Source organism: Tinamus guttatus, unplaced genomic scaffold (assembly GCF_059628265.1).
Source record: "Tinamus guttatus ecotype Peru unplaced genomic scaffold, ASM5962826v1 Tinamus_guttatus_pri_ptg000332l, whole genome shotgun sequence".
NCBI lineage: Eukaryota > Metazoa > Chordata > Aves > Tinamiformes > Tinamidae > Tinamus > Tinamus guttatus.
Window position 1 is genome coordinate 2000509 of NW_028288866.1, and position 132436 is coordinate 2132944.

Genomic DNA, 132436 nt, shown 5'->3' on the forward strand with positions numbered 1-132436 from the left:
TACATGGTGTCTGGGGCTGGAGAGAGGCGCCCAGCTTTCCAGTGCTAAAAGGCCCAATTTCAGGAAATACCTTCAAAGACTTACTGTTATTTTGCCAATGTCAGAACAGGCTATGCCAACACAACATGCCCTTCTCACCCAGCTCAAGTTTAAGGTCTCTCTCCATCGCCAACAAGCCAAGGAAAAGGTAATTTTTGGACCTTGAGGCTTGGCACATCCCCCTGGACCAAGCATTTCTGGAAACTATCAATGTTCCCATGAGCCAAGGGGCCACTTTCACCATCCTGAATTTTTTTTCCCCTCCAACCCCTTTGTCTCTAGTTCTTATAAGTGCTCAGGAAGGGCCAGGAGCCAAATAACATCCAGACACATTTTTCCCTTATAGAGACATCAAGAAATGCTGAGAAACCCTCAAAATGTATTTTCCAGAAGCTGGGGCAAACAGAACAAGCCTCATCTCAGCTTTGAGCATTGCAGGAGGGGAAAAGCAGGATGGGGAGTAAAGGAAGTTATCCCATGCAAAGCACCTGGGATTTTGGGAATGCCTCAGGACAAGGCACTTATTCCAGCAAAACCCCATTAGGGAGGGTACAAAATTAAGGGATCAATCTGCAGGGTTAGGGGTGTTATTCAGCACCTAATCCAGTTCAAAGGGATCCCATCCCGCCCCTCCAGTTTCCCAAAGCCGTCGGCAGGGATGAGCCCCATCTTCCCAGCCAGAGGGAGCGAGGAGCAGAAAGACGGAGAGAAAGCGGAGCAAGCGACGGCTGCAGTTATTTATAGCTGAGGCTTTTGTGCGGGAAGAGAGATCCGTGCCAAGCCGAGACTGTAAAAATAATTCCGGAGACAGGTGCCTTCGGGAGGAGGCTGCTGCCAGCGACAGCGGCGCACGCTGGGGAGATGCAGACGTGAAAAAAATAAAAATAAAAAAAAAGGGAAAAAGGGAAAAAATTGCGCTTTCCATGTTCTATCCTCAGTCCTTTGCAGGGAGAGGCATGGATGCACCAGGATGGCATTTGCAACCCCAGGGGCAGTTATATAGCAAAGTACCTTGTTACCCCTAAAGTATGCATATCTGTATACATGTGTGTGTTTATATATAGCTATATATAAATTAAAATGGGAAAAGCTGTCACCAGTGAAGGGGATTAAGCATGCCAGGCGAGGAGGGCGGCTGAGAGGGGCTCACGCAGTTGAGACGAGCCGCGTTCCAACAGTTCCCCCCCTTTCCCTCCTGGCTCCCACTTGGCTTTCATCGGCTTGTCATGGAGCGACAACGAGCCCCGGCTGCAGGAGCAGAAACATCAGCAAGATGGGAGGGAAAAAAGAGGAAAAAAAAAAAAAAAAATATATATATATATAAAACAATCCATCTAAAGTCTGATTCTCTGCCCAAATGGGGAGAAAGCTGCGATGATGGCTACCAAGGGGAGAAAGGCAAGGAAAAGGGATGAATCTCCCTAGAAGTACCCAGTCCCAGGCTGGGTTGGAAGCTGTGGATGAGTGAATCCCTCCTGGAGGCTGTGAGGGAGTTACTGCTGTTTGTGGAGCAGGCGAGACTCCTTCCCCTTGGCCCTTCTGTTTGCATAGTGGGGAGAGACACCAGAAACTCCCCCTTTCTTGCTCACCTTGTTTACAAATGGAGTAGGGCCCAGGCTAAGTGTTTGGAAAAGCACACGGAGAATAAGCAGCTGCGTGGAGAGTGAGTCACTGGAACCTCTGCAGAACAGCCAAGGTAGCAGGGACAAGCTCAGCCCTTAGCAGACATCAGAGAACCCTCGCGAAGGCACCTCAGCTCTCTGGGAACCGGCCTGCCCCGCTGCTCCGGGAGGAGCGACCAAAGGAGGAGATGGAGGAGCAGGTTCCTGATCTTCCAGTAGTTTTTGTGCTGGATCCCAAGACTCAGCCACAAAATGTCCCTTTGGGGACATCCATGGGGCTACCAGCCCCCTTCCACCCCAGAGCTGGGACCAGCTGGTGGGATCCCTCCACATGAGGAGCAGCATGGCCAGCTCTTAGCAGAATTGTGCGGATTATGCCCCAGAAACAACCTCTTGGGCCATATTTCACCCAAGTGCTGCTGGTGCCTCTTCACGGACCAGCCCAATCCTCCTCCAAGATGAGGAGGAAGCGCAAAGAGATGAACCCAGGAGGACTCTCCACTGCACCAGTCTCACAGACCTGCCTTGGCTGCCAACAGGAGGACAAATGGGACTGTTCAGCAAGTAATTAGGCAGTAATGACCTCCTTGGAGGTCGCCGCCGGGCAGACAAGAACCTGTGCTGGGACTCGAGGAAGCCAACTTGAGTGTACTCAGCAATTCGTCAGGTTATTGCGGCCTCACAGGGAGCAGCCACAGAGCCATTAACCCCATTATGGGCTTCTGATTCTTATATATATATCCATTTTAAGTAGGGAGGCATTTTTTCAAAGCCCTCTCTTCCTCCACACCACTGCAGTCCCCCAGCTCTCTACAGCAGAGCCAGGAGGTGGAGGATGCATGTCCACCTCTGCAGGGCCCACAGCACAGAGCATGCAAGAAATTGAGTCCTAACTCCCCATTTTCCAGATTCTGGAGGTTTTTTTCATGCCCAGCAGAGCCTGCAATGCAATGGTGGGGTGATGTTCTCCTACGTGCAAGAAGGGTCACCCTGACTGCAAAAAGCTGAGCTTGTCATCACCCTCGTGACAGGGGACATTGTCTGGACAAGCACCTGTAGCCCGTGCTCAAGCAGAGGTCAGACTGCTGCTACCCTACTGCTTCCCTCCATCTCCTCATCTTCATCAGCTGGGAGAGGAACAAGGCCTCCCATCCTGGGGAAGGCTCTTCCCAGCTATATATAGTTCTTATTTATAAGAAAAAAAAAATGGATGGCACCTGGGGGGGCGGGGAGGAGTGATCTTTGTCCAAGCTTCATATTTATGTACCGCCAAGCCCATGAAATTTTAATGAACATCTTGGCGTGCCATCTGGGTTCAGGTAACACCGAGCCAGACTCGCAGCCCTTCCTGCCAGGTACAGAGCTCCCTGACGTCTTGGCAGCCCTCAGTGCAGCCGCAGCAGGAGGCTGGAGCACCTCAACCACCGCGGGCTGCAAGCTGGAGAGGGCGCATGCTCCCTACGCCCACCACCTTGGCCGGGATCCCATCCCTTGGCGAAGCAGCTGGAAGCAACGCGCGCCATCCCCAGCAATCCGTGTTTTTGGTTGCAAAGAGCAACCTCCACGCGGTGAAGGAAGCAGAGAATTGGGCAGGCGGCTCCCAGCCTGGCAACGACAGAGCTCAATTTGTGAATCCAAAGTTCAAGATGCTGCTGCCTTCCAGCTGACTTGCTGCTCGTGGAGGTGAGAATCACACAAGCAATAACGATAACATACGTATCTGCTGGGCACCATGGCACCCAGCCAGGAGAACAGCCCAAGGTGGACTTCACCTTCCTCATCCCAGATCTTTGCATGTAGATACTCCTTTCCAGGCCGTGCCCTTCATGATCTTAATGGTCAGCAGGTCTTTTGGGGGCAGAAGTAGCCGATTTCTATCGGCCCAAGACAGGCAGCACCCGAAGGGCTACGGCAGCGCAGAGGAGCATTAATTGCTATTACACTCCGTTTACTCTCCAAGGTGATATCATCTTGCTTTAACAGCACCGAGACATCCATCTGTCACGGCATCGCAGCGCCCCGGCGCTGCCTCCTCGTGACGCTAACGCGCTGCGACTTGCCCGACATCTGCTCCGTTGGCACCGCGTCCCGCTCCGCGCTGCCGGGCCCCGTCCGCGTGCATTTGCATTAGCTCCAGCAGAACCGATACAGTACTCGACCCATCACAACGCCTTAAAATCAACCCGGAGAGACAGCCCGGTGCTGCTCAAAGCGTACCGAGGGCGACATGAATCATTCACGGGCAAGATGGGCAGCGCAAGGCAGTGGCAGAGATCCCAAGGAAGCTCCAGAGACCCAATCCGCAATTCCATGGCCAGGCAGGTAGACACAAAAGGGGACCTGAAGATACAGTTGGCCCAGCTGAACATGGAAACACAGTCTTGAGGACACCCAGTGCTTCTGTCAACGCATCAAGACAAACAACATCTCAACAGGAGCTAGGTGGCCAAAAAGCAACTGAGAACAGTTTCTCTTCCTTACCTTGCTTCAAGATAGACCTTTTTCCACCCATTTCTCATTTGCCCCACTTCCAAATGGAGCAAGCCACCTCTCCATTTGAAGGGGTATCTCCTGGTCAAGCTGGAACAGGTCCAGGACATTGCACCCAGCAAGATCAGCTGGCGCTTGCCCATATTTGCCCAGCTTGTGCATCCCAGAAGGGAGGAAAACAGCCTAGGATGAGGCTTCCTAATACATGAACTTTCCATGCGATTCAACTTTATTTTCCCCAATTTCTCTTGCACAGCCAAGGCGGATAAATCTAAAATATCACTGATAACCTCAGGGGCAACGCAACAGAGCCAGTGTCTTCACAAATAGTCCAAGACAGACTTCTGCTTTCCCCGAGACTGATGCCGATCAGGCTGGCACATGTATCGCCACCTTGGGAAAGGTTATTACTCCCTCCTCTCCTTTGCAGCTGGAAAAGAGCCCAAGAGGGAGATGCTCAAGGTTGCATGAAAGCTTTTTGGAGGTGCCCGGCACCGACAGGATGCCCTTGAGCCCAGCTGTGAGAGTAGCTGCTATTTCAGTTTGATGCATAGATCAAAAATTAGAAGTAAAAATGAGACCCATTACAAAATACATATATATATATATATATATATATGTGTCAAACTGAAGCTCAACAAACCCATCCATAACCTGCAGCTTATTTCCAAAGTGCAATCGCTTTGGAGCTAAAATGAGACACAGATTTTTTTTTTTTTTTCCTGTTTTTAGAAGGGGTTGTTTAGGCATTAAACCAGCTGCAAACGGGCACAATATAATCGGCAATCTGGGGTTTTTGTTGTTGCTACAGAAAATTGGTTTTAAGCTAAAATTTGCACAGAATTGGGAGCCCTCCATGGTGGTAATTGCTTGTTTTCATGCACCGTTTGGCAGCTTGTGCCAATATCGCCTCATTGCATGAAGAAACGGAGGGTTTGGAGAAGGGGGAATGCAAATTTTCAGCCCTACAGACTGCAGAGGGGGGGAAAAAAGAAAAAAAAAAAGACATGGGAAACAGTGCCAATAACTGTGGCCAAACCAAAGGAGGGTGAAAAGAGATGGCCTAGGATTGCTTTTCCCATGCCAGATGTATCTGGGAACTCTGTAATTCCTGCTTCCTCCAACACATGTGGATAGGGCTAGGTAAAGGCTCATACTTAAAAGACCCTTTTGCATCACCTACCTTTTTCTCTGATAATGCAATAAAAAAAGGTTTATACTGGTGGATTTGCATTCAAAGGACCCCTACCAAGCATCTCCTGAAGGCAACCGCGGTGACCAGGACCAAGCAAACAGGTAACAGCCCCAAAACAGGTCCCCAAACCACCACAGCAAGGAAAGCACAGAGAAAGAGAGCCACCAAGTAACCCCCTTCCTAAAATCAACCCGTTTTGCGAGACCTGGGGCTTAAACCACATCAAAACCTCCCTCATGAACCTACCAGGAAGGTGGACACGCTCCTGAGGTCCTCCTAGGGCTGCAGGATGGGACATTTGGCTCCTCCGCAGCTGGAGCAAAGTGGAATAGGTCAGGATATGCTCTGGGCAACCCTTTCCACCCTTCCTAAGCAGGACATGGGGCTTGTTTTGGGGGAAGCCCTTTCTTTGGAGGTTCCTTTTGTTCCCGCAGCCCTCCCTGGCCACCCACGGGAGCTGACAGGTTGCAGGTGGCACCAGGCAGCTGGGGTAGACGAGCTGCAGCTTCTCCCAGCTGGGACCTGCATCCCCCAGAGGCAAAAACAGGGTGGGAAAAGCTGAAAAAAAACGGGGGGAGTTGCAAAAAGGAGCCAAAATCCCGGGGTGTTGGGGGGCTCCTCCATCCTATGGCCCATTTGTGCCCTGAGGCCGCTGCGATGGGCCCTGGCAAAGTGGCATGAGCGCCCCAGCCCTGGAGCCAGAGGCCCGACAGTGCTCGTGACAGCAGTGGCTCAGACCTGCTGTGGGAATGCTATGGCAGCGATGGCTCCCCAGCTGGAGGAATAATTGAATTAACGGGGACGCGGTGTAATTAATTTTAATTGCCGACGATAACTCGTTGTTTAAAACCATATTAATAATTGTTAGGGGAAAAAAAAAAAGAATCCTAATGCCCAGTAACGGCCCTGTAATGGGATAATTACACTTGGGCCACCTTCGGAAATGCTCTGGAATGGTTTGGCCGCTCTGTGGAGGAAATTCCCAGGCACCGGCCCTGCTGCAGAGCACGGACAAACTCATCACAAAGTCCTGCTGCCACAGTGGGGGTCCTTGTGAGGGGGGCAGATGGCCCCATACCAAATTGTGGAATCTTTAATTCCTCCTTTTCTTTGGCCATCGCTATGTGGATGTGGCTAATCAGGTGCCAGAGGTTTGAATCCCGGGCCATTCTGGGAGCAGATGAAGTTATGGATGAAACCGGATCCAGCAAGGCTTTTTTAGCATTCTTTTTTTCCTTTTCTCCTTTACCATCATTGGAAAATCGCATTTTCTATCCTGTCCTGCGTCGGAGCAACCCCTATCCCAAGCTGGAGCATTCTCCATCCCGAGCATCCTCCCACAATCGGGAATCAGAGACAGGACATAGCACTTGCAGCCAAGAGTTACCTTCAGCTCCTGCATGGGCAAAAATAAGAGGGCAGATTTTCCCTTAAATTATTTACTTCCCTTTATTTCTTTTCCCCATTAAATCCCCTTTTCCTCCCATAAAACATCTGACACCAATCAGGGCTCCGGCCCCCCCGCCTTCCCGCGGGAATCGGTGATTAATGACGTTAAATATAGCAGGAGCCGGCGCGGGTAAAATTAGGCCCCATGCATAAAACATCACGGTGCCTCGTCAGAGCCCAATTAGGCTCACGGGTTGGTGTCACACAAGCACCAGGGACCTTCTGTGGGGCGGACGGGGCTCTGGGTTTGGGGGTCTCTGCAACCCAGGGCGTTGCAGAGCCCGCACAACTCGTTGCACGGGGTGGCAGCAAGCTGGAAACAGGGAGATGGGAAGGAGGGTTGTTTTTTTAGGCAGCCTTAGCCCAACTCTTTGCCACCCCCCTCAGCTGGTGGAGAATTTACCCCCTTCCAGCCACCGCCGTAGAATTTTCCCATGGGATTTTCCTGTGCCTCCCCATTCCCCAGGCCCTGGAGGCGTCCCAAGCTCCTGCAAAACTGCAAATAAAAAAAAAAAAAGAGGAATTTGGGTCTGTGGGGATGCCTCTACCCTCGGCTGTGTTGGCTCAGGGAGATGAGGGGAATTTTTGTCTCATAAAACATGGGGAAAACTCTCTGCTTCTCTCCTGCATCTCCAGAAAGGACATGGCACCTCCCCAGTTATTTGATGGAGTCGCTGGGATAAAAGCACATATATATATAAATATATAATCTTTTTTTTCATCCTTATGCAGCCAATTAAAACACTGATGCTTGATTTTCAAAGGGCTTCTCCCTGTGGGCTTTTATTAGCCAGCATCTGGGGGATGCGTTAGCCGAGATTGCCGCCCTCGGAGCCGGGGCACCGAGCGAAACCAGAGCACATGCATAAATATACATGTATATACACACACTATGCACATATATAAAAATATACACACATATATATAATACATGTGGTATTTGAAAGCTTCGAAGTCCAGGCTGGGAAGTGCCAGGATCCAAATCTTTTCCTGGATCTTCGGAGTCAGCCTCCCTGCGCACAATTGTTCCTAGGGCTCCCTTATTTGTCATTATTATTTATGATTATTATTTATGATTATTATTTCTCATTATTATTTCTCATTATTATTTCTCATTATTATTTCTCATTATTAGTAGAAATACTCTTTAGAAGCTGCTGCTCCTCCTCCAGAGTGCATCCTCACGGGCCCCTGATAGGCAGAGGGAGCCGCTGGTCCCCCAAAATGTCTCAAATCATCCCCAAAACTTGACGCTATGAAAGGGTAAAGGGGGTAATTAAAAGGGAAAAATAAAATAAAATAGGAGCGGGTTTGAGGCTTGTGTTAGAGATGGATTTAGTCCTCCAGTCCCATGCTAAAACTCCTGGTGACGCCCAATAAACAGGGCCCATTCCCAGGACAGAAAAAGAGCATTTTGAGAGGAAACCAATCAACTCTCACAGAATTCCCATGGGAAAAGGGTTAAACAAATCCAGAACTAATAAATAGGGGGAAGTATTTTGGATTTCAGAGTCTCCCATTGCACCACAGCCAGCAAGCATTCACACCTCTGCTTTATTTCCGCAGCTCTGCGGCCCCGATATATACAGATTCGCTTCTCTATACAGGTAATAATGTACATCATTTATATATATATATATTTATATTATATATATATATTTTCACACGCGCGCGCGCACACTCAGAACAGCCCACGCCTGCATCCGAAGAGCCCAGTGCAATCCCGGCGCCTCCAAAGCCCGCAGGGAGGCCGGCCTTAAGAACAACCCCCCTCTCCAGCCTTTTTCCCCCCAAAACAAGTTGTTTTTTCCAGGGGAAAAAGAAAAAAAAGAGAAAAAAGTCAATTAAGTCCTTTTTTTCTGCTTCCCCCCCTACAAAAATATATATGTGTGTGTTTCCCGTCGCTATAGGGTGAGCGGCAGCTGCCAGATGAGCAGGGTGCTGTCGGTGCCGCCGGCGGGGGCCGGGCCGGCGCGGCCAGCGGCCCCGAAGCGGCGGTAGCCGCGGCCGCCGGAGACGACGGCCAGGGAGGAGATCTCCTTGCGGGGGGCGTCGCGGGGGCCGGCCCGGCTGCGCACCCACACGTCGGGGTCGTCGGCCATCTCGTAGACGGAGCCGTCCTCCTCGGCGTGCTGCGCCGGAGCCGCTCCGGCCGGAGCATCCCGCACGGAGAGCAGCTGCCCGGGCAGGTGCGCCGTGGAGCGCAGGCGGTATTGCAGCAAAATCCCTTTTTTCCGGCCTTCTCCCGGTGGCGGCGCAGCCGGCTCCTCCTCCTCTTCTTCCTCCTCCTCCTCTTCCTCGCCGCCACCTTCCTCTTCCTCCCGCTCGCTCTTGAGGACGTCGGGCGCCAGCGTGCTCAGGGCCACCGCCAGGAAGGCCACCGGGCCACCGTGACCATTGAGTGACACCATCCCTTTGCCTGCAGGGACAGACAAGAGGGAATATCACGGGAATAGCACGGAGAGTGCAGGAATAGCATGGGAATACCGCGGCCTGCACAGAAAGAGCATCGGAAAAAGCATCACTTTTGGTGATACCCATCACTTGGGCACCACTGAACTTGCAAGCAAATAGAGCAACTGGTTTGGGGATTTTGGGGATATACTGGGGGATTTGGGGCATTTTGGGAGGATTTGGGTTTTTTTCCTGGAGGAGGAGGGTCTCACCGGTGATTTTGGGGATGCCCTCGAGCCGGGGCACGGGCAGCAGGACGATGATGCCCTGGTCGGTGCCCACCCAGAGGAGGCCATGGCAGATGAGCAGGCTGGTGACGCGCACGAGCTTCTGGCCTGCAGGAGAGAGCCGGAGTGAGCCCCATTCCAGCCCTGGGAAAAGCCGGAGCAGCCTCTGGAGCAGGGGAAAAGGCAGCATCCGGATGCACCCCCCTCCATCCCCAGGGCTGGGAATTCGCCTTGTGAAAAAGCGGTCCCGGCTCCATTAGGAGGGATGTTCGGTCCATGTCTTCCAAAGGAATAGAGAGAGAGTGAAAAACAAGCAGAATTCCTAGTGGGCGATGGATATTCTGTTGCAGAGGGGGTGAAAAGGTGGAGGGGAAAAGAAAAAAAAAAAGGAGGGCATAAAGGGGGAAAATGGGAGAAAAACATGGGCAAAAAATCAGGAAAAATGAGGAAAAAAGGGGAAAATAAGGGCAAAAAGTGAGAAAAAGAAGGGAAAGGGGAAGAAGGGGGGAAGAGAATAAAAAGAAGACAAAAAGTGGGAAGAGGAGAAAAAGAGGGCAAAAAAGAAGGGAAAAAGTGGGAAGAGGGGAAAAAGAGCAAAAAAAGAAGGGAAAAAGTGGGAAAAGCATGAAAAACAAGGGAAAAAGTGGTGAAAGGGGGTAAAAAGGTGAAAAAAAGAGGAAAAAGAGCGTGGGGGAGGCCTGGCCCGGCTCACCGGGCAGCACGAAGGTGGTGCGCGTGGCAATGTTGATCTCCTGCAGGTGCTCCAGGGTCTCCGTGTGGAAGAGGCGGATGGAGGAGCCGGAGGCGAAGGCCATCCAGACGCCGCTGCCCGCCCGGACCATGTGCGTCACGGCGGCCTCGGCCTCCGGGTGCGCCTCGAACGTTTGCTGCCCACGGGGACAAAGACGACAGCAATTATTACAACAACAATATTGAAAAATTCCAGTGAATTCCAGCAGCACGCGGCTCCGGGCGCCGCTCCGGTGCTGCTGGAGGTTTTTCCTGGCTCCTCAAGGAAGGGCCGCTCGCACGGGCTCTCTCTAGCGGCCGATTTCCCGGCTGCCAAAGCAGGCGCCGGGCGGCAGGAGAAGCGGGGGAACAAGGTGACCTTGGGAAGCTCCTGGGATTCGGAGAGGACACGGCCTCAAGTAAGAGCAAGGATGGAAAAGGAACAACAACAAAAATATTCTTTTTTTCCCCTTCCCAGAAGGGTAATGCAGCCATTCGATCCCCTCCATGGGATTTTTTTTTGAGAAAAAAGTACATATGTATGTTTTATCTTATATATTTTTATATAAGATAACATATATATATATAAATATATATAAATACATATATAGAGAGAGCTCCGAGTGCACCAGAAGGGAATAAGCTCCCACCTCTGGCTGAGCCCAACTGGTTCCTCCAGCACAGTTAAAGCTTTTCCAATTGCTCCTCTTTTGCTGGCAGAGACTGAGGGGCTTGCAAAATTATGCAAAAAAGTTAAGAATTCTGAAAAAAAAGAGACTTTTTTCTGCCTTTGGCAGCATCATATATACATATATGTATATGTTTTTAATGGCAGTCCATTTTGTCATGGCTCAGAATCTGGGTATTGTGAAACCCATAAGGAAACCTAAACACGCAGGGGAAAAGATATGAAAACAATACAAATAGTGGGTCTACCTGAAGGGGAAAAGATATGAAAACGATAAAAATAGCGGGGTCTACCTGAGGCTGGAGGCTGCCGGCGTCGAGGACGGTGACGCGGTTGCCGCAGCTGGCCCAGAGGCTCTCGTCCAGGGCCAGCAGCGCCCGCACGGGGCCGGTGCCCACGGCCAGGCAGGCCGGCTGCTCCGCCAGCCGCTCCGGCCCTCCTGCGGGAAGAGCCCGACGGAGGGCTGAGCACGGAGGAAAAACACCAGGATCCCTCTCATTGCACCCCTGTTATCCCCCCTCCAAAAAACCGGCATCTTCCTATTGCAATTCTTCCCCAAAAGAGGAAAAAAAGCTGAGCATTTCCCCAAATCCATGTTTTTTGCATGCTCTGGAAACCAGGAAAATCCCCACTGAGATGAGGATGCTGACGCTTAGCCAAGCCATTTTATGCATGCTCTGTTTTTGGGCTAAATTCACCCCCACGGGACATTCCCAGCGCTTGGCAACAGCACCGAAGCCCAACCGCGGCGCGCGAGCGGATCCGGGATTTCGCAGCGGGACGATTCCGGCCCCACCGTTATTCCTGGCGTAGGCGGCCACGGTGCCGTCCTGCAGGCCGGCGAAGAGGTAGTCGTGGCTGTGCTTGAGGCAGAGCACGGGCTGCGCGCCGGGGCTGCGGCGGCTCAGCAGGCGCTGCGTGCCCGCGTCCACGCTGCCGTACGCCACGATGCTGCAAAACACCACACATGGGTGCACCAGAAATAAACACACCATAAATACATATCTTTATATATATATATAATAGAAAAAATAAGCGCGGCGCATGCCCAGCCCCACGGGAAGGCCGTGAGGAGGAGGAGGCCGGGCGCGAAGGCTCACCTGCCGTCCCGCAGGCCCAGGCAGATGGCAGGGCCTGGCTGCTCCTCGGTGCCGCCGGCTTCGGGGATGTACTCCATGCAGAGCACCGGCGACGGCAGCGGGAAGAACTTGACGGTGCGGGGGGCGGCGCGGTTCAGGGAGAAGATCTCCACGTGGCCACCGGCGCCGTCCTGGCCCCCGCCAACCTACCGGGAAAAAAATGGGGGAAAAATGAGTTTTTTGGTTTTTTTTGTATTTTTCCCATCCCGTCGGCCTGGTTTCGGCTCCGCTCACCCAGAGGTAGCCGTGGGGCAGCGAGGTGCTCACGGCGGAGAAGCCCAGCAGCGAGGACTGCACCGGTGCGTGCACGGCGGCGGCAAGCTGGGGGAGCGTGGCAACGTCAGACAGACACCGCGAAATGGCCCTTTTCTCATGGGTTTCATCCCCAAAACGCCTGTTTTGTGGCCTCCTTCCCGCCCTCAAAACACCCGCTCTGTCACCTCCTTCTTGCCCCCCAAAACACCCGCTCCATCGTCTCTTTCCCGCCCCCCAAAACACCCGCTTGTCCCCTCCATGCCAGGAGATGCTGGGATTTGTGTCACCTGCAGGTCGAGGGCCTTGCAGGAGAAGGCGGGCACGTGGCAGGACAGGATGGGACACCAGAAAGGCGCTTTGCTCTTCTTGTCCTCGTCGGGACAGAGCCAGCCCGGCTGGTTCTCCTCCCCTGCGGGAAGAGTCGGCAGCTTGAGGAGCTTTACAAGGGGAAAAAACCTGGTGGGATGGGAAAAACACCTGGGTGCTGGCAGGTATCAGCATTTTGGGATGGGAACAGAGTGCAGGGATGGGGGTTCCTGTGAGCATATATAAATATATAAAGGCAATTGCATATATATCTATATATACACACACACACGAGATATATTTATATATATATGTTTATATATGAAGGAAAAAGAGCTGTAACATGTTTCTTTGCATCTGGTTTTAACACAGCAGTGCGTCCAAACTCATGGGCAAAGAGTTATGCTCTGGACAACCCACATTTAAAAAAAAAAAAAAAAAAAAAAAAGTCACTCATCAGGCTTCTAACAGCAAAAATTCCCCCCCAAAACCACTACAGCCTGGGGAGGAGAACCCCATTCTGATACGATTTCAAGCAATTTTCCTCTTTTCCTTTTTTTTTTTGCATGTGTGTGTATATATATGTATATAAGTGAGGATGAGGAGGGAGCACCAAGGGAAGGCTGGGCAAGGCAGGCGCACCCAGGGAGAGGGACAGAGCGGAGCAGCTCCACGAACAGAGCGGGTCGCTCCGCGGCGCTACTCACGCAGCCCGATCTTGGCCAAGTGCAGCCGGTTGACCCAGGAGATCTTGCTCAGCGGGTTGGGCGTGATGAAGACCACCATGAAGCTGATGGGCCGGCCGGACCTGGGGCAGGGCGAAGGCACCCGGCTCAGCCTGGGGCACCCAATGGAGACAGGGAGCTTGGAGCCGAACGGGGCAGAACCGGCCCCGCACTCACTTGTCCGGCTTGCCGGGGAGCAGGAGGCGGAGGCGGCACTTGTTGGCCGAGTGGATCTCCTCCTCCTTCACCCTCATCATCCTCTGCAGGGCCAAGCACCAGTCCTGCGCCACCGTCATGTTCAGGTTCTGGGAAAGGAGGAATAGCCCCCAACACCCCAAAAATCAACCCATTGCAGAGGTGCTGGCACCTGGAAGACTCCCGCGGCTTGTGGGAGCTGCTGGAACCAACCATCACCAACTCACCATGGTGGCCACCTTGGGGTGGAGGAGCCAGGGCTTCCACATTCCCCATTTGCAGGTTGCAATTAAAAAAATAAGAAAAAAAAAAAAGGGGGAAATCAGCTCGGCTGGCACCTACCTGGTAGGTGCCGTGGAGTGTGCTGATGAGCAAGGTGATCTGCTCCACCACCGCCAGGTCCTTCTGCAAGTCCTGCAGCTCCTGGAAGAGCCGTGGTGGGCCCAGGTACACCTTGTCTTGGGAGGAAAGCAAGTGGTGGGAAAAGGCAGGAAGCTCCTTGCACCAGGAGGGATGAAGGGCACAACGCGAGGAAGAGGAGCCCACGGAGGGGGAACTGCCTGTGGCCACTCACTGTGGGAGGTCTGGCTGGTGGCTGAGTGTTTCCTGGCATTGTGGCCACTGTGGCCACCTGCGTGGTCCTTGTCGTGGCCGCTGCTGCTCTCCTGGCCCACCTCCACCACCTGCACCTGCGGCAGCGCCGTGCTCCACTTCACCACGTACTTGGGGCCCAGCGGCACCAGGCTGCTGATCTCCAGCTGCCCCCTGCCAAGGGAGGAGACACAGGGGAAAAATATAAACTAAATAAAAAAAATGAAATAATTTTTAAAAAACAGCAAAATAACCCAGGCAATGCCCCATGCAGCACCCCCAGCCAAGTTAGCAGCCCCTCCGGGTTAGTTGTGATTGCACTGTTGGGTTGCAAGCTTCTGGGTGGCCAAAAAAACTCAATAAATTGAGTGTGTCACACTTGAGTCCTACCTTGAGTTCACGGGCCTAGAAGGGGAAGGAGGGAAAAGAGGTTTCATGAGGATTTGCATTGCTTTGCAAAGAGCTGTTTTGCAGAATGGGAGAGGAGGGGAGGTCCCAGCACTGTGTCTAGCGTCCTCCTCCACCCAACCCATCGTGCTGGCTCCTCCTGGACCCAAAGCATGAGGCAGGTTGGCCAAGGCAAGCTAAAATTGGGGGAATGGCCCCAAAACAGCCGCTTGGATGACTGTTGGGGCAGCTGCTTTGCAATGGCAGCCCTTGGATATCCGCTGGGACATCAGGAGGTGTCTGAAGCCACCTGTGAAACCCTTGGGGGACCCATCAAGGAGGAAGAGGCCCCAGTCAACGAGTGCTTCACCTCAAGGCTGGTGTGTGTCAATTGGGGGTCTCGGGGCACTCCGACCTACTTGAAGTTGATGTTGGCACAGACCAGCATGTCGTTGAGCAGGAAGACCTTGCGTTCCTTGGACTTGAGCAGCTGCCCCCGGTCGCCGTAGACTGTCTCCGTCAAGGTCTCACAGAGCAGGAGCTGTCGCTGGCCCGAACTCAGCAGCTGCAGACAGAAGAGAGATGGTGGCAAAAAGACAACGTCAGTCCCTGAGCCTGGAGGCTGAAACCCTCCTGAAACCATCCCATGGCCATTGGGCTCCAGCTTTCCCTCTGGAGCAGAAGGAGGGTTTCTCCTGGGCCAGGTTTTGCCCACCTTGTTGAGGCCGCTGCGATCGCTGAGGCTCTTGCCCAGCTGCTGGATTTCGGCCACCTGGTCGGCCAAGCGCTTCTGCTCATTGAGCTTCTCAGCCAGCGTCTCCAGCTCAGTGAGGGCCAGCTGTAGAGAGAGCCGATCTGCGTGGCCCTTGGGGGTGTTTTTCAGCATGTCCTGGACAGGAAAAGGCAGGGATGAAGAAGCAGGGACAAGGCTGAAGGCTACTGACCCCAAACGGGAGGGATCTTCTCTTGTACTCAACTTGGCCGTACCTGCAGCAGCAGGATGAACTGCGGGAACCGCTGGATGGGCTTCACCATCAGCCCGTAGAGCGTGACCCGGTCAGCACTGGCCATCTGCCGTTTCTGCCAGGAGAGGAGGCACCCATGGTTGTCCAACCCCAGGGAGCTCTAGCCCCCAGCGGCACCCTGCGGGCTTCCTGATCCACCCAGGGACCTGGTGATGATGATGGACGAGATGGCCTCCACACCACCTTCATCCCTGTACTGGGTCCTGCCAACCCTCCCAACACCACCCAGAAGGCACATAGAGCCCAGAATAGCCATGCCAACCCCAAACAGAGGTGAGAAGCAGGAGCACCCACCTTGAGGAACTCAAGGAAGGCAGGTTTGGTGAGACAGGCCTTCTTGATGAGGGACATGGCCGCAGTGAAGTTGTTGACGTAATCGCTGTACACGTCCAGCACCATTGACTTGGAGAACTGGGGGCATCAAAATGGGGGCGGTTAGAGCCTCCTCGGGGAGCCAGCAGAGGTGGGGGCTGGTTTTGGAGGCTTCTCCTCTGGGTTTCCAGGCTGCTGCCCATGGGCTGCTCTTGCAACACAACCACGTGCAGCAGCTCCCAACAGGCTGAGATGTGGTCCAGCTACTGGTCCACCCCCAGCACCAGGGTGGAGAGAGGAGATGTGCACAAAGCTCATGCGTTTTTGGAGGTGGCCACGGGAGCTTGGGAGAATGAAAGATCCCAAAAGCACCCAACCACTGTGTCCTCCTACCGAGGCCACGAAGAGGTCCCCGATCTTCTCGGTGGCGTCCCACTCAGCCACACGAGAGGCCAGGGCGATCTGGAACATGGAGTGGCACTGCAGGATCTCCTTGAGACGGAAGAACACCAGCTGGCACTTCCTGGCGCTCAGCACCTTGGGCTCCATCTCCAGCAAGGGGTTCCTGTAATCCTGCAGGACGGGTGGTGCCATCAGCATTAGCCAATTCCATCCTCCAGCACCCCAAAAAATGTCTTCATATCCCCCAAAAAATAAGGGGGTGGAGGGGGGACACGCAGGCGATACCTGCAGGATGCGCTTCAAGGAGTCCACGTAGCTCCTCTCGCTCTGCACGATGGAGCCCAGGATGTGCCGCCGAACTACCTGCAAGGGCACGGGGCGCTGACGGAGCCCGCGCACCCGGAGCCGGGCACGGGAAGCCCGGAGGGAGCGGAGGTTGTGCAATTCCCAAAAAGGGGAAGCGCGGAGCCGCACGGACCTGCTGCGGGCTCAGCCCCGCGGGCATGGGGCTCAGCTCCGGCGGCGGGTGCTTCATGTCGGAGACGGTCACCTCCAAGAAGCCCGTGTCCTCCTCCTCCGAGTCACCTGCCAAGCGGACGCCGCCCACAAACAAGCAAACCGGTCGTACCAAAAGCAGCCTTTTTCGCAGCAAAACCACCGCGCGGGCGCCGGGGACCCCAGGGAAGCGCTGCCGCCACCCGGTTCCGGCCGCTTTCCCGGCTGACACCGGACACCGGCTGCATGAGTCAGCCCTGGGAAGCGAGCGCTGGCACCGGCAGGGGGGTAGGAGGGGGGCATGAGGCCACCAGGGCCCCCACTGCCCTCCAGCTCCCCCAAAAATCCCCTGGCGCCAGCGGGAAAGAAGGAGCAAAGCCACAAGCAGGGAAAAAATAAAAAAGCACGGATATATTTTAAAAAAATATTCAACCGGGGAGAGAGGGAGAGCACGGCTGCCCTTACCCGAGGCCGAAGCAGCGGAGGAGGAGGAGGGCGAGCGGGCCAGGGCGCCGTCGGCGTCCGCCCGTCTCCTCCACATGCCGCATCGCCCGCTACAGCCGCTTCCCCTTTCCCCCCGGCCCCGATCCCATCCCGGCGGAGCGCAGGGGAGGGCGCGGAGGCGGCCCCGGCAGCTGCCCGCAGCGCTGCGGCCCCCTGACCTTTCTCCTTCCCCTAATTTTGGAAAAGGGAGGATCAGCCGGGGCCGGCTCGGCAGGGGAGGGGCGACAACGTCAGCTCGGCCGGGGGACAAGGCGGAGGAGGGAAGCGAGCAGGATTGCGCTTGCTCGGGAGAGCAAGAAAACGCTTAAAAGAAAAAAAAAACCTTAAAATGCAAAAAAAAAAAAAAATGCAAGCATGAAAGTTAAATGGAATATGGATCTCTACAGATGCACAAATTATTTTGGGAAAAAAAAACCACGGCCTTGCTTTTGCCCGGAGAGGCAGAAGGGGTGTTTGCCCGGGCGCTCTCCCACGACTCACCCGGCATCTCTTTGCGCTGCAGGAAGGTGACCTTCCTCATGACGGCGATCTTGGTCTTCTCCAGCCCGTCCTTGGTGCCGCTCTTAGCAGCCTTCATCAGCTGAGTCATCTGTGAGAGTCGGGAGAGCGGCTGGAGGCGGCCGAGGGCGTTTCGGACCCCGATAGCGTGCGCCAGGGTCCTATTTTTTGGGGCGTTTGCAATTCCTGGCTCTGGTCAGCCGGCGGGAGCCGGAGACCCGTGACGGCTCCGGCGCTCCCAAGCAGCACGAGGACACGGAGCAGGCGAGGAAGTGGCCGGCGCGCAGCAAGGAGCGAGCGGGGAGGCGAGGAAGGAGCGAGAAGCGCGCGCTGGGTGAGCTCGGTCCCCCCAAAATAAAACACAATGCAATGGAAAAAATCATCCCAAAACCAGAGCAGCTCGCTCGCTGCAGCGAGCGGCCACACGTGCTCCGACAGCCTTTTCCTCCTCAAAACGGCCGCCGCGATCCCGCCAGGAACGCTTCCCCCTCGCCCGGCCCGGGATTGGGGATGGGGAAAGGCGGCGCGAGGAGGGCTCCGAAGGTACCTTCCAGTCGTACTTGTGCTTCAGCTCCTGCATGTCTCTCCCCCCAACTCTTAACGCCAGGATGTCCCGCTTAGTCCTGGCGTATCTCTCCTTTAGCCTATGGAGGTCTGGAGAAAGCTGGGCCCCCAAAGCAAAGGAGAAGCGGCAGCACGGAAGAGAGGGCAGAGAAGAGAGAGGCAGCAGGTTAAGCAGCCCAAAAGCACCAGGAAGAGAAACCCATCCGAAGGCGGCAGCGGGATATGGGGGAAGCAAGCTTGGAAAGCAGCATCCCGGCGCAGCACACTCGCTCGCGCACGGTCTCCGGTTTAAACATGTTGGGAGGGGAAAAAGCAACACGGGAAGGCGGGAGCTGCCAGTATCCACGACGCGGGATGGAAAGGGGCTGGAAAGCGCTTGGAAGCACTTGTTTTTCCCAGTGCAGGAACGTCGCTGTTACCTTGGGCTGGAAGGAGGCCCGGTGCTTGACCGGCTCGGCCTCCGGCTTGGCCTCTTCGCCCGAGTCCTCGCTGTAGCTCTCGAACTCGCTGGAGCTCCAGCCCAGCTCCTCCGCTTCCCGCGGCCCCTCATCTCCGCGCTGCACGTCCTCATAAATCAGGCTGCGCTCTGGCCCTGCCAGAGCATCCCAAATGTCTCAGCACCAGCTCCAGGGATGCCAAATGGGGGTACTTTGCCCTGGGAATTTGCTTTATTGTGTGGATCGTCTTCCAGAAAACTCAGTTATCGGGGGGATTTTCCTTCCCTACCCTTTGCCTTTATTGGAAGCTGCCCTGCAAGCTGCACCTGGGATTATCCTGCTCCATGCGGATGCACCCCCTTCCTGAGGAAGGGATAGAAGAAAAGCTATTTGGGCTGCATTAATACACCCAGTTGGGGCTATAACCCAGCTCACCCATCAAAAAAAACACTGGAAAAAAAGCTGTTCTGTATCCCAGGAGCTGTATTTAACCCAGTTGGGAGGAAATGGCTGCATCGGTGTCTTTGGGAGCCGCAGCTGTGCAGAAGCTCCGGCATTCCCAATCCTCGGCCCACCTGGAGCAGGAGCCACTGCCGGGATGCAGCCGCCTGGTTGCTGACTGTGGATTATTTGATCCCCACTGGTGGATGATGCCAGACAGCCCGGAGCCTGGCTCAGAGCAGGGATTTAAGGGGGAGGCGGGAAGCTGAAGTGGGGCTGGAGAGCCCTTAGGTGATTTATAAAGCCCCGGGAATTGGGGGAAAAAAAGGGGACCCCAGATGCCTTTGATCACCCCACTACGTGCCTCAGTTTCCCCACCCATAAAGTGACGTTGGTCCCTACCGTCCTGCTCAGCCTCAAGGTTTTCACAGGGGACGTCATCATAGATCACATCCTCCTCCACGGCTGGGAACTCGAAGCGCTCGCCTGTGGAATCAGGAGGAGGAAACGAGTGGAAAAAGTGGAAAGCGCCCTGCTCTGAACCCAGAATGGTGCTGGCAGCGAGGGATTTGCACGGAAAGCTCCCGAATCCCACCCCAAGCCTGGCAGGGATGTACCGACCCCAGGGCACCCCTACCTGGGTGGCAGCTCTCGCTCTCGCAGCCGGATGTGCCGGATCCGGCCTCGCCGTTGCTCATCACTGGGAATTGCCTGAGGGAAGAAGGGATAAGCTGGATTTTTTCCCTTGTGTCCAGAAAGGTTTTCTGTCTTCCTTAGCTGCAGGTGGATGCTGGGGTTCAGGGTCCCCATCCTGGGGCCCAGGGCCCCTATCCTGGGGCTGGGGTCCCTACCCTGGGGTTGGAGTCCATGCCTTGGGGTTCAGGGTGCCTCCGTGGGGGTCAGCGTCCCTACATGGGGGTCAAAGTCCCATTCTGGGGTTCAGGGTTCCTACTCCGTCCTGGTCCTGGGTCCCTATGCTGTGGTTGGGGTCCCTATCGTGGACTTCAGGGTCTGTATCCTTGGGGCTCGGGGTCCCTGGCTGGGTCCCCAGCCTGGGATCAACGCTGGGGTGCCGGCCCTCCCTTATCCCATGGAGCGACTGCTCCCTTTGCTGGCGCTCCCTTTGGGAAAGGGTCCAGAGCATCACGGGATGGATCCGGAGCTGCCCAAGGATGTGCCAGAGACCCCGAAATGGAGGAAAGATCCCGCGGGCGCCTTGCTTACTCAGCCTGGGCCTGCGTCGCGGTGGCTGCGGAGACACAAGCAGGGAGGAAGGCGGTGGGTGCCGGGACTCCGGGATTTTCCCGGGGCATCGCTGCGGGAAGGGCCGCTGGCCACGGGCACCTTACCGGCATCGGGGCACCGGCGGCGAGGAGGCGCCTGCAGCCCCGCGGCGCCGCCGGCCTCCGCGTCCTCCTCCTCTTCCTCCTCTTCCTTGCCGGCCTCCGAGGCGAAGGCTTCGCCGGGCTCTTCCTCGGCGTCCGTGGGGCTGCCGGCACCTACTGCGGGGCCCGGCGGCAGGTGGGACGAAGCCATGGCACCGGCGAGGGGCGGGCGCCGCCGGGACCCCTGCCCGCCGCTCCGCTGTGGGGCCGGGCAGGAAAGGCCGTGAGGAAGGGGGGATCTGGCCTCCGTTGAGGCCAACCCTGCAGGGAGGGCAAGCTGGCCACGGGGCATGGCCAGTACACCCCATGCATGGCTAGTTTGCCCCGTGCGTGGCTGACTTACCCCCATACCCGGCCAATTTCCCCTGCGCATGGCCAATTTGCCCCACTGCGCGGCCGGTTCCCCACACATATCCAATTCCACCCATGCAGGGCCAATTACCCCTCTGCATGGCCTGTTCACCCCATTACACAGCCAATGCACCCCATACATACACAGTTTCCCTGTGCAAGGCCAATTTGCCCCATCGCACAGCTAATTCCCCACATATGTACCCAGTTCCCCCACTGCATGGTCAGTTCCCTCGTGCATAACCAGTTCGTGCCATTGCACGGCCAGTTCATCCCGTGCATGCACAGTTTGCAAAGTTACATGGCCAATTCGCCCTATGAACAACCAGTTCACTCCATACACAACCAGTTCACCCTGTGCACAACCAATTCAGCTTGTCCACTGCCAGTTTGCCCAGTTACATGGCCAGCTTGCCCTGAGCATGGCCAATTCCCCTCGCACACAGCCAGTTTGCCCTGTGCACAACCAATTTTCCCCATGCACAACAGATTCACGCTGTTGCATGGCCAATTTGTCCCATGAACAAGCAGCTTACCCAGGCACGACGTTTGCCCTGTTACATGGCCAGTTCACCCTGTGCATGGCCAACTAGTCCCATGCACAACTAATTTGCCCTGTACCCCGTGCATGGCCCGTTTGCCCTGCAGCATGGCCAGCTCACCCCATGCATGGCCAACTTGCCCTATGCATGGCCACTATCCCCTAAGCACAGGCAATTCGCCCTGTGCACAACAAATTCACCCTTTGCATGGCCAATTCACTCTGTGTGTAGCCAGTTTGCCCTGCTGCACAACCAGCTTTCCCCTTGCATGGTCAATTTGCCCTGCACGTGGCCAATTCCCACCGTACACAGCCAATTCCGCCCCCATCCACAACCAGTTTCCCCCATGCATGGTCCATTTGCCCCCTTGCCTGTCCAACTTGCCCTGTGCATGGCCATTTTCCCTCAAGCACATCAAATTCACCCTGCACATGGCCAATTCGCCCTGTGTGCGGCCAGTTTGCACCACACACGGTTAATTCACCCTGTTTCATGGCCAATTCACCCCTTACACAGCCAGTTTGCCCTGCGCACAAAAATTCACCCTGTGCATGGCCCATTTGCCCCGTTGCATGGCCAGCTCGCCCCATGCATGACCAATTTGCAAGGCTGCATCCATGGGAGTTTTGGCCCTGCAACCCGAACCTGTCTCCAGCAGGCAGAAAGTGCCAGTGTGCTCTTGCTCCTATCCACATACCCCTCCAAAAGCCCAGACCTGCAAACACGCCGTGTCACCAGGAGCCCAGGGGAAGGAGGAGAAAGAGGGCAGGAATGAGGAAGGCCAGGCCGGAGAACGGGCAGAGAAATCATTAACTTCCTCCAAATGCCACGGCCGATCGGATCCCTGCCTGGCTTGGTGGACAGAGGAGGAAAAACCCAGCAAAATCACCGCACACCAGCTGCAATCGTCCCGTGCCCACAGGCTGCAGATGCAATTTTGCAAAAATTTTGCAAAAAAAAAGAACACCTAACTTTGCAAAACATGTTGTAATAACATAGGAGGGAAAAAAAAAAAAAAAGAAGCCAGAAAGCACTTTGTAAAACACTTCTGCCCCAAGCGGAGAAAAGCTGGCTCCTTTCCCGCTGCCCCAAGTGCTCTATCCTGCTCCAACAGCGCTCCAGACATCAACCCGACGGGCTGCTCCGAGCCCGCTGCCTGCGCTGATGATTTCCCCAGGAAGCCAGAGATGCTTTTCCCTCCTCACGTCCCTTTTCCAGGAATCCCGTGACACTGAAAGCACTTGGCAGGTGGTACCTCCCCCATCTCCTTGCAACCTACCCCCTAAAAAAGCCCCAATGCCCAGAAAAACAGCCCCAAAACTTCACCTGCATCCCGGCGAGATGCAACCTCCCAAACCGGCCTTTTTTTTACATAAATGTTATCCCCTCCCGGCTCCTTGGCAGCTTCTCGACCTGCCCAGTTCAGGCTCCTCGGCCGGTTTCACCGCTCCCCACCCCGGAAAAAACGCCCATAAACCGCCCGCTCGCTGGGTGTGGGCAGAAATCGGCCTTTAATCCTCAGTCACCCAAACAGCTCCTCGCTCGCCGTCTCCCAGCTCCCTAAAAGGAGGCCTTTGGACCCATTTCGGCCTTTTAAACATGTGTATACATATATATATATTCACACACACTTTTTTCCCAGCAGGGATGCTGCCCAAACTGTCCCCTGCCTGCAAATCCGGCCCTGTTAGGATGGTCAAACTGGGTAAAATTATTGCAAACCACAGGCTCTATTTTGGGGACAGATTTTCAAGCTGCCCTCTCTGGCTTTTGCCTTGCTTTTCTCCCTGCAAATCCGCGTTTCTCGTTGGCTTTTCCCGCGACAGCTCAGCAGCGAAAACAAAAGATCCCAGCATTCAAAACGCTGTTTTTTTTTTTTTTTTACACTCTTTTGCTGTCTTTTCAACGGTGTTGCTCAACCGGAAAAAAGAAAAGAAAAAAATATCTAGGCTTTTTCGTGCTACGAGAAAATGCAAACTGGAGGGAAAAAGAGGGAAAATGGGAGGGAAAATAAGGATGTAAAAATCAGATTTATGTTGCTTAAAAGCCGTCTCGCTGCTTGCTAGAGTGCGGCCTTCCCCAGCCGCTTCTGCATCCGGGGAGGCCGCTGGGGTTGAGCAGAGGCAGGGAAAACCCATGGGAAAACAGCGCTGGCGGGAAGGCTTCCGCGCGGCACAAAGCAGCCTCTTCCCGGGGGGGCGCCAAAAAAAGCAGGGAAATCTTAATTCTTCTCACTGTAGGTTTGGTTTAAAAGGGATTTAAAACACCCCCAATCCTCGGCTTCCCGCGCCGAAATCCCGCTGCAGGAATAGCTCGGCCGCGGCTCCCGGCATAACCGGCGCTGGGAAGGGCCCCGGGCGCTGCTAAAAATGGCCCTGGGGGGGATTGGGAGCAGGTGGTTGGGCCCAGGGCAAAGAAAGGAGGTGATCGGAGCATGTGGAACATCCCACACCCCTTCCCCGGACAGCAAAGACACAGAAAAGCAGCAAGCAAACAAAAAAAAACCACAAAATCACACACACAAAAACACACAAAGCCCCCCAGGAAGCGGCTGTGTTTGGCTGGAGACAGGGCCTCTGGGTGCAAACTGGGAGCATTAAGTAGACAGAAATAAACAGATATAAATAGATACAGAAACAAAGCCAGGTATAGCTGACATAGACAGATGATAGAGAGATAGAGATGATATGGAGATAATATAGGGGTAAATAATACAGAGATAGGTGACAAAGATGAGCTACAGAGATGATAAAGATGATATAAAAATAGATATCGGGATACAGATGATAGATACATAGAAATACAGAGGTATAGGTATAGGGGATACAGACTTATAAATAGAGATCCAGAGATACAAATATAGCTATATAGAGATATATAAAAAGATATAAAAATACATAAATAGAAACAGATACATATAAAGAGATAGGGATATAGATGCAGATACAGATGATACAGAGATACAGATACAAATGATACAGAGATAGAGATATAAAGACATAGCTTATATATATAGAAAGATATAAATATAGCTTATATATATAGAAAGATATATATATATAGGAATAGATATATAAAAAGAGATACAGGTACAGTTGTAGCTAGAGATGATACAGAGATGGAGATATAGATAAAGGCAGAGATGATATAGGGGAGACAGACGGATGGGGGAGGTGACAATACGGGTATGGTTCCGGTATGGATGCGGGTATGGATACGGGTATGGATGCGGGTATGGATGCCGGTATGGATGCGGGTATGGATACGGGTATGGATGCGGGTATGGATACGGGTATGGATGCCGGTATGGATGCGGACGAGCCCGATGCAGCCTCCCAGGAAAGGGGCGACTCCCCCCCGCTTCCCTCCCCGAAGCCCCCCGGATCCGCGGGCCCCGCGGGCTCCCGCGCTGACCTGGAGAGGACGCGCGACCCCCGGCTCCGGCTTCGGCTCCGGCTCCGGTTCCGGCTCCGGCTCCGCATGGGCCCGGGGGGGGGTCACCGCTGCCCCCCGGCTCGTCCTCCCGCTGGGCGAGGACGCTCTGCCCGCTTGTCCGTCCGTCCGTCCGTCCCTCTGTCCGTTCCAACCCAGCCCCGCCGCCAGCCGGGTAAAAAAAAAAAAAAAAAAAAATGGACCGCTCGCTAATCCCGCCTCGGGACGGAAGGAAGGAAGGAAGGACGGGAAGGACGGACGGACGGACGGAAGGAAGGAAAGAAGGAAGGGGAGGACGCGGCGCCCCGCGGCACCGATTCATCCTCCCGCATCCCCCCGGGATGCGCCGGGTGGAGCGGCGCCGATCCACATTCCCGCCCCCCGCGCTCCCTAGGGCAGGACACATTTTCCTTGATGGATCTCTCCCCTCATCCCCTCCCCAAGCAGAGTTTTCTCCCTCCAAAAAGGGGTGCCTCCCCCGCCCCGGTTTAACCCCCTGTGCGCCAGACCCGTCTCTCTGCCCTCCGTTAATCCCCGGCTTTTGCCCCCTCAGGGATCCCGGTAACCTCTGACTCGCAGCGGGAGCTTCCCGAATTCCCAAGCGAGCAGGACCTTTGGCAGCCCCATCCCCAAGGTTTTACATCGCTGTGCAGCACCCCCTGCACTTACCCCCTTGCAAAATCCTGCCGGTCTCTCCTTGCACAGCAACAGCTCGTACCGTGCCGGATCTGCGCCGACGATGATTTCCCTGGTCCTGGGAAAGCGCCTGGGGGGTTTTCCCACTTAAACCCATTTATTTATTTATTTATTATTAATATTATTAAAATAAAAAACAAAACCAGGTGAGATAAGACTAGCTCCCAATGCTGTCCTTTGCATGGGGCTTGGCTGGGATTTGCACCGTGGTGATCCTGAGGTTAGATCCATCTTCAGCAGCATGAGCTGTTGGGAGAGGAGTAATGGGGAGAAAAAAAAGGAGAAAGGGGGAAAAACATTAAGAGAAAAAGAAAAGAAAAAAAAGAGAGAGAGAAAAAAAAGGTTAAAAGAACAAGGAAGGAGAGAAAATGCGGGGGAGAGGGTGGTCAGTGGATGAGCGCGATGGGATGGGAACCATCCAGCAACAGGACTCATAGGGATCCAGCATTTACTTGGAATGCTGCATCTTATTGGGAATTTCCCCCCTGTCGGCAGCCTGGAAGGGTCGGGACTGGCCAGGCCACTGCTCTGGCACTTGTCTGGGCTGCAAAACCTGAATTGCACCCAAAGAAAATGCATCTGCCCAGACTGGATGGACCGGCCTGGCAAAACCTCCAAACCTCGGCATTCCCTGGCGAAACCGGGAGCTTTCCCGGTTTTATTGGCTTGCTTAACGCTGCCCTGCCTCGAGAGACAGTGCGCTTGCATGCACGGCACCACCAGCGTGCATTGAGAGAGCCCTTCCCTGCAAAAAGCGCAGGCCTGCACGGGTGGGCATGGGCGCATCCGTCTGTTCCGCATCCGGATGGGTGACGGTGGAGCCAGGTGGGCGATGCACGTCGAGGGGCCACCCCGGCTCCTGCCGCGGGGCTTTTGGATGTAAGAAACGCGGCTGAGCCCGTTCGGCTCATCCTGCGCTCCTCGTATATGCAGGGTACTGAGGACAGCGTGGAAAGCTATATATGTGTTTTAATGTTAATCCCCCCATACAACCTTCCTTTTGCACCCCAAACCCCTTGCAAAAAAATACCCCCTTTCGGCACCGTGGTGGCTCATTGCAATCCAGATCGTGAATCCGCCCGTGCTCCAAGGCCTTTCCAGGTGAAAAGACACGACAGCGTCAGGAGCAACAGGCCTGACCGGTTTCCTCCCTCCCCAAATCACCTCACCGGGTGAAAAAAAAAGCAGTGAAAAACTCTGCACCAGTGCGCTCTGTGCCTTGGGAGTTTTGGTACAGGAAAGCTGGAGAAAAAATTTAAAAACTTCCCTATCTGCAGCCCTGGATTTTGCCGGTGTTTTGCATCATCTCGGCCAAGCTACACTTTGGCTTTTTAGGGTTTTCTTCTCTTTAAATAGTGCTGAAATGTCCTGGGCAAAAATACAGGGCACTGGTGCCCATCCTGCCCTGCCACAAACCCCTGCAAATTGCAGCAAATTCTGCTGCCCTCCGGAATGGTGAAACAGGCTGCATCTGTGGGGCGATATGTCCTGGGGCAGAATAGTCCCCAGATTGGCCCCCATTTGGTGCTAGTGCCCCTGGGAATGGCAATGATGAAGATATCATGTGGGGCCAGGCCTGATTTTTGGCAGAATAAAAAGTTTATTTGCAAGAAAGAGCATTTTTCCTCCCTGCAAAAGAAAATTCTCCTTGCAGGACCCTTCCTAAGTGCATCTTTCCCCCCTTGCAAAAATATTGTCCTTGCAAGATGCTTCTTGCATGCACTTTTCCCCCTGCAAAATAATTTCCCATTGCAGGACCCCTCTTGAGGGCATCTTCACTTCTGCAAACATATTCTTGCAAGACCCTTCCTATGAGCATCTTTCCTCTGCAGAAATGTTCTCCTTGCAAGACACTTCTCGCAGGCATCTTTCCTCCTGCAAATCAAGACCCCTCTTGTGAGTATCATCCTATCCTGCAAAAAATATTCTCCCACCACAACCATTCCTGAGTGCATCTTTCCGCTTGCAAAAATATCCTTTAAGATCCTCCTAGAGTGCATCTTTCCCACCTTGCAAAATAAACTCTTGTTGTGGGACCCCTCTTGAGTGCATCTTTTCTCCTGCAAAAATATTTTCCTTGTAAGACGCTTTCACGTGCACTTTTTTTTTTTCCAAAAACTGCAAAATACAACCTCCTCTCTGGACCCTTTTGTAAGCATCTTGCAAAACCGAAAAATCCGTCCTTGCAGGAAGGGGAATCCCTTTCTGTCCAGACCATCATCTTCCCCTCTCTGGAGTCTTCCTGGCCTAAAGATGGAGCTGTGCAATTTGCAGCCACTTCCTCCGCCTTTGCTCTTTATTTAATTTTTTTTCTCCTTTTTTCTCCCCTCTTTCCTGCCCGTACATGTGTTTCTGTTTTGCATTTGTGCTGGCGGCTCGTATTTACATTTGAAGCGCATCTGGTGGGTGGGCACTAGGGGAGGAAAGGGAAGGAAAGAAAGAAAGAAAAAAACTCCCACCCCCCCCTTTTTTTTTTCTATCTGCAACAGGAAACACCTCCAAAAAAAAAAAAAAAGGCAAAAAAAAAGAAATATTGCAAAGGCCCCGAGTTGTTGCTTTTAGGCTGCGCTCTTCGACCTAAAACAAAACGAGAACCAGGTAGAGGTTTGGGAGCGGGATGGGGGGGCGAAGTTTGGAGAGGGGGCTGGAAGGGGGGGGAAGGGGGAAGAAAAGGCGGATCCACGTGGTTTGACGGGAGACACACAGAGATCCCATTGTTCCAATCAATATAGGGAAAAAGGGGGGGGGAAGCGACCGGGGGGGGGCGGGTTCCCCCCTCCCCCGAGCACCGCCGGCAGCAGCGGCCGCGCGCGGGGCCCCGCTTTGCTTCTTTATTTCCATCCCCCCAAGAAAAACCCAAAACAAAAGAAAAAGACCCCCCCGCACCCCCCCTGCGCCCCAAATCACCCAAACAACCACACAAAAAAGCGGCGCGGAGGCAACGAGCAGCGAGGCCGGGCGCCCCCCGGGAGCAGGTGGGGGGGGGGGGGCGGCGCTTTTTTAAACCTTTTCTTTTTTAAATTTCCCTCCGTTCTTTTTTAATTTCCCCCTACTTTTGCCTTTTCCCCCCGCTTTTGCCTTTTATTCCCCACACTTTTGCTTTTACCCCCTCCGTCCCTCACCCTGTCCCCCCTTCGCTTCTTTTCATCATTCTTCTTATCCCCCCGCCAGCCCCGGTCGCTTTTGCTTTCTTTCCGCATCCCCCCCTTTCCTCCCCCCACGGCCGCGGCGAGCGGGAGGCGGCGCAAAAAAACCTCCCTTCCCGGCTTGCCATTTTATTTATTTTCTTCTTATTTTTTTTTTTTTAACGGCGTGGGGAGGGGGAGGGAGGGTTGCTTTTTATTATAATTAAGTATCATTTAAGGCAAAGCCGGCTTATAAACTTTGCCGGAGCGCGGTTGTGGAGCGGGTGGCGGTGCAGGAATTATTATTATTATTATTTTCAATACATCTATTGAATTTCGGCCCGCCGCCCCGCGCAGCAGCCGCCTCGGGGGATGCCCCGCAGGAAGGCGACGGCGGCGGCCGCGGGGCCGCCCTGGGCTCCGGCCGCGGCCCCCGCGACGGCTCCGCGGAAGCGGCCGGGCCCGGCGGCCCCGCGGCGGCGGCCGGAGCGCGGCGGCAGCAGCGGCGGCAGCAGCAGCGACGAGGAGGCGCCGCGGGAGCGGCGGCCGCGGGACGGCAGCCCCGGTGCGCGGCGGCCCCCCCGCGCCGGCGGCGGCGGCGGCCCCCCCCTCGCCGCCGCCAACGCCGCCAACGCCGGCGGGGGGGGCCCGGCGCGGGGCCACGCGGCCGTGGTCATCTGCGAGCCCGAGCACAGCAAGGAGCGCGTGGTGAGCCCCGCGAGCCGGCCCCGCCGGCACCCCCAGGCACCCTGAGGGCACCCCCTCCTTGCACCCATCTCCATGCGGGCCCCTCCAGGCACCCCCAGGCACCCTGAGGAGACCCCCTCCTTGCACCCACCTCCATGCGGTCCCCACCGGGCACCCCCCCCAGGCACCCTCCGGACACCCCCTCCTTGCACCCACCTCCATGTGGGCCCCTCCGTGCACCCCCCTCCACGCACCCCCCCTCCGAGCACCCCTCTGTGCACCCCTTCCTTGTACTCACCTCCTTGCACCCACCTCCATACGGGCGCCTCCGCGCACCCCTCTGGGCACCCCCCCACAGGCACCCTCTGGACACCCCCCTCCTTGCACCCACCTCCATGTGGGCCCCTCTGGGCACCCCCCGCCAGGCACCCTGAGGACACCCCCTCCTTCTACCCACCTCCATGCGGGCCCCTCCGGGCACTCCCCCCAGGCACCCTCCGGGCACCCCCCTCCTTGCACCCACCTCCATGCGGCCCCCTCCAGGCACCCCCCTCGGTGCACCCCTCTGTGCACCCCTCCAGCACCCTCCGAGCACCCCTCTGTGCACCCCCTCCTTGCACCCACCTCCATGCGGGTCCCTCCGGACACCACCCGCCCCAGGCACCCTCTGGATACCCCCCTTCTTGCACCCACCTCCATGCAGCCCCCTCCGTGCACCCCTCCTCCGTGCACCCTCCGAGCACCCCTCTGTGCACCCCTTCCTTGTACTCACCTCCTTGTACTCACCGCCATGCAGCCCCCTCCGTGCACCCCCCCCAGGCACCCTCCGAGCACCCCCCTCTGTGCACCCCCTCCGTGTATTCACCTCCATGCGGCTCCCTCTGTGCACCCCGCTCTGAGTACCCCCCTCTGGGCACCCCCCACTTCGGGCACTCCACTCCTTGCACTCCCCCCCAAACACCCTCTCAACACCCCCCTCCAGGCACCCCCCTCCTTGCACTCCCCTCTGAGAACACCCCTCCTTGTACCCCCCTCCATGTGCCCCCCCCAGGCACCCTTCCGTGTACCCCCAGTGAACCCCTTCCCTTGTACCCCCCCCCCTTGCCGCCCCCCTCCAGGCACTCTTCTGTGCATCCCCCCCATGGGCCTCTTCCTTGTACCCCCCTCCATGCACCTTCTATGTACCCCCTCCTTGCACCCCCCTCCATACATCCCCCCTTACAGCCCCCATGCACCCATTCTTTGCACCCCCCCAGTTCCCCCCCAATGCACACCCTTGTTGCACCCCTTATGGACCCCATTTTACCCCTCCTCTTTGCACCTCCGTGCACCCTGCAAGGCCCCCCCGCCTTGCACTCTTTTGGGCACCCTATTATAACCCCTTAAGGGATCCCTTCATGTCCCCCCCATGAACCCCTTCACTGGGCCCTCCCTGAACCCTCAAGGCACCCCCTAATTTGTGTCCTCATTGCACACCCTTATGCACCCCATTTTACTCCCTCATTGCACCCCTCCATTGCACCTCCTCTTTGCACCCCACATTTGCCCCTTTGCAGCACCTTTTTTTCTGCCCCTTTGCCCTGCACCCCCCTGCATCCCTTTAATATATCCCCCATTCCATGCCCTGAATGCGCTTCCTAAAGCACCCCTGAAGTTGCACCCCTCAATTGCCCCCCTAAATTGCACCCTCCTAATTTTCATCCCCAACTGCACCTTTTAATTGCACCCTTCAAAGTCCCACCCCTTAATTGCAACCCCTATTTTGTACCCCCTAACTGCACCCCATAATTGCAACCCCCAAAGTTACCCCCCAAATTTTCCCTCCCCCAATCACATCCTCATCCTTTGTCCTCATTTGGGCCAAAAAAAAAACCCAATGGAAAAACCCCCCCAAATAGCTTTTTTTTTTTCTTTCTTTCTTTTTTTTCCCCCGCATTTGACCCAATTTGGACCCGGTGGGAATTTCTACCCGCTTGGAAAATGTCCAGCTCCAATGTACGGCAGGAGCCAGAGGTCCCTGCGCATGCGCCCCCCCCACCCCGTGCCGGCTCCTCCGTCCTGGTGCTCCGGTGGCCGCTCCGCTTTTCCGCATGGAGTTTAGAGCTCCCTCTAACTCCCTGCTGAGCAAAAAGAGGCAAAAACGCTCCGGTTTGGAACAAAGTTGCATCGTCCCGATAGGGACCGGGATAATTTTCGCCCGCCATGCAAAATCCCGTCCGGCGGGTGTTTTCCTGTGGGTATTTTTCCTGTGACAGAGTCATTTGGAGATAGGTTGGTGGGAAAAAAAATACAGCCTGCTAATGTTAGGATAAACAGGATTAATGGAAAATTAATATAAAGGATTCACGAGCGTGTGGGGGCACACAGAAACTTCCGCCCAGGTTTTCCCGTGGGAGCCCCAGGCAGGGCACTCGGAAACGCGAGAGAAAACGGGAGCTCTGCCGACCTTTCCCTCCACGATTCTCCCGGGGGGAATTACAAAATCCCATCAGAATAAACCCGGTTCTCCCGGCAAGCCCCTGGTGCCGCTCCGCGTGGCTCCAAGGAAGCCAATGGGAATTTTCCCTTGCTCTTTCTCCCCATTTGCAGAAACTTGAAGGCTCCAAGTGCCGGGGGCAGCTGCTGATTTTTGGAGCCACCAACTGGGACTTGATCGGCCGCAAAGAAGTGCCTAAGCAGCAAGGTCGGTGGCAGAAATTTATAATAAATATATATATGTATATTCACAGAATAGATATATAGTGATTGAGATGTAATATTAATGGTATAATAATAAAAAGATGTAATAAATATAAATACATATATTTGATATATAAATGCTATTTATAAATGATTTTTTTTAAATATATATTTTTTCTTTTTCCCGCTTTCATTGCCTATTGCTATATATATATATTTTTTTCCGTATTCAAAAAAAAATATAAAAAATCTATATTTTTCTCTTTTGTTCCCTGTCCCCCGCAGTGGCTTACCGCAACCTGGGCCAGAACCTGTGGGGGCCGCACCGCTACGGCTGCCTCGCGGGGGTCCAGGTGCGCACGGTGGTGTCGGGTCCCTGCGCCGCTCACAGCCTGCTCATCACCGCCGAGGGGCGTCTCTGGAGCTGGGGTGAGACACCCCCTTAAAAATAACAATTTGGGGGATTTTTTACATTATTGTTATTATTTTTAGGTAAAAAAAAATGACTTTTTTTTCCCCCGTCAGGGCGCAATGAGAAGGGGCAGCTGGGCCACGGGGACACGAAGCGCGTGGAGGCGCCGCGGCCCATCGAGGTGCTGGGCGGCGAGGCCATCGTGCTGGCGGCGTGCGGCCGCAACCACACGCTGGCCCTCACCGGTGGGGACGGTGACAGCGCGGGGACGGTGGCGGCGCGGGGACGGGGCGAGAGCCGTCCTCGCCCCCAAATTAACCCCGTCGTCGTCCCCTGCAGAGAGCGGCTCCGTCTTTGCCTTCGGCGAGAATAAGATGGGGCAACTCGGCCTCGGGAACCAGACAGACGCCGTGCCCAGCCCCACGCAGGTAAGACGCCCCCTTTTTGTTTAGGAAATATTTATTATTTATTTATCTTTTGGGGTCTCGAGTCAAAAAGCTGCGGCCGAGCAGGATGCAGCCGCCTTCGCCCCTCGTGTTGCTGCTTTTTAATGGATTTTTTGTTTGTTTTAATGGATTTCTTTCTTTCTTGTAACCAAAACAAGAAGCGCCCTGGGGAAAAAAAATCCTCCCTGAGTTTGAGAGGGTTTGGAAAAATCTCCTGGTGGCTCCAGGGACCCTTTCCCAGCTCTGGGCTCCGTCCCTTGCAGATCATGTACAACGGGCAGCCCATCACCAAGCTGGCCTGCGGGGCCGAGTTCAGCATGATCATGGACTGCAAAGGGAACCTCTACTCCTTCGGCTGCCCCGAGTATGGCCAGCTGGGTATGTTTCCATGACAGGGAGAAAAAACAAGTGGATATGTGTGTGTGTGTGTGTGTGTGTATATGTATTTTGACCCTCTTATTCCAATTCTCTTCCAATTCTCTTCCAATTCTCTTCCAATTCTCTTCCATTCCATTCCCTTCCATGTTCTATTCTATATTCTGTTCTATTCTATATTCTGTTCTATTCTATATTCTGTTCTATTCTATATTCTGTTCTATGTTCTATTCTATCTTTTCTTCTATTTTATGTCTATTTTATTCCTATTCCCTTCCCTTCCCTTCCCTTCCCTTCCCTTCCCTTCCCTGTTCTATTCTATATTCTGTTCTATTCTAAATTCTGTTCTATTCTAAATTCTGTTCTATTCTAAATTCTGTTCTATTCTATATTCTGTTCTACGTTCTATTCTATCTTTTCTTCTATTTTATGTCTATTTTATTCTCTTCTCTCCCCGCCGCGCGCCGCAGGGCACAACTCGGACGGCAAGTTCATCGCGCGGGCGCAGCGCATCGAGTACGACTGCGAGCTGGTGCCCCGGCGCGTGGCCATCTTCATCGAGAAGACCAAAGACGGCCAGATCCTGCCCGTGCCCAACGTGGTGGTGCGCGACGTGGCCTGCGGGGCCAACCACACGGTAAAGCGCCCGTCCTGGCCTCTCGTCGCGCGTGCACCGAGTTGCACCCGGGCTCAGCGCTCAGCCCCAAGGCTGTCCGGTTCTCCCGCAGCTGGTGCTGGACTCCCAGAAACGCGTCTTCTCCTGGGGCTTCGGCGGCTACGGGCGCCTGGGCCACGCGGAGCAGAAGGACGAGATGGTGCCGCGACTCGTGAAGCTCTTCGACTTCCCGGGCCGCGGGGCCGCCCAGATCTACGCCGGCTACACCTGCTCCTTCGCTGTCAGCGAGACAGGTCGGGCCGGCGTCCACGCGCGGAGTCAGGGTGCCCGGCGGGAGGGCGCCGCGGGCCACCCACCGCTCTGTGCCCCGCAGGAGGCCTCTTCTTCTGGGGAGCCACCAACACGTCGCGCGAGTCCACCATGTACCCCAAGGCGGTGCAGGACCTCTGCGGCTGGCGGATCCGCAGCCTGGCCTGCGGGTGAGCGCTGCGGCTCCGCGCGCCTGCGCATCCCTGTCCCATCCCGTCCCATTGTGTCCCATCTCATCGTCCCATCGTACCCTGTCCTGTCCCGTCCCGTCACGTCCTGTCTCATCATGTCCCATCCCATCACATTCCGTCCCATCCCGTCGTCCTGTCCCATCCCATTGTACCCCGTCCCGTCCCATTGCATCCCGTCCCATTGTGTCCCATCTCATCGTCCCATCATACCCTGTCCCGTCCCATCACGTCCTGTCCCATCATGTCCCATCCCATCGCATTCCGTCCCATCCTCCCCTGTCCTGTCCCATCCCACCATGTCCCGTCCCACCATGTCCCGTCCCATCGTATTCAGTCCCATCGTCCCCTGTCCTGTCCCACCCATCGTATCATGACGTACTGTATCCCATCATGTCCCGTCCCATTGTGTCCCATCGTCTCCCATCCCGTTCTGTCCCATACTATCCCATCCCATTGCATCCCATTCCATTGTGTCCCATGTCATTGCACCCTACCAGTCCCATCATATCATATCCCATTCCATCATGTCCTGTCCCATCCCACTGTATTGTGCTGTATCATATCCCATCCCATCCCGTTGTATCGTACAACATCCCACTCTCTCCCATACAATAAAACCTCCCCCAAACCCTCCTTTTCCCAACATCTTTTCTGACACTTGCTCCGTCCCCCTGCTGATTGCGGCTCTCCAGGCTTGGGAAGGCGTTCGTCTTCAGGGCATCACCGCTCACCCCCCACATACCCAAAATCACTGCTTTTCCACCTAAATTATGGTGCCTGGACAGGAATGTCCTGCGGGAACATCCTTCTCCCACCTTTTTCCCGTACCAGGTTTATATTAGAGCCACTTTCATGCGAGCCCCTTTGCTTGGCCATGTCCTGCCCAAGAGGCTCAATATTTTAATTATATATATAACATATATATAAATATTATGTGTTCTATTTAAAACATATTATATAAATTACAACTTTAAAATGCTTTAATATATTTCTATGTTCTATGTGATAATTACATATATTACCTTATATTATCCGTATAAATCCAAATTTATGTTTATCCTCGCAGGAAGAGCAGCATCATCGTGGCGGCCGATGAGAGCACCATCAGCTGGGGCCCGTCGCCCACCTTCGGGGAGCTGGTAAGGGCCTTCCCGGGACGTTCCGAGGGTTAGGATGGGATGGAGGCAGCGGAATGCGGGATTTTCCCGCTCACGGCATCCGCAGGGCTACGGCGACCACAAGCCCAAGTCGTCCACGGCGGCCCAGGAGGTGAAGACCTTGGACGGGATCTACACGGAGCAGGTGAGGCCGCTGCCTGGCCCGGCTCCGGCTTTTATTGGGAATGGGCAGGAAAACCTCCCCGCCGCAGTCCCTGAGCTCTCACTCGTTGCTTTTCCCCCCTGTTTTGGGGCACAAAACCACCTGCCTGGGGGTGTGCTGAGGCCTGACACACTTGAGACACCAATGTGAGCTTCCCAGCTGCGGGAAACAGAGCCGGGGAGGTGAAAAAGCTCCCTGTTTTTTTTTTTTTTTTTTTTTTTTTTTTTTTGCCTTTCTTTTTGCCTTTTTCCCCACCCAGGTGGCCATGGGCTATTCCCATTCCCTGGTGATCGCGCGCGACGAGAGCGACGCCGAGAAGGAGAGGCTCAAGAAGCTGCCCGAGTACAACCCGCGCACCCTGTGAGGCCGCCGCCGCGGGGGCCGCTTCCCGACCCCCTTCCCGACTTCTCCCTCCCTTTTCCAAAGCGGAGGCTCCCGGGGCAGGGGGGAAGCGCATCCCACCCGGAGCAGGGCCCTGCGGCAGACACAGGCTTTTTTTTTTAATAATAATTATTATTTTTTATTCTTTTTATTTGGCAGGGTTGGGGGGATGCGGGAGGGGATGGACAGATGGATGGAGATTTCTTTTATTTTTATTTTTTTACCACCCCCCCCGGCCAGATCCCCGTTTTCCCTCAGGGCAGCCGGGAAAGCGGCCGTTCCCACGGGATTTTGGGGGGGACATCTCGCGAGGGTGGCTGGGGCTTCGGGTGCTCCGATGTCACAGGGAGGGTAAAGAGGGGGGGATGTCACCCGTTTTTGGGGACAGACGGACGCAAATCCTGCCCAGAGGGTTTTTGGGGGCCCAGGGAGCTCCTCTGCGGCGGTTCCCCCCCTGCCGCCAAGTCTCAGGGCCGCGAGGAGGCTCGAGCCCCTTTGCCAGGAAACGTGGCGTTAAACAGCAGCGGGCGTCCCTTAAATTATAGAAAAATTATATATATATAAAATGCCAGGTGGCTTTTTTTTTTTTTTTAAACATTTTCTGCATCCTGGCCGCCCATCCTGGGGGGGTTCTCAGGTATGAAGAGCAGCACCCTGAAGCTTGGTGCAAGGGTTTGGCTTTCTTTTTCCCCCCTTTTTCCATTTTTTCCCCATTTTTTCCTTCTTGCCCCCCCCCGCTTTTTTATTCTTCCTCCCCTCCCTTTTTTAATTCTTTCCCCCTTTTCCCCATCTTTTCCCTCCCTTCCCCATCTTTTCCCTCCCTTCCCTGTCTTTTCCCCCTTTTTCCTGTTTCCCCCTTCCCTTGTCTTTTCCCCTCTTTTCTCCCACTTCCTGCCTCTTCCCCCCATTTTTTCTCCCCTCTTCTCCCCCCTCTTCCCCTTCCCTTCCCTTTTCCTCTCTTCCGCCCCTTTCCCTCCCCTTTCCCCCTTTTTCCTCCCTTTTCCTTCTCCCCGTTTCCTCCCGTCCCCTTCCCTGGCTGCCCCGCCGCGGCCGCGCCGCGCACTGTGCTGGAGAACCGAGGTGCCTTTTCCCGCGGAGGCGACGCCACCGGTTTCCCGCTCCCGCCGCCGATCCGGGAGCCTTGCAGGACTTTACCGAAACCATTAATATTTTTTTTTTCAATTTTTAACATTTCCTTTGGGGGTATTTGGGGGTATTTCTGTCTTTTTGGGGAGGGGGGAATGTGTGGGGAAAAAAAATCTTCCAGGACCAGGAGAGCAGCCGGGCGGAGAAGTTGCACCTTCGGCTCCGGGGCCTTTTTAGCAATATTAGCCCTTTCCTGCTCGCTGTCCTGTTCAGAGGAAGGAATCTCGGGAAAGGGGGGGTTCAATAGAAAATCTAAAAAAGAAAAAAATCCATGTTCACCCCCCCAAATAAATCCTGGGTGAGCGAAGGAGGAAGGGGCTCAAAATAATAATAATAAAAAAGAATAAAATCCAAGGATCCCAGAAGGGGTTTTGCTTCAGGCAAGGCAAAAGGCCCCCGGTTTAGCGCTGTTTCTTCTCACGGTGTTTTGTTTTATTTTTTATTTTTTGTTTCTTTTTTTATATATATATTTCTTGGAGTAAATGTTTAAAACAAAGCGCCGCCGTCGTCGTTCGCCGCTGGGCTCCGTCCGCCGCCGTCGCATCCAGCCCCCGTGCCCGCCTCTCCCTGGGCGTTCCAGCTTCCAGTTTCTTAAATCTAACTTTTTAATGTTATTTTTAAAATTCTTATCTTTTTTAGACTTTTTTAAAAATCTTTTTATAATATATCTGAATTTGTTTGCCTTTAAAAAGTTTTAACCTTAAAAATTTTTCACCTTTTTTTAAACATTTTTCCCCGCAAATTTCCACCCTTAATATTTTTCCCCCTTTTACCTTATTTTTAACCTTTTTTCATTTTCCCCCTCGTTTTTCCCCCTCATTTTTTCCTCCTTTTTTTCCTCTTAATTTTTCCCCCTTAGTATTTTTCCCCTTAATATTTTTTCCCTTTATTAACGTTAACTTTTTACCTGATTATTCCCCATAATTTTTCCCTCTCCATTTTCCCTCTCAAGTTATTTCCACCTCAAGTTGTTTTCTCCTCATTGTTTTCCCTTAATATTTCCCCCCCATTTTTTTTCCCTTATTCTTTTTTTACCCTTTAAATCTTTTTTCTTCTGTTACTACTTCCCCCCTTTCCACCCTCCCACCATCTCTGTAGCCATTAGAGGGCACCAAGCAGCCGCCAAGCGGCTTCTCCGGGCCCAAAACCTCCCTGAGCTCTTGGGCTCCCCTGTCCCAGCCAACACGGGGAGGCCGGAGCGGGAGGTCGAGGAGGGGAGGCCGGCGCGGGGAGGCCTCACGGGGGCAATGGCAGCGCGGCAGGGACGACACCTCAGGGCACCATGTGCCACCACTTGAAGGAGAAGGGCTTGCGGCGCACGTTGGTGCCGCAGCGGACGTCGCCGGCCAGCGCGTGGTAGGAGAAGAAGTCGTCGATGAAGGTGCAGCTGAGCCCCAGGGGCTCCAGCAAGGAGCGGACCTTCTCCTCCAGGCAGCACTGGCCGTGGATGACGGGCCCGAAGGGCTTGGGGATGCCCAGGTGCTTCCCCAGCACCAGCATGTTCACCTGCGGGGGACAGGGGACGCTCGCGGGGACCGCGGGCCGCCCCCGCGTCGGCTCGTTGACGCGGCGCCGGCGCTCACCATGTCGGGGAAGAAGGCGCGGGCGCCCCCGCGCCCGTCCCCCTGGAAGAGCTGCGGCACGTCCATGATGTCGCGCTCAGCCAGGCCCAGCTCCCGCTTGAGCACGGCGCGGTTCCAGCTCACGCAGCTCTGCGAGGGCGCGCGCTGAGCGGGCGCCGCGTCCCCCCTCGGCGCCCGCGCCAGCCCCTTCCCTCACCTGGGCGAAGGCGTTGAACCTGCGCAGCGCCTCGTCGGCCAGGAGCTCGTTCACGCTCACCTTGGCCACCCCCTTCAGCCCTGGGGAGGCCGAGAGCGCCCATGGGTGGGTTTGGTCCCCTCACAAGCTGTCCCCCCGCACGGGCACGTACCCTCGAACATGGTGGCCTCGCCGTAGCCCTCCTCTTGCTTCTCCTTGAGCAGGCGGTAGCAGGCGCTGGGGCTGGCCAGGAGCAGCCGGAACCCCTGCGGGAAGATGTTGGAGAGTTCATGAGGAGGCATTTGAGAGACAAAGAGCCACGATGGCCCCTGGGGGTGGTGGGGACATGTCATGGCCCCTGGGGGTGGTGGGGACATGTCACCTGCCGGTCGGGAGCTGGGACAAAGGTGAGGAACTCATCGACGTGGCCCACGGAGAGCCAGTCGGAGAAGAGCTCCACGGGCGCCTGCACCCGCTGCGCCACCAGGAACTCCCGCACGGCCTTGGCCATCCTCCGACCGCCAAACCTTGCAGGAGGGATGAGGAGGAGGAGGAGGAGCCGGGCTGGCCCCGGGGGAGGAAGGCGCCGCGGTGCTTTCCCCACTCAGGGACGCCCCTCTCACCTGGGGAAGCTGCTGCCCACCAGGATGCGGCCCAGCGGGAAGTCCTTGCCCTGCGCCGTCACCGGCGGGCTCACCTCCAGGTTCCCAAAGGAGTCAAGGCCGGAGGCGCCTTCCGGCGCTTCCCGGGCCACGTAGCCGAAATCGGGGCCCTACGAGCCGGAGGTGACCAGGATTCGGAAACAGTCCTCAGCATCTGTCAACCTCCACCCTGAGAAGGGCCACCCAGCACCTCATTCACCCTGAGAATTGCCTTCCTGTCCCCAGATCCATTCCCAAGGGCCAGCTGGACTAGGGACCAGGTGCCACCATGGGAATGTGGGATGTGGGGTGGGAGGAGGACCCAGGTACCAGGATGCGCTTGACTGGGAAGTCCTTGAGCCCCCCGTCACGGGGCGAGTCGAAGACCACGGGGAAGGTCTTGTGAGGGGCTTGCACGTAGCCGAACTCGATCTCATCCTGGTGGAGGGCGGAAAATCCCATTGGAGCATCTGACTGCAGGGGGCAATTTCTGGGGGGTGTTTCTCCGGGGCGGGGGCCCACCTGGATCCAGCGGTCGTGGCGGTTCTCCAGCTGCGGGCACACGGTCACGGGGCAGCCGGCACGCTGCGCCAGGGCGCTCACGGCGACCACGAACTCCTGGTTGCCGGCCACGCTGCGGGGGAAAGCATCACAGCAGGGTGGAAAGGGGCCGAGAGGGGACCCCAACTATGGCCCCCCACCGCGGTGGCATCACCCACCTGCACACATAGACCTCAGCGGGCGCCAGCGTGTTGGGTGTCATGATCCAAGGGGCCACGCGGAAAACCACCGTGTCCGTGAAGACGGGTGTCTCCAGCGAGCCCTGGGGAAGAGGTGCCATGGGTGCGCGGCACGGCGGGAGCTGCGGATACGGGGGTTGTCCCCGTGGTGGCCACACGCCGGCACCTTCTCGGTGCTGTCCAGGAGGGTGACGTGCAAGGAGAAGAGCCCGTCAAAGCCAGCGTCCGGGAAGCTCAGTGCCTCCACGTAGAAGACGTTCTCCTCGTGGTGCCTGCTGGGCTTCACGGCATACGAGAGCTTCTGGCCGCCCAGGACGTGCTTGTAGTCCTCCATGGAGGGGCCAGCTGCCAGGGGGACAAGGTGTCAGCAATAGGGAGGTGCAACCAGGGATGCTCGGGTGCAGGGTTCCGAGCACGGAGGGACACGGGAGCGGGGAAGGAGCAAAGGCCACCGGCTGTGGCGCCGGGACTCACGTCCGCCGTAGAAAACGCCGAGCTTGTCGGCGTCGCTGTAGCTCACGTGGAGGACGAGCCGGTGGCCGGCGAAGATGGCGCGGGGACCTCGCGTGTGCAGCACCAGCTGCGACATGTCCTTGAGATCTAGGGGAAAGGGAGCGCCGAGCTCGGGGCTTGCAAAGTCCCGGGGCTGCCACTGGCCTCCCCCAGGGACCCGATTTCTTGGAAACGGCCCCCTCCTGCTCCTTGGAAAACATGCAGAGAGGAAGAAGGAATAAAAGGAAAGCAGTTGAAAATGCTCATTGCTGTTAAGTTGGAAGTGCTGATGCAAGAAGCAAAAGGGGAATTCAAAAAATGCAAAAAAGCAAGACGCCAAAGAGCAGAAATGCTGATGCAAAAACTCAATCACGTGACTGCAAAAGTGCTCTACGAAGGTCCCAAAATGCCTAGACTTGGATGCCAAGCTGCACAAAAAGGTGTTGGGAATGCTAAAATGCCAGTGCAAAAATGTGGAAAAGTTGATGGAAAAACACGATAATGTTTGTTAAAAAAAGAAACAAAAGCAAAAGTGCTAAGGTGTGGATGCCAAAACACTAAAACTTCAACACAAAACTGCAAAAATGCTAAAAGGCCAGTGCAAAAAGGCTGATGCAAAAACGCTGAGACGTGGATGCACAAATGCTCGAGCGCGGATGCGGGCAGTTCCAGGTACCCTCGTAGGAGCGCGTGGCGGCGGCCTCGCCGCGGCGCCGCGCGGCCTCGGGCTCCTCGCGGTCGCAGTTCACCAGCACGACGGCTCCGTGGCCTTCGGGCCCCCAGGTCCAGACGCTCTGCGGGTGAGAGCGGAGCGCGGTCGGACGCTGTGGGTCCCCATCCCGCCCCGCGGCAGAGCCGCCCACGCGCGGCGCCCCTCACCTTGTCGCCCCGCGTGCGGCCCGGGGCGCCGCTGCGGCTGCCGTCGGCCTCCAAGGACACGTCTGAGAGGAGAGGGAGGCTCAGACGGGCGCCGGGGGCCGCGCGCCCGCCCGCCGCGGCGCTACGCACCCACGCAGGTGAGGTAGAGCATGGCCCGACCCAGGGGCACGCCGCCGTCCTCGGCGAAGTAGGAGACGCGGAGCTGCGGCGGGGAGAGCGTCACGGCGCGGGCCGGGCGCGCGGGGCGCCGCGGGCGCCGGGCACCCACCTTCTCGTCGCCCACGTCCTTGCTGAGCGCCTCCATGGCCAGCAGCAGCTCCACGCCGGCGGCCAGCGGCCAGCGGGCCACGCTGGAGGGCAGCTTGGCCGTGCCGCCCTCGTGCACCACGTAGAGCTTCACGCCGGCCGTGCCCTGCGCGTGGAAGGAGGCGGCGCCGCGCGGCGCTGCCCTGCACCCCGCGCCGCCTGGCTCAACGCGGCGGCGGGCACCGACCTGCCCGCGGGTGCCCGTAAATCCCCCGCGCGCCCGCCCGGCCGCTCCCCGCAGCAAGGGGAAAAACCAGCTCCGTAGCCCCGGAAAAACCCCGGCAAAGCCGGGCAAGGAAGCGTCGATCCCCCTTTTCCCAAGTAATAGGGGAAAGTGGTTCCACCCCACTGCCCAGCGCGCAGCCCTGTCCCCCATGGGACGCAAGGAGAGGGATGCAGCAGCCTGCCTGCCTCCTCAGAGGTTTTTGGAATTAAGTTGGAAAGAAATACTGGAAATTTTTAAAATACTGAAAAAAATAAAAATTAGAGAAAACTTTGCAAATCAAAAGCTGCTTTTCCTTCTGTGCCCTCTTCCCCCCTCCCCACTGAGCAGCTCCCAGGAAAGCACCGCTAAGCCCCAGGCGAGCTGTTTTTCCCAAGGCCCTTCCTGCTCCCGGCCGGTCGGAGCCGGGCAGAGGATGAGGAGGGCGCGGGGCCGCCTTACCCGGCGACGTCGACGGCCAGCTCGGTGCCCAGCACGCACACGGTGCTGGTGGGGCGCTGCGCCGAGAGCTGCACCAGGCGCTGCTGGGCCATGTCGCTGCGGGCGCGCGGCGCCCCGCGCGCGCTTATAAAGCCCCGGGGAGGGGATTAAGCCGGCGCCCGGCCTCATCCCACCTCCGGGCCGGCTGCCACCGCCGCGGCTGCACGTGCGGGAGCCCGGGGGAAGCGCTCCCGGCAAACCTGGGCTTCGCCCATCTGGGTTTTTAAATAAATCCCTTTTCTGGCGGAGAAGATGCGGTTGTGGATGCACCTGACCCTATCAACACATGCGTCACGCACGCAGTGCTAAATCCCGGATTTTTCCACAGGGCCCAGGCTGCAGAACACTCAAAGCCTGAAAATATGCATATTCATATACATATGCATACATATAAATACATATATATACACACACACTTTTTCAACTTGTGTTGGGCTCAGAAGGACGTATAGGGGTGTTATCGGTTGCTGGAAAAGAAACAGCTGCTGCATGAAGACCCAATGCTAACAGAGACAAGGGCCACTTTATTGCCAAAACCCCTTAGTTTGCCTGGCTTCCATCCAGCTTCATCCCTGGTTCTCCACTTTGGAAAGAGGAGAACACCCAAGCCCGCCGTCCCCCGAGGATGCTCAGGGCACCATGTGCCACCACTTGAAGGAGAAGGGCTTGCGGCGCACGTTGGTGCCGCAGTGGACGTCGCCGGCCAGCACGTGGTAGGAGAAGTAGTCGTTGATGAAGGTGCAGCTGAGCCCCAGGGGCTCCAGCAAGGAGCGGACCTTCTCCTCCAGGCAGCACTGGCCACGGATGACGGGCCCGAAGGGCTTGGGGATGCCCAGGTGCCTCCCCAGCACCAGCATGTTCACCTGCGGGGGACAAGGGATGGGACAGGCTGTGGAAGATGCCCAGGGGGAACCAGGGGCATCTCGAATGCAGCAAGAAGCCACCTGGCAGCATCATCAAGCCCTCGAGAGCCCCCAGGGAGCAAAGATGGGATGGATGGAGAAAGAGGAGATGGAGGAGAAGGTGAAGGCACGAAAGGGTCTGCTGGAGACAAGAGCCCCAGCGCGGAGAGGAGCGTGACCCTTCCAGCGGGCCCTCACCATGTCCGGGAAGAGGGCGTCCGCGCGGGACTCCCTGAGCACGAAGAGCTGGGGGATGTCGATGATGTCCTGCTCGCTCAGGCCCAGCTCCTGCTTGAGGAGGTCTCGGTTCCAGTCGATGCAGCGCTGGGGAGGAGGGAGGCCACGTTAGGATGAGCATCCAGAGCGACCGCTACACCGGAGCCTTTCGTTGTGCCCCCGGCCTGCTCGGCCTCCCTCATGTCATGCGGCCCCACGTTGCTGCCTGTGCGCACCCGTTTGGCCACGCACGGCTTCAAAGTGCAGAGCTTTTTGCTACCTCCTGCATGGAACCCGCTCGCCGAGCTCCCTCTCCCCTTTGATCTTTGGTGCCTCCGGAGGCACGCGGGGCATCTCCCAAAGCCAGCACCCACGTGTGCTCACAGGAGCGGGTCCCACGCGGCGCCTGGCCCCGCTGCCACGGCTCTCCCTCGCACACGTGCTCTCCTCCAGCACCTGCCAGTGCTATTCTTGGCAGGTTTGCTCATGCTTTTGCCCAGGGTAATTATCTGCTTCATTAAAAACGATCCGGGTGCCAATCATCTGCTAGCAATGTGTGAGCAGAAGAGGTTCATCAGGGAGGGCGTTGACGGAGCGAATCGAGCCAGCCCTTGGCGAGGCCATCACGGGCTCCGCTGGGTCACATTGCTTTGAGGGTGGCCTTGCCTCAGCTTAACGGTCCCCACAGGTGGCTGCACGGCCTCCCTCCAGCCCAAGCTGACGCAGCTGCAGCAGCTCTGGGTGCCTAAATGCTGCAGAGCCCCAGAAGACCATTCTGCTAAGACCATTCCTCCCCCTGCTCTGCAGTGTCACGGCTTTGGCTAACTGCTTGGCATGGCCATGGACACGCACGGCCTTACTAGGGGGAGGGAGAGGTGGTAACGGACTTGCTGGTGCCACGCGGCCCTCGGTGGCTTCCCCGGTGCCCACCTGCGCGTGCGTGTTGTCACCCTGCAGCGCCTCGTCCGCCAGCAGCTCGTCAATGCTCATCCTCTCCATGTTCTTCAGCCCTGCATGGGGAGGAATGTGGCTGTGAGGCACCGTGGTGGCCCCCAGCAGCCCTTGAAGACACCCTGGATGGGCTCCTTACCCACGAACTGGGTGGCATCACCGTAACCCTGCTTTTGCTTCTCCTTGAAGAGCTTGTAGCAGGCGTTGGGACTGGCCAAGAGGAGACGGAAGCCCTGGAGGAAGAGAGCGGAGGTGATTAAAGCTTGGCCATGGTGGGCTTGGAGATCATGGAGATGTTATTTCATGGTGGCCAGGACTTAGGCAAGATACATCGGTTTCTCAGCACGTCAGCAGCAAATCCAACCCCAGCTCCAGATGTTGCCCCCAAGAGTCTAGATGTTTCCTGGAGAACAGCCCCAAAAGAAGGTGGATTCAGCACCTGGCCCCACGAGCAGCACCCCAAATGACAGGAAGGATGAACCAGGCACCCTTCCCACAACCGCTTCACCAGGCAACGTGAAGCCACTTGTGCCCTTTTGCGGCACTCTGCTTTCCCCATGAAGGGCTTTTGGTCTTTGCAGAAGGTTCCCCACGCAGCACCACGCGGGACAGGAGCGGCAGCGGCGGCCGGTACCTTCCTGTCGTAAGCGGGCACGAACGTCAGGAATTCGTCCACGTGGCCCACGCTGAGCCACTCCGAGTAGACCTCAATGGGCGCCTGCACCTTCTGGGCGTAGAGGAAATCTCGGACAGCTTTTGACATCCGCCGGCCAGAGGCCCTGGAAAGCAGAGGGAATAGGAGGAAGCACCCGTGACAGCATCGGGGTGCAAAGAGGCACCAAATTGCTAGAGGTGACACTGTGTCCCCACCAGTTCAGCATCAAGTGGGTGGTCCCATAGTAGCTCCTTGGGGAAGGGGACTCCTGTCCCACTCACACCGATATGGGACACTGATGATGTCCCAAAGTTCCTGCTGAAGACCACTGGGGCAGTGCACAGGGCAGCATATGCATATATAAATATTTATTTATGTATTACATCCCCCTTTCTGCTTGAGCACCCTCCTCTAAAATAGGCACAAGGCTTAATTTAACCAGTCCTTCTGAGTATTAAATCGCTCCTTACGAAATGTGTTGCGCGGGTGAAGTATTCTTAGACAGACGGCAGCAGAGGCCCTGGGAAAGCATTAATTAAACTTCTCAACATCCTTCTAATAAGGGATAATTACACTTCTTGCAAGTCTGGGAAAACTAAGTTTACCTGTCGTGGTAAACGAGCTACCTAACAATGCAACCGAAGGGGCCCAGGCGTCCTGGCGAGGTGTCCTCCGCTGGCGCTGGCCAGCTTGGGGACGGGCATCCCGCCACCTGCCATCCCGGGCGGCCTCCCTGCCGGATCCGCTCCCAGAGCCGCTTTGTTGGCTATCCTGGAGCACGACCTCCTTTCTGGAGGATCTGCGCTCTCGTTGCATTGCCATGGGCAAAGCGACTTCCAGGTATTCGGGATTTTGTCCTTTCAGATTTCCCCATTTTGGCTTTCCATGGAGGGGGACAGGTTAAATAACCCGGGTGTGAAATACCCTAGGATTAAATAGCCCTTAGGATGGGAGGGAAAGCTCCGGCGTGGCCGGTTCAGGAGCGGGGGGCACGAGCGCGGCTGCTCCGCGGCGCCTCGCGCCGGGTGCGAGGAAGGGGAAGCCGGCTCGCCCGCTAAATCTGATCTCCGGCGCTGAGCAGCTCTTGCAAAGAGGATTGCTACGAGGTGGGAACGTGGGGTCAGCTCTCGGGAACCTCCTGGGTGCCTCTTGGCCTGGACCACCCCAAAACGGGGTGCGACTGATGTAAATCAGGCCCCAGTGGTGCTTGCAGATGGAAGGGCTGCTCTAGACCCCTGTTATGTCTGTGTGAAACCTTTTCAGAGCCTGGGGTCTCCCTCTGCCAGACCTCAGTAGCCTTCGCTCTGCCCAGTTAAGCCTCTTCCCCTCCCCAAAAAGCCCTTTTCCTTGGAAGAGAAAACAAGGTTCCTGCTCGAACACGGATATTCTGCACTCTGGGAATCACTGCTACCCCCACAGCCATCTTTCCTGCCCCGAGCAGGAAAATAAGATACTTATCCCGGGAGCCGATTTAAGCCCTGCGAGAGCCGGGACCCTGGATGCCCCTCACATGCCCCTCTGCCCGGAGCACAGGGCAGGGAGCCACGGACCCATGCGCTGCGAGCCGGACCTCTGCTGTCCTCCTTGGGGGTTAGGCAGGAGGAACAAGTTCTCCAGGTCTTTCTTTCCTTTCCTTTCCTTTTTTTTTTTTTTTTTTTAAGATTCCCAGGCTCAGCCACAACTCAGATGCCTCTCCTACGGCTTCCTCCGACATCCTCTCTGAAATCGCCCTGCCTCCCCTTTCTCATCCCCCAGGAACACTTTCCCACGGAGAGCTTTGGTGCGCCCCATCCAAGGCCAGGCTGGATGGAGCTGGGCTGCCTCGTCCCCTCCTCACCAAGGGAGGGTGCTCCCGATGAGGATCCTTCCAAAGGGGTACTCCTTCCCTCGCACCGTCACCGGCGGGCTCACGTCCAGGTTCCCAAAGGAGTCCAGGCTCGACACCTCTTTTCCAGGGGGCTCTCGGGTCACATAGCCAAAATCGGGGCCCTGAACGAGAGTGGAGCAGTGAAGGTGTGACGAGGGACCTCCACCATCCCCATGAGTGCATCCCCACGTCAGATCTCAGCTAGCGAGCCCTGCGATGTGGGTTTTCATTGTAAACCTGGGGGAGGACCCAGGGGTCCGAGGGAGAAGGGGACCAGCTCCGCGCTGGAGGAAACCTTACGCACCAGGATCTTCTTAAAGGCAAAATCCCTCAGGCCTCTGTTCCTGGGTGAGTCAAAGACCACGGGGAAGGTCTTGTGAGGAGCTTCCACGTAGCCAAACTCCAGCTCGTCCTGTTGGGGAAGAGGAGGAGGAGGAAGGATCCTCCTTGGGTGATAGGGATCACCACGGGAGCACGTGGCGCGCGCGAGGCAGCAGAGCAGGCGGCGAGGGTGGAGCGAGGGAAACCGGGCGAGCGGGAGCAGACGCTGCCGCTTTCCCCGGCCCAAGGGCGGCAGCTCCGCACCGAGGGCAGGGAAGGAGCCGGGGACAGGCCCGGAGCGGAGCCTGCGGCCACCACGTCCCAGGGCACGAGGACGGGGATGGTGAGCGCCCGCCGCGCGCTGCCCATGGCCCAACACGGCCCTCGAGCAGCAGCCCTGTCTGCGCTGGCTGCCACCACCTGCAGATTTCAGCTTTCATCCATGGGTGTTAGGTTCAGCGCTGAGGACCTAGGTATTTTCTGCTGATCAACGCAGCTAATACCTCCCAGGGGTGTTGGTGATGGAGACAACACCCAAGTGTCCCCGCGAGAGCCTCTGGGCGCGTAAGCAATGTCATGCGAGAGTCAAGCGTTACTTGTATTGATTTAGGACCTGGATCCAGCGGTCACTCCGGCTTTCGACTTCCGAGCAGACGGTCAGCTTGCAGTTGGCTTTCCTCATCAGGACCTGGAGACCCTCCAGAAAGACATCGTTGGAGGTGATGCCCTTGTTGATGCTGCGGGGAGAGCATGGAGTAACGACTGGGAGAAATTAGATGTTCCCCACTGCCCGGCCGCACAGCCTATTCCTCGCTAGGTAAGTGCCACCCATGAGGTTACCCTTGGACAGGGTCAGCTCCGTGGCATCAGGGCCAAGCAGAGCCCCCATCCTTTCTCTCTAGGGTTACAACAGCGTCAGCCTAGGGTCCTACCGATACATTACGACCTCTGCGAAAGCCACAAAGTGTGGCTTGCCCCATGGCTGATATGTAGTAAGAGAGGGTTGAAAGCTGCTCCTGGGACAGTGTCTCTCTCCCAAGAGAGGTAGAGCGATGCTCTGGTCTCCCGTCACGTCCCTCCTACCTGCAGACAAAGACCTCTAGAGGCTGCTGGGTGTTCGGGGTCATTATCCAGGGTGCCACTCGGAAAACCACCGTGTCGGTGAAAATCAGGGTGCCCGGTGAGTACTGCAAGAGGCGAAACACTCATGAGTCACAGTAAAAATCCTATTGCCACCTTCACAGGGAGCAGGAACAGGATGTGCTCCGGAATGGACGGATGCCAAGGATGTCCATGGCAGTGTGAGCAAACATTGGCCTGCCCAAGAAGCACAGCCTATGAGTCCCTGTACCTTATGGGTGACCTCCAGCAAGCTGATGCTGAAGGAAACCAGCCCAGAGAAGTCTGCATCAGGGAAAGAAAGTCCTTCTACGTAGAAAGTGCTGTCTCCTCCGCTGATGTGGTCTAGTACGTAGGAGAGCTTGTTTGGGCCCAACACGGGTATACACTGGAGGTGCGAGTCATGACCTGAGAGACAACGAAACAGGGAGCACGGCATGAGGTGACCATGGGGATGGAAAGAGACACCAGAAAGGGGGTGGTTGATGCCAGTGTGGTTTGCACAGGAGTGGGTGTGCCTCCTCTTCTCCAGGGAACATACTTGATCTTCCTTGTACAAAGAGGACTCTGTACCCTGAGGTCAAACCCTTTTAAGGTGCGTGCCTCCAGTTAAGCATCTAATGATACACCTGGCTTCCCTGACCTGATTTTCAGTGGGGAACTGCAAGGGATCCAGTTACTGGGGTGTTCAAAGGGAAATTGTGTGCGGCCCAACGAGATGGGCTGCTTTGATGGCTGTGTCATCCCCGGCGTTAATCAGGGAGCCGGTGCCAGCAGCAGCGTGTGGGTTATCAGCCCTGCATCCCGCAAGACCCCTCTGGTCTGGAGCCGGGCCCAGGGGAGCGGGCACACGCGTCCGGGGACACGTGTGGGCACACGCGGCGTCACCCGAGCGGCTGTCCCTGTCCCACCGCAGGGCTGGCTCCCCACTGTCCCCTCACGTGAGCGATACTGGCTTCCTCCTTACGTCATCCTCACCCGGAGCTTCGCAAGTTCCCTTTGTCGGAAAACCCTGCCTATGCACCTACGCCCCTGCGGCGCGCGCAAACCCTCGGTTAATTTATTTTTTAAGGATAGGAAGACGTCAGCATTTTTAGACCTGCCTGGCATATGCTGAGCCTGTACCTTCAAAGCCCGCTCTCCACTGGGAAAGATGAGCCTGAGACACAAGCCTTGCCTTTGAAATCGCAGCAATCGCACTGAACAAAGCATTCCTTATTACTTTTCCCCAAGCAGGCTCCGAGTTTCTCATAACTTGGTGTTTCCAAACAGCCAGAAGAGCTGGAGGAGCTTTTGAGATAAGCCAGCATTTCCTGAGATCAGAGGCGCGTGATCCCCAACTATAGCAAATTTCGGAGCTCTAATAAAAAGAAGGATTCACCCGCCTCATGGTCCTACAGGGAGATGATAGCACTGCATGAAGACCTGGGAAGGCAGGAAGAAGTACTCACGAATCGCATGGAAAACTCTCACTTTGTCCGCATCTGACTCCGGGACGTGAAGCACCAGCTGATGTTCAGTGAAGATAGCGCTGGGACCTTGAGCCCGCAGGATCATAACCGACATGTCCTGGAGGTCTGCAACAGAAGAGGCAGGTGGGAGTCTCACCGCAGGGACCTGCGGGGTTTCCAGCCCCATGTACAGACTGTAGCTACTGTGTCCTCTGCCCAGATGTTGTTCACCTATAGATACATAGGGCATTCCTCCTGGCATTACGCATGCTGCTAGTGCTGGTTTTAGAGAGATGTCTGGAAAGAGAAAGCCAATGTATCCTTGCCTTGGGAAGGGAAGAGAGGTGATGTCCCTTCCAACCTTAAGCATTCTGTGATTCTGTAATGGCAACAGTGTCTTGGAGAGACACAGCCAGGTGATCCTGCAGGGGGAAGGAGCCCGTTTCTGTCTCAGCAGGGAAGCAGGTTAGAAAATGGAGCCTCCGCTGATTACTGTAAGATGAGAGCATGAAAGCAGCAACCACGCTCCTAACTGCTTCACAAGCACCTACGGCCATAGGTCAACAGCACATTATCTTTGGAGGAAGCATCACCACCACCAGGCATGGGAAATGTATCCAAGAACAGCTCTAGTGGGAAAGGAGAAGAATGGAGGCATCACAAGCCCTGGCAGACCCAGACGAGGATCTTCAGATCCTCTTGGCTGCTGCCTACAAGTCTTGGATCGCCTGGGCCTGCTCCAGGGGCAGGCACGTGCCCGGACGGGAAGGTGGGACATCCTTTAGGCAGCTCCTGGGATGGGCCCCACGCACCTGCGTGGGTCCGGATCTCCGTGTCGCTACTGTCCGTCCCCACGGCACTGGGGCTGTCCTTGTCACAGTTCACCAGCAGCACAGCACCTTGTCCATCCGGGCCCCACGTCCATTTTGCCTGGAGAAGAAGCATCCGAAGGACGTAAGAGAAAACCACAAAATTCCTCCTCCAGCCTGTCCTCCTCCCAACAGGCTCCCAGCTGGAGGAACCCCCAAAGCCACATCCACGCTTGCAGGAGATACCCACAACAAGCATTAAGTAACATGCAATCAGCCCTGGTATGGAGAGGGCAGTAATGCTTCCAGCCCACTAGATTTCCCAACCTCTTAACCCACATGAAAACTACTGCTTCTAGCAGGGCCAGCAAGGGCTATTGCAAACAGATGTTATCTTCCAACAGCTCAGAGTGTATCTGTAAGCCCTCATTTGGACAAGAATATGCCATTTCTCAAAATGCATCTGATCTCGATATACAATTTACTCTGTTGATTGTGCTGCAGCTAATTACACAGGCGTAAGTGCTTGGGCATATGCAGATTTATGGCCAACGGGGTAAATCTCTTGCTGTTTGCAAAACCTGCGACTGACTCATTTAGTGGCACGTTTCGCATCCAAAAAAAAAAAAAAGCAATATCTTTTCTCCTATACAGTTGCTCCTTTCCAACATCCTTGGGGCTGGACTTGAGAGCCAAGAGACTTTGGCACAGAGAAAAAAAGAGTCTTTCCTCCTGAATTAGGCTCAGGGGAAACAATGCAGCAAATTCTCACTCAGGCACCAGGGAAAATGCTAACAGCACCCGGGTCCCTCCTCCTGGAGATTCCCAAGAGGCAGAGTGTAAGTGGAGGCATCCTGCATTTGCCCTCCGTAAACCCTGCGCTGCACGAAGTCAAGCAGCCTTCCTCATTACCTTGTCCTTTCCTTTGCTCCTCACGCGGCCGCTGCGGCTCAGGTCAACGTCCAGGGATATGTCTGAAACATCGCGGAGAGAGAAGGAGGAGACGGAGCTTTCTGTGGCTGGCGCTGGTTTGGACCCACCCTGAGCCCTGGGCACTGAGTCACCTAGTGCCAACCCCTCTGCATCGCCCAGACGAGCTCCAGAACCCGAGCAGGACCCTTCTCTAGCAGCCAGTCTGACCACGGTTTGTTGTTTTCCCCCCTTTCATCTCCAGTTATCTCCTGGACTTCTCTACCAGGGGCATACCCACTTTCTTGTTGTTGTTTTTGTATTTTTACCGATTTCAGATTGATGGTAGCATTTTTGGGGGGTGAGCGTGGAAGCACGAATGAGTGTTCTCATCATGGACAAATGGACGCTTAAGCAATTACTTGGGATGATGCAATGGTTGAGAAGGACTTTCCCTTACAGAGCTCTTCCTTGGCCAAATCTTTGCCTCCTCTGGGTAAAGAGGAGGTTTACCAACTACCTCCTCTTGAGCTTCTGTAAACCTAGAATAAGCTTTTCTGAATGACAGCTCTTGGCCTGCAGGACTGATCCAAATGGCACAGATCACGTGTGTAGAAAACACAGATGCAGAAGAAGAGAGTATCCTTCTTCACGGTGACCCAAAAACCCTGCGGACGGCATTGGCCGGGGTGACTCCGAGTGGAGCCCATCAGCCACGGGAAACCATCAACGTTTTCAGGCACAATTTTCACAAGCATGTGCATGACGCCAGGACACAGGTCTGGCCATCATGTGAGCACTTTAGAAAATCTCAAATTTAGGGTAATTAATCCATCCAAATGTAAGTCTCTGCATCCAGACTCGTTGTCTAGACTCCCTTTGTAGTCAGCAGAGGAAAATAGGCATTTCGAGGCAATGATTCATCTCATCCTAAACTGCTAAAATAGGTCAGACAGCTACACTTTGGTGCTTATTTTTCTCCCCTAGCTACAATGGAGGTTGAGGAACGGCCGCACTGTCTAAAGCTAGGTGAGATGGTCTCGTTTGAATCCTCTTCTGCCAACCAAATGACCTAAGTGACCAGAGAAGGTTGGTTGGGTGCATGCGTTGGGCAGGGACATTGCACATGTTTATTTGTGCCACCTAAGGCAGCACCATGATAATTTAATGCTTTCTCTCCTTGTGAGGAGTGAGTACCCGCCATGCACTACGCACTCAGGCTGCTGGGTTAATTCCAGTCCAACAAACCAAGCTAGCTTTGGGGCCTGGAAAGAGCCGCCTGTCTTCAGGCACGCGTTGCGGAAATACTCACCTACGCAGGTGAGATACAACCAAGCCACGGCGAGTTCATTGCCTTCCCATCCATAGTATGAGATCTTCACCTGTGAAGACATCACGAGATCACTATCCATTCCTGCTCCTACAGCCTGCTGTGCTGAGCATATCTTTCCACTCACTGGGTTGACCCAGCTGTGATGGAAGATGCTGGTGGGACCGTAAAGGCCATGCCCCATTAATCATGGTTAACCTGAATCATTTGTGCCTGCTCCGGTGTTGAGAAGGAAAGGTTCAAGAACTTTTGCTTTGCACAAAGTATCTGGCACCAGCTTTTGCCAGAAATATCACAGTTTTAGGTCATAAAATGGGAGCTCCTCTTATTTTTAGTTTCGTTTTTTCATATGCAACAATTACATACTTCCATTTAGGTTTGAGTTTGTTCTACAGAAACTTGCCTGAAATCAGCACTACCTGGAAATGATCTTCCTTACTTTCTGAGGGGAAAAAAAAAAGAATTATTTTTCCAGAGCCTCTTCATATATAAAAAGCAACTGACCTTGTTGTCATTGACAGTCCTGCTGGTGACATCAACAGTCACCAGAACCTCTATATCAGGGTCCAGCGGCCACTGGGAGGTATTTGTGGGTTTTGTCGCAGGATTGTGGATGACATGGATTGTCACTGCAGAAGTGGCATGGACCTCAAACAACGCAGCACCTTTGGGGGTAGATCTGCAACAGAAAGCCTGGTTACCAACACACTTGTCCTCCCTTTGCTTTCTGTGGACCAAAATAGCTGAACTGGGCCTGCTGAAACCAAATCTGTCAGTAACTGGGTTTAGTAGAGCAAGACCCGGGTTTGGGTGCGTCACCTGAATTTTAGATTTATCGTCTCTGTAGTGGCACTGAGTGAGCTCGGTTCCTGCTGGCAGCAATGGAGCTCCAGCACGTCCACCGTGGTTAGGACAGATGCTTGCCAACCCCCACTGTTCCGAGCTCCTTTAGGAAGAACATTAACAAAAAGAAACCCAAGGATTTCAGCACCCCAAACTCACTGCAAACCTGGGAGCTCAGACTAGAGCAGACCAGTCAACTTGGACCCAGCCCAAGATGGGTCAATTTTTAGTGTTGCCTCTCCAAGGTGGAAGTTAGCCCCCCTACACACATGTAAACCTGTTGTTTTGCACCTCAGAGCATCACACCACAAGCAAAAACTGTGTTGTTTCAAGGGCAGCAGATGAGACTTAAGCCACTGCCCTTCACGCAACGCCTAGAGGAGGACCACGCTTGGCCAATGGCCGCACAGCAGGGACCACCAAGGCCCCCGTTGACCCTACCCTGAATCTAGAGATGCCCAAATATAAGATACATGTTCAGGTTGTACGCGAGCGCGGAGAGCCCAAACCCCACCTCCGTGACATCCCTCGCTTTGAAGTGCTGCCTACATGCTCATTACATCCCTGGCACCTCCGTCCGGGAAGCGGGAGTGCTCCAACCTGTCTGCGATTTGTAAGCTGCCTTCCCAGGCGCACGCAAAAAGGGACAAGGTGGTAAGTTTTAACCGCAAGAAAAATAGAGATGGGATTTATTCCCTGTTTCCCTTCGGATGACAGCGCCAGTGCCTGCAGCGGCTTGTAAGGAGGGATTAATCTGTCATCTCCTTTGCCTACCCTAAAATTTAAATGGCTGCAGCATCGTAAATCTTCCCTCAGACTTGCAGAATTGCTCGTCTCGTGCTCGGCGCCCTAGGAGCCCAAGCGTTGGATTGACAGCACGCTGCCGTATCCAAGTCCTCTGCTCTCCTGGGCAATTCTGGAAGAACTGCATGTAGCTCGTCAGGGCCTGGCCCATCCAAGTGACCAAAATGCGTCCAAGAACAGAAATTTTGTTTCAAATTTCGCTTCCAAGGTTGATTCTCCAATTCTGGAGAATTCAGGCAGAGAGCCCATGGAGAAGAGAAATCCCAGGGAGGACATCTACAGAAAGGATATCTAAAATTTGGACCTATCAGCCCCAAATTGATGGCCCTCTCACCTCACCTTGGCCATTGGAGCAGGATTCCTGCTATGCTCCATCCTTGTGCCTGAAAATGGAGCAGACCAAGCCTGACCTCCATCCCATCCATGGGATTGCTGCCGTCACTCCTGACGTTTCAGCCACAGCCACCATCCCACATCACCTCTTGGCTCCTCCAGCAAGGGTCACATCTGCTACCAAGGAGCCAGCCCAGCCCGTTTTGGAGACAGCCTTAACCGGGACTGAGTTTGTTTCCAGTCTGAGTTCAGAAAAAAAAAAAAAAAGCAAATAACAGGTCCTATTGCCTTCTGGCCGAGGGGAACAGCCCAAGAACGGTCCGAGTTGAAGTTCAACGGGGTCCCTCTGCACGGCATGGGGTGGTGGGGGGCAGTCTAGCTGCAAGAGTGAGCCCTGGCCCCGCTCCAACATGCAAACCAAATAATTGATAGGTTCGTGCTCCCATCTGGCTCGGCCTGTAGTCACTTATCATTATAAGCATCATTTATGAAATAGGAAACATGCAGCAGTAGACTAAATATGGTCCCATATCTGGGCAATAAAACAAGCCCTATATTTTAGGCAAGAAAATACCTTCTTGTTAAATCACCCATTAAAAAAAAAAAAGCACACCTATGTTTTTTTTTTTCTTTTTTTACTACTTTAGCTTTTAAGGACATTTGTTCTCTAACCCAGTTTAGCTCTGGACAAGTTGCTCTTCTCGAATTGTTCTTGCCTAATGTTTTGGCAGCCAGAAATAGATCCCACTTATCTGGGGTGTGCATGGGCTTTACCTGCGAGCTGTCACCGTCCCCTGTGTTTAACCGCCTCGACGCCGCGGGAGCTCCCACCGCTCCTCCGGATGCATGGGGAGCGCCGCTCCAAGGAGCTCTGGGCCCCAAAAGGGACCGAGGGCGGCAGGGACAGCCACCTCGGGGCACATCCCCGCAGGTGCAAATCCCAAGCGGTGACACGGCGCCCCGGATCGGCTCCGATTCCCCTCTCTCGTCCCCATCCCGAGCAAGAAGCAGAAATGCAAAATGTTCCTGGGCTCCCCTAAATTTTAGCAGCGTCCTAGAGCGGGAGCCTGTCCAGGAGGGCAACGCGAAGCCCGTCACAGCGAGTCCCCCAGCGAAAGCCTTACCGGTGCATGTCCAGAAGGACCTCGGTGCCCAGCACGCAGACGGCATAGCAGGCACGGCTGGTGGACACCTGCACGACCTGGCGCTGGGGCATGATCGGCCGGGGCCCACGGACGCATGTGAGGGAAGCTGCTGCCGGGCTGCCCAGCTTTGTAGGTAAACCAGCACGACGGGATTAAAAAGGCAGGGGAATTTAACTCCTCCTTCCTCCCATCCCTCGATGACGGGGTTACGCGGAGACCCTGCCGTCTCCACCTCTGCCACGCCGCGCGCCGCCGAGCCGCACGCTCCGGAGATGACGGCGATAAGCCAACCCCTGGGGCAGCTCCTGCCCTGGCACGGGGCGGATGGGGTCTAGCAGGGCATGGCTTTGCCCTGGGCTGGAGACCTGCCCCGAGATCACGGCAGAGAGGTCTGGTGAGGGGAAAAAGCCTCAACAGCCTGCTCCAAGCTCCCTTATACCTCATATAAGGGCTCCAAAGCTTCATGCATTAAACATTTCTCCGTCTCCTGTTAGGCAACGTAGTTGTTTAGGGTTATTACAATGCATGGGACCATTCAAAATAAACCATTTTCTTTAAAAGAGCCCAATTTGTTTTCCCAGCTCATCTCCCAGCGGGTGACTCACGGCCTCGACTACCCCGTTCGTGCAGCACATACCGCTCCGGCAAAAGGAAATGTTTGCTCGGGCCGGTCCTTCCCTTCCTAACAACTTCTCATGAACACTACGGGCAGAACCGGGCGCACTCAGGGCTGCAGGGAAAACTGGTTATTTGGCAAGCAGGGAAAAAACAAAACAAAACAACCTTGTGAGAGGCTTTGGGTGGAAATTAGAGATTCGCGCTGTTTCTCTTGGACGCGGTGAAGCGCCAGCAACTCAGTGCTCTTCGCCGTGGGTTTTTTTTGGCGTTGCTGGAAGTATCTGACGACAAAGTGAGTCTCTGCCCCCCCAGGGAAGGGACCGATTGAGCCTATTGGACAGCCAACGTCCCTGCCGTCAAAACAAAATCGCCTTCTGGAGATACTCACTTCTCTCCAGGTGATCCTAGGAGACCTAAGCAGCTTCTAAGTGGGAGATAAGAATCTTGCTGCGAGCCATGAAGAAGATTTCCACAGTGCTAGCTGCTGACCCAGGACCTGGAGAGCAGGAAAGTGGTTCCTGCTTCAAGCAAGGCAGGTGTGATGGATAGAGGGAGAAGGGGAGCACAGGGAAGTCCCAGGTGACACTGATCCCCATGAAGACGACCCCACCAACCCCGTTGCTGCTGGGCTGATTGCCAATCTCATGCAGACAAGGTGGAAAGGGTGATAAGGCAACAGTGCGGTCCCCATTTCCATCAGGAAGGGGATGTGTGGCACTGGGAAGCAAACGTGTGAGGAGCCAGCCGTGACAAGAAGCAGCTTCATGGGGTATCCTCGCAGGAGAAAACCTGAGTCAAGAAGCCACAGTTCTGTGGGCAGCAGGAGGGACCCTTTGCAAGAAGGTCCTGAGTGCGCTTGGTAGAGCGCAGACTTGTCACCCGTGGCCACGTCGTGATGCCCGTTCTCAGCCAGGAGAGAGACTAGCTGGGCTCTTGGGCCGAGAGGTTCGCACCCTTCTCAGCAACATCAAACTCAAGCCGTTCCCAGCTGCTTTGAACATCTCCAGGCTCGTCTGCATTAAAGAGCTCTTTGACTTTAATCGTGGCAGTGGAACAGCCTGGTGTCTCGTACGTGAGCATGGCTTTAATAAGATCAGGAGAGCTCGCTGGGGCGGCGGGGATGCTCGTGCGGGCTGCGCCGCGGCCCTGCTCTGAGGTCTCCGAGACTGTGCCTGCCTTGGGGCTGTTGGCAAGACCTGATGCACCAAAATCCACCATGAACCCAACTTGTGAAGCTCATGGACAAACTTTTGAGCGTTTTGAGCTTATTAACCCTACCACAAGAAGAATATAAGCGTTCGCATATCCCTGAAATATATCAAGCAGTCTGTGAGGGGCCTCCAAGCAGGAGCCTGTCCTGTTCCCCGAGAGATTTTGCTCTACCAAGGCCTCTTCCTGAGGATCATTATGTAATATCGGGAGTTTGATTTCCACGTGTGGCTGCTGGTCGCGCTGGTTTAGACTGGCCATGGTGCTGAGCTTGCCGCCTGCTGCGATTTTGGCATCGCATCCTGCTCAGCTGGTTCTGAGCTCTGTGCTGGACAGAGAACACACCTTAATCCCCACGGGGTCATGCCGTTATGGTCTGTAATCTGGAAGAAGGTGGAGAACGGTGGTTTTTGGCTTCCAGGGGTTCGGAGCTGGGGCTTGTGAGCGTGCGCTTCGCCCCGTGCCAGCGTGGTGGTTCTCCCCTCCAAAAACCTGCCCAAGATCCTATCCAGATGGGAGAGGTGGGCCCAAGCCTCCAGTGTGCGTCTCGTGCAGCTGGACTCATGTTTAGTCACGGCACATTCTTCGCAGCCACGGTAGCTCCAGATGCTCTCTCAAGCCTAATCCACACTGTCTTCGTTGGGTGGTAGCTGCATTCACCTCTTCTTCCTCCTCCACCTGCTATTAGCTCCGACATGCCCATGCAGCAGCAGGGAGGATTACAATTTTAAGTCATCTAAGCCCATTCAGTGCTGAGTGTCTCTTCCTAATAACACCTTGTCTCGAGAGGCTGCTATTAAGATTCCCGGTGCAGGATGGATCAGAGAGAAGTTGGTGAATCCAGACCCCTATGACGTGCTGGGCACGCACTTTTCCTAGGGAACGCGCAGTACTGCTCCTCTCCATGGGATTTTGTTGGCCACCACAAGCCACCCAAGAGCTTGGCCAGGCTTGGTTTGGGGTTTTCTTCAAGTGTTTTTCTGCTTGATGTGTCTCCCTTATTGAGGCCAGGGTCTCTGAGCGCTGGTTCTCACCAGGCGGCTCTGGTGTGGTCTGTGTCCAGCGGCGACGGCACGTCCCCAGCGCGTGGGGAAGGATCCCAGCCGTGGGACGGAGCCAGCCAGGTCATAGCGACCACGGGGACAGGCGTTCGTGCCTCATCTGATGCAATCGCAGCTGCCGGAGCTCTTTCTCCAGCACCAATGCGGACCTCACCCTGTCTATGCATCATGACCCGGCGTTGGTGAGACTGCCACAAAACCAGAGCGCTGCGGCGCTATCGCAGAGCCCATGGAGACATCCGACGCTCTGGGTCACAGGTCGAGGGCAGGATCAGAGCTCCTAGACGCAGCTGGTGGGGAAGGCACCTTCCAGAGGGCAGCGCTGGCTGCAGAGCCCTCACCGGTGCAGCCACCCCGTGCCGTGATCCCCCAGCCAACACGGCAGCTCCCAAGGCCGGAGCGGGACGGGAGCCCCCGGGGCGAGGACGGGCTGGAGGCAGCTCCCGCTTCGGCGCTGCCCAGCCCCAGACACGCAGCGCGGCGCGGGCGGCTCTGTAATCAGGCGCAGGAGACGGCGGCTCCGAGGCACAGCCGCCTCGCCCCGCGGCGCCCGGCCTCGCCGCGCCGGAGCGCGGCCCCGCGGGCACGGCCGGGATGGCCCCGGCCCCGCGGCAGCCCCGTGTCCCCGAGCCCCGGCGGTGCCCGCCCCAGCGCGGGGTTTTCCTGCCACCAGCTCCGCCGCTCCGTCAAGGAAAGTTCGATAATCTCTTTAAGCCGATAATTGCCCCATATTTATTACTCTGCCTGCCTAATTGCAGGCGGTAACTTTAAGAGCCTTGTCCGCCTAATGACTCGTGCTAGAGCAAGACATCGAACCAGTTATCAAGTCCCGCTCGTGTTTGCCAAGGGATTTATTTCATGAGCTGCAGCAGCCGGGAAGCCTCCCGCACACGGGAGAAGCCTCCAGCGGAGCAAGGCTGAAGATCCCACGCGCCCGCACGCAGCCAGCGGCCAGGAAGGAGGGACAGAGCCAGGTTCTTTGAAGCTCTTTGAAGCCTCCAGCCCAGGCAAACCTGATGGAGGTTGGTCCTGATGCGGCCAAAATGGGATTTTTGAGGGAAATGGATGTTGACATCTGAGGAGCATGAGAAGCTGTCATGCGAACTCATGCCTTGAGATGAAGCGTCTGAGTCTTCCCAGGAGCCCAAAGAAGAGACGTCTCTGGACCGTGTCCTGTCCTTGCACGGCTGGGATGCTCCATCCTTCCCCCTCTCCTCGTGGAGAACATCCAAGAGGCCACGCTACCATCTCACCAAGCGCCGAGGCCCCGCGTCGCAGCCGTCAAGCCAGGAGCAGACGGTGCTGGGAGGGCGGCCGGGCGCAACGGGTCGCGCACGGCGCCGGGATGCGCCCTGCGGGCCCTGCTCCCGCTTCGCCCCGGGAGCGCCTCCCGAATGCCGGGGGCAGCCGGGCCGATGCCGCGGGGCCCCTTCCCGCTCGTAGCCCTCGCAGGGAGGCTCCGGGGACGCGGCCTCCGCGCGTGGCCGGGGGGCTCGTGGTGCTCTCGCGGAGCTCCCCGCTCCGGGCCCGTCAGCTCCAGGGTCTCCATCCGGCCCTGCTCCTCCCGTCAGCTCCAGGGTCTCCATCCGGCCCTGCTCCTCCCGTCAGCTCCAGGGTCTCCATCCAGCCCTGCTCCTCCCGTCAGCTCCAGGGTCTCCATCCAGCCCTGCTCCTCCCGTCAGCTCCAGGGTCTCCATCCAGCCTTGCTCCTCCCGTCAGCTCCAGGGTCTCCATCCAGCCCTGCTCCTCCTGTCAGCTCCAGGGTCTCCATCCGGCCCTGCTCCTCCCGTCAGCTCCAGGGTCTCCATCCGGCCCTGCTCCTCCCGTCAGCTCCAGGGTCTCCATCCAGGGCTGCTCCTCCTGTCAGCTCCAGGGTCTCCATCCAGCCCTGCTCCTCCCGTCAGCTCCAGGGTCTCCATCCGGCCCTGCTCCTCCCGTCAGCTCCAGGGTCTCCATCCAGCCCTGCTCCTCCCGTCAGCTCCAGGGTCTCCATCCGGCCCTGCTCCTCCCGTCAGCTCCAGGGTCTCCATCCAGCCCTGCTCCTCCTGTCAGCTCCAGGGTCTCCATCCGGCCCTGCTCCTCCCGTCAGCTCCAGGGTCTCCATCCAGGGCTGCTCCTCCCGTCAGCTCCAGGGTCTCCATCTGGCCCTGCTCCTCCTGTCAGCTCCAGGGTCTCCATCTGGCCCTGCTCCTCCTGTCAGCTCCAGGGTCTCCATCCGGCTCTGCTCCTCCCGTCAGCTCCAGGGTCTCCATCCAGCCCTGCTCCTCCCGTCAGCTCCAGGGTCTCCATCCGGCCCTGCTCCTCCCGTCAGCTCCAGGGTCTCCATCCAGGGCTGCTCCTCCCGTCAGCTCCAGGGTCTCCATCCGGCCCTGCTCCTCCTGTCAGCTCCAGGGTCTCCATCCGGCCCTGCTCCTCCCGTCAGCTCCAGGGTCTCCATCCGGCCCTGCTCCTCCCGTCAGCTCCAGGGTCTCCATCCGGCCCTGCTCCTCCCATCAGCTCCAGGGTCTCCATCCAGCCCTGCTCCTCCCCTCCTGGGACACAGGGCGACGCTCGGAGCAGCGGAGCCTTTCGCAGCGCCCCGGCCCACGCGCGAGCTCCCGCCGCGACACCCGCTCCCGGCTCCGAGCGGAGCGCGCCGGGACCCGCCGGCCGGGAAGGGCTGATAACCCGGCATCCAAACACCCCCAGAACTCCTCTGACCAGATCGACTGTAGCTGCGAAACCACCAGCCTCCAGTCATCTGCAGATATGCACGCATATATATTGTGTGTATACATACGTTAACCACGTGTGATCCACCTGATAGCACGCGGCAAAGGCCGTGCCAAACCGCGGCTGCAGGAGGAGGAGGAGGAGGAAGGGGGGTTGCGTAAGGAGAATGTCCCCTCCAGCCCAGCGCAGAAATTGGCTCTGGCTACAGCTCCTGTGACCTGGCAGCCCCCTCTCATCCTGCTCTCTTTTTGCCCCAAAATTCGACTTTCTTTCCTCACAAATTCAAGCTCTGGAGACAGCGAAGGGGGGACATCGGGGCCACCACGGGGCAGGATGCAGGTGACATCTAGTGGGACCGGGCAGCAGTGCCGCCCCCACCACCCCAATCCCTGCGGGGGCCCCCCGAAACCCAAGCCCAGAGGCAAAGAGGACGCAGTGGGGACAGCCACAACCTCCGTCCTCTTTGGCTTGGGGGTCACTCAGGGTTATTTTTCCAGCTCTCAGCCCCACACTCGGGGTGACGGCCTCCCATGGGGTCTGTCCTGCCCGGCTTGTGAATCCCTCGCTGCAAATGGCAAGGGGGGAGAGGCCGCAGTTGCCCAAAGCCGAAGCGAAGATAAGCTGAGTTAGGTAATACATAACTAAAAAGCCCCAAATCGCGGTGATAGCAGCAGCCAGTGGATGATTGTGGCCGTTAGGATGCAGCTCGGGTGCGTTGGGTCTGATTTGGACAAGAAGCAGTGGGTTCTGCAGCACCCCAAAAGGACTTCTGCACTGCATTTAAAATTCCCCAGTGACGGTGGGGTCTTGCTGGAAGACGGTTTTTTTTGAGTTTCTTTTTAAGGCAAAGGCGGATTTAAAATAGCATTTGGCTTCCTCGGTGGTGACTTGGACGCTCCAAGGCCAGGAGGAGGAATTGGGAAGTGAGAGTGGCCACCAAGAAGCTGCTTTCTCTGCTCTGCTGCATCCAAACCGTCCCTTGGGCACCTCTGTGTCCACTCGCATATGGGTGCCCGGCTGGCAGGCATGGGACGAGGGATATACCCACTGCTGGCTGTGCTTTTGGAGCAAAAAAATGGGAAAAAAAAGGCATGGTGAATCTTGCATGATGCAAAGCCCCATTGCAAAGAGCCAGCTTGCACAAACTGCATGGATCAGGTTTGTTTTTTCAAATGTTTAATTTTATGTTCCTCCTTCCTGCTTTGTCATTCATTAGGGGCTTAACCAGACCAGGGCCAATGCGCGACGCTCGGCCGGGATCGTCCCACGGTGGCCGGAGCGGCGGCGCCGAGCCCGGAGCGGGGCCCTGCCGCACGGCGACGTCCTCTGGTTGGTGCCTCCTGCTCGCCCTTGCTGGGGATAACGCCTGCAGCCTTTAAGAAAACTGATTTCTTGCCAAAAACACTTACTCGGTGCATGCAGGGGAGCGGGGAAAGGGCCCCAGCTCGCGAGGCGTCTGCGTGCAGACGAACTTTGCTCATGCAAAGACTCAGCTGCACCCTTGTTTGCTCAAAGCGCGGCCCCAAAAACCTAAAAGGAGCAAAAATAGGGGAGTTAAAGCAAACATTTCCTTGTTCCTGCTTTTTCCTGGCTCATGGCAGGTTATTCCAAAGTCTGGGGGAGAATCTGGAGCGTTAAAATGAATGGTTAACTCCGTATCTGTCAGTGCCACCGGCTTGGACACGGGCAGCGCTTGTTGCCAGCGCTGATTGCTGTTCCCGGGAGCCGAGGCTTGGAAATTGGGCTCTTCTCCCAAAGAGCAGCTAGAGCTTTTCAGCGGACAAGGAGGGAGGGCCGCGGCGATCCCGGGGCCGGGATGCTCGGGACAGCTGGGGGAGCTCCTCGCCAAGCGCTCCGAGGCGGCCGGGCTCCGGGCCAGCCACTTCCCCTCTCCATCCCTCCCTGCCGAGATCATTTTCATGGCACTCCGGAGGGTCCGACCCAAGCGGCCTCTCTCCCTGGGCCATGGGGGGCACAAGGGGTTGCAAAGGAGCCGTGCCAAACGCATCCCCCCCAACCCCGCCTCGGGGAAGGGTGATTGACTCTCTGTGGGTCCAGTGGAGGAGGAGGAGGAGGAGGAGGGACGAAGGCGGGAGGGAGGAGGAGCCCGGGCCGGGGCTGCCCTGGGCGCAGGTGCCCATCGGGCTGGCGTCGGGGCTGCGCGATGCCGCGGGAGCGCACGCTGCGCCTGCAGGCGGGGAGCCGCATCGAGGCCCTGTGCGTGCTGGGCACCCGCATCGCCGCCGATGTCTACGGGTGAGTCGGGTGCCTCAACCCTCCCGCTCCCCGCACCGTCCTTCCCCTTCCCCTTCGCTTTTCCCCCTCTTCCTTAGCCTGCTCCTCCATTTCCTGACCATCATTTTTCCACCTGCTGCTCCCCATCCCCATGGGCCTGTTCCCAAGTCCCCGCGTCTCCTCGGATGCCCCGTTCCCATCCCAGCGGGCACCGCGGATGCTCCCCAGCCTCACCTCAAGGCTGGGAAAAGGGATCCCCTCCCATAACCGGGCTCCAGAACGCACCTCCCGGTGCAATTCCCGCTCTGCCGCGTGCGGCACGTCGCCTCACGGGGAGACCCGGCTCGGCGGGAGCCAAACGCGGCTCCCGCCGCGTCCAAGCGATTCCTTCCGCGCGGGGCTGCCCCTTGCTCGGAGCCTTCCCGCTATCCGCACCCCTTTGAGGCAGCCGGTGGCTTGGAGTCCGGCAATTCCCAGCCTGTGCCGTGGCAAAACCGCTCCTGAAAAGCCTCGCTGGCCTCATCCGGGAAGGAGCTGGGATCCTGAGTGCCGGCTGCCTCCGTCTCCGCGGGCCCCGGGAAGTGTCTGTGCGCTCCGAGCGCAGCCTGAGCTGGTCCCGGGCGGCGGATCCGCTTACCCCGGCGGCTCTGCTTGGGATAGTTGGCCCTCTGAGGAATAACGTAACGGGAAGCAGGGAGGAAAGAGCAGGGGACCGTAGGGCTGGCGGCAAGGCAGGGGAGGCAGCCCCGGGCAGCGAGAGGGAAGCAAGAGACAGGGCCCGGCGTATCCCGAAGGACATGGCAGGTCCGTGAACTCCACACGCACCAGGAAAACGGCCGCGGGCCAAGGGCTCCACCGGGAAACGCAGCTTCATCCCAGCAAGCCGGAGGCAGCACCGGTCCTAACCCGGCTGCTTCTGCACATCCCACCCTTGATGCTCAGGAAAACGGCAGCTTCTCCCAGGTCAAACCTCCTACCTGGTGGGACTGCCCCAAGCCCACGAGCGAGGAAAGCAAAGCAGTTTTGCACATGTAACGAAATGCAATTCACCATGCAAGAAATGCCCGGGCGGCCGGGGAGCGCTCAGGTTTCCTGATGCCGACGGGTGTTCTCGGGTGTCAGCCCAGATCTTGCAGACTGCAAGTGGTTCCCAAATTTAATAAGCCTGGAAACAAAGGGAAAAAAAGGGATGGGGAGCCAAGACAGAGCTGCTGAGCGGCTGGAGAAAAGCAAAGACCAGTGGTGGCGAGAGTGGTGCAATACTTGCTAATTGCTGATAGGACAAATTACGCCGAAATTCGCACTTCCTCTGGCAAAAGCTTTCAGCTTCATTGGAAACGCTCTTCAGATAAACTGTTGGGCAATGGGTTTGACTCGCTTTCCAAATAACCCCCAATACCTAAAATTCAACCCCCGCGAACAGAAGCGTTTGGAGGTTTTTGGAGGCTGGGCAGGCAGGAGGGAGCTGGTGCGGGGGCGCGGGGAGGCGCTGCGGGACCCAGCGCGTGGGCAGCGCCGGCGGCCCCCGCTCCCGTGCGCTGGGGACCGATGCTCCTCCGCGCAGAGCGGCGCCGCCCGGCGCGGCCTCCTTCAGCCTGCGGCACACGGAGGCCGTGGAGGTGGAGGTCGTCGCCGCGGAGCGAGCGGAGGCCGCCCCGGGGGACGGGGCGCAGCGATGGCCCCTGCGCAAGGGGACGGTGCTGAGGATCCGCATGAGCCAGGCCAGCGCCGAGGCCAACGACAACAAGGTGAGGAGCGGCGCGGCGGCGCGGGCGCCGCTCGGCCCCAGGCCCCGCGGCTCACGGGCCGCCGGCTGCTGCAGGTCACCGTGAGCTACTACGGGCAGGGAGGAGAAGCCATGGAGCGAGCCGGGCTCTTCCTCACGGGCATCGGTGAGCCTGAGCGCGAGCCCCACGCGGCGGCGCTCGTGACCCTTCTCGCCCCTTGCAAAAATGCCCCAGCGAGGCCGTTTCGGCCACGCCGCGGCCCTCCGAGCCACGGTGCTTGTCCCAACCCGGCCGCGGGGAGGCCTGAGCGGGGCCGTCTGCGTCCCCAGGGATCTCGCTGGACGTCGACGCCGATCGGGACGGAGTGGTGGAAGACAACAACCCGCACAAGGTACCCGAGAGGCCGGCGGGACGCTGGGCAGCGGGAGCGTCGCCCCGGCCGCCCGCCGAGCCGAGGCCGCTGCGTTTCCTTAGGCCACCTGGACATGGGGACCCGAGGGCCAGGGCGCCGTCCTGCTGGTGAACTGCGACCGGGAGAGCCCGCTGGCCGCCGCGCCGGACTGCGCCGACGAGCGCGTGTTCAACAAGGAGGGTAGGTGGCCCCGAGCGGCCCCAGCCCGGGCAGGGTGTTTGAATTGCCCTCGGGCAACAGGACAGCAAGGCCAGAGGTGATTTTTACAGTCTAAATCTCAGCTATAATCTAAATCTTAGGTTTTGCGGAGGGACCTTGCCATTTTAATGCACCTGCCTTGGGTCTCTGTGGGTTGGAATGGCTCCGTTTTGGCATCCCGTGATGGGGAGCTGCTTCAGTACTGGAGCCAGAGGGGAAAAACAGAAAGAAAAAACCCCGTGACGCCCGGGCCAGCTGGTTCTGCGATGCCAGGAATGGAGCTGTGGGAATAAAAAGGCGCCTTTCAAAGCCCGGGTATGAGCCCGGCCAGGCCTGGGCACTCGGCCAGCGCACGAGGAGACCGATCCCAACTGGGAGAGCTGGGGAGGAACCAGCCCATCCCAGCATGGAAATGGGGTGCCCAGCTCCAAGGGCAGCGGGGGGCCCAGGACACCCCCCCAGCAGCCCGGGCCCTGTTTCCACCCAGATCTGCTGGACATGTCTCGGATGGTCCTGAGGACCAGCGGCCCCCAGAAGCTGCCCCGCGGCTACGAGATCGTCCTCCACGTGGCCGCCTCGGACGCTGACAAAGTCGGCGTCTTCCACGTGCAGAGTGAGTCCCCGCGCCGCGCTCCATGCTCCGCTCCCCTTCCATCTCCGGCCTCGCTCTTTCCACGCTCACCCAGGGTGGGATCCTGGGCACGGGCAGTCTCCGCCTGCTTCCCTATGGATACGAGCTATAGCAAGATGCCTTGCGAATGCCATAGAAAAAAACAGCAATGTTGTGATATAAATCAGCAAGCCTGGAAGGGACAGGCGCAGCCCATCCATCCTTGGCTCCTGCGGGATGCAGGGAGCACTGGGACCATGAACCCGTCTGCCCCGGCCGAAACCCAAGCCGAGGGCGGCCTGGAGAGCCGGGAGTTGGGATGCCAGCGCATTCCAGCCGGATTGGCCGGGAAGGCACCCAAGAGCCGAGCGCGGCTCCGGTCCCAGCCCCTCATCCGACAGCCTGCGGGCCTTGCTGCTCCGAGCGGCTGCGGTCGGGGGCTGCCAGGGCTGATGCCCTGCAAAAAAAAAAAAAATAGGTCTTTCCATGTTGGAAAGGATTCGGGAAGCTTCACCCTCGCGCTGCGATTCCTACTTGGATGCTCCATCCGTGGGGGACGTGGGGCGGCCGGGCTGGTTTCAGGCCCTCGCCGACGGCCGGGGCGGCCGCGGTGCCGCGCGCGCCCAGCCGCCCCTCTCGTGCCCGTCGGCAGGTCCCTTCCTCGGGCAGCGCTACGTGCACGTCCTGGGCCGGCGGAAGCTCTTCCACGCCGTGCCGTACCCGGGCGGCCCCGCCGAGCTCGAGTTCTTCGTGGAGGGGCTGCGCTTCCCCGACGACGCCTTTCCCGGGCTCGTGTCCCTCCACGTCAGCCTCCTGGAGGCCCTGGTCGAGGTGCGGGCGGCGAAGGGACGGGGGAGGCGAAGGGAGAGGCCGCGCGGCCCCGGGGAGGGCGGTAAATGGAGACGGAGCAGCCGGCCCTGAGGAGAGGATAAAGCCAAGCGATTCCCTTGGCCAGGGCCGTTCCCGCCGGGATGCTCCGTGCAGGCGGGAGCCCTCGTCCTGCTGGCTGCGGTGGCGCGGGGAAAGCGCGGGGACGCCCAGGGACCCGGCACTGCGGAGCGGGTAACCCGTGTCCTCCCCGCAGGGCATCCCCGCGGCGCCCATCTTCACCGACACCGTGGCCTTCCGCGTGGCGCCGTGGATCATGACGCCCAACACGCTGCCGCCCGTGAGCGTCTTCGTGTGCAGGTAACGGCCGCAGGGGCCGGGCCGGCGCGGGCGGCCGCCCCCGGCGCCGCGGCCGCTTCCCTCCACCTCTCGCCCCGCCAGCGTCAAGGACAACTACCTCTTCCTCAAGGAGATGAAGGCCCTGGCGGCCAGGGCGGGCTGCGAGCTGCGCGTCTGCTACGGCTACATGAACCGCGGCGACCGCTGGATGCAGGTGCGGGGGCGCCCGGCCGGCGCGGAGCGGCCGCGTCGCGGCCCGCGGCCAACGCCGGCGCTTCCTCCCGGCTCCTGCAGGACGAGGTGGAGTTCGGCTACGTCCACGCGCCGCACAAGAGCTTCCCGGTGGTGCTGGACTCCCCCCGCGACGGAGGGCTGCGGGATTTCCCCATCAAGCAGCTGCTGGTGAGTGCGGGCCGGGCCGCTCGTACGGCCCCGGCGGCCGCGGGAGCCTCCGGTCCATGTTTAGCACCGGACGGGCCGGGAGGGAGCTCCCCGCTCTGCAAAAGAGGGTCTCGTGCCCCATGGTGGGGCAGGGGGGATTCCTGGGCACCGGGATTTTGAGGTGTGAGCTGCTTTTCCCTTCCTGGTGTCCCTCAATACGCTCCAACCCACGCGCAGGAGAGGGAAAGAAGGAGCCGGTTCCCGGCTCCGGAGATGCAGCCCACAACCCCGTAGGGCCGAACGCCGGGGGCAGCGTAGGAAGGGCACAGGGGAGGGCTGCCCAGGAGAGCAGTGACACAGGGACACGTCCCAGCCGAGCGCAGGGAATCCGAGTGCGGATGGAGCAGGGCTCCAAGGCCAAACCACAAACCGAGAGCCTTGGCCAGGCTGGAGTCCGGCCTGCAGCCGCGCCGGGTCACGCAGCCTTTGTCCAATGCGGTGACCTGAGGATCCCCACCGCGTTCCTTGTGTCCAGGACGGAAGGGAGCGGGGATGCTCGGGCAGCCGGGAGCTGCCTGACCCCACGGATGCAGCCAGGCCCAGCCGGCATCTCCCGCGGGGCCAGCGCGTGTCCCGAGATTCCCGGGCTCCGCGGGGCTCCGGCGCCCTTGGGACGCCCTCGCTCTGTCCCTCTTCCCCGGCGGTAACAGGAGAAGAGGCCGCGCGCTGGCATTCCCGCCTGGGCGGCTCGCGCCTTCGCCGCGTGCCGGCTCGGGGAAGGTTACGCGCTCTCGGGAATGTTGGTACACGTCTTTTATCGCCCTCAATGAGTACGTGCCGCCCCGGCTCGCCGGGCGGGTGGGAATAGCGCTGCTCTTCGCCTTCACAAGGAAGCCGAGCGGCTCCGCGTATCTGCCCTCTTTAGGAATTGCTTTGCTTCACATTTAAAGAAGCAATTTCAGCCTCTGGAGCTGCTAACGTATTATATTCCAATTTCCCGCTTTGAAGCCTCCCTTAATCCCCACTATCTGGATTTCCAATCTCATTTTCCAGCTAGGATGATTTAGCCAAACCCAGCACATCCACAGGGGCTCCTCTCCCGCAGCAAAAGCTCTAAGCGCCCGGGGCCCCGAGCGAAGGGGAAAGGGAACAGGGTGCGAATTAGCCCCTCGGGGTCCGTCTGGAATGGACAGGGTTTAGATGCTGCAAACCTGACCTGGAATGGGAGCAGGAAAAGAACTTGATAGTGGAAACGGCGCTGGCCGCACGGTTATTAACTGGAAATAGGTGCTGGGCCTGGACGGCACAAGGCTCCGCTGCTCCCCGCGTCCCCCCGCCGGAGCCGCCGGGCAGCCGGGATTTGCCCTGGAACAGGGATGGGATGGCAGAGCATCCCCACTGCCCCGGCTGTGTTTGCTCGGCATGAACGAGCTCTTTGTTCGCGGCTAGACCATAAGACAACAGAGCAAGGAAAACTCGGAGAAGTGCAGGGCGCAGAGGGGCCTGGTGGCTGCGAGCTCCGCCAAACACCCCTGATCAAAAGCAAATTGGGGGCTCCTCTTGGGTGTCCCTCCTCTTGCTGAGCCAGGGATGCTTTTCCTTAGAATCATAGAATCAGAGAATGCTTAGGGTTGGAAGGGACCTCTAGAGATCATCTAGTCCAACCCCCTGCACACGCAGGGTCACCTAGAGCACGTGGCACAGGACTGCGTCCAAGCGGGTTTGAAGATCTCCAGAGAAGGAGACTCCACAACTTCTCTGGGCAGCCTGTGCCAGTGCTCTGGCACCCTCACTGTCCTTGTCCGCATCCTTGCTGCTCCCACCTTGTCCGCATCCTTGCTGCTCCCACCTCTCCAGCACCAGGACGGCACGGAGCCTTCGGCACCTTTGGCTCCGTGAGCCTGCGCCGAGCGCTCCGTGCGCATCCCGGGATCCCGCCTTCCCTTTGCCGGGACGCGCAGGGCAGACGCAGGAGCTTCGCCTCCCGCAGAAGGGAAAACAGGGTCGCGTCGGGGCGCGGAGAGCCTGCGGGAATCCGCGTTAACTGGAGCATTCGGCTGGATGCCTCCTAAGGAAACACAACACTAACAAGTGAGATTTAATGAAAAAATAACAGCAGACACCCGATCTTGTTCAAGCAGCTGCACCACGTTGTTAGGAGCTTCAAAATCCAGCGGGATTAAATCCTAAAGAGCAGAGCCGATCTGCAGCTCCCCGCAGACGGCATTCGCGCCCTGGATCCCCACACAACTATCACAAAACTTCGTCCTCCTCTTGGCACCTGCCTCCGCCTCGTTAGTTCTTTCACGTTTTGGTCTAGAGCAGTCAAGCCTAGCACAGCCACAAGGGTTAACGACCTCGGCACGAGCAGCACCTTAAATCCCAGGTAGCCTAAGTCCACAAAATGAGGTTTAAATAGGATTGAAGCGAAGCAGAGCCCTTCGGGTGGCTCTTATTCCTCGGGCGGATTTACCCTCCGGGGCCGAGTTCAAGCTCTCCCTTGGCAGGAGCCACCTCGTGCACAGCTCGGAGGCTCCCCGGCCCCTAAATAATTAGCTTAACGGGGACACTTAGGCGCTGGCAGCGGATGCCGGAGAGATCCAGCCTGGCGCGGCGCTCCGGCTCCGTGCCCGGCATTTGCCACCTCCTACACCCGGCAGTGCCCGAGGCCTCCTGCTATCCACGCTAATGCCAGCGCTGCCTCTTTGTCTCCAGCGACTGGCCCGTGTCCAGGGGTGCCTTTTGCTCTCGATATTTTTACCCTCCGAGGCCAGCGCGAGGAAGGTTTTGCACATCCCGGTGTTTCCTTGATTTTCTGTTGCCGGAGAAGCTGCCGCGTTGCCAGCGGCTCTCACAGCTGCCAGGGCGCTCGGCGGGCACCAAAAGAGGCTCCTCATGGTCTGGGAGCTGGGGGTCTGCAAAGCCAAAGGGGCCCTGCTGCAACGGGAGACCCCACGCCGGGAGCCGGAGCTGCCCCGCGGACACCGCGGGATCCGCCCGGATTTGTGCCGGGAAGCGGGCGCATTCCCGGATGCGGCAGGCAGGGACAGATCCGGCCCGCAGGGGAGAAGAGCTCTGGAGCCGCCAGGGCCCCGGGCGCCGAGCGGGGCCGCTCCGCAGCCTCTTCCCGGGGCCATCCCAGCGTCGCTCCCGTTAGCGCCTGGAAAAGCCGCTCCGCACCGAAGCGCCGGCGGCAACGAACGCGTCCCCGAGGTCTGCGCGGCGCAGAGCGGGCCGGGACCCTCAGCCCTCCCGCTCTTCTTCCAGGGTCCGGATTTCGGCTACGTGAGCAGAGAGCCCCTGTTCGAGGACGTCACCAGCCTCGACTCGTTCGGCAACCTGGAGGTCAGCCCGCCGGTGACGGTCGGCGGCAAGGAATATCCCCTGGGGAGGATCCTCATCGGAAGCAGCTTTCCCACGTAAGTGAGATGAAGAATCTGCGAGTTTAGGGGCAAAAGAAGAGCAAAAATACCCTTAAATACCACACAAGAAGAAAAAACAATGTTAAAAGGCTTAATCAAGTTTGCAACATAGCCCCAGTGCTAAATTTCTGCCTTGACATTCGCTCCCTTCTCCACACCACCCCTCCTTCCCTTTAGTAATTGCACGGATATATGCACAACTTTTATTCTTTCTTTTTGGGGGCCATTTCGCCCCCAGAGCTGCAGGCAGGAGGATGACCAAGGTGGTGCGGGATTTCCTCTACGCGCAGCGGGTGCAGGCCCCCGTGGAGCTCTACTCCGACTGGCTGACCGTGGGCCACGTCGACGAGTTTGTCACCTTCGTGCCCACCAATGACGCCAAGGTAGGAGGGACCCGGCGCTGCTCCACAGCTCAAGCAGCCTCTCCACCCGGGAGACGGCTCGGGAAGTGGCTCCGCGCGCGGGCTGGGAACGGGTGCCCCGTGCAGCTGCACTTGCCAACGGCTCCGCGGGGCAGGCTGGATTCCTCCAAAAGGCACCTGCACAAAACAGAAAACCCCCAAAGTGACTAGTGGGACTCAAATCATAGAATCACAGAATCCTTAAGGTTGGCAGGGACCTCTCGAGGTCATCCAGTCCAACCCCCTGCACACCCAGGGTCACCTAGAGCACGTGGCACAGGGCTGCGTCCAAGCGGGTTTGAAGATCCCCAGAGACGGAGACTCAACAACGTCTCTGGGCAGCCTGTTCCAGGGCTCTGGCACCCTCAATGTTAAAATTTTTTCCTTAAGTTCCTGTGGAACTTTTAGTGCTTCAGTTTGTGGCCATTACCTCTAGTTCTGTCAGTGGCCACTAGTGAAAAGAGGCCGGCACCATCCTCCTCACTGCCTCCCTTGAGGTACTTAGTGACACTGCTCAGGTCCCCTCTCAGCCTTCTCTTCTCCAGGCTGAACAGGCCCAGCTCCCTCAGCCTCTCCTCATAGGGCAGATGTTCCAGGCCCCTGATCATCCTTGTGGCCCTGCACTGGACTCTCTCCAGCAGCTCCACATCCCTCTTGTCCTGTGGGGCCCAGAAAACTCGAAGCCCCCAGGGAAGGCCCCGTCGCGCGTCCCCCCGGGCTGGCCCTGGAGTGGCCACGGTCGCGGCTCCAGCTCCGAGCAGAGGCTCCCAGGGCCGCTCGCTGGGAGCGTCGCCAACGCCACAGGCCCCAGGGACGCCCCCGTTCCGCCCTCGGCGCCTTCCCCAGCGCGCGGGGAGCTCCGAGCGGCTCCTCTCCCCGTTCGCAGGGATTTCGGATGCTCATGGCCAGCCCCGCCGCGTGCTACCGGCTCTTCCGCGAGAAGCAGCAGGAGGGCCACGGCGAAGCCACCATGTTCAAGGGTAAGGGACAGCCCCGCGTGCAGCGGGGGGCCCAGGGTCAGAGCAGAGGCGTTTTCATCAGCCGGGAGGAATTTCCCGGCCTCCGACGGGGCGGGGGAACGTGCGGCTCCGTCCCGGAGCTCCAGGCCGGCTTTGATGTAGGAGGAGGCCGGCGGCGCCGGGCACGGAGCAGCCGGCGCGCGGGCGGGCGCCAGGACGCGCCTGGCCACCGCGTGGGCGCCGGGGACGGGCACGGGGACCTTTCCCTGCCCCTGCGCCGCCGTCCTTAACCCCGCGGGCCCTGACCGCCCGCCCGGCCCCCTCAGCTCTATTTCGAGCGGACAAGTGGGCCCGGCGGGATGAAGCCTCCGGCTCCTCCAAAGCGGCATCTCCTGAGCGCGGTTTGGCTTGGGGTGAAGCCCACCCGTCCGCACAGGCCAGGCCCCGGCGCCCGGGGTCTCGGGGTACATCCGTCCCCAGGCGAGGGGAGGCCGCGTGTCTCCCTGCCTGGTGACCAGCTCCTGGCGGGACGGCCGCTCCGACCTGCCCAGCTGGGAATGGAGGCGTGGAGAAACAGCAGCCAATTCCCTCAGGCAGGACTCCGAGCTGTCCAAGCGCCCCCAGGCCGGGCCGGGCGCTGAGGGATGTCCCCAGCGCCCGCTTTTCCCAGAGCTCCCTGTTGGGATTCCCAACGGCCTCAGCCGGAGCCGCATCCCAGCGCCTCCCTCCCTCCCGCGGCCAGGGAGACGCTGCTGGCGGCCACGTTCCCCTTCCCAACCGGGATCTGCGCTCGCAGGCTACACCGGGACGGACACCAAGCGGGTCACCATCAACAAGGTCCTCTCCAGCGACGCCCTGGTGCGACAGAACCAGTACGCGCAGGTGAGGGCGGGCGGCACCGGGAGCCCCGGAAAAGGCTGGCGCCGGGCCCGGCCTCAAGGCTCTGCCCTCCGCTGCCCAGCGCTGCATCGACTGGAACAGGGACATCCTCAAGAAGGAGCTGGGCTTGGCGGAGAGCGACATCGTCGACCTGCCGGCGCTCTTCAGGATGGACGGGGAGGGCAAGGCCACGGCCTACTTCCCCAACATGGTGAGCGCGGGGCCCTGCTCCGCGTGGGCTCTGCTGCACGGGTGTCCCTGCCCCAAGTGTGTCCCTGCTCCACATGTGTCCCTGCTCCATGGGTATCCCTGCTCCATGTGTGTCCCTGCTGCACAGGGTCCCCGCTCCACATGTGTCCCAGCCCCATGTGTGTCCCTGCTCTACGTGTGTCCAAGCTCCATGGGTGTCCCTGCTCCATGTGTGTCCCTGCTCCATGGGTATCCCTGTTCCATGTGTATCCCTGCTCCAAGTGTGTCCCTGCTCCATGTGTATCCCTGCTCCACATGTGTCTCTGCTCCCTGCTCCACATGTGTCCCTGCTCCACGGGTATCCCTGCTCCACGGGTATCCCTGTCCCATGTGTGTCCCTGCTCCACGGCCATCCCTGCTCCGCTCGCGGCCGATTCGGGCCGCGCTGCCGGGGGCTGCCGCAGGCCAGAGCCGCCGTCCCACACGGACACATGTCCGTGGTGAGAGCTGAAGCCTCCAGGCCGGCAGCTGCTGGGAGAAAAGGGAGGGTTTTTATTGCAGGATACGGTACCTTCACCGCATTCTTCACTTGGGGCTTTTTTAGTACATGAGCATTGTTGGGCCTGAGGTTTATTGGGACAAATCCCTTTTTCATGGTTAAAACGAAGCAGGGGTGCGAATCCTGCAGACGCGGCGGCTCTGGCAAGGGAGCGGGGCCGGCGCCGGCCGCGGCGCTCGTGTGCCCTAGCGCTGGGTGCGGAGGAGCCGCTGGCAGGGCTATCAAACCGCCCCTTCCCATCAGCAATGCACAGCCCACGGCTGTGACGGACGGCTACGCCGCCCCTGCCAGGACAGGCCACCTCCCTCTTCCAATGCGATCCCACAAATGTCCCACACAACCTTCCCGCGGGACTGTCCAAAGCGGCGGGACGCTCTCCCCCCAGCCAGCCCCCTTCTCCCCGCAAAGCGACGCCGCGTGGCTCAGAAAAGCCCCTGGCAACTCCAAGGAGCTCCGGGGCTGGCCGGAGCGGGGAGGTTCCGCAGGGGCAAACGGGGCCGTTGCTCGCGGCGCAGGTCAACATGGTCGTGCTCTCCCGCCACCTGGGCGTCCCCAAGCCGTTCGGGCCCGTCGTGGAGGGCGCGTGCTGCCTGGAGCAGCACGTGCGCTCCCTCCTGGAGCCGCTGGGCCTGGCCTGCAGCTTCATCGACGACGTCTCCTCCTACCACCAGCTCCTGGGCGAGGTGCACTGCGGCACCAACGTGCGCCGCCGGCCCTTCGCCTTCGCGTGGTGGCACACGGTGCCCTAGGCGGGCGCCCGGGGCTCGTGCGTGCTCCTGCCCTGCTCTTTTCCCTTCTTTTCCCTTCCTTTCTCCCCGCTTGCGATGTGCCTAACCGCGCTGCGCCAGGCGCTGGCGAGCGCCCTCCGTGTCACCGCCCTCCCCGCGGCGGCCGCAGAGCTGCAGCGGCTGGAAGGGAAAAAACACGGAGGAAAACGGAGACTTGTGGCGAGCTGCGGCGCCGGCAGCATGGACCGCGGTGAATAAAGAGAGGAAACGTTTGGGGACACCCCATGGGGACGCCTTGTTCATGCCGCTCTGCGCACCTTTACACTGAAGCCACCTCAGGGACAAAAAGCAGGTTTTCGGCCCCAAAAGATGACAGATCTGGAGTGCTGCCCCTTGGGTCCCCAAAGCAGAGTCGTTGTCCCCACACAGGGAGGGGGTGAAGGGCTTAACAGTCCCTCCTGCCACAGGATGCGGCTGCCATCCAACACGGGGAGCGACCTCAGCCGGGCTGGGAGCTGGGTGACAGGGCAGCCCCGGGCCTTGGCATGAGGATGGCAGGGAGCAGGGCCAGCAAAGCCGAGGCAGAGCCGCCCGGGAGGGGGAAGGCCCCGCAGCGCCGGCCAAGGCCTCAGGCCCCAACATGGCGGCGCCGCCGCGACTCGCTCCCGCCCGCCCGAGCCACACTCAACATGGCGCCCGCAGCCGCACGCAAAATGGCCGCGCCCGAGGCCGCGCTGGCCTCGTCGCTCTCTGTGATCCGGGCGGCCACTTCCGCTCCCGCGGCGGAAGCTGCGCCAGCGCTAAGATGGCGGCGGCCGTGGTGGGAGTCTCCTTGAGGCGACGCGTCCCGGCGCGGCTGCTGCTGCCGCCGGTGAGGGGCGGGGGGGCCCGGCGGGGTGAGACCCGTCATGGGGGGGAAGCCCGGGAGCCGGGAAGGCCCGGGGATGAGGGAGGCCGGTTGCGGGGGTGCCGGCGGGGGCAGCCGAGGCCTGGAGGGTCCTTGCGGGCCGGAGGGGGCGCAGAGAGCTGGGGGGCGGGTTGAGCGCGGCCCTGGCGGGCAGGGGAGGCCGTGAGAGCCTGGGGGCGGGAAGGGAGTGAGGATGGGGGCGATTGGGGACCGGGACGGGGGGCGTAGGGGGTGGATGTGGGGCTGGGTCTGCTGGAGTGGATGGGGATTGGATTGGGGGTGGGAAAGGGGGTGCGAACGTGTCTGGGGGGAGCGGGGAGCAGGAGGGAATAGGAAGAGACCCTGAGGTGGGAGAGGGGCTGGAGAGCGATGGAGGCTGGGGGGGAGCAGGGGTGGGGAGGAGGTTCATGGGGGGAAGAGCGGCTGGGAACTGCCAAGAGGGGCCACTCGTCAGCCCTGAGGGGGGGCAGGGGTGGCTGTAGCCGCTGCCCCGCAGGTGGCCCCCGTCCCTGGGGGAATGAGGGGGGAGTCTTGGTTGCCCCCTGTCCCTGGGGGTACAGGGGGGTCCGGCTCGGAGTGGGTCAGCACAGGGCGCAGCGGGTCCCTGCCTGCACCTTGGCGTCCAGGGCGCGGGGCCTCCCCTGGCCCCACGAGAGCTTTGCCCAGTCCCCGTTTGAAAGCTGCAGTTTGGAGCTTCCAGACAGCTCTGCGAGTCCTTCCGCCCGTCCTGCGACGGGGAAGTGGTTCTTGCTCCCGGGTTACGTCAATTATTGCAAAACACGAAAGCGCGTAATGAAAATAGCGGCTTCCTAAAGGTCCCTTGGCACGACGAAGTTGTATTCATGTTTGTGACAGCTTTGCAGTTAATTATTCCCCCATAACAGCGGTGGTAGCTTTGCATAGCTGCAGGTTGGTGAAATATTTCCCAGTTCTTGGATAATTCTGGGTTTGCAGGCATGCAGATGCCGGGTCGGGGGTGACTCCTGCATTGCCAAGCACGTGGCTTCCAGTTATTTCCTTCGCCAGGTGCCTGCAGGGTCTGACCTGCCTCTGTTCACCCGCAGATGTGCCGGGGAGCGCAGACGGCAGCGGCGGCCGCCCCAGCGTCGCAGGCGCCGCCGCGCATCAAGAAATTCTCCATCTACAGATGGGATCCCGACAAGCCTGGGGACAAGCCCCGCATGCAGACGTACGAGGTGGATTTGAATAAGTGAGTATTTACCTTTAGGAAGAAGGTTCCTGGCTGTAGCCGGCGGGCAGGATCATCGGGGCTGTTCGTACACGCCAGTTCCCTGACAGCTGATATGGGAGGGTGGTTATTAAGTATTTGAGCAAACAGCTGAGGGTGTCGGCGCTTATGGGGCTTGGAGGGTAGCTGAAGCCCTGGTGGGGTGGCCGTGACATGGCCCTTCGTCCTGCTGTGGAGCAGCCCGGTGGCGGCGGGACCAGGCGTTGCTGCCAGGCAAAGCAAAGCTCCTCCGGCATTGGGTTATGTCCCGCCACTGCCTGTTGGGTACACGGGTCTGAAACGTGGCAGGTAAGAGTGTTGTGGCAGTAAACGACGTTGGAGCTGCCTCTCAAACACAGTCACTTTGTTCTGTGACCTCTCTGAGGCTTTACCTGTGTCCCTGACTCGCGTCGAAGATGGGTTAAGGCGTCCTGTGTGGTGAATGGGGGTGGCCCTCCAAAAGAGTGTCATGGCTAAGCGTGGCTCGTAGCCCTCGACCTGGAGCCAGGACAGGCTCTGTGACCTCCTCTCACAGCTGGTTATTGACCAGTCGCTGTGCCAGTTTGGGGGCACAGGAGGGGTCCAGCTCCCGCTCCAGGTCTCGGTGCGGCGCCGGCACCTCAACCCGCCGGGATCCACGGAGCTCCGGCCCTGCTCGCTGGGAGGATTCGCTCCAGCCCCTCGAGACCTCGCGCGGAGCCGGCGCCTGGCGCTGCAGAGCACCCAGCGGGGAGCTGCAGCCTCGCTGCTTTGTGGCTTCCCTGCGTAATGATCTCTGGGAGTTGCCTTGTCTGCCGTGTAGCAGATTATATAAGTTGTCCGAGACTGTTTGTTTTGGGTGAATTGCTGCCTCTGCTGTGACTCAGGAGGACAGGCTTGTCAAAACCTGCCTGAAAAGGAGAGACCCAGTAGAATTATAGAATCACAGAATGGTTAAGGTTAGAAGAGACCTCTAGAGATCACCTAGTCCAACCCCCTGCACACACAGGGTCACCTAGAGCACGTGGCACAGGACTGAATCCAAGCAGGTTTTGAAGATCTCCAGAGAAGGAGACTCCACAACCTCTCTGGGCAGCCTGTTCCAGTGCTCTGTCACCCTCACTATTAAGAAATTTTTCCGTAAGTTCCTGTGGAACTTTTGATGCTTCAGTTTCCGGGCGTTGCCTCTAGTTCTGTCGGTGGCCACCGCTGAAAAGAGGCCAGCACCATCCTCCTCCTCAAAGTAGCGAGGCTCTGGGCGAGAGCTTTTTCTGTTCTGCTCCCTGGACCCTCTGCTGCTCAGCCAGACCTTCAGGGCAGCAGCAGAAGACATCAAAGCTGGGGCTTGGTGCACTGGCTGGGCAAGCGGTATCTAACCCCTTGTAGGGGATTGGCAGCACTTCTGTTGAAGCGGAGTTGAGGTGAAGCCCTTGCAGGTGGTTCTCAGTGGGGAGAGAGGCAGCGCTGGGGCAGAGGGGAGCTGTGTGGGGTCACGGGCTCCGTTTGCCGTTGCAGGTGTGGGCCCATGGTGCTTGACGCCCTCATCAAGATAAAAAACGAGGTGGACTCCACGCTGACCTTCCGCAGGTCGTGCAGGGAAGGTAAGGAGGACTCTTCAACCTGCTGAAACGAAAGTTGTTCTCAAAGGGCGTTTGCTGCCCAGGAAAAGCTAGAGCTGATGGTGTGCGTGTGGAAAGGCAGGAGACAGAGCCAACGTCTGCCTTGCTGAGTGTTGGGCATGAAATAGGAAATGGAGCAGGGAAGCTAGAGCTGCTGCTCACAGCTCAAATTCACGTAACGTTGACGAGTGGTCTGCTTAAAGAGCTCTCGTTGTCCCTGTTTCCTTCCCTACGCTGCTTGTCTTGCTGCTCTTAAGTGAGGGGCTCTCTGGGGAAATGGAACAAGAGATATTTCAGCAGCAAAATTCCTGAAAGGGGGAACAAAAAACCCCTTGGTGAAGGGGATTGGGTTGTACGGGTTGCCTCTATGGTGCCACTGCTAAAATAATGCGGTTGGAAGAGCCTCACTTCTGGGAGGAGCTTCGGGAATCTTTTCTGGTGTTTAAAATAAGAAAAACGGTTGGTGAGGAAAAGGCATCGGGTTGTCTCACCCTGCGGGACCCCGGGCAGGTACAAATCAACCCGTTTGGCAACTGTGTAAGGCTTTGCAGGTCGGGGGACTATTCCCTGAAACGGGTTGGGATTCGTGGGCGGTGTTGACCCACTGTCCTCGAGGTAACTGCTGTGGAGACACGAGCTGCTTCCGTGGAATGGGGTTTGGGTCTCCCTGGTGTGTTTTTAAGTACTAGAATGTAGGTGTGATTGTCTGATGCATATTTTTTATTTTCTAGACCTAAATGCCAAACTCTCTTTAAAATGCAGCTGCTTCCTGGAGAATCAGCGCAGCATGTGGAAGCACTTTATCCTGTGCATTTTTTTTCCTGTGTCTGATATTTAAATAACCAACGTTATTCCCGAGCAGAAGTAATTACTCTGAATAGTTTTCTCTGAGAAACGGAAGTCAGTGTTTCTGTCTGACCTGTCGCAAGCAGAGCGTGCCAAATCCCCTGAAATTCGGGTTCCTGCTTTGAGTGCTTGTTTTCCTCCTCATGCAGCGCACGTCGTACGTGGGCTGAGCCGGACGCCCGCGCGCTTCACCCGGGTGTTGTCTGTGCCAGCTCTGAGATGTTCATTCCTCTAAAAGCCAGGATGACCTCGCACTTTCCTTGGTTATATCTGATCCCTGCGTTACTGGGAGGTCATTAGTGGCGTCGTTTAATCCACTCGTTATGCTGGATACGTGCTGTTTGTCCTGGGAATCTCCATCCCCTCCTGTTTGCAGCCTGATGAGCTCGGTTTATGGCAGGACTGTCTCCAGCTGCCGAAGACATGGGAACAACAGCTCCATTTTCTGTTCCTGCCCTTTGGGGACGTTTTTGACCACATCTGTGGCGCTGCTGGGGCCTGCGCCTGGTTCCCATGCTGCAGCGTGAGCGCCGGCCCGCGCGGAGCCGCGCGGCTCTGGGGTTCAAAGGTGGGAGCGGCGCCGCGCGCGTCACCGGCGCCGCGCGGGAGATTCCTGCGCAGTGACCCGCGCTCTTCCTCCCCCTTCCAGCTGCTTTAAGTAGCACCTAAGCAGATGTGTGTTGGGAAAGCTGTGAGCTGTCCGAGCCGCTGGTCTCCCGCTGCGGAAGCGGGTTTGGCGTTGAAGATGTGCTCAGACCTCAGAGGAAGAACGTGGAAGCTGTTTGTTGTGTTTAAACAGCACTGAAATTAGCCCTGTGGCAATTTCGGGCGTTTGCCCCGTCACGTACGGAGGCTCTTGAAAAGCCAGTGAAATGGAAGACAGCCTAGGAGCTAGTTTGAGGCATGGAGGATCTATTCCCAATGGAACACGAGGGTGTATATCCAATGTTTTACGTTCACGGTCACTTTGCTTTTGTTTTCTTCTCCCCCCACCAGGTATCTGTGGTTCTTGCGCTATGAACATCGCTGGAGGAAACACGCTGGCCTGCACCAAAAGGATCGACCGCGACCTCAGCAGGGTCACCAAGATCTACCCTCTCCCCCACATGTATGTGGTGAAGGATCTCGTCCCGGTGAGCAGCCAGGGCAGGCTGGGACCGAGGGTTCCCCGTGCCGAGGGGCTTGGGTTGAGGCAGGAAGAAGGATGAAGCACCAAAAATTCCATAGGAACTTAAGGAAAAATTTCTTGACAGTGAGGGTGCCAGAGCACTGGAACAGGCTGCCCAGAGAGGTTGTGGAGTCTCCTTCTCTGGAGATCTTCAAACCCGCTTGGACGCAGTCCTGTGCCACGTGTTCTAGGTGACCCTGCGTATGCAGGGGGTTGGACTAGATGATCTCTAGAGGTCCCTTCCAACCCTAAGCATTCTATGATTCTGTGATTCTATGTGAGGGAGGGTGGCAAAGCCCACGTGGCCCAAGAGCCCCACAAGTGGCCTCCTCCTCTCCACTTTCTGGAATGGGTGCCCTGAGCGCCTCAGCGGTGGATAAATCCGTTTGCATTTGGAGACGTGTGGTGGGATGATGTGCAAGGTGACGTTTGCTGTTCGAGTGATGGCAGCAGGTAGCTCCACGTGATGCTTTTTGCCTTTTGCATCTTAGGACCTGAGTAACTTCTACGCACAGTACAAATCCATCGAGCCTTACCTGAAGAAGAAGGACGAGTCGCAGCAGGGCAAGGCCCAGTACCTGCAGTCCATAGAAGACCGTCAGAAACTGGTTACTGCTGCTTTCCTACCCTTGAAATCCCTCCCAGATCAGCTGCTAGCAGGCAGTAGCTGCCCTCTTTTGCGTGCTGGCAGAGCTGGCTGGTGCAGAAGCTGCAGGGGGTGGAATCGGTGGCTGGGGTCCCCTTTGCTCATGAAACGCAGCTGCCGGGGGGACTCTGCGCTGCAAAACTGTGTGTGTCCATAAGAAAAGTGCTGTGAAGGGTGGAGCCTTGGTGTATTTCCGTGGAGATAAGGCACTGTGTGTGTGTGCTGGTTGCCAGGCTCAGCACTGTGCTTATCTCGTCCAGCAGACGCTTTGTTAGCAGCGCTGTCCTGTCCCTGCTCGCTGAGTTTTACATCCTTAAAGCTCTTGGCAAAGCTGAGCTCTTTTGGAGGTAAAGCCATTCCCAAGGTGCTTCAGCCTCGCTGTTAGGGTGGGACTGGGTGTCCCTCTCAAGCACTGTGTCATTTTGGGGGGCTTCAGCTTGGGGGGGTTTGGTGGTGTTGGATCAAAGCTACTGCAGAAAGCCAGGAGTGTCTGAACCTTTTGAGAACTGGGAGAGGGGCAGGTTTGAAGGAGCTTGTGTTGCAGGTAAGTTTTCGTGTGGAATTCCTTGGTTGCCACAGTAAGTATCTTTAAATGGAGGATTTCTTTTTGCCTCTGTCCTGCCTTGGGTCATCCTTTGGTCACATCCCAGTTCAGAGCAGCTCTGCCGCAGTCACGGCTGTGGCTTTGGTAGGTGTGAGAGGGCTGCACACGGCAGCGAAGGGGAGTTGATTAAAGGAGATTATTGCAAGTCCTGAGCTGGCAGTCTCACCTTCAAATGTTTCCCGTTGCAATACTTGCTGTGAGTTCAACAGCTGATGAACAGACTTGTCGTGTGCCTGAGATGTCAGTCATGCCATGAGGCTGCTGTGGAGGTGTCTTGACAGGCCCAGGGTGTTACACCTGGAAGGAGTTTCTATTCAAGAGCAAAAGACCGTTTTCCTGCACCACTTCCTGGTGTTACCTGGTGACATGGGTGAACTCCACAGGGCTCCCTTCAGATGATTTTTGGAAAGCAACAACCTCAAAATCTACTTTTTTTTTTTTTTTTACTTTTTTTTTTCTTTTTAAATTAAGCAAAAATTACCAAACCTGACATTAGCTGCCAGTGTTATGCCTAAATCTTCACGGTGGTATCTTTATTCCCCTAAAGTTTCTCTTGCTTTCAGAACAACCTGTGTGCATGAGAAACTGTGTTGGATAAAAGTCAATTGCAAAACTCCCACTTTTCTCTTTAAATCCTCAATAATTTGAGGTATTACAATTAGAAACAGTACAGGTTTAGATCGAGATGGTTAATTCCAGCTTAATGGTACTTTAAGTCTTCCAAAATACATCGAAGCAGCCACAATAGTGCAGTGGATTTGGTATAAACTCGGGTGAGCTTCCAAACTTGACTCATACTTGCTCTGCAAATGTCTGGGGCTCCCTTCACGATGCTGTAAGTTCTTCACCTCCTCCCAAGGCTTCTTGGCAGACTTGGGTCTCTGCTCTTCTCTTGGCTGCGCGCGGGTTCCTTTCCCTGCGAGCGTGTTGGGCCGAGGGAAGCATGTGCTTGTGTAAATCCCCTGTTTTTTCCCCCAAAAAAGCTTTCCTCCTGGGCACGCGGCGCGGCCTGACCGCGCTCTCCCGCCCGTGTGCAGGACGGCCTCTACGAGTGCATCCTGTGCGCCTGCTGCAGCACCAGCTGCCCCAGCTACTGGTGGAACGGGGACAAGTACCTGGGCCCCGCGGTGCTCATGCAGGTGAGGACGGTGGCCCGGGCCGGGGGCGCTGCCGGGGCCGCTCCGCGGAGGCGCCGCTCCGAGCGCCGCTGCCTTGCAGGCCTATCGCTGGATGATCGACTCCCGGGACGACTACACGGAGGAGCGCCTGGCGCAGCTGCAGGACCCATTTTCCCTCTACCGTTGTCACACCATCATGAACTGCACCAGGACGTGCCCCAAGGTGGGTTCCCGGCCCGCGTCGCCCCGGCGTTGCCCATGGTTTGCGAGCAGCCTCCTAAGCGCTTTCCAAGGAGCGCGGGGCGGTCGGTGCTGCCGAAGCCCATCGACCCACGATGGTTTGTGCCGCCCCTGCAGGGCAGTTCTGCCCCAACCCTCAGCAGCAACGACCCGAGTTTTGTGGTGTCTTGTGCGACTCGGGCAAAGCAGGAGGCCACAGGGAGCCTTTCGAGGCTGTTTGGTGCCTGCTCTCTGCTAACGTCCTGCCAAAGGGCCGGTCCTGGGCAGCTGGTTCTCACTGGTGGCCCCAGCGAGAGCTGAAAGCTGCGTGTTCCTCCTCTTGCCGCGACCCCGTGGGGCAGATAACCAAGGGGCACCTTCCTGCCAGCTGCCTTGGTTTCTACCCATGTGTTTGTCACACTGGGTGACAGGGTAGATTTTCCCTGTGAAAACAGCACCGAGGCAGATGGCTCGATTCTGCAAGTAGGCAACAGACTCGGGGATAGTGACATGTTTCCAGGCAGCTGCTTTGAGGCTGTGGCGCTGTCACGGGGCGGTTGGGATCTCCCCCACAGCATTTCCTCTAGTCTGAAGTACAGCACGGGCTCTCAGCACGTTGCTGTCAAGTTTCCTGCCTCCAGAAAACCTCCAAATCCACCCGAAAGCACCAAAAGTTCAGTCCTGCTTGAGTTTTACTAGAGTTTCTATCGCTCAACCATTAACTTTTGGATCCTTGGGTTGCTGATCAAAACCTGCACAGTGGGTTGGCAATTTGCCTTGGGGCAGCAAGGAAGGTTCTTGGTGCAGCAGCCGGGTTTGCGAGGGGATCGTGAGCATCTACTGCCCCACGCGGGGAGTTGGAGCGTTGCCGGGTGCTCATTTCCAAAAGCTCTCCCTGCCCCTCTGTCTCTCAGGGCCTGAACCCCGGCAAAGCCATTGCTGAAATCAAGAAGATGATGGCAACGTACAAAGAGAAGACGGCGGCCGCATGACGCGGCTCCCCGCGCTGAGAGCAGCGCCCGGCGGGGACGTCCGTCCGTGCCACGGGGAGAAGCTCCTCGCGCCTCCGTGGGTTTGCACGTACAATAAATACTGTAAAGAGCAGCCGCAAGTTGCTGCTTCGCTGCCAGCGTGGACCCAGCGTGTCTGTGGCCCTTGGGCCGGGGGGTAAGGCTGGGCCTGGCAGCCTGAGCCGCCGTGGCTGGTTTTGGGGTGCGCTGAGCCCCCGTGTCCCACAGCCGGGGAGGCTGCCCCGTGGTGGGGGTGACCGAGGGTTGTGTTCAAGGGGAAAAGGAGGGAATCAGCTGGGAAAGGAGTGGGGTGGAATGTCGCCCTGGGAAAATGGGATGGGGACAGCTCGGTCCGTGCCGCAAAGCAGCGGAGGGGGATGCAAAGCCCCGGGGGGGCAGCGGCTGCACCCGCTTTGGGCGGCATTTCCCGCAATTCCGCGCACGGCCACGGGGGGGTAGGAAAACTACAGTTCCCGGCAGCCCCCGCGCCGCCTTCCTGGGTCTGCGGCGCCGCCACGCGAGTCCGTGTCCGCCCGGTCCGCGTCCGTGTCCGCCCGCTCCGTGTCCGCGGCCGCGCGGCCCGGCCGCCATGAGCTCAGGTCAGGGGGCCGCGGGCGGGGCGGGCGCCTCGGGCCTTGGGGCGGGCGCGGGGCTGGCGCCGCGTTTCCACAGGGCTGCGTTCCCGTGGGATGGCCCCGCGCGCATCCCCGAGCTTGTGCCGAGCACGCCCTGGGCTCGCGCTGTGCGTGTGTCCTGCTTACAGCCTCGGGGCTTTGCACGATGGGCATCCTCGGGCTTTGCACGGTGCCCGTCCATGGGCTTTGCACGGTGCGTGTTCCCACACTTGCAGTGTGCATCCCTGGGCTTTGCACGGTGCGCGTTCCCAGGCTTTGCACGGTGCGCTTGCCCAGCGCTGCAGTGTGCACAGCCTCAAACTTGTGTTGTGCACATCCCCAGCGCTTGTACCGTGCGTTTCATCTGGGTTGCAGTGTGCACGTCCCCAGGGTTTTCATGCCACGGTGTTGCGTTGTGCACAGCTTTTGGGATTGCACCGTGCGCATCCCTGAGCTTGTGCCGAGCACGCCCTGGGCTCGTGCTGTGAATGTGTGCTGTTTACAGCGAGGGTTGCCCTGCTTACAACCTCAGGGCTTTGCACGGTGCGTGTCCCCGGGTTTTGCACTGTGCATGTCCCCGAGCTTGCACAGTGGGTGTCCCTGGGCTTTGCACGGTGCACATTCCCGGGTTTTGCACTGTGCATGTCCCCAAGCTTGCACAGTGGGTGTCCCTGGGCTTTGCACAGTGCATATTGCTGGGCTTTGCACTGTGGATTTCCCCGAGCTTGCTCAATGGGCATCCCTGGGCTTTGCACGGTGCCTGTCCATGGGCTTTGCACAATGTGCTTGTCCAGCACTGCTTGTGCACAGCCTCAAACTTGTGTTGTGCACGTCCCCAGCGCTTGTACCGTGCGTTTCACCAGGGTTGCAGTTTGCACGTCCCCAGGGTTTTCATGCCGGGGTGTTGCGTTGTGCACAGCTTTCGGGATTGCACCATGCACATCCTCAGGCTTGGGCCATGCACGTCCCCAAGGTTTGCACTGTTCACGTCCTCGTGGTTAGCAGCACTATTTCATAGAGTCACAAAATCGTTTCCCCGAGGCTGTGCCGTGCACGTCCCCGGGATTGCAGGCTGCACACCCAGGGCCTGTGCTGTGCATTTCCTCAGTCTTGCACTGCGTACAAGCTCAGGGGCTCTGTCTGTGCATGCTCCAGGCTGGCGCTGTGCCCTTCCCCTCCTTTGCCTCGTGCACCGTTCCTGGAGCTCTCACTGTGCGCGCCCCCAGGTTTGCACCGCGCACGGTGGCCGCAGCTTGCACCGTGCACTTGCCAGTGTTCCACTGTGCACGGCGTCTGGAGCTGCAAAACACTCTTCAAGGCTACAGTTCCCTCGATTTGTACTTTTGTTTTTTGCAAAGTTACGTAAGGCTACATGGATGTAAGGGCAGGGGAGTGGATTGCTCTAATGTGTCGAGTTGCAACAGTGCCCGGCTGCGCTGCCACCCCCTCCGAGTCCCTTTAGCTGCCCAGGTTCCCTTTTGCACCAGGGCTGAGCAGCACTCGAGGCTTAAACCTCATCCTTCTTCTCCTGCTTTGGTTAATTTGGAGATGCAGGTACCCAATAGCATCCATCAAGGGCAAAGCTGGCACCAGCGGCAGGAAGGAGGGCCAGGAGATGCCCAAATCCTTGGGAGGATTTTAGTGCTCAGCACATGGGAACGGGAGGCTGAGAGCCTCCCCTTTGGGAGGAGGATGCTCCCTCTTTGCCAAGCCCTGGGAAAGCACCTTGCTCACAAGGACTTTATTATTAGCTGTTTTATCTGTCTCCAAAGTTTGCAACAGGAGAATTAAAAAAGAAACACAGACGCATGAGAGCAGCTCAGTGCCTGGAAGAGGCTTCCAGGAAGCCTCTTTTCTCCCCTGCTTTCTTCCGGCCGCAGGGCTTTCCCCAGCTACACTCCCACGCTTGCAAACCGTGTAGGACCGGATCACCTGGAAATACGGGTTCGGTGCCGGCGATCGCCTTTCCAGGGATTTGCCAGCGCGTTTTCCTTGGGCGCGAAGCGTGGGCTCGTCGCGAGGAGCCGGGGGGCGCGCGGGGTCTCGTCCGAGCTCGCTCCGGGCTCTCCTGCCGCGGGGATTTGCAGCTGCCGGCGGCGATTCCGCAGGCGCTGGGTGTTTGCAGACGAGGTGCGGCCGCCGCCGGCAAACCGGTTGCGCCGCTTCCGCCCTCCCCTTCGCCGCAGGCTGCCCGGACACGTCGCCTTTGCGGCGAGCCGGAGCCGGGAAGCAGCTCTGGAGGTGAGAAAAGAGGGATACGTGGTGGGATTCGCTGCGCTGACACAGGGGAGATGGGAGATGGAGCTGCTACATCCTCCAAGAAATCTGCTTTTCCCAGGACAGGTTGGAGGCCCCGTGTTATTTTGTTGTAGTGAAAGAGCTGGGAATTCAGGCAGAAGCTTGGATTTCTTTCAAAGGATCCTGCTGGGCGTTGAGGCTGGGTGCCGGCTGGCGTTAATGGGATACGTCAGCTGCGGATGAGCTTCCAGGGCTTCGGAAGAGGCTTGTGGGATATCTAGTCCGGATGGTTTTTCTGTCAGAAAAGAGCTGGCTCCAGACCCACGTGCGCTTTTGCATGGGTGGAAATGTCCAGCTGAAGTGTTGTGCTGGGAAAGGAGCTGCAGGATAAGAAGCAGCATTGGGGATCCGGATGCATCTTTTAATCCCGAGTGGATTTGGGTGCATGGGACGGGGGGGATTAATAGGCAATCCAAGCGCTTCGCATCAGTATGGAGACCTGCAGACCTTGGCTTCTGCATTAGGGTTTGCAAGGTGGAAACCTTGCAAAAAGACGGGGGAAAAAGGTGCGTTTTGGGGCCGGCTGCGAGGCCAGCGCAGTGCCGAGCTGCTGGCGCTCCAGCTGGCTCGTCCCCAGCCCCGCTCCCTTCCCCCTGCCCCGAGCCGCCGTTGAGGCCGCTTTTGTCCCCGCGCGCCGCGTGACGGTCACGTGCGCCCGCCCGGCGCCTCCCTCCTGCCTTCGTCCGCTGGGAACCCGCTGCCTCCTCTTCATCCCGGTGCCAGCCCCGTAGCCGCTCCGCGTTTCCTTCCCACGCGTCGGATCCGTCACCTAAGGGGCTTTTCCTCCTCTCCGGCTCCGCAGATAGCAGCCGGCTGCTGGGCCGGCGGCCGCCGGGCTACGGGACGCTGCGGCCGGGCTCCGACGGAGGCGGCATGGTACGTACGCGGCTGCACCGGCGCTCCGCACGCCTGGTTTATCATCTCTATTATTATTGTCTTTTTATTATCTTTAAAAGGGCCTTCCCTGGGGTGAGATACCCTCAAGTCCGATGCCGGGTTGGCCCTTGCTCCTTGGTGCGAGGCGGTGGCCTGTTCTTGCAGGAGGTGACGGGCTACCAGAGACGGCCGTGGCGGGTGCTCCTGTGCCACGCGGGCTCCGCGCTCACCGCGGGGCTCCTGCTTCTCCTCTTCCACTGGAAACCCAGCCTGGAGGTGCGGGCCAAGTGCAAGCCGTGCCCGCTCAGCCAGGCCGACTGGGTCATCATCAGGGTGAGTGAGGACGAGCGCGCTCGGCAGAGCCAGGTTGCCTTCGAAGACTCTCTCGGCCACTGATAGGTCCTGGGCGAATAGTTTAACTGCTCCTCTTCCTCGTCCCTCAGCTGCAGCGTTGATGTTTGGCTTGATGGACCAATGTTGGGTTGGTACCACCACGGTCAAGTGGTTCCCAGGCCCAGTCCTGGAAGCAAGCAGTGTTTTGCTGTTCCGTGCCCACTCTCCTGGCTTTGTTTTGTCTGTATTTTTCACCTGCGAAGTGCAGACGGGCAGGACGTGGACCCGTTTTTTTGGAGGGAGGAGGGTGGCCAGGGCTGGTGGGACTTTCGCACAGGGAGGTTCCTCGTCCCGGTGCCCGTTCCCGGAGGCCGTGCCGAGCCGCGTGTGCGTTGCAGGACCGCTTCGGACAGTGCTTCACCACGCGGGTGCGCACGGAGGCGCTGGGCGACGGCAGGTGGGTCGGGGCCGCACGCGCTCCGCGGAGGGGTGCGGGCGGCCCCAGCGGCCTTCTCGTGGTAGCTCAAGCCACGGTGGGCGCCCATCCAGGCTGGATGTGCCGGGGGAAGCCCGTCGGAGCGGTGCCTGAGGCTGATTCTCCATCCCGAGCAGCCTGGAGCATCACCCAGGAGCCCGCCTGGAGGAGCGGGCAGCCGGCATCACCATCGGCGCGTCGGAGGAGGAGGAGACCCGTGACACCATCCGGCTCCATGAGAAAGAAGAGGTAACGCCAGCGCCCCATCCCGCTTCCACCCCGCGATTCCCTCCCGAAGGGCCGGTTCCGATAACCCCCTTCCCTCCACGCTGTTCTGCTCAGAGGAACTTGTTGCGCTACTACCTCTTCGAGGGCTTGCGCTACGTCTGGATGGAGAGGCGCCAGGCGTTCTGCAAAGTCAGGTACCTGCAGCGCCCGTGGGGCTGTCCGTGGACAGAGGAGGGAGGGAGGTCCCCGAACAAGAGGCCCTGTACCTTGGCTTGGGTTCCTGCTGGATTCCTAAACCCCTTTCTTCACCTTTCCCCTCCATTTTTCCAGTGATTTGGATGAAGGCTGGACCTGTGAGGATCTCCACCTCTCCCAGGCAGGTCTTGAGCAGCAAGACCACAACACCAGGTAGGGATGGATGTCACAGTGGGACCTGACAAACAAGGCATCACATATCTTAAACCTTGGCTGTGCTTAGAAAGAAATAGTTTTTAAAAACTGCTTTTATTGCAGGAACTGCAATTTTTATTGCAATAATTGTCCGGCTTTTATTGCCCTTTCCAAACAATTCACAGAGATCCTAGGACCACTGTCCCACCCATCTGCTCACCAGGCAGATGGTGACTGGAGCTGTCATCGTGGCTGGTTTTCAGTGTCAGGGACTTTGGTCTTTGGTCTCCCTGGGGCTCGTGTGGAGGTGGCAGCAGCGTGGCCTGCACCTTGGAAATGCAGCTCTTCTCCACTGCGGATTTGCTTCCCCTTTGCTTTCCTCTCCCTTCTGCAGGAGGAAAATCTACGGCCCGAACCTCATCGAGGTGCCGGTGAAGTCCTACCCAAGGCTCTTGGTGGAGGAGGTGGGTGCCTGGCAGGGCGAGCGGGGGGCCGGGAGAGCAGGTTGTCCCTGGGGCCAAGGCTTGGTGCCTTCTGCATCTCGTCTCCACTGCGAGGAGGGCATCAAGTTCAGGGGCTCCTCCTCGCTGCCAGGGAGAAGAAGATTTAGGAGAGGAGATCGGAGGAGGCAGAGCTGATGCAGGTGTGGAGAGGAGCCGTCCTGCCCCTTAGCTCAGACAGGAGTGTCCTTGGCTGGGCACAGAGGTGGCTGCACATCTCTGAATGTCCTCACCATGGACAGGACATCCATGATCTGGAGTCCTGACCATAGGGAAAGCCAGGGAGGCCAGAGAAGGCAGTTAGTTCATCACCAACCTCAGGGAAGGGCCAGCTTCTCTGCATGGGCTTCCCGTGGAGCCTGGAGGTCTGGCCTGGAGGAAGCTCTTCTCCAAACTTGCTCTCCTTGCTGGTTTCCCTGCAGGTGCTCAATCCCTTCTACATCTTCCAAGCGTTCAGCATCGTGCTGTGGGTCTGTGACGCCTACTACTACTACGCTGCCTGCATCTTCCTCATTTCCACCATCTCCTTAGGGCTGTCCCTCTATGAGACAAGGAAGGTTGGTCACGGGCCCCACGGGAGGGCAGAGGCGTGGGGAGATGGAGGGGACACCTTAGCAGATCCCAGCCCACCTTGGGGACCCGAGGAGGGAGCCCGGGGTGAGACGCAGGAACCGCAGGGTGGTCCCGTGCGGGAAGCCCTGTGAGGTGAGCCCAAGCGCGTTCCCCTCATCCTCCTGCCACCATCCCTAGCCCGGTGTCCTGAAGAGTTGGCCCCGGTGGGGACTTGGCTGCGGTCCCTCGGGCGCCTGCTGACCGCTCGCTTCCCCGCAGCAAAGCGCCACGCTGCAAACCATGGCCAAGATGTCGGTGGGCGTCCGAGTCCGCCGCCCCAGCGGAGGTGAGCGCGGCGCCGCGGCGAGCGGGGCTGCTCGGAGCGGGAGGGTGGCCACGGTGTGACTGGCGTTTCCCACCCGTGGGAGGAGCGGGGCTGGTGGGGAAGCCCCTCGCCGCGTTCGGGAGCCGGCAGCACCATCTGCATCTGCTGGACTTGAGTTGTGCCCCATCGCCCAAGCTGTTGAGTAGACCCATGGGATGGAGGGCTCCCTGCTCGTGTTCTTCAGCCGGGTCCTGTGGGACGATTCTGGGGCCGCGGGCCTGAGCGCCTGGTGCTTTCCCCAGCCGAGGTGGTGGTCAGCTCAGCAGACCTGGTGCCCGGCGACTGCATCAGCCTCCCGTGCGACGGGATGCTGGTGCCCTGCGACGCCGCGCTGCTGACGGGCGAGTGCATGGTCAACGAGAGCATGCTGACAGGTGAGCGAGGCGGCCCCGCCACGGCTGCTTGCATCCGCACCCGGACTTTGTTGGGGGATTTAGAGGGAAAAGATCCAGCTGGGTGTCTCCTGAAACCCTAAGGAAGCCCCTTCCCACCCTCGTGTTCACCCACTCCCGCACAGCGGCTGCTGGATGGGCTGGTTGGACCCCGATGCGCTGGGGGTTATAGACCTTCCTCCACGATGGTCCTCCCCGCCGTGGGTTTCTCCCGCAGGGGAGAGCGTGCCGGTGATGAAAACCCCTCTCCCGGCCAGTGGCCGGGCCGCGTGCGCTGCCTACTCGCCTGAGGAGCACCGGCGGCACACGTTGTTCTGCGGGACCCAGGTCATCCAAGCCAAGTCCTACGTGGGCAAAGAGGTGCTGGCCGTGGTGACCCGCACAGGTAATGGGTGGCGTGAAGGCCGCCCGTGGCCATGTCCTTCCTGCATGTAAACCTGACAGTGTTCGATCCTGCCGCTCCTCTCCCACAGGGTTTTGCACGGCCAAGGGGGACCTCATCAGCTCCATCCTCTACCCCAAGCCTGTAAGCTTCAAGTTCTACAAGGACGCCGTGAAGTTTGTGCTGTTCCTCGCCATCCTGGGTATGCCCAAGCACGGAGGAGCAGCCAAATTCTTCATCCTACTTGGATCCACCCACTTCTCCTTGTGACAGAGCCTGTTTTTCCTTTCTCTCCTGCACAGCTTTTATTGGCACGCTCTACAGCATCTTGATCTTGATCAGAAACCAGGTATGATTCCTGGAGCCGGTGAGTCCTTGGGCACTGGTGGAGATGGTTGGGAGATGTTGGTGCCCCAGGTGCTTATACTGCCCCGTGTCTCCTCGCTGTGCCCCACGGCAGGTTCCTGTGGGGCAGATCATCGTCCGTGCCCTCGACCTCGTCACCGTCATTGTACCCCCGGCCCTGCCAGCTGCCATGACCGTGGGCACCATCTACGCCCAGAACAGGCTGAAGAACCAGGGCATCTTCTGTATCAGCCCTCCTCGCATCAACCTGTGCGGGAAGATCCGCCTGGTCTGCTTCGACAAGGTGAGGTCCAGGGTAGCACCGCTGTGTGCGGCCCCGTTGGTAGGTGAAGGCTGGCTTGGACTCACCATCCTCTCCATCGCCCGCAGACGGGAACCCTCACGGAGGAGGGTTTGGACGTGTGGGGTGTTGTCCCGCTGGATAGGGAACATTTCTTGCCCATCGTCCACGAGCCCCGCTGCCTTCCCGAAGGTCCCCTGCTCTACTGCCTGGCCGCCTGCCACACCATCTCACTGCTGCGCACACAGCCCATCGGAGACCCTGTGGACCTCAAGATGGTGGAGTCCACCGGCTGGGTAAGGAGGCAGCGGCCCATGCCCATCACAGCAGAAGAGGGGTGACCCTCAGGAGAAGGGAGGGGGACCGGCGTGGGTTCGGGCTTTGCCTTCTCAGTGCCTTTGGTTGCAGCACCTGGAGATGCTGGACGAGGGCCAAGCGGAGCCTCCTGTCTTGGAGCAGTTTGGGACAAAGGTCTTGGCTGTGATGAAGCCTCCACCTGTGGAAGAACAGCCGCGAGACACGGTAGGTCCTGGCTGAGCCATGGCGAGGAGGGTACATAGTGTGGCATCACCCTCGACTTAAATCCCCTTCCCAAGGGATTCTCTGCTCTGCCCTGGCGGATCCTCTCCATCCCCAAGGCAGGTTTTCCTGATGGATCCTGACACCCACCCACTCCTTTCCCTCCCCAGAAGCACCAGGTGCCCGTGGGCATCCTCCGGCGGTTCCCCTTCTCCTCCTCCTTGCAGAGGATGAGCGTGCTGGCCAAGCTGCCTGGCAAGGCCTCTGCAGAAGCGTACGTCAAAGGGGCACCGGAGATGGTGGCCAGCCTCTGCAGGAAGGACACGGGTAGGTGCTGGGGAGGGCAGCTGCCTGCTCCGCGGCGCTGACCTCGAACCGGCCCGGTTGATGATGATGATGATGATGATGAATGAGCACTCATTGGGCAACTGTTTTGACCTCGCTTCTCCCTGGCGGCCGCCAGTGCCCCTGGATTTCTCCCAGATGCTGCGGCACTACACCACGGATGGCTTCCGCGTGCTGGCGCTCGCTTGCAAAGCCCTGAGCACTGTGACCACCTTCGAGGAGGCCCTGCAGCTCACAAGGTTGGTACAAACCGTCTTCCCTCCGTGTAGAACTTGTTCGGTCCCTTCTTGCACGCTTTTGAGATGGTCCCTCAGGGAGTTGAGCATTAACTTTGGTAGAACATCCTGGCCTGCATGAGCCATTTCACAACAGGGAGTCCGTTGAGAGCGGCTTGACCTTCCTCGGCTTCCTCGTCATGAAGAACGTGCTCAAGCCAGAGACGGCACCCACCATTCACCTGCTGCGCAATGCCAACATCCGCCCCATCATGGTGACAGGTAGTGCTCACGCCTTGGGTGTCCTTTCATGGACAGAGCGCCAGCTCTTGACTCTTTCACCACCCATCTCTTGGACGTTGACGTCTCGTGGCTGTGCTGGTCTGCACAGCTGATGGGCATTTGCAGGAGTCAACGTAGGGTGGCCCGCAGCCAGACACGCAGCGGCTGCCAGGGCTTTGGGGATGGAAGGTGCTGCATTTGGGTCAGGAACAAGCTCTTATCCTCCAAAACATCCTTGTGCATGAGGTTGCAGAGCTATACAAGAGGGAATCTGAGAGGTCTGGGCTGCTCTTCCCAGCCTGAAGGCATTAAGAGCCACATGAGACCCTACTACCCAAGTTAGCCAGCACCGCCCTGAGTGCTGCTGCCTCTGTCTGGCAGGAGATAACATGTTGACAGCCGTGAACGTGGCCAAGAGCTGCCGCATGGTGGAGCCGAAAGAGCGGGTCATCTTCGTTAACGCCTCCCCGCCCACGGCTGACAAACCTGCTGCTCTGAAGTTCATCCTCGCTGAACACTCGCAGGATGAAGAGGAGTCGGAGGTGAGTCCTGAGAGGGAGGACATTGGGTGAAGGCGGCTGGTCCCCTGGGGGCCACCAGGCTCCACAGAGATGCCAACCTGCCCCACCGTGGAGAGCACGTGGCTTCCCCGGTGGGTTGTCTCCGCTCGCAGGGTCTCTACCAGCAGGATGGCTTCTGCCTCCAGCCGCGGCCCTGCCACCTGGCGCTGAACGGCAAGTCCTTCGCCGTGCTTCAACAGCACTTCCCCGACCTGCTGCCCAAGGTGAGCCCAGCCCCGTTGTGCTGGGGGACATCCCGAGCAGGAAGACCACCCGATTGGCCTCATCTTGGCTGAGCACCTTGAGTTGGTCTTGCTGCTACAAGGAGACTTCCTCTGTGCTGCGCGTGGTAGAAGCGGGTCAAGGTCACATCGACCCAGCTCCTGCTGGTGACCAACGTGCTCCAAGAGTTGGGTTGCCTTCCCAAGCGGTGCCAATGCTGTGTCCTTTCCTCCTCGCAGATTCTCATCCGTGCGACTGTTTTTGCTCGCATGTCGCCTGACCAGAAGACCCAGCTGGTGTGCAGCCTGCAGGAGCTCAAGTAGGTTCCCAGGCCTTGCGACATGGGGTGCAGAGGAGAACCAGGGGGTATCCCTGTCCATGGCAATGCCTCCTGCATGCCAGAAGCTTGGGGTTTTTTTTCAGGGCTCTTGGTAGCTCTGAAATCCCATCTCACCCTTTCCCCAGTCATGCTCAGGGGTGCAAGCCAAGGGTCTCTGAAGCCCTCCAGACCCTTGCCCACCCTGCCCTTTCTGCCGCAGCTACTGCGTGGGGATGTGTGGGGACGGCGCCAATGACTGCGGGGCGCTGAAGGCAGCCGACGTGGGCATCTCGCTGTCAGAAGCAGAGGCCTCGGTGGCATCGCCTTTCACCTCCCGCGTTGCCAACATCGCCTGCGTGCCCACGGTCATCCGGTGAGCTATGGGGATCGTGGCCTTCAGGCGTTGGGGAGCTTCATCAGGGACAGGGGATGAAACTCAGGGTGGATTCTCGATGCCTCTGGGCCCTCTTAGGGACATGTGTCCTTGAAGAAAGAGCTTTGTGTCCCCAGGCTGGTGGAGGCTGCCAAGGGAAGCGGTGGAGTCACAGACCCTCGCAGTGTTCAAGACACGTGTAGATGAGACACTTAGAGACAAGGTTTAACAGGCATTGGTGGTGATGGGTTTATGGTTGGGCTTGATCTTACAAGTTGTTTCCAGCCATAATAATGATTCTGTGACCCTATAAATTCTCTTTTTCTGCCCTCTCTGCAGGGAGGGCAGGTGCTCACTGGTCACCTCCTTCGGGGTCTTCAAGTACATGGCCCTGTACAGCCTGGTGCAGTTCGTGTCTGTGCTGCTGCTCTACACGGTGAGCGTCCTCGCGGCAGCAGATGACGGCACAGCAGGGACAACTTCTCTGGTGGAGCCCAACTGAGGTGCCAGGGGAGAGTGGAGAGAGCAGGGAAATGATCCTGCCCAAAACCTTTGCCTCACATTGTAGATGCTTTAGTGAGACCTGTCTGAGTTCTGAAGTGTATCTGAGCATGTAAAATGCTCAGAGAAGCCCCAGGGTGTTTCCAGGCCAAGGTGTTGTCACCTTCTCATGGTTGAGTTTGAAGCCATGGTCTTCTCTAGCACCTCATAGGTCCTCGTGGCTCAGTGAGGGTGTTTTTTCCCTCCCAGATCAACACCAACCTGAGTGACTTCCAGTTCCTCTTCTTTGACCTCATCATCACCACCACCGTGGCGGTGCTGATGGGTCGGACAAGGCCCGCCAAGGAGCTGGGAGTGGAGCGTCCCCAAGGGGCGCTGATCAGCGTCCTCGTGCTGGGCAGCCTGCTCCTCCAGACGGCTCTGCTCATCACCGTGCAAGTCCTCAGCTACTTCATCACCATCTCGCAGAGCTGGTAAGGGACGCCCAGCTGTCCAGCTTCAGAGATGGCAACAGCGTGGAGGGTTGAAACAAGGCTGGTGTCCTGGGGGTTGTCCTTGGCTCTGGCCGGTGCTGCCTTCAAGGAGATGCTGAACCATGGCCGCATACTTGTGGAAGGAGGAAGTTGCTTGGTGTCTAATCTTCTTGCCAGCTGCATTGTCCTCACTGTTCATCCAGGTCTCATTCCCTGCCTTTTTTCCCCTGTACCTGGTGCAGGTACGTGCCGCTGAACAGCACAGTGACGGCTCCCCAGAACCTGCCCAACTATGAGAACACGGTCCTCTTCTGCATCACAGGCTTCCAGTATCTCATCCTGGCGGTGGCCATGTCCAAGGGCTACCCTTTCCGGGAGCCATTGTACACCAATGGTGAGGACAAGGCTGTCCAGGGACACTCTTCCCTGAGTGGGCAAGGGGAGCTGTCAAGGCTTCCTTCTCAACCACCTTTCCTCTTCCCCTCAGTGCTCTTCTTGCTGGTCCTTGTTGCCCTCTTTGGCCTCATGGTATGGTTGACCTTGTACCCACTGGGCTTCCCCAAAACCCTGCTGAAGCTGCAGACCATCGATGACTTGAACTTCAAGCTGCTGCTGCTGGGAGTCGCCACGCTCAACTTCTTTGCTGCCTTCGTGCTGGAGGTGAGGACAGGCCTGTTGGCTCCAAGTCTTTGGAGGTCCTTTTGGGTCTGCCCAACCAAGCCCTTGACCCTTGGGACCCGTGGTCTCCTCCCAAACCCCTTCTTTCCCCACTTTGCTTTCCTGCAGACCGCCCTGGACCGTGGCTTGTTTTGCTGCCTGCGCAAGCTGCGCCGGAAGAAGGTGTCCAAGAAGCTCTTCAAGCGCCTGGAGAAGGAGTTGAGCCAGCAGCAGCCATCCTGGCCGCCCCTGAATGAACCGCTCTTCGCGACCCCCAAGATGTCCATCGCTGTGAGATAGCCGTGATCAACGCGTGCCGGGCCACCCTCCTCCCTGCCCTCCAGCCCCTCGCCGTTGAGGTGTTGATCCAACGTTGGCCATGGGCACCTGCGCCCGGGTGGAGATGCTCCATCCAGGGCGAGGGATGCAGCACGTAGCTAAGGACCATTGGGACCTCCTGCCTTTGCCATTGGGATGTCCTCAGCACCGTGGCCCACACCACAGCTGTGCCCGCCTGAGCCGTGGCCACCAGGAAGCCTGCTGAGGAGCCAAGGCAGGAGAAGGAGGTGCAGAAGAGGAGAAGCCACCTTGACTTTTTCCTTGCCCCCTTGCCCCATGCTCTCCCGGTCAAAACCACTAAGGTGGAGGAGGTCTCGTCCTGCTGATGCCGTCGGCTCCTGCTCACTGTGAACCCGCCGCCTCCACCTTGCTCCCGACCGGGCACCCCGGATGTGTAGGAAGTGTTTACAACCGCCCCGCTCCCAGCCTGCCAACCCAGCCCCACTCCAGAGCACTGAGCCCACAAAGCCCCGGAAAAACCCAAATCTCTCCTTTTTGAAGCCTTTTTGCAAGTTGTCGAGGTGTTAACATGAGCCATCGGGTTTCTGTGTGGCTTTGGCTTTCGCATGGTGCCGTCGGGAGCGTTGGCTAATAAATGCACACTATTTTCTGGACTGCTTTTCTAGATGGGAAGGATACTGTCCGGGAGGGTAGGGATTTGGCCACTTCCGAGCATGTTTTTGGGTTCAAAGGTTGGTATTTGGGGGCGGCTCAAGCCGGCGCTCGGCAAGCTGGGGCTCCCTCTGAGTGCTGGCGGTGCCTCTCTGCCCTCCTGGAGGTCGGGATTAGATCAGGAAATGAGGCACAAGAGAGGTAAGAGGTTTCCTGAAATCCCAGCCAGGATTAAATCGGGTTTCCTGAGCCAAAAAAAAAAAAAAAAGAAAAAAAAGAAAGAAAGAAAGAAAGAAACCTTGGAAGTTTTTGCCTTAATTTAGTAGTTCTGCAAGCGTGGGGAGGCTGAAAATGCAGCCAGAGCAGGAAAAAATAAATAAATAAATAAATAATAGTAGTATCGCCAGGTTGCTTTGCTTCCTGAAAAAAAAAAAATCACGTTTGACTATTTTCCAGGGACCTGCTGACCCCTCCGTTTGCTCCAGGCACAAAGGGTTTAGGGAGCCAGCTGCTTTTCCACGGGTCTCCCAAGAAAATCCTCTGGCACGGGGAGGAAACGCCAGGACTTCCCTTATCTCTGTGAGACGCTTCCCTCTTCCCTGGGTTCATCCCGGGTTTCCCCGGGGCGATGCGGCCCCCGCGAAGGGGCAGAGCGGGCGACGTCGCGCCGAGCCGGCCGGCGGGAAGCGGGCAGCCTTCCCGCGCCGCCGCGGGGGAAGAGGGCCCCGCGCTCAGCCCAAATCCCCGGCGTTCCTCATTATTTTTTATATTTTATTCGTGGGATATTTTATATTTTATTCGTGGGATTTTTTTCCCGTGCTCCTGCCGGCCACGTCCCCGGATCTACCCGCATCCCGGCAGCGAGCGGCCCTGCGCGTTACCTCAAGGGGCAGAAACCCCCAAATCCTTCATCCTTATCCCGCTTTCCCCATTTCCCCAGACATACGTTGGCGTCTGTTATCCGATGATTCACTCCTCACTTGGGCAACCCCACAAATTCCCACGTAGACTCCAAACACCGGCATTGCTCGGACCATTGCATCGACATTTGCTATTATTATTATTATTACTATTACTGTTCCTGTTGCTTTGCCTCCCCAGGCTGCAGCTTTCTAGGGGGGAGGAGGGAGAAGGAGGAGGAGGAGGAGAAGGAGGAGGAAGGGGAAGGACCAGGTGTAGCACTAGGACCCAGCGGAGCCCCCGTGCCGGAGGTAGGAGCTTCTGGCTCATCTGGGATCTTTCGGGAGCAGACGGAGACGCCGGCGGCGGCGGGAAAAGGCGTCCGCAGCACCCAGCACCCGGAGCGGGTAGGGACCCCCCCGGGTACAGGGGACCCCCGGAGCATCCGCGAACGTGGGGCGGGCTGGAAACTTTCCGCTTGCGCCGACCGAGGCGGGAGACCCGAAACTCCATTTTTTGGGGGTGGATTTGGTGCGTTCCGAGTCGCGCTCGGCCCTCGGGTGGGAGCTCATCACTGCCTCAGAGCCAGAGTTGCTGGGGGGTTTTTCAGGAAACTTTGGAAACTTCACAAAAACAGGGAAAAAAACTCCAAAGCTCCCGAAAATCCTTTCAGGCCAGCAAAAATATGCATTTTTTTTTTCCGGGGGGGGGTGGAAGTACTGAAAAGCCAGAAGCGCTTCCAAGGGCTCCCCCGCCCGCGTCTTTTTAACCTTTGCAGCTCTCACAGACCGCCCTCCCCGCTAAAACAATTCCAAAAATACACAAAAGTCAGAAGGAAGCAGCGATTCCTTAGCTTATTTTTATTTATTTTCGTGCACCCAGACGGTGCAAAAGAGAGATTTGAGCATTTCTGCTGGTTTGGGTTTATTTGGTGGGGCAGTTGTTTTTTTTTCCATCCCCCTCTTTGCAGGAGGGGGCAGACAAGAGAGGCAGCAAAACCCCCGGGGACTTTTTACCTTTGGTCGGCAGCCAGAAAATTTGAATCTTTTTTTTTTTTTTTTTTCCATATTCCCTTTGTTCTCGCACTCTCTGGCAACCCACGAGCTTTTGAGCTTTTTTTTTCCCTTTTTTTTTTTTTTGGGAAAAGCAGGAGCTGGGGGAGGGGGCAGGGATGGGGGAAGGGGGGGTTTCAGCCCAATGAACGAGCCGGGCGCTGCCCTCCGCTTGATTGTTCCCAGATGTGCGCGGCAAAAACATCTGGCTCCGCACGGAGCCTCCAGCCCCCCTGCATGGAGCCTGGCGGCTTCCTCCAGCCGCTGGGATTTGGGATCTGAGGCTGGGAAAAGGCAGTGGGCGCCGGGGGGAGCCGCCGGGTTCGGTCCTCCGATTGGGAGAGAAAAAAAAACAACCACTTGGCTTGGCTTTGCTTGGAAGGATGTGGTGGGGCCCCTTTCCCAGTCCCTCGGATGAAACCCATGGGCTCGGATGCATCCGTGATGTTTTCGGCATGGCCAAGGGAGGGGATGGTGCCCCTTGGGATGGAGCATGCCGAGCGTTGGCTTTCCATGGGAATTTGGACCTCTGGATCTACATTGGGAGCTCCCATGGCCTCGGCAGGCGCCGCTTAATCCCAGCTGGGCCGCGTGCTCCGGAGAGCCGGGGTGAGGGCTGCCATGGAGAGATGCATCTCACCTTGCCCCCAGCCTGGCCGGGCAGGTCCGGCTGGAAGCGGAGCCTGGAACAGGCGCATGGATCTCGCTCATCCCTGGACAATCCCCTTTTTATCCCCAGATGAGTTTAGCCCTGGTTAAACCTGCGTCTGGCACTCGCTTGGCTGCAGGAAGCGAGATGGCCAAGGCCTGTGGAGAACCACCACCAGCAGCTCCCTCCGTGCCACCAGCATGGCTTGGCAAGCAAGCCAACCCGTGGTTTTGGTGGCCACCAAACCCTGCCATGGGTTTTTTTGGTTACTGGCCTCTTGATCCTTTATGGAGAGGCTTTCTGGCTCTCGGAGAACCAGGGACAGCCCAAATCTCATCCTGCATGGGACGCAGTTTGGTCCGTCTCTGGTACCTGTGGATGGAGGAGGACATGGTCCCTAGGAGATGCTGTGCCTTGGTGGTGGTGCAGGACAGTGTCCATAGGGGACACCATGCTTTGGTGAAGATGCAGGATGTGGTCTCTACGAGATGCTACATTTTGGTGGTGTGGGGCACGGTCCCTAGGAGATGCTGCACTTTGGTCCTTAGGAGATGCTACATTTTGATGCTGTGGGATGTAGTCTGTAGGAGTTCCTACACTTTGATGGTGTGGTACATGGGCCATAGGAAGTGCAACGTGTTGGTGACAGAGTACGTAGTCCCTAGTAGACTCTACACTTTGATGCTGGTGTGGGATGTGGTCCCTGGAAGATGTTTTACTTAGGTGGTGGCGCAAGACTTGGTCCTCAGCAGATACAGCTCTGTGGCAATCATGCGGGACATGGTCTCTACAAAGGTGCAGAACCTGGTCCCTAGGAGATGTTACACTCTGGTGATTGGGCAAGACGTGGTCCCTAGGAGCTGCTATGCTTTGGTGCTGGTGCGTGACATGGTCTGTAGGAGATGGTACACGGTGGTGGTGGTGCAGGACATGGTCTCTGGAAGTTGCAACGCTTTAGTGATGTTGCATGATGTGGTCCCTAGGAGGCCCTAGGCTTGGATGATGGTGTGGGACATGGTCTCTGAGTTGCTACACTTTGGTGGTGCAGGATGTGGTCTCTAGAAGAGGTTACACTTTGGAGCAGGACATGATCCCTAAGAAATACTACACTTTGATGGTATGGCACATGGCCCATAGCAGATGCTGTGCCTTGGTGACGGTGCAGGACATGGCCCATGGGAGATGTGGACTTTGATGGTGGTGCAGGATGTGGTCCTGAGGAGGTGCTACACTGCCGCGGTGCAGAACATCTCCATAGGAGATGCTACGCTTTCTCCAGCAGGTCGAGGGAGGTGATCCTGCCCCTCTACTCAGCCCTGGTGAGGCCGCATCTGGAGTACTATGTCCAGTTCTGGGCTCCACAGTACAAGAGGGATGTGGAGCTGCTGGAGAGAGTCCAGCGCAGGGCTACAAGGATGATCAGGGGCCTGGAACATCTGCCCTATGAGGAGAGGCTGAGGGAGCTGGGCCTGTTCAGCCTGGAGAAGAGAAGGCTGAGAGGGGATCTAATCAGTGTATATAAGTACCTCAAGGGAGGGAGTGCAGAGGACGGTCATGGTCTCTTTTCAGTGGTGGCCACTGATACGACTAGAGGAAATGGCCGGAAACTGAAACATCAAAAATTCCATAGGAACTTAAGGAAAAATTTCTTAACAGTGAGGGTGCCAGAGCACTGGAACAGGCTGCCCAGAGAGGTTGTGGAGTCTCCTTCTCTGGAGATCTTCAAAACCCGCTTGGACGCAGTCCTGTGCCACGTGCTTTAGGTGACCCTGCGTGTGCAGGGGGTTGGACTAGATCATCTCTAGAGGTCCCTTCCAACCCTAAGCATTCTATGATTCTATGATTCTATGATTCTATGACGCTGCAAGACGTGGCCTCTAGGAGAGACCCTTTGCTGGTGCAAAGCATCACCCCAAGAAGCTGCAACCCCCCCGATAATGCTGCAATTGATACATTCATATATGTGCATATATCATGTATTAAGTTGTATATTTTCTCCTTTGGGCGCTGCAGCCTGCGCAGCAGGGAGGGAAGGGGCCACGGCGCAGACGGGCTGTCTTCCCGCCAGGCCAAGCAGACGCTGGAAATGGGAAGTGGCTGCTCGGAAAGTGCCGGGGGCCTCCAGCAGCTCCTGGTGCTGCCAGAGGCTTCGTCAGCTCGAGAGCCCCTTGCAAGGGGCTTATCGTGTTTTGGGGGGGGGATTTGGGATTTGGGGGGTATTTTTTGAGGCGGGGAGAAAGAGAGGTGGAAGGGGGTCTTCTCATCCACCTCGTTGCAAAAACCCCCTCTAAAACCCCACAAAAACTGCCCTCCCGGCACGTCTTCCTCGCGCAGACGGCACCGCGCTCGCCCGCCTCGCTGCCGCCCACCGCTGCCATGAGAGCGCTGCCGCTTTTCCTGCTCTGCCTGCCAGGTGAGTGCCGGAGCCTCCGGAAAAACCCCAGCATCCCGGCCCCGTCTTTGCAGCAGGGCGGGGGCTTGGAGGAAGGCCATTTTCCACAGCCTCCTCCTCCTCCTCCTCCTGCGAGTTGTCCCGGTCCCGGTGACGCCTCTGGCTGCTCCTTGTGTCTCCCCAGCAGCGTTACTGGCACAGGGACAGTACAGCCGGTTTGAAGGCATCACCTATCCCGAGCCCGTGCAATATTCCCAGTACGACCAGCAAGCAGGTGAGAGCCTCTCTGGCGCAGGGAGCTGGAAGAACACCCCTATTCCTCTCCTTTTCCCCTTTTTTGCCTCCTTATTTTTGCATTTTCCACCCTGTCCTGGCGCGCTTGCAGCCCGATGCCGCTAAATCCACCCTGTGTTTGCTTCCCCCCCCCAGAAATCCAGGATTACTACGACTATCACGGTAAGCACGTCCGTCGTGACAGGCCCCAGCACAGGGGTGCTGGCGCTGCCAGATCCCCTTTTCTCCGGGAAAGCCCTCGGCAGCAGGTGCCCGGGCAGGGAGAGGGGGACCGGGCACCAGCGCGGGCGGCTCTCACCTGCAGATGTGACGCCCCGGGCCTCTGAGGAGCAGTTTCGGTACCAGTCGCAGCAGCAGTCGCAGCAGGAGGTGGTGCCGGCACCCACCCCAGGTGAGCGGCCAGGGCTTAGGGCGCAGTTTGGTGGCTGCAATTTTGCAGCCAGCTCTTGGCATGCACAAATTTGCAGGCAATGTTTTGTAGCTATGGCTTTGTGGCCGCAGTTTTGAAGGCATCATTTTGCAGCCACCGCTTTGCATGTACACTTTTGCAGGCAAATTTTTGTGGCCATGATTTGCAGCGATGACTTTGCTTGCACAATGTTGCAGGTGCCGCTTGAGGCCACAGCACGGCAACCACCGTTTTGCAGATGCCAATTGCAGGTGCCATTTTTCAGGCACTGTTGTGCAGTCACTGTTTGCATCTGTGCTTTTGCAGATGCTGTTTTGCAAGTGACATTTTACAACTGCCACTTGCCCGCATAGTTTTGCAGATGCCGTTCTGCAAGCACCATAGTGCAGCTGCAGCTTTGTAGCTGTGGCACTGCAAGCACCCTTCTGCAGCCACCATTTGCATGCACAGTTTTGCAAGCACTGTTTTGCAGCTGCATTTTTACAAGCACCCTTTGCAGCTGCCAGTTTGCAGGCACTGTTTTGCAGTCAACAACTGCATCTGCTGCAGTTTTGCAAGCACCGTTTTGCAGCCAACAATTGCATCTGCTGCAGTTTTGCAAGCGCCGTTTTGCAGCCAACATTTGCAATCACAGTTCTGCAAACCCTGTTTTGCTGCTGCAGTTTTGCAGGCGCTGTTTGCAGCCACCTTCCTAACTTTGCTCTCCCCACAGCTGCCCTCCCCGAGACAGAGCCCACGGAGCCTGGACCCCTGGGTGAGTTCCCACCTGGCTCTGCTCCACACAGGACATGGAGCGAAGCCGCCAGCCAAACTTACGACTTCAGGCCAAAAAAAACTCGGGGAAAAAATCACATCATTTTCCCCATTTAACCATCCCGCGAAACACCTGGGCTTGAGCCAGGGAGAGCTGGCAGTGCTCCTGGGCCGGCCGCTGTGCCGGGAGCTGCTGCAGCCCAGCAGGGATTTTCCGCCCTGCTTTGGAGCCCCTGGAGGTTGCACTGACACAATGCTTGCTGGATTTGCAGCATTGCAGACTCCCATTGTGTTTGCAGCACTACAGATTCTCCCTGCATTTGTAGCACCACAAATGCCTGCTGCACTTGCAGCACTGCGGATGCTCGCTGCACTTGCGGTGCTGCGGAGTCCCATTGCATGTACTGCACTGCAGGTGTTCCCTGCATTTGCAGTACCACTAACGCTTGCAGCATTATGCATGCTTGCAGCATCATGCACACTTGCTGCATTTGCAGCATCGTGGAGGCGCACTGCATTTGCAGCATCGCAGGCACTCACTGTGCTGCAGTATCGTGCATGCTCGCTGTGTTTGCAGCATCTTAAATGCCTGCTTCATCTGCAGCACTGCAGATGCTCACCGTGTTTGCAGCATCATCGACACCTGCTGCACTTGCAGCACTGTGCACACTCACGGCACGTGCAGCACTGCAGATGCTCGCTGTGTTTGCAGCACCGCAGGCACTCAGTGAGCTTGCAGCATTGCACACACTTGCTGCAGCTGCAGCACTGCAGATGCTCGCGGCGTTTGCAGTGCTGCAGTCGCCCGCTCTTGTTGCAGACTGCCGGGAGGAGCAGTACCCCTGCACCAGGCTCTACTCGGTCCACAAGCCCTGCAAGCAGTGCCTCAACGAGATCTGCTTTTACAGGTACAGCGCCCTGTCCCGCTCGCGGGACCCCCGCAGCCACCAACGGGTGGGTTTTTTTTGCAATCAGCCCCTTTGCCTCCGCAGCCTCCGCCGGGTTTATGTCATCAACAAGGAGATCTGCGTCCGCACCGTGTGCGCCCACGAGGAGCTGCTGCGAGGTGAGCTTGGATTTGGGGGGTAAATGCAGTTTTTCTCACACCCCAAAATCTAAAATACCTCCCACCGAGCTGAAGAGCAAGGCAGGGTTTGCAACAGCACCCGCCAGCCTGGGTTGGAGCTGCACCCATTGCTCCAGTGTGAAGGCGGGAGCCCGTTTTTGGTGGGATTGGGGAGGAGCAGGGAAGGCAGTGGGGATGGGAATGGGGGGGCGGATGGAGATGCAGATGGGGATAGGGGTGCGAATGGGGATAGGGATAGGGATGTGGATAGGGGAGTGAGAATGCAGATGTGGATGGGAATGCGGATGGGGATGGGAATGCAGATGTAGATGGGAATGCGGATGTGGATGGGAATGCGGATGGGAATGGGAATGGAGATGCGGATGGGAATGCAGATAGGGATGGGAATGCAGGTGGGGAATGGGAATGCAGATAGGGATGGGAATGCAGGTGGGGAATGGGAATGCAGATAGGGATGGGAATGCAGGTGGGGAATGGGAATGCAGATGCGGATGGGAATGCAGACGTGAATGGGGATGGGAATGGGGATGGGAATGCAGATGGGGATGGGAATGCAGGTGGGGATGGGAATGCAGATGTGGATGGCAATGAGGATGGGAATGCAGATGGGGATGGGAATGCAGATGCGGATGGGAATGCAGACGTGAATGGGGATGGGAATGGGGATTGGAATGCAGATGGGGATAGGAATGCAGATGCAGATGGGAATGCAGGTGGGGATGGGAATGCAGACGCGAATGGGGATGGGGATGGGAATGCAGCTGGGTCCTCCCGTGGTCCCCGGTGCTTTTCTAACCCTCTCCTCCACAGCCGACCTCTGCCGCGACAAGTTCTCCAAGTGCGGCGTGATGGCCACCAGTGGCCTCTGCCAGACCGTGGTGGCCTCCTGCGCTCGGAGCTGCGGCGGCTGCTGAAACTCCCTCCCCTCCGAACCGACCCCAGACCAACCCCCAACCTCCCCCCTCACCCTTGCGCTCTTCCTGCTCCTCCTCCTCCTCACCGTGGTGCTAAAGAAACAGTGCATGAAACAGCATAGAGGTCCGGTTTTGTGCACATACGTATACGACCGGGGAAGGGGGGGGTTATTATTATTTTTTTAAAGGCACGGTTATTATTCTATTTGTAAGGGCAGGCGGTGGGGGGGAAAGAAGCTGAGCCCCTCCTCACCCCCCAGGCCCTTTTTTTTTTTTTTTTGGTCTATGTAGAGTATCCAAAAGAAAAGTGTAAGGGTTGCTGTGGCTCCTGGTTGTTTTTCTGCGTACGGGGAAAAAATGTTGATTTGGGGCAAATGGTGGTGGAAAAGGGGCAGCAAGAATGCAGGCAGCTCCTGTATCAGCTTGCTGGGTGCTTCCCGCCCCCAGGCTTGCTCTGGGTCGGATATTCAGCCCCTCTCACTGCTTTTATTGGCACTAAACCGCCTCGAGCTGGGGGTGGTTTTAGCCACAGCCTGTTGTATTTTCACTCACTGGGAATGGCTTTGAGGAATAACAAAAGATCCAAGCAGCTCGGGCAGTCATTTATTTTTAGTGCAAAACAGGGCCAAAAGAGAAAAATGCACCTAATTTTCCCCAGCCCCGCTGCCACTGAGCAAGGAGCCGGAGCTGCTGCATTGCGTCCAGGAAGGAGGCACTTGGGATGCTCGGGATGTGGCAGCTTTGGGAAGGAGGCACTTGGGTATCGATGCTCTGGATGCGACTTTGGGAAGGAGGCACTTGGTACCGATGCTCCAGATGACACTTTAGGAAGGAGGAACTCGGGTACCGATGTTCTGGGCGCAGCTTTTGGCAACAGGAATTTCTGCCACCGGAGTAGCCTTGAGGCATCCCGAGATCCCGGAGCATCACGGGAGCAAGCTGGGCTCCCAAAGGAACAGCATGGGGAAAAGAGAGCTCATCCCTTCCTGCTTGCTTAAGCGGGATGTGGTGCAAATGAAGATGAGTTTTCAGTTAGAAAAAGGAGGTTTTTAAATAATAGTGATAAGGATGGGCTGCTCAAAGAGCAACTTGCCCTGAGCATGGTTAAAAAAAATAAGTGTTTCCAAACCTCTCATTAAAAAATGTCAGTAAAAAATAAGGAAAAAAAGACCTCAATGGGGCTCCGACCAGTATCAAAAATACATTAGTGGTGTCTGCTCTTCGTTCTATTTTCTTCCCCCTTAAAAAAGCGGGAGGGAAAAGGAATGGTGTGGGGGAAAAAAATAAGTGAACTGCACTTGGGCAGGATGGGGCTGGCCCCCGTTTCCCCCTCCCCGCTTTCGCACTCCACTGAGTGATCCACCCGTGTGATGAGTTGCACCGGCCTCGGCCGAGGCTGAGACTCGGGGCGGGGGACACCGGGTGACGCAGGGGGAGAGCGTCAGTCGCTGGCGAGGCCGGAGTGGCGGCGGCGGCGCAGGGGGTCGCTCTGCGGCTCCTGCTGCTCCTTCAGCGCCGCCACCTGCACGGGGACGCGGGAGACGGTGACGGCGCCGCCGGGGACGGATGGACAGGGATGGACAGGGATGGATGGACAAGGACGGACGGGGACGGATGGTGGCGCGGGGACGGAGCGGCTGCTCACCTGCTCCTCCAGGATGGTCCCGCTGAGCAGCGGGGCTCATTCCCGCGTTCCCGGCTCCGACCACGCGTCCTTGGAGCTCGCCGGCTGCTCCTGCGCCGTCGCCTGCCCACGGACCTGAGCAGGGGGCTTGTGATTTTGGGTAAAAAATTTATACATATATATATATATGTGTGTGTGTATACATATTGAAATATCTCCCCTTGGGATTCCCATGGGCACAGGAATGCCAGGAATGCAGGACCCCTGTCACTGTGGTCCCACGGCTGGGATCCCCAGGCGCATCAGGATCCCCATGGGTGCAGGATCCCAATAAGCACGAGATCCCCAGGAGCATGGGAATGCTACTGGATCCCCATGAGTATGAGATTCCCACAAGAACAGGATCACACTGAGAGTGGGATCCCAAAGACAATGGGATCCCCATAGGATGCTGAGGATAATGGAAACCCCATGGGCATGGGATCCACCAGCAGATCCCTGTGACCATGGGAACCTCATAAATGCATCCCCTCCATGGATCCCCCATAGGAACCCCATGAGTGTGGGATCCCTGTGAGCGCAGGAAACCCGTGGGCATGGGATCCCTGTGAGCATGGGAATCCCCATAAGATCCCAGTGATGTTGGGAACTCCACCAGGATCCCCATGATCACAGGAAAAGCCAGGGGAATGTTGGTCAGGGAGGACAGGGATGGACAAGGAATGTGGGATGCACAGGGGACACAGGATGCAGGATGCCGGGAGCTGCTCCCTCCCGTCCAGCTGCGGGATGGAGAAAACAGCGGGGACAGACGGAGGACGTGAGACGCAACGCGAGGACGGCCGTGAAACACGAGGAAGAGGAGGCGGGGAGTGAAACGTGAGACCAGGAAGTGGCTGCAAGGAAAGAAATGGAATGTGAAGAAGAGGATGCATGGAAAGATGTGGGATGCAAGGAAAGACACGGGAGACAAGGAAACAGGTCCAGGGCAGTGGAGATGAGGAATGAAATTAAATGCAAGGAAATGCAAGGAACTGGAGGCTAAGAATGATGTGGAAGGCAAGGAAAGATGTGGGCTGCAAGAGATTGCAAGAAAGCAGATACGTGGAATGAAACAGAACTGCAAGAAGAGGGCACAGGAAAGATGGGCATACAGGGAAATTCAAGGGAACAGATAAAAGGAATTGGATGCAAGGAACGAAATGAAATGCAGAGCAGAAGGTGCAGGGAAGCAGATGCAAGGAAAGGGAGGCAAGAAATAAAATGCAAGGAATGAAGCAGAATGCAAGGAAACAGATGCAAGGAGTGAAATAGGATGCAAGGAGATGCAAGAAAGAGGATGCAAGAAACGGAAGGTAGCAGATGCAGGGAAAGGAATGGTTGCAAGGACATGCAAAGAAGCAGATGCAAGGAAGTGGAGGCAAGGAATGAAACGAAATGTGAGGCAATGCAAGGAAGCAGAGGCCAGGGATGATGTGGGACGCAAGGAAATGCAATACAGTAGATGCAAGGAGTGAACTAGGATGCAAGAAAGAGGACGCAAAGAAATGGAAGGAAGCAGAGGCAAGGAATGACATGGGAGGCCAGGAATGACATGGGAACAAGGAAAGGCAACGCGGGCGGTGCAAGGAAGCGGGCGCCAGGACTGCCCCGTGGCATCGCGCACCTCGGCCGCCCGCAGGCTCCTCTCCAGCGCTGCCCCCGTGTCCAGCAGCGCCCGGCGCCGGCCGCGCCGCAGCCCCTCGTCCTGCAGCCCTGCGGGACCCATCACAGCGGTGAGCGGCACCGCTGCCCCCACGGCTCAGCGGGCACGGACGAAGAGGAGGATGAAGGCTGCGACCCCCGTGGAGGTCACAAGCCCCAGGCCCGGCGCTTTGGAAGCGTCAGATCAAGTGGGCGCTCATGAATCCCCCCCTTAACCCTCCCTAAAAAACACAGAGGATGGATCCGTTTCCCCCAGCAAGGGGTTTTCCCAAGGAAACACATGCAATGGAGACGGGTGAGAAAGAGGCCAGCGGAGGACGAGCCTTCCTCCCGCCATCACCTTCCTCGCTTTCAGCCGCCGGCCGCTGCAGCCGCTGCTCCTCGGCCTCGGCCAGGCGCTGGCCCAGGGCGCCCACCTGCACCCGCAGCTCCTCCTGCTCCGGGAAAACAGGCGGAAAGGAGCATTTTTGGGGCAGAGTGGGGGAAAACCAGGGGCTTTAGGGAGGTGGGGGGCAATGGTACCCGTTCCCGCTGCGCTTCCCGCAGCTCCCGCACGAAATCCCGCAGGGCTTCCCCCACCTCCTCGGGCTCCGCGTCCTCATCCAGACAGGAGCCGGGGCTCTCGGGGCTCCCCGTGCCGGTCCCGGGACGCGGCGACGGCGTCCGGAACGCGGGCGCGTCCCCCCGCGGCAGCGGCACCGCGAGGGGCCCGGGCGTCCGGGGCTCGCGCCGGGGTCCGATGCCCGCGGAGCGGCGCAGGGCCGAGCGCAGGCCGCCCAGGCGGCCCTCGGCCGCGCGCCGCAGCCCCTCGGCGCGGGCCAGCTCGGCCTCGAGGCCGCGGGCCCGGCCCTCGGCGGCGCTCAGCGCCACGGCCCGCTCGGCCGCCGCCGCCGCCGCCGCCTCCGCCTGCAGCCGCAGCGTGCGCGTCTCGGCCTGCAGCTTCTTCTCGCTGCCGCGCGCCGCCTCCAGCGCCCGCGCCAGCTCCTGCTCCCGGCGCCGCCAGGACCCCGACGCCTCCGTCAGCCGCTGCTGCAGCTGCTGCAGCTGCACAGAGGGGCTCAGAAGGGGCCGCGACCCCCAGGGCAAGTGAGGGATGGAGCGAGCAATGGGTTGTGTGGGGCGCAGGGGACCCAGTGACAGGGACATATGGACACCTGGCACAGCCTGACAGAGTGATGGAGATATAGGGGACAGTGCTGGGGCAACGGGGGTACCCAAAGACACAGGGGACTAAAATTCCACAGGAACTTAAGGAAAAATTTCTTAGCAGTGAGGGTGACAGAGCCCCGGAACAGGCTGCCCAGAGAGGTTGTGGAGTCTCCTTCTCTGGAGATCTTCAAAACCCGCTTGGACGCAGCCCTGTGCCACGTGCTCTAGGTGACCCTGCGTGTGCAGGGGTTGGACTAGATGATCTCTAGAGGTCCCTTCCAACCCTAAGCATTCTATGATTCTATGATTCTATGACAGTCTGGGATGAGGAGATGGAGATGCAGGGGACCGAGAAATGGGGGCGCACAGGGACACAGGGGACCAACCCATGGGGACCACGGCCTGGGGACGCGGCGCCCGTCCATCCCACCACCGCTACCTCCTTCCTGGCGCTGTCCCGCTCGGCCTCGCTCTCCGCCACCTTCTGCCTGAGGCCGAAGGCCTCGCGCCGCCGCTCCTCCTCGCGCCGCTCCTCCCGCGCCAGCCGCTCCTGCAGCTCCGCCAGCTCCCTGCTCTTCTTGCAGCTCTCGCCCGCCAGCGTCTTGGCCTGCACCGCGGCGGCGCTGAGGTCCCGCGCGGTCCCCGCGGGCCGGGCCGCCCCCGGCGCCCCTCACCTGCCGCCGCAGCTCCTGCAGCTCGCGCCGCGCGTCCAGGCGGCCCCGCTCCACCTCCTGCAGGCTGGCGCGCAGCTCGGCCGCCTCGCGGCCCTGCGCCGCCTGCGCCGCCTCCGCCAGCGCCAGCCTCTGCTCCCGCTCCTCCTTGGCCCGCTGGAGGCTGCGGGGGAGGCGGCGGATGCGGCTCCTGCTCGGCTCTCCCCAGGAAGCACCACCGTAGCAGTCCCAACAGCCATCGTCCCCCGTGTCCCCATTCGGGGTGTCCCCTGTCCCCATTCGGGGTGTCCCCTGTCCCAAGCTGCTGCAGCATCTCTGTCCTGAGCATCACTTCTTACCACATCCCTCATCTGAGTCATCTCCCTGCAGAGCATCCTCCATCCCTGGCGTCTCCATCCTAGGCGTCCCCTGCCCCTGGCATCTCTGTCCTGAGTGTCCCCTGTCCCCGCACCCCTATTCCCAGGATTTCTGTCCCAAGTGACACCCCTATCCCAAGCATTCCTATCCCCAGCATCTCCATCCCAGACATCCTGTTGTCCCCACATCTGTCATCCCCAGCATCTCCATCCTGAGTATTGCCTTTCCTGAGTGGCCCCTTTTCCCTGCATCTCCATCTCGAGTGTCACCCAGCCTGAGCATTCCCAGTATCTCCATCCCCAGCACCTCCATCCTGAGCCTCCCCATTCCTGGTTCCTCTATCTGGAGCATCCCCCAATCAACCCTATCTGGAGCATCCCATCCCCGCATGCCCCAGCAACCCCATCCGGAGCATCCTCTGTGCCCATCATCCCGTGTCCCAAAGCAGCCCCCTGTCCCCAGCGCCCCGGCCTCACGTGATGCGCTCGCCCTCGGCGCGCCGCACGGCGGCCCGCAGCTCCTCGTTGGAGCGCCGCAGGGCCTCCTTCTCGCGGGCCTCCTCGCCCAGCGCCCGCCGGGCCTCCCGCGCCTCCTGGCTGTGCGCGTCGCGGCCCTCGCGGCTCTCCCGCGCCGCCCGCTGCGCCTCCCGCAGCTCCCGGCGCCCCTCGGCCTGCGCCTCCGCCGCCAGCCGCAGCTGCGCCCGCAGCTCCTCCGCCTGCGCGCCGGGAGCACCGCGTGGGAAGGAGGGAAGAGCGCGAGAAGAGCCCTGGTGGGGAGAGCTGGGGCGCCGGGATGCTCGTCCCCTGCATCCCGTTGCCTAGCCGGCTCCGTCGGGGGAACCTCGAGGGAGCAGTGTAGGAAATACAGCCCAGGGGGTAGCGTGGGAAGAGCCCTGGCCGCCGGGATGCCCATCTGCATCCCGGTGCTGGACCAGCTCCAGTGCGGGGAATCTGGGGGGCCGGCCTGGGGAGGCTCCAGCAGGGCACCGGGAGGCTCCACTCCCGCATCCCGCCGCTCATCCCGCCGTTCCGTCACCGCACATCCCGTTAACGCGCCTCACCTCGGCCGCCGCCGCGTCCCGCTGCTTGCCCAGCTCGTCCGCCCGCTGCCGCAGCGCCGCGGCCTCGCGCTCGCCGCCGGCCGCCGCCGCCTCCAGCTGCGCCCGCAGCGCCCGCAGCTCCGCGGCCAGCCCGTCGGCGCGTTCCTGCGGCGGGGCCGTGAGCGCCCGCCCGGCACGCGCGCCCGCCCGCGCCGCGGGGCACCCACCCGCTCGCGCTCGTGGCGCTCGGCGGCCTCGCGCCGCTGCCGCTCCAGCTCGGCCGTGGCGGCGGCCAGGCTGCGCTCGGCGCCCGCCAGCTTCTCCGAGAGCGCCGCCTTCTCCGCCTGCTGCCGCGACAGCGCCTGCGCGACGGGGCGGCTGGCGGCGCGCGGGGCACCGGCGCCGTCCCCGTGCCCGTGTTCCCGTTCCTGCCCACCTGCTGCTTGTGGCTCTCGGCCCGCAGAAGGCCCTCGTGCCGCTGCCGCCGCAGCGCGGCCAGCGCCGCCTCCAGCGCCGCCTTCTCGGCCCGCGCGCGGGACGTCACCTCCTCGCGCTCCTGCGCCAGCCGCTGCGCTGCCTCGGCACGCTCGGCATCCAGCGCACGCTGCAGCGTGTCCTGCGGGATAGGATGGGATGGAATGGAATGGAGGGGATGGGGATGGATAGGGTAGGATGGGACTGGATGAATGAGGTGCGATGGAACGGGACGGGATGGGATGGGATGGATGGGAAAGGATGGAGTGGGATGGGAAAGGATGGGATGGGAGGGATGGGAAAAGACAGGTTGGGATGGGGTGGAGAGGGTGAGGATGGACAGGAAGGGATGAGACCAGATGGGATGGCATGGGATGGATTGGAAAAGACAGGTTGGGATGGGGTGGAGAGGGTGAGAAAGGATAGGATGCGATGAGATTGGATGGGATGAGACAGGATGGATAGGACGGGACAGGATGAGATGGGATGGGATGGATGCGAAAGGACAGGTTGGGATGGGATGGAGAGGGTGAGGATGGGTAGGATGGGATGAGAACAGATGGGATGAGACAGGATGGATAGGATGAGACAGGATGAGGTGGGATGGGATGAGGTGGATGGAAAGGGTTTGGATGGGAGCCAGGACAGGACGAGAGATAAGATGAGAGATGGGATGGGACAGAAGGCCAGATGGAATGGGAGAGAATGGGACAAGACACGGGAAAGGACAGGGTAGGATGGGATGGGACGCGAAAGGGCAGGACAGGACAGGAGAGGACAGGGCAGAGGGGACAGGACAGGCCGGAGCGCGGCGGCACCTTCTCTCCGCGCAGCCGCTCGGCAGCCTCCTCATGAGCCTCGCGCGCGCCCTGCAGCGCGGCCTGCGCCTCGCGCGCCGCCTGCGCCTGCTGCTCCTGCTCGCGCTCCAGCCGCGCCAGCCGCTGCCGCGCGGCGCCCAGCTCCGCTGCGGGGACGGGGACAGTGAGGGGCCACCGGGGCCGCCGCGAGGACGAGCCCCGGTGGGGAGGCCCTCACCCTGCAGCGCCTCGTGCGCCTGCAGCAGCGCCCGGCGCTCGGCCTCGTGCCGCTCCACGCCGGCGCCCAGCTCCGTCTCCAGCGCCGCCTTGGCCGACCTGCCGCGGGGACACCCTGCAGCCGCCGCCGCCACCGCTGCCGGCCCCGGTGCCACCGCCGCGGCTCCCACCTGAGCGCCGCCAGCTCCTGCGCGCGCGCGCGGGCGTCGCGGCGGCCGGCGGCCAGCTCGGCGTCGCCATCGGCCGCGCGGCGCCGCAGCTGCTGCGCCTCGGCCGCGGCGTCCTGCAGCGCCGCCGCCAGCCGCTGCCGCTCGGCCCGCGCCGCCGCCAGCGCCGCCGACGAGGACGCCGACGCCGCCGACGCCTGCGGCGGGACGCGGGGATGTGCGACGGGCACTGGCCCCGGCGCCGTCTCCGTCCCAATGACCTGGTGTCGCTCCCATCCATCCGGCATCGCCCCTGCTCCCCCAGCACCTTCCCCTCCCTCAGCCCCTCTCTCCCACAGCCTCCCATCCTTGCAACCCTCCCCCTGGCATCACCTCCATCCCCCCAGCGCTTCACCCTGTTCCCTCAGGAGCCGAATCTCCCTCCCACCCTCTCCCCAGCACTCCCTCCATGCCCCCAAATCTTGCCCTCATCCCCCCAACAGCCTCCCCATCCCTCCACCCCTCTCCCCGCCCTCCCGCCATCCCTCTCCCCAAATACCTCCACCTCCTTTCCAGCCGCCTCCCTGTCCCTCCAACCCTCTTCCCAGCAGCCTCTCCCAACCTCTCCCCAGCCTCCCCCTGCCGTCGTCCCTCTCCCCGCCGCCCTCACCTGCTCCAGCTGCTCCTGCAGCCGCTGCCGCTCCTGCTGCAGGGCCAGCACCTCGGCCCGCAGCCGCTCGCCGGCCTCCTCGGCCTCGCGCCGGCCGCGCTGCAGCGCCCGCCGCTGCACCTCACCGTCCTCCCGGCCCCGCTGCGCCTCGGCCCGGGCCTCCGCGGCCTCGCGAGCCGCCGCGGCCTCGCGGGCCGCCAGCTCCCGCTTCTCGTCCTCCAGGCGCCCCAGGAGCTGCTCCAGCTGCGCCTTGTCCCCCGCGAGGCTCTCGCCCAGGCCCCCCAGCGCCGCCAGCGCCGCCCGCGCCGCCGCCGCCTCCGCGCGCGCCTCCCGCAGCGCCGCGGCCGCCTCCGCGCCGCCGGCCTCCGCCTGCCGCAGCGCCGCGCTGAGTGCGCCGAGCGCGCCGGGGCTCAGCCCGGCCGCGGGGCACTGGGGATGGGTGCAAGGAGGGAGGGAGGGAGGGATGGGCAGAGGGAGGGAGGGAGGGAGGGATGGATGGATGGATGGATGGAGCAGTGGAGGGAGGAGTGGAGGGAGGGAGGGATAGATAGATGGAGGGAGGGCGGGATGGAGGGATGGATGGATAGATGGATGGAGGGAGGGAGGGATGGATAGATAGATGGAGGGATGGATGGATAGATGGATGGATAGATAGATAGATGGAGGGATGGATGGATGGAGGCATGGATGGATGGAGGCATGGATGGATAGTTGGATGGAGGAAGGGATGGATGGAGGAGTGGAGGGAGGGATAGATAGATGGAGGGAGAGCAGGATGGAGGGATGGATGGATGGAGGCATGGATGGATAGCTGGATGGAGGAAGGGATGGATGGAGGAGTGGAGGGAGGGATAGATAGATGGAGGGAGGGCAGGATGGAGGGATGGGTGGATGGATGGATGGAGGCACGGATGGAGGGGTGGAGGGAGGGAGAGATAGATGGAGGGAGGGCGGGATGGGTGGATGGAGGGATGGATGGATAGATGGATAGATGGAGGGATGAGGCCGCACACGCGGGGCGGTACCTTGCTCAGCGCAGCCGCCAGCTCGTCCCGCTCGCTCCGCGCCACCTCGGCCTCCAGGGCGGCCCGTTCCCGGGCCTCCTGCACCTGCAGCAGCTCCCCCCGCGCCCGCGACGCCTCCTCCTCCAGCTGCGCCTGCCGCTGCCGGCTGCCCGCGCAGGACCAGCGAGCGGGGAGGGTTGCAAGGACACAGATTTGGGATGGGGCAGAGAGGGGGTTGTGCCCCGTCCTCCACCCACACCAGGGGCAGGGAGAATTGCAAGGACCCAGGTTTTGGGGCTGGGGATGGTCCTGGAGACCCAGATTGCAGGGGAGGGCTGAAAGGACCAAGGGGTTTTGGTGGGGGGGGACCTGGGTTGCAGGTGCGCAGAGGTGAGAGTTGCAAAGCCCCGGGTTTTGGGGGGAGTTACAAGGACCTGGGTTTTGGGTTTTGGGGGGAGGGAGTTACAAGGACCTGGGTTTTGGGGGGAGTTACAAGGACCTGGGTTTTGGGGGGAGGGAGTTACAAGGACCTGGGTTTTGGGTTTTGGGGGGAGGGAGTTACAAGGACTTGGGTTTTGGGAGGTCGCAAGGATCCAGGTTTTGGGGAGCCGCAAGGATCCAGCCTAGTGAGTGCTGCAGGGAGCCAGATTTGGGCCGGGGGGCAGAATCCCACCCGCAGCTCAGGACACACCGGAGGGGTTGCCAGGACCCGGACTGGGGGAATATCAGGGTGCCCCCGGCACCCACCTGTCCTGGAGGTCTCCGCGCGCGCGCTGGGCCTCGCCGGCCGCCTCGTCGCGCTCCTCCTGCAGCCGGCGGCCGCGGAGCCGCAGCTCGTCCTGCGCCCGCCGCAGCCCCGCGGCCTCGAGCGCCAGCGCCGCCCCGCGCCGCTCCTGCGCCCCCAGCGCCTCCGCCAGCGCCCGCCGCTCGCTGCGCCCCGGAGAGAGCGCGTGGGCGCACGGACACACGGATGGACACACGGACAGGCAGGGACACACAGGCGAGCAGGATGGGGGGGACAAGGATGTGGGATGGACGAGCAGAGACAGACAGGCAGAAAGAAGACACGGGGATGGACCAGCAGGGACACACTGGGACAGACGGACGTGCACAGGGACAGATGGACAGGCAGGGACGGAGGCACAGAGACAGGCAGGGGTGCAGGGACAGAAAGGACCGCAGGGATGGACCAGGACAGACGGATGTGCGCAGGGATGGAGGTGCAGGGACAGACACGCAGGGGACGCAGGGACAGACGGACGTGCAGGCACGGACAGATGGAGGTGCCTGAGCGAGGGCGCATGGGGACGGATACCGAGGACACGGATGGAGGACACGCAGGGAGGGCCAGGGCAGCCGGGGCCGGCGGGCCGCGCGGGGGCAGCGGCGCCGGTACCTGTCGAGGCGCTCGGCGTCGGCGCGCAGCCGCGCGGCCTCGCGCTGCGCCTCCTCCCGCTGCCGCCCGCAGCCGCGGCCTTCGGCCTCGAGGCGGCCCAGCCGCTGCTCCAGCGCCCGCCGCTCGTCCTCGCCGGCCGCCAGCTCCCGCCGCAGCCGCTCGGCAGCCTCCTCGCCGGCCTCCCGCGCGCTCCGGGCCTCCTGCCGGCGCCGCGGGGATCGGTATCGGAAAGGGGGATTTTGGTGCCCCTCCATCCTCCTCCTCCCGCTCCTCGGCGTCACCTGCAGCTGCAGGCGCCGGCGCTGCAGGGCCGCTCGCACGGCGGCCAGCGCCGCCTCGGCCGCGCCGGGCGAGAGGCTGCGGCGGGGGGAGCCCGGCGGCGACGGGGGGCCGGGGGGGTCCTCAGCGTCCGCCAGCACTGCCTGGGATGGGGGGACACAGACGGGCAAGGGGACGGTACCGGAGTGCCCCACATGGGTGACATCCCGGAGCACCTCGGAGCGTTATTGGGGGATGCAGGAAGCCCCCAGGCCGCAGGGGGCAGGTGCGGGACCCCCCCCTTGCCCCAATTGCCAGGCAGGGCGCAGGGCACCCCGGGGTACCTGCGTGACGTCCCAGAGCGCCCGCTGCAGCCTCTCCGCCTCGGCCCGCAGCGCCTCCAGCTCCTGCGCCGGCGCCTCCCGCGCCGCCTCCTGCGCGGGCGCAAGCTTGGCCAGGACCCCCACCAGCACCAAGCCGGGGTGCCGGGGGGGTCCCCGCGCGCAGCGCTCACCAACGCCTGCAGCCGCGTGCGCAGCGCCTGCAGCTCCCGCTCCGCCTCGGCGCGCTCGGCCGCCGCCTCCGCCGCGCTGCGAGGGACGCGGCGACGCTCGCGGGGACGCCCGCGGGGCGCCGGCACCGCCGCGAGGCCGCGCGTCCCCCGCGGGGCCCTACCTGTCGGCCAGGCGGCCCTCGCGGCGCTGGGCCTCGCGCAGCCGCTCCTCGAGGCGCGCCAGCCGCAGCGCCTGCGCCTCGCGCGCCGCCCCGGCCTGGCTCTCCTGCAGCCGCAGGCTGGCGCCCAGGCGCGCGCAGGCACCCTGCAGCGCCCGGCCCACGCGCGCCGCCTCCTGCCGCAGCTCCGACAGCTCCCTGCGCAGCGCGGCGCCGCGGTGGGCACGGGGGACACGCGAGGCCGCCGCGCGGCCCCCCCTGCCCCGGCGGTGCCGCCGCTGACCTCTGCGCCGCGGCCTTGGTGTCGCCGGCGAGGCGCCGCACGGTCACCACCTGCCTCCAGAGCGCCAGCAGCCGCCCGTGCTCGCTGCTGAAGTAGGCGTGGAAGGACTGCGGGGACGGGGACGGGCGCTGCGCGGCGGGGATGCCGCAGAGCGCCCCGCCGGGTGCAGCACCCGCCTCTGCATTGCACCCGGCTGCACCCTGCTGCACTGCACCCTCCTCTGCGCTCCCTGCCCTCACCGCCTGCTGCACGCAACATCTCCCTCCTGCTTGCACCCCGCCGCATGCAACCTCCCATGCACACACACACGAACATGCACCATGCACGTGCACCCAGGCATGCGCACCCATGATCTTGCGCGCACACAGGTGCAGACCTGCATGGGCACCCACACTCGTGCACGCTGAATATAGACATAAGCACACTTGCATCTATTTACATGCGCCCATGCACATATGAACTTGCACCCATGCACCGCGCACGCAGCGTCGCCTTTGTGCCTGCACCCGCTGCCCCAAACCTCCTCCTCGCGCCGCCACTCGGCCTCGCGCTGCTCCAGCTCGTCGCGGGCGCGCGCCCAGTCGGCCGTCACCCTGCGCAGGTCCTCGCCCAGCGCCCGGTTGGCGCCGTCCACCTGCTCCAGCTGCTCGCGCAGCAGCGCGTTCACCTGCGCCAGGCTGGCGCTCCTGCGCCCCCGCGTCACCGCTGCCACCCGCAGCCCCTAAGGACATCCCCCCACCCTGGGCACCTTGCAAATGTCCCCCCATCCCAGGCATCTTGCAAACAGGTCTCCATCCTGAGCACCTTCCAAACATCTCCCTCCACAAATATTTCCCATCTCCGCCTTGGAATTGTTCCCCAATCCTGGGAACCTTGCAAATGTCCCCAACATCTCAGGCATCTTGCAACCATCCCTCCACTGTAGGGCCTTGCAAACGTCCTCCCACGCTGAGCATTTTGCACAGGTCCCCCTCGGGCACCTTGCAAATGTCCCTCCACCCCAGGTCTCCTGCAGACATGTCCGCCCCCTGGTCACCTGGTAACCATCCCGCCCTGCAAACACCTCCCCTGCTCCCTCTGCCACCTTGTAACTGTCCCCTCATTCTGGGGACTTGCAAATGCCCCTTCCCATGCTGAGCACGCTGCAAGCGCCCGCGCTCACCGCTGCTGCTCCTCCTCCAGCCGGATCAGCGCCGTCTCCAGGTCTCCGCTGGCACCCTCGTCCCGGTGCACCCGGCTGCCCTCCAGCTGGCCCTGCAGGAGGGGGGCAGCATCAGAGACCCCCCACGTCCCCGTCCCCGGCAGCGCCCCGCGGCACCCACCGCCAGCCGCTCCTGCTCCAGCTCCGCCGACGTCTCCAGCAGCTGCTGCTCCATCTCGCCGCACTTCTTCTTGTACTGCAGCACCTGCAGCGCGGCCGGCACGGTGACGGCCGCCGCTGTCCCCACGCGTCCCCGCCGCGGGCCGCGCGCCCACCTGGGCTTGCAGCTTCTGCACCAGCTGCCCCTGCCGCTGCTGGCCCTCCTGGTAAGCCTGCAGCTTGCGCTTGTAGGCGGCGTGCTCGGCCCCCAGCAGCCGCCGCAGCTCCAGCTGCTCCAGCTGCTGCTGCTCCTGCGCCGGCGGCTCCGCAGCGCCCGCCTCCAGCCGCAGCGTCTGCTCCAGCTGGGCCAAAGGCAGCGGAGAGAAGGGGCTGCACCCCACCGATAGCCCCCCAAAATGCCCCCGCTAAAATGCCCCGGCCAGCGGGCTGCAAACGCTGCGAGCTCAGTGCCCATCGCAGCCCGAGCACCCAGTGCAAGAGCCTGCTGCAAGTGTCCGCCCTGTTTGCACGAGGTCTGGGGGTGCAAAGAGTCTTTTGCAAGGCCCTGCAATCATTGCAAGGCCCCAGCACTTGTTACAAGCCCCGAAACTCATTGCTCAGCCCTGTTGCAAGTTGCAAGCTCACAGGCCCTCACAGGCCCAGGTCTGCACCAGGCCTTTTGCATGCAAAGAGTCCTCTGCAAGCTCCTACACCCCATTGCAAGGCCCTGCAGCTTGTTGCAAGGCCCCTGCCCAGTTTGCATCAGGCATTTGGATGCAAAGAGCCTTTAGCAAGCCCCCGGTGCCCACTGTAAGCACCCAGTTGCAAGCCCCCCTGCCTAGTTTGCACCAAGGATTTGGGCACCAAGAGTGGGCACCTTTCGAGGATGCAATTAGCAGGATGCATTTTAACCCCTTTTATAATCAGCAGCCCCTTGCATTTGCTGTGAGGCAGGTCCAGCCCCCTTGGCCATCACAGAGGGGAGGCAGCAGCAATTTCCCTGCCCGTGAGCTGCCAGTGACTCTCTTTGCTCACGGTGCCAAGGGAAACCTGGCAGCCCCATGCCCAGAAAGGAGCCGGAAAAGTTTACAGGCTCCAGGGCAACCGCTGCCGCGGCAACATGCGCCAAAAAAGCCCCTTTTTCATCACTAGGGCCCCCCCATGCTGCGAGGGATGGGGTGCGCTTTGCACCCCGCTGCATGCAGCACCCTCCTCCTTGCACCCTGCTGCATGCATTGCCCCCATCCCCGCACTCTGCTGCATGCAGCGCCCTCCTCCTCTTATCCCACTCCATGCAGCACCCTCCTCCTCCCACTCCACTGCATGCAGTGCCCTCCTCCTCGCACTCCACTGCATGCAGCGCCCTCCTCTCTGCACTCCACTGCATGCAGCACCCTCCTCCTCGCACCCCGCTGCATGCATTGCCCCCATTCCCGCACTCTGCTGCATGCATTGCCCCCATCCCCGCACTCTGCTGCATGCAGCGCCCTCCTCCTCTTATCCCACTGCATGCAGCGCCCTCCTCCTTGCACTCCACTGCATGCAGCGCCCTCCTCTCTGCACTCCACTGCATGCAGCGCCCTCCTCCTCGCACCCCGCTGCTCGCGCCACCCCTTTCCACACCCCGGCGCATCCGAGCGGCTCCGTGCGGGCTCGGGCTCACCCGCTCGCTCAGGGCGCTGTACTTGATGGCCAGCTCGTCGCGCTCGGCCCTGCTCCGCGCCAGCAGGTCCTCCACGCGGCCCAGCTCCTGCTGCAGCACCCGGTTCTCCTCCTGCAGCGCGGCCATGGCCGCTCGCCCGGCCCTTTCCCCTTCCCCTTCCCCTTCCCCTCGGCTCTTCCCACCACGGCCGCCTCCGCAGAGATCCCGAGGAGCCGCCGCTGCAGCCGCAGCTTCCCCCTCGCCTCTGCTTTGGGGCTTTGCCCCTAGTTTGGGGCTTTGCCGGCCGGCACCGAGGCCGGAAAGCTGCTCTTCCTCCCTGCTCCGCCTCCCCGTCTCCGGCCGGGATTAGCCTGAAATCCTCGGCTTTCCCCTCCCCGTGTGACGGCTGCAGGCAGGGAGGACAGCCCGGCCGGGGGACCCTCCTCTTCCTGGCTCGGGGGTCCTGACGCCTCCGGCTCCGCGCGCCCGGAGCAGCATCCCAGCATTTCCGAGCGCTATGGGAAGCTGCCGGGAGCCACCACAACCCGTGGCGGGAGGGATGGAACAGCCGCGCCGGGCGCTCACCCGCCACCGCCGTCACCCGCCACCGCCGTCACCCGCCACCCGCCACCGCCGTCACCCGTCACCGCCGTCACCCGCCACCGCCGTCACCCGCCACCGCCGTCACCCGCCACCGCCGTCACCCGCCGCCTGCTCCGGCGCTTCCCGAGAGGCCGGAGGACAGGGCTGGCCTGGGCAGGGGACCGCGGTGCCCTCGCTAAGCTGCTGCCGCAGCACGTGGCACCGCCGCAGCACGTGGCCCCATTGCAGCACGTGGGAACGTGGACCCGCGTCCTTAAGCCCATTAAGGCCCCGGGTGCGCTCGGCTGGCCAAGCTGGAGCAGAGTCACCCGGCGCTGTGACCGGTGTTTGCAGGGCGGGAAACGGCTCCGGCGTTTTCCAGCTTCCCGCTCCTCCCCTTCGCTCTTACTGACGCTCAGAGACAGAGCCGGGCACAAGAAGGTCCTTTTTAAGGTCCACGTTTGCAACAAAAAGATTTTATTGCTCATTTTAGGTGTTACAAGTCTCACCCGGCTCAGTCAGCTCTGCCAGGCAGAGTTAAACTCCAGTCAAAGTGCTCGCTATCCAGGTAGGAGTGGAAATGGCAGTATAAAAAAGGCAAGAGTTTGAAACGCTTAAAAAATAGCAGGACTTCATACAGTTAAAGGCCTTCACCTTAATATAAATAGGTAAGAAAATAATCTCTTTCTTTATACAGATAAATCTCAACCTCGGTTCTGTTAAAAGAGACTGCCTTAAATTTGTCCTTCATTGCTTCTAGCTATATATTAGATTGATAAGTGTCTGCAAAAAGCAATAAAAATCTCTCTTCAAAATAAAAGGAAAACCTCACTGGAGTGGGAAACGGGGGGTTTCAGCACCCACTGGCTGCATTTCCAAGCTTGCACCTAGCTGCCCACCTTGGTTAGTGCCCAGGACCCGCAGGGTGACGCGCGGGACGTTCCCGCGGGAAGCAGGGGTTAAGCGAGGGCTTCGGAAGGGGAAGGGCTTCCAGGCCGGCACGGGGTGACTCCTGGAGCTGGGTTAGACCAGGCGGCAGGAAAGCAGGGGGCAAAACGCAGGAAGGCTCCCGGCCGGGGCCCGGAACGGCCGCGGCGGCGCGCGGGGAGGCAGCCCGGCCACCCGCTCCGCGGGCAGCGATTTCTCCAAGGCTGAGATTCGGGGAGAGAATAAAACGCCCCCGGCCGCGGGGCCGCTGGCACAGAGTGTTTTAAGGCACCTTCTCACTTGACTCTCCAGCACCTACATCAGTGTATCCGTCCCAAGGCACTTAAGGGCCGGGATTTTTGGCAGGGGGGTCTCACTTCTTGCCCGGAGAGCTCAGGGAAGAGCGATGCCCCCATGAGACTTAAGCGGAGCGTCCGGAAGCAGCGCGTGAAGCAGCTCGAAGGCGAAGGGCCGGCAGCGCTGCCCCAGCTTTGGTCCCTTTCTCAGAATCCGCGCAGGAAAAAGCCATGGAGGGATCCAGGTCAGAACTGAACCCAGCCGGCGTTCGCCTGATTGGCGTTAGAAGTGGATCTGGAGGGAAAAGGAAAAGGGGAAAACAGTGTCTGCGGGTGTTCCCAGAGGCTGCAGCTGTTCTGGGGCTGCTTTGGGCCAGGCAAGCGCAGGGGGACGCCCGCAGCGCGGCCTCACCCTGCAGCCTCCGCAAAGTCGCCCCAGACGTCGGCGGCGGCCGAGGGAGCAGCCCCGAGAGAGGCTGTCCGGGAGACACGCGGGCCCGAGGAGAGAGAAAAACAGCAGCGGTTACTTGCGATCCCCCAATTCCCTCAACAATCCTCCCAAAGCAGCTTTCTCCACAGAGCTGAGGAAAGCGAGATGCTCTTTTGCTCTTTTTTGGGGGATCCCTCTGAAATCGCTCCCAAGCCCCGCACGTGCTGCAACCACCGCAGCATGGGGACCTCGGAGAGCAAAAGTGACGTTGAAGAGCCTCAGAGCTGCTCTCTGCCCGCACAGACCTGCGCTCCGGCCGCCCGCTGCCAGCCCCGGAGCCGGGGCGGAAGCTTTTCCTCCGGGAGGCGGCGGGAGCCGGCTCAGAGCCGCGGGAGCAGCGGGAGCAGCGGAACGCGGCCTGGCACTCCCTGCCGCCCCTTCCTTTTTCTTGATGTTCTGAAAGGAGACAGGAGGGGGGACTTAGATGGCAGCACACATTCAGTTCCAGAACGAGACGTTCCCCTGCCCTATCCCAGGCCCCACGCAGCTCAGCTGCCTTTTCCTGAGGGAAAACTTCGCTGCGCCTGGCGCTCCGCTGCCGGTTTGCGCTGGGGCCGGGGATGCCGCGAGGCGGAGCAGGGTCTGGCCGGAGAAGCCCCTCACCGCGATGTTGAGTTTGATGGTCTGCCCCTCCTTGAAGCCCAGGTCGAGTCTGGGGCCCTCCTCGAGGCTCTGCGCCTGCCGGGCCAGCTCACTCTGTTGCCTGACCCACCTGCGGAGGCAGAGGGGACAGCAGGGACACGGGAGCGGGCAGCGCGACGCCGCCGCTGCCGCTCTTCCAGGCGGGACAAGGGCAGGAGCGCGGGGACCTGCCCCATCCTGCGTTCGCACACCTATTTGGGAGCGTGGGACCAAGGCTGGGAAATATCTGAGAGACCAAGTGCCCGCGGGTCCACGTTTCCCCCTGCCACCCGCTCCACTTCGCGCGTCCCCGCGGGAGGGAGGAGGCGCCGGCTGCCCCCGCACACCCTCCGGGGCTGGGGGGACTCACTTGAAATGGTCCTGCAGGGCCACGTTGAAGTCGAAGGCGTCCCCTCGGTCCACGAAGCCCACGCCGATGAACGCGCGGCGGCCTGGGGACAGGAGGCCTCAGCGCGGGGCGCCCCGTGCCCTGCTGCAGCGCGAGCCGACATGGGGCTCTCCGAAGCCAGCAGGACTCGGCCACAGGCTCCTAGACTGGGGCTAGTGTTTCTTCAAACAACTGTGAACTGTTTTTGTGACTGCAGGCGAGCGCGTGTCAGCGAGAGGGAATTTGCCCCCGTGCCCGCCCCGCACCAAGAATATTTTAGCTCTTGGAAACCTTCTTCATAGCTAAGGAGGACTCGGAGTGATGGTACGGGGAATTCCCAAAGATTTCCCCCAAACCGCTGCCTCTACAAGGGCTGTACCGTTCCCGTCTTCGATCCGGATGACAAAGTATCGGCTGGAATCTGTCACGCTCTCCACAGCGATGCCAGGGAACTGCTCCACGGGCGCCTGGGCGAAAAGCTCCCCTGCAGGAAGAACCAGGAGGTGAAAGGGCTGCGGGACGACCCGCCGCAAGGGCCACCGCGCGACGCCGCTCTGCACGCGCCGGGCCGGGCCCTTCGGCACCGATGCGGCCAGCGGCAGCGCCGGAGCCGCCGGAAGAGCCTGGATCGCGGCCGCCTCCTCCTCCTCCTCACCCGACGTCTTGTCCTCCAGCTTGATGAAGGCCACCTTGCCCTTGGCCGTGATCCGCATCCTGCCGCTCCACGCCGGCTGGTCCAGCTGCCACTCCGCAGCCCTGCGGGAGGAGCGGGGAGCTGCCGGGCGCCGCGCAGGGCCCGGGCGCCCCGTTGGCAGCGGGGCAGGCACCGCCGGGCCCAGCAGCCGGTGCCGCCCGCACGGGCGGCCGGTTCCGCTTCTCCCTCGGCAGCGTCTCCGGCTCCGAGGCCGCTCTGGCCGGGCCGCCCCGCCGCGGCCCTCGTGATAACTACGGTTCGGGCAGGGAGCGCGTCCCGCACCCACGGGGTCGGTCCCCAAGCCCCCAGCCCCAAAGGGGCGCCTAGGACGGGGGAGCGCCCAAACACCCTGCGGGGCGGCAGGCAGCTCCCACGTACCCCATAGAGCGGGCAGGGACATACGGGGGAGGGCAAGTCCCCTATAGCCCGAGAGACAGGGGGCACAGCCACCCCGGGGGGACAGGTCCCATACACCCTATAGGGACTACAGATACCCCGGGGGGACAGGTCCCATACACCCTATAGGGACTACAGATACCCTGGGGGGACAGGTCCCATACACCCTATAAGGGGCACAGCCACCCCGGGGGCAGCGGCCCCCTGTCCCCCACGCGGGACAGCCCCGGGCGGGATCCCGGCCCCGCCGCCGCCGCCGCCGCGGCCCGACCTGTATCCGCGGTTGGAGGCGCGCGGCGGCAGCCGGTACACGAGCACGGCCGGCTTCACGCACAGCACCGACTCGGCCGCCTCCGCCTCCGCCGCCATGGCCGCCGCGCCGGAACTGCGCCCCGCCCCGCCCCACCGGAACCGCCCCCCGGGCCGTTAGCCCCGCCCCCTTCGGCCCCGCCCCGCCCCGACAGACCCCTCCTCCTGACCCGCCCCGCCAGCCCCGCCCCCCGGCCCGTTAGCTCCGCCCCCGAGCTAGCCCCGCCCCGCCAGCCCCGCCCTCCCCGGCCCGTTAGCTCCGCCCCCCGGCCCGTTAGCTCCGCCCCCGACCGCCCCGGGTCCGCCCCCGCCCCTTAGTCCCGCCCCCTGTCAGTCAGCGCCGGCCCCGCCCCTCGCGCGCCCCCTGGCGGCCGCAGGCGGCGCCGCGGCGGGTCCGAACCAAGGCAGAACCGCCCGGTAACCGGTCCCTAAAACCGGGGAGAGCGCGAGGAGCCCCAAGGCGGCAGCTCAACGCGCGCTGCTTTGCAAAAGCGACGTAGAGAAACACATATAGTCACCCGCGAAGGCAGCAAGTGGCCGCCGAGGCAGCTGCAAAGCAGGCACCAGGGCTGGAGAGCCTCGTCCTAAACTTTGCTCCCTCCCCCTGGGTTAGGGACTGGGCCAGAAGCCAGGAAGTAGCATATCAATAAATAAATAAATAAATAAAAAGAAAAAACGGAATTTCAATGCATGCTGGGGGAAAGCGGCTGCTTTACCATTGCTCCTGCCCCTTGCACCTTCTGCTGCATCGTGCACTCGAGCAGATGCAAAAACAAAACATCCCTTAAAACCCCGGGATGGGGCTAAAGGGAGGAAAAAGAAAGTAAAGGGAGAAAAGTAAATATGAGGACATGCAAAACAAAAAGAGCCTGGTGAAAAGTTTAAACACATTTATTTAAAATACAATTTATAAAACGTTTATCTGCATACTTTAGGCGCGCTCTTGGGGAGAGCCGGGGGGCCGAGGCCGCCGCGCGTTCCCGGGAGCCCTGCAGCGCCGCCTCCTCCATCCGCGCGGGAAGAGGAGCCCCGGGAAGGCTGGCGTCCCCCCCGCCCGCAGGGCAGGAGCAGCCCGAGGCACTTCCCTTCCCGCCGCGTCGCGCGGTGCCGGCGGAGAAGGGCCCCGGTGCAACGAGCGGGGCCAGGATCGGAGGCACCCGGCTCGCGGGAGCCGCGGGCGGGCGCAGACTCTAACGGTGGCAACGCAGCCGCAGCTTTGTCGCTCGAACGGTGCCGTGGGCTCCAACGGGAGAGCCAACGGGAGCACGTAAGGAACGAGGCGGTGACCGCGGTTATTGCTCGTGTCTGCGGCCCTTCCCGCGGCCCCGGGCACAGCCCGAGCCCTGCCCGAGCGCCCTGAGTAAACGCGAGGACCCGGCCCCTGCGGGCGCCGCGCCGGTCCCGCCTCGCAGCGGAGCAGATCGCGGCACGGGGGCCAGCAGACGATTCCATCTCTTTGCACACACGTACTTTTATTTCACCAGTAATTTCCTTTTTTTTTTTTTTTTTTTTCAAACTGCATTTCTGTACACGTCTCGGTGTTTCCCCCTCGACGCGGGGCGGAAGATCCTCCGTACGGCCGCGTCTCCAGCGGTTCCCCGTCCCACCTACCCAAGGAACCGTCTCCCAACAGCCAGAGGGGTTTGAGCACGCAGCCGGCAGCGCAAGGAAGCGCCTAACGCGGCCCCGGCAGCTCCGCGCACAGCGAGAGGTGCTGGGGGGCAGGAAGCCGCCCGCGCGGGGCATTCCCGGCCTTCGGCACGGCGCCGCCGGAGCCGAGGCGCTACGCGTCCCCCCGGAGCCGCATCCCCTCGGAGCCACGGCCAGGGGAAGCTCCCCGGCCCCCACGGAGACCCGGCCCCGCGAGCGCTACCGAGCGCCCCTTGCTCCCAAGGTCTGGGATTCCGGGAAGTCAAAGGCACCCGGCCCGGCGCCCCTGGGATGGAGCCGGCGGCGGGCGCTGCCGTTCCGCGGGCGGCTCCCGGAGCCGAGCGGTGCTGCTCCGGGTGCAGCATTCCAGGCGTTTCCCGGAACCCGGCCGCATCCCCTTCTCCTCACACACAGGAGGATGGACTTTAAAGGGTCCTTTTCTTCCCTCTCTTCCTCAAGCCAGCAGAAAAAACACCAGCCGAGCTCGAACAGGCGCAATCCGTAAACGAGGTCATCGGACTCCACCGGCTGCCAAGGCCAAGGCACCGGGAAAGCCCAGGGACCCGGGAACCCGCTTCCATTTGCTTGACAGCGGGAGAAACACAGAACAAGAAGCTAAGCTCGCCAAATCCTAGCCGTTAATGTCACAGAAATTCATGGAAACTCCCTGTACAACGCGTAACTACCTCTTGGTTAAAACAAGCTAAACGGTTAAAACCCTTCCCATGCGCTCTGCTGAAAGTCAATCCGATACACGAACAGAAAACAGCAACAACAGAGAGAAAAAAGAAAAAAAAAGGAAAAAAAAAAAAAAAAAAGAAAAGAGATCCTTTGAAACAGAACTTGCTCTTAGAGTGATGAGGACAACATGCGCGTCCGGGGAGGCTTCCCACTTTCCTCCTCCCTCCAATGCCAGGTCATGAGCACAACGAACATTATTGCTGGCGCTGGCTTCAACCGTCGCGGCCCCCGCGCCCCTCGGCGCCCGCGCGACTCCTCGAGGCCCCCTTGCCCTCCCCTTTCCTCGTACGGGGCCTGGGGACGGCCCTTGTCGCACGCCGGTCACAGTGGGTGGAGCGGGGAGGTCACAGTGCGTGGGGTTTGAAGGTCACAGTGGGCAGAGCAAAGGGGAAAAACGAAAACAAAAAAAAAATTAGGTATCACAGTGCAAGTAAACCAGGTAGTTCCCTTTGCTCGAGTCCGTTTGTGCGCGGCGCGGCCCGCGGCGCTGACCCTGCCTCCTGCAGCATGAGCGCTCGCCCGCCTCTATCTGCGCTGCTTGAAGCCCTGCGAGCCGTCGGGACCCAGCGGCTGCCTGATCACATTGTTGGGCTGCCTGGTGTCCTCCGGCTGGGAGATCCGCGGCGGCCTGCGGGGAGAGAGCAGGGTCAGAGGCAGCGCGCGGCGGCGCCGCCGGCTCCGCATGCGCCCGCGCAAGGGCATCGCCGCGCTGCCCGCGAGCGGGGACGCGGCCCGGGACTAAGCACGACTCTCCACGTGCAAGGATGGAGAATCTTATTTTCAGCAACCAAAAATCCACACTGGGGTCGGGGAGGGGGGCACTTCTATTTAAGTCCTTCCTTTAACTCCTGCGTGTTGGAGCTTTAGGATGTTTAGGCGCCAGGAGCTTTAGCTCTGAGGGAGCTGGGCCTGTTCAGCCTGGAGAAGAGAAGGCTGAGAGGGGACCTGAGCAGTGTCTACAAGTACCTCAAGGGAGGCAGTGAGGAGGATGGTGCCGGCCTCTTTTCAGTGGTGGCCACTGACAGAACTAGAGGTAACGGCCACAAACTGAAGCACCAAAAGTTCCACAGGAACTTAAGGAAAAATTTCTTCCCAGTGAGGGTGCCAGAGCCCTGGAACAGGCTGCCCAGAGAGGTTGTGGAGTCTCCTTCTCTGGAGATCTTCAAACCCGCTTGGACGCAGTCCTGTGCCACGTGCTCTAGGTGACCCTGCGTGTGCAGGGGGGTTGGACTGGATGATCTCTAGAGGTCCCTTCCAACCTTGGGCATTCAATGACTCTATGATTCTATATCCCTTTGGCCACCAAGGCACCCGCAGCTCCTCCACGGGCCTCACTTCACGAAGGGCAGCTTCCCGCTATGTAGGAGCTGGCGAGGCCCAGGCACACAGCGCTGCCGCCACGGCCTCCTCACCTATCCAGGATTGGCTTCTCCTGCTCCTCCTCGGGGCTGGCGCTGCCCAATATTCGTTTCCGGGCTTCGGCGTATTCCGCTTCCCTCTGCGCCAGGGACTTCACCGGGAAGGCCGGCCTGCTGGCGGAGTTGGGGTTGCTGAGCACGCCGTTGGTCGTCGGCCTCTTCAGGATGCGGATCTGCGGCGGGGGGCCCGCGGGCAGGCTCTCGTCCTGGATCACCAGCGGCACTTTGGGAGGAGATTTGGATTTTCTGCTGTTTAGGAGGAAAACACGTCCCATCGGTTACTTGTCTCCTACCACAAGGGCGTTCTTGGCTCTGCGCGTGAACGCAGCCCGGCCACATGTCACTGCCGTGACTAAGAGGCAGCCTGTAGTAATTAAAGACCTGGCTACATTTGTCACCCTAAACTACACAGACAGGCAGCTCTGCAGGACGTTGGGCTCTGCAAGGGACACAGAACCCATCTCTGCCATGCAGGGTGTCTTCAAACTCGAGCGAGGCAAGGGAAAGCCAACACCGAGCAAAACAAGCTCCCTTTTAAACAGGCAGACAGCCTGAAGTTTTGCTGCTGGTGCCTGCTTTAAGGATTAACTTCAGATTTTAGTATCTTGATAGCCCATTTAGCCTTCTTTGGGGACAGAAACTGCAAGTTTTGTGCCTTAAACATCAAAGATTTTCAAAAAAAAAAAGACTCTGAAACACTTATACTCAAATGACATTAGCCTAAGCATCTTGCTTCTACTCCCTTCATTTTTTTTAGACCGCCTCTCACCAGCAATTCTGGCCTTTCACTTCAGCCCTGTCATTTCACTCTTGGAGCCAGTTGTGGCCCAAGGTATCAGCACCCCAATTTGGAGAGTCCCTTCTCTGGGTGGAAATCCCAGAGAAATAACAGGGTGTCTGACCTCGCAGGGGTCTAGTGAGAATCAGAGGGACAGGGAGGGGCTAAAAAAGGACATCTTGGAAGTATGTAGCAACAAGGGAGCTGGAGGAGAAGGCAGGAACATCCCTCTGCACCGACAGCACGCCAAGGTAAGTGGGAAAGAGACCTCCCTCACGCAAGGCACGGGAGCCAATTCCGGGCTCCAGGCTGGGATTGCCCAATTCACCCATTTCTTCCTGTGAGTGGCTTTTCCTGAAAAGGCTTCCCGTAGCCGTAGCCACATCCAGGCTTGCAGACCCGGCCCTGAAGTAAAACCACTCAAGAATCTTCCCGCTACCCCGGTATGGATCGGAAGGGCCACCTAGTGGCACGAGTAGAGAGATTCCCTATTTCCTAACTCGATCCCAGAGTTACCTACGTGTCACAGAATTCCCAA

The 132436-nt window shown here is 59.2% G+C and overlaps 11 protein-coding genes across 13 annotated transcripts in view; 5 read left to right on the forward strand and 6 right to left on the reverse strand.

The window, feature by feature from the left end:
- Positions 1 to 8699: 8699 nt before the first annotated feature.
- ARHGEF10L (Rho guanine nucleotide exchange factor 10 like) lies at positions 8700 to 20705 on the reverse strand. Its single transcript, XM_088529497.1, has 26 exons — positions 20609 to 20705; positions 20394 to 20418; positions 19807 to 19880; positions 19572 to 19655; positions 18711 to 18883; positions 18275 to 18391; positions 17710 to 17818; positions 16709 to 16815; positions 16516 to 16593; positions 16222 to 16401; positions 15811 to 15927; positions 15479 to 15571; positions 15207 to 15380; positions 14911 to 15056; positions 14088 to 14278; positions 13856 to 13971; positions 13496 to 13623; positions 13301 to 13401; positions 12575 to 12696; positions 12267 to 12353; positions 11994 to 12178; positions 11690 to 11844; positions 11187 to 11332; positions 10189 to 10363; positions 9462 to 9584; positions 8700 to 9214 (listed from the first exon to the last, which is right to left on the reverse strand). Exons 1-26 carry the CDS (start codon positions 20703 to 20705, stop codon positions 8700 to 8702), a joined length of 3618 nt encoding a protein of 1205 aa, XP_088385623.1.
- Positions 20706 to 29072: 8367 nt separating this feature from the next.
- RCC2 (regulator of chromosome condensation 2) lies at positions 29073 to 36109 on the forward strand. Its single transcript, XM_088529513.1, has 12 exons — positions 29073 to 29408; positions 31977 to 32070; positions 32352 to 32495; positions 32592 to 32723; positions 32818 to 32906; positions 33188 to 33302; positions 33770 to 33936; positions 34028 to 34208; positions 34289 to 34394; positions 35482 to 35554; positions 35640 to 35717; positions 35995 to 36109. The coding sequence occupies exons 1-12, from the start codon at positions 29073 to 29075 to the stop codon at positions 36097 to 36099; spliced, it is 1620 nt and encodes a 539-aa protein (XP_088385639.1). The 3' UTR covers positions 36100 to 36109.
- Positions 36110 to 38534: 2425 nt separating this feature from the next.
- LOC104567543 (protein-arginine deiminase type-1) lies at positions 38535 to 42834 on the reverse strand. Its single transcript, XM_088529514.1, has 16 exons — positions 42743 to 42834; positions 42041 to 42221; positions 41902 to 41974; positions 41773 to 41834; positions 41570 to 41687; positions 40876 to 41001; positions 40568 to 40746; positions 40381 to 40484; positions 40184 to 40295; positions 39992 to 40099; positions 39644 to 39792; positions 39403 to 39547; positions 39193 to 39286; positions 39042 to 39121; positions 38846 to 38974; positions 38535 to 38768 (listed from the first exon to the last, which is right to left on the reverse strand). The coding sequence occupies exons 1-16, from the start codon at positions 42832 to 42834 to the stop codon at positions 38535 to 38537; spliced, it is 1986 nt and encodes a 661-aa protein (XP_088385640.1).
- A 499-nt stretch (positions 42835 to 43333) lies between these two features.
- Positions 43334 to 56573, reverse strand: LOC104567544 (protein-arginine deiminase type-1). The gene is made up of 16 exons (XM_088529515.1): positions 56416 to 56573; positions 53816 to 53990; positions 53294 to 53363; positions 51985 to 52046; positions 51076 to 51193; positions 50264 to 50389; positions 49045 to 49220; positions 48777 to 48880; positions 48307 to 48430; positions 47677 to 47784; positions 47343 to 47494; positions 45485 to 45629; positions 44990 to 45083; positions 44830 to 44909; positions 43882 to 44007; positions 43334 to 43644 (listed from the first exon to the last, which is right to left on the reverse strand). Exons 1-16 carry the CDS (start codon positions 56505 to 56507, stop codon positions 43411 to 43413), a joined length of 1986 nt encoding a protein of 661 aa, XP_088385641.1. The 5' UTR covers positions 56508 to 56573; the 3' UTR covers positions 43334 to 43410.
- Positions 56574 to 64198: 7625 nt separating this feature from the next.
- Positions 64199 to 75931, forward strand: LOC104567545 (protein-arginine deiminase type-2-like). The gene is made up of 16 exons (XM_088529612.1): positions 64199 to 64292; positions 65836 to 66019; positions 66094 to 66163; positions 66328 to 66389; positions 66473 to 66590; positions 67096 to 67221; positions 67871 to 68049; positions 68303 to 68406; positions 68488 to 68599; positions 68680 to 68787; positions 72034 to 72185; positions 72427 to 72571; positions 73476 to 73569; positions 74345 to 74430; positions 74510 to 74638; positions 75691 to 75931. Exons 1-16 carry the CDS (start codon positions 64201 to 64203, stop codon positions 75922 to 75924), a joined length of 1995 nt encoding a protein of 664 aa, XP_088385738.1. The 5' UTR covers positions 64199 to 64200; the 3' UTR covers positions 75925 to 75931.
- A 756-nt stretch (positions 75932 to 76687) lies between these two features.
- SDHB (succinate dehydrogenase complex iron sulfur subunit B) lies at positions 76688 to 85233 on the forward strand. The gene is made up of 8 exons (XM_088529613.1): positions 76688 to 76774; positions 77875 to 78020; positions 79533 to 79618; positions 81479 to 81615; positions 82142 to 82258; positions 83938 to 84039; positions 84119 to 84241; positions 85152 to 85233. The coding sequence occupies exons 1-8, from the start codon at positions 76709 to 76711 to the stop codon at positions 85227 to 85229; spliced, it is 855 nt and encodes a 284-aa protein (XP_088385739.1). The 5' UTR covers positions 76688 to 76708; the 3' UTR covers positions 85230 to 85233.
- Positions 85234 to 86061: 828 nt separating this feature from the next.
- ATP13A2 (ATPase cation transporting 13A2) lies at positions 86062 to 98147 on the forward strand. The gene is made up of 30 exons (XM_088529499.1): positions 86062 to 86075; positions 88048 to 88102; positions 88883 to 89035; positions 89201 to 89368; positions 89767 to 89825; positions 89978 to 90092; positions 90186 to 90265; positions 90402 to 90479; positions 90856 to 90925; positions 91384 to 91518; positions 91793 to 91859; positions 92141 to 92272; positions 92508 to 92675; positions 92764 to 92874; positions 92975 to 93021; positions 93133 to 93321; positions 93408 to 93614; positions 93727 to 93840; positions 94008 to 94164; positions 94301 to 94421; positions 94555 to 94679; positions 95061 to 95221; positions 95353 to 95463; positions 95701 to 95780; positions 96001 to 96153; positions 96493 to 96589; positions 96904 to 97127; positions 97370 to 97521; positions 97615 to 97787; positions 97914 to 98147. The coding sequence occupies exons 1-30, from the start codon at positions 86062 to 86064 to the stop codon at positions 98082 to 98084; spliced, it is 3687 nt and encodes a 1228-aa protein (XP_088385625.1). The 3' UTR covers positions 98085 to 98147.
- A 5526-nt stretch (positions 98148 to 103673) lies between these two features.
- Positions 103674 to 107195, forward strand: MFAP2 (microfibril associated protein 2). 2 transcript variants are annotated; one of them, XM_088529516.1, is made up of 8 exons: positions 103674 to 103749; positions 103913 to 104002; positions 104158 to 104184; positions 104327 to 104413; positions 105144 to 105185; positions 106005 to 106092; positions 106177 to 106250; positions 107082 to 107195. In XM_088529516.1, the coding sequence occupies exons 1-8, from the start codon at positions 103713 to 103715 to the stop codon at positions 107183 to 107185; spliced, it is 549 nt and encodes a 182-aa protein (XP_088385642.1). In that variant the 5' UTR covers positions 103674 to 103712; the 3' UTR covers positions 107186 to 107195. The 2 variants fall into 2 exon arrangements, with proteins under 2 accessions (XP_088385642.1, XP_010212676.1); XM_010214374.2 differs by having other exon boundaries at positions 103688 to 103749; positions 103916 to 104002.
- A 1431-nt stretch (positions 107196 to 108626) lies between these two features.
- CROCC (ciliary rootlet coiled-coil, rootletin) lies at positions 108627 to 122786 on the reverse strand. Its single transcript, XM_088529500.1, has 25 exons — positions 122630 to 122786; positions 121143 to 121328; positions 120989 to 121072; positions 120829 to 120920; positions 120187 to 120352; positions 119667 to 119773; positions 119387 to 119581; positions 119226 to 119301; positions 119056 to 119145; positions 118735 to 118875; positions 118454 to 118632; positions 117805 to 117987; positions 117079 to 117223; positions 116054 to 116422; positions 115341 to 115601; positions 114166 to 114345; positions 113957 to 114091; positions 113751 to 113894; positions 113167 to 113405; positions 112337 to 112496; positions 112102 to 112269; positions 111036 to 111557; positions 110854 to 110947; positions 110476 to 110564; positions 108627 to 108707 (listed from the first exon to the last, which is right to left on the reverse strand). The coding sequence occupies exons 1-25, from the start codon at positions 122753 to 122755 to the stop codon at positions 108627 to 108629; spliced, it is 4212 nt and encodes a 1403-aa protein (XP_088385626.1). The 5' UTR covers positions 122756 to 122786.
- Positions 122787 to 124517: 1731 nt separating this feature from the next.
- On the reverse strand, positions 124518 to 127371 carry NECAP2 (NECAP endocytosis associated 2). The gene is made up of 8 exons (XM_088529501.1): positions 127274 to 127371; positions 126568 to 126668; positions 126292 to 126396; positions 125895 to 125976; positions 125507 to 125615; positions 125149 to 125299; positions 124826 to 124889; positions 124518 to 124708 (listed from the first exon to the last, which is right to left on the reverse strand). The coding sequence occupies exons 1-8, from the start codon at positions 127369 to 127371 to the stop codon at positions 124660 to 124662; spliced, it is 759 nt and encodes a 252-aa protein (XP_088385627.1). The 3' UTR covers positions 124518 to 124659.
- A 2211-nt stretch (positions 127372 to 129582) lies between these two features.
- The window catches only part of SZRD1 (SUZ RNA binding domain containing 1), a 9795-nt gene continuing 6941 nt past the window's right edge, over positions 129583 to 132436 (reverse strand). The window contains exons 3-4 of one of the 2 annotated variants that reach the window (XM_088529518.1): positions 131115 to 131369; positions 129583 to 130330 (exon numbers count right to left, since the gene is read on the reverse strand). In XM_088529518.1, coding sequence (XP_088385644.1) covers positions 130228 to 130330; positions 131115 to 131369 — 358 coding nt within the window. In that variant the 3' untranslated portion in view covers positions 129583 to 130227. The remainder of the gene's footprint in view (positions 130331 to 131114; positions 131370 to 132436) is intronic. The other variant, XM_088529517.1, reaches the window with a different exon arrangement.

Excerpts from the sequence above, each read along its gene's own strand:
- ARHGEF10L (XM_088529497.1), bottom strand. The coding sequence starts at position 20,705 with ATGGCTTCGTCCCACCTGCCGCCGGGCCCCGCAGTAGGTGCCGGCAGC. Across the intron at positions 16,816-17,709 it reads GCAGCGCAAAGAGATGCCGG|GTGACTCGGAGGAGGAGGAC; the intron begins GTGAGTCGTGGG and ends TCCGCTTGGCAG. Across the intron at positions 16,594-16,708 it reads CGGGGCTGAGCCCGCAGCAG|GTAGTTCGGCGGCACATCCT; the intron begins GTCCGTGCGGCT and ends GTGCCCTTGCAG.
- RCC2 (XM_088529513.1), top strand. The coding sequence starts at position 29,073 with ATGCCCCGCAGGAAGGCGACGGCGGCGGCCGCGGGGCCGCCCTGGGCT. Across the intron at positions 33,303-33,769 it reads CCCCGAGTATGGCCAGCTGG|GGCACAACTCGGACGGCAAG; the intron begins GTATGTTTCCAT and ends CGCGCGCCGCAG. Across the intron at positions 34,209-34,288 it reads CTTCGCTGTCAGCGAGACAG|GAGGCCTCTTCTTCTGGGGA; the intron begins GTCGGGCCGGCG and ends TGTGCCCCGCAG.
- LOC104567543 (XM_088529514.1), bottom strand. The coding sequence starts at position 42,834 with ATGGCCCAGCAGCGCCTGGTGCAGCTCTCGGCGCAGCGCCCCACCAGC. Across the intron at positions 41,835-41,901 it reads GCTCTACCTCACCTGCGTGG|ACGTGTCCTTGGAGGCCGAC; the intron begins GTGCGTAGCGCC and ends CTCTCCTCTCAG. Across the intron at positions 41,002-41,569 it reads CGCCACGCGCTCCTACGAGG|ATCTCAAGGACATGTCGCAG; the intron begins GTACCTGGAACT and ends CCTTTCCCCTAG.
- LOC104567544 (XM_088529515.1), bottom strand. The coding sequence starts at position 56,507 with ATGCCCCAGCGCCAGGTCGTGCAGGTGTCCACCAGCCGTGCCTGCTAT. Across the intron at positions 52,047-53,293 it reads GTTGTATCTCACCTGCGTAG|ACATATCCCTGGACGTTGAC; the intron begins GTGAGTATTTCC and ends GCGATGTTTCAG. Across the intron at positions 51,194-51,984 it reads GGAGCAAAGGAAAGGACAAG|GCAAAATGGACGTGGGGCCC; the intron begins GTAATGAGGAAG and ends CTTCTTCTCCAG.
- LOC104567545 (XM_088529612.1), top strand. The coding sequence starts at position 64,201 with ATGCCGCGGGAGCGCACGCTGCGCCTGCAGGCGGGGAGCCGCATCGAG. Across the intron at positions 64,293-65,835 it reads ATCGCCGCCGATGTCTACGG|AGCGGCGCCGCCCGGCGCGG; the intron begins GTGAGTCGGGTG and ends TCCTCCGCGCAG. Across the intron at positions 67,222-67,870 it reads CGGCGTCTTCCACGTGCAGA|GTCCCTTCCTCGGGCAGCGC; the intron begins GTGAGTCCCCGC and ends GCCCGTCGGCAG.
- SDHB (XM_088529613.1), top strand. The coding sequence starts at position 76,709 with ATGGCGGCGGCCGTGGTGGGAGTCTCCTTGAGGCGACGCGTCCCGGCG. Across the intron at positions 79,619-81,478 it reads CCGCAGGTCGTGCAGGGAAG|GTATCTGTGGTTCTTGCGCT; the intron begins GTAAGGAGGACT and ends TCCCCCCACCAG. Across the intron at positions 84,242-85,151 it reads GCACCAGGACGTGCCCCAAG|GGCCTGAACCCCGGCAAAGC; the intron begins GTGGGTTCCCGG and ends TCTGTCTCTCAG.
- ATP13A2 (XM_088529499.1), top strand. Across the intron at positions 96,154-96,492 it reads TGCGTGCCCACGGTCATCCG|GGAGGGCAGGTGCTCACTGG; the intron begins GTGAGCTATGGG and ends CCCTCTCTGCAG. Across the intron at positions 97,788-97,913 it reads TTGCTGCCTTCGTGCTGGAG|ACCGCCCTGGACCGTGGCTT; the intron begins GTGAGGACAGGC and ends GCTTTCCTGCAG.
- MFAP2 (XM_088529516.1), top strand. The coding sequence starts at position 103,713 with ATGAGAGCGCTGCCGCTTTTCCTGCTCTGCCTGCCAG. Across the intron at positions 103,750-103,912 it reads TTTCCTGCTCTGCCTGCCAG|CAGCGTTACTGGCACAGGGA; the intron begins GTGAGTGCCGGA and ends GTGTCTCCCCAG. Across the intron at positions 104,414-105,143 it reads GGTGCCGGCACCCACCCCAG|CTGCCCTCCCCGAGACAGAG; the intron begins GTGAGCGGCCAG and ends CTCTCCCCACAG.
- CROCC (XM_088529500.1), bottom strand. The coding sequence starts at position 122,755 with ATGGCCGCGCTGCAGGAGGAGAACCGGGTGCTGCAGCAGGAGCTGGGC. Across the intron at positions 119,302-119,386 it reads GAGGGCCGCCTGGCCGACAG|CGCGGCGGAGGCGGCGGCCG; the intron begins GTAGGGCCCCGC and ends CGTCCCTCGCAG. Across the intron at positions 110,565-110,853 it reads GGCGGCTGAAAGCGAGGAAG|GGCTGCAGGACGAGGGGCTG; the intron begins GTGATGGCGGGA and ends TGGGTCCCGCAG.
- NECAP2 (XM_088529501.1), bottom strand. The coding sequence starts at position 127,371 with ATGGCGGCGGAGGCGGAGGCGGCCGAGTCGGTGCTGTGCGTGAAGCCG. Across the intron at positions 126,397-126,567 it reads GCTGGAGGACAAGACGTCGG|GGGAGCTTTTCGCCCAGGCG; the intron begins GTGAGGAGGAGG and ends TTCTTCCTGCAG. Across the intron at positions 124,890-125,148 it reads AGCGGGCGGCCGGAGCGCAG|CCTCTCTCGGGGCTGCTCCC; the intron begins GTCTGTGCGGGC and ends TCTCCCGGACAG.